The 113,299-nt window shown below is 41.0% G+C and overlaps 3 protein-coding genes across 4 annotated transcripts; all 3 read right to left on the bottom strand.

Annotated features, from left to right (window-relative positions):
* Positions 1 to 2,209: 2,209 nt before the first annotated feature.
* On the bottom strand, positions 2,210 to 56,810 carry LOC128796157 (neural-cadherin-like). Its single transcript, XM_053957554.1, has 33 exons — positions 56,754 to 56,810; positions 43,740 to 43,934; positions 43,055 to 43,280; positions 41,558 to 41,762; positions 41,098 to 41,209; positions 37,780 to 38,029; positions 36,708 to 36,850; positions 36,188 to 36,360; positions 35,029 to 35,197; positions 33,144 to 33,314; positions 29,631 to 29,803; positions 29,361 to 29,528; positions 28,190 to 28,439; positions 26,820 to 26,947; positions 25,464 to 25,650; positions 25,185 to 25,328; positions 23,225 to 23,508; positions 20,690 to 22,307; positions 18,698 to 18,791; positions 17,746 to 17,930; positions 16,944 to 17,176; positions 15,657 to 15,934; positions 13,803 to 14,017; positions 13,376 to 13,507; positions 12,429 to 12,552; positions 12,108 to 12,240; positions 11,845 to 12,025; positions 9,052 to 9,218; positions 8,116 to 8,380; positions 7,079 to 7,259; positions 5,404 to 5,657; positions 4,353 to 4,507; positions 2,210 to 3,924 (listed from the first exon to the last, which is right to left on the bottom strand). The coding sequence occupies exons 2-33, from the start codon at positions 43,867 to 43,869 to the stop codon at positions 3,523 to 3,525; spliced, it is 7,530 nt and encodes a 2,509-aa protein (XP_053813529.1). The 5' UTR covers positions 43,870 to 43,934; positions 56,754 to 56,810; the 3' UTR covers positions 2,210 to 3,522.
* Positions 56,635 to 58,255, bottom strand: LOC128788059 (protocadherin-16-like). Its single transcript, XM_053942830.1, has one exon. It carries the CDS (start codon positions 57,778 to 57,780, stop codon positions 56,635 to 56,637), a length of 1,146 nt encoding a protein of 381 aa, XP_053798805.1. The 5' UTR covers positions 57,781 to 58,255.
* A 3,093-nt stretch (positions 58,256 to 61,348) lies between these two features.
* DPY19L4 (dpy-19 like 4) lies at positions 61,349 to 95,079 on the bottom strand. Of its 2 annotated transcripts, none has more exons than XM_053945821.1 (19): positions 95,015 to 95,079; positions 90,963 to 91,070; positions 89,881 to 90,005; positions 89,087 to 89,177; positions 87,216 to 87,337; positions 86,213 to 86,358; positions 84,413 to 84,536; positions 83,731 to 83,865; positions 82,389 to 82,520; positions 82,201 to 82,299; positions 80,943 to 81,016; positions 78,991 to 79,149; positions 77,206 to 77,325; positions 76,010 to 76,130; positions 74,564 to 74,620; positions 72,157 to 72,239; positions 70,310 to 70,442; positions 69,721 to 69,879; positions 61,349 to 67,376 (listed from the first exon to the last, which is right to left on the bottom strand). In XM_053945821.1, exons 2-19 carry the CDS (start codon positions 91,015 to 91,017, stop codon positions 67,212 to 67,214), a joined length of 2,100 nt encoding a protein of 699 aa, XP_053801796.1. In that variant the 5' UTR covers positions 91,018 to 91,070; positions 95,015 to 95,079; the 3' UTR covers positions 61,349 to 67,211. The 2 variants fall into 2 exon arrangements, with proteins under 2 accessions (XP_053801796.1, XP_053801786.1); XM_053945811.1 differs by lacking the exon at positions 95,015 to 95,079 and adding an exon at positions 94,637 to 94,778.
* Positions 95,080 to 113,299: the final 18,220 nt, after the last annotated feature.

Genomic DNA, 113,299 nt, shown 5'->3' with positions numbered 1-113,299 from the left:
CCCTCACAGCTGATAGGAAAGATGGGTGCTAATGTCTTTACAAATTATTTGATGATAAGATGATTTAGGAGATTTAGGAGAAATGGGTGTTACTGTCTTTGAAATGGATTTCTAGGAGCATCAAGCTGCACAGGTTTGTGACAGAACCCAGGTGTTTTGACGAGACATTTTGAATTCCTGAACTTTAGGGTATTAGGAGAAATACATCTGTGCAAAATCTGTTGCAGAGCCCAGATGGTCTGAACATTTGGTGGATCTGCAGAACTCAGAGAGTCTGAACTTCCGAATGTTAGGAGAAAATGACGATACATGTTTTTGGGGGAATATGTGGTAGGTGATTTGGGAAGGCTGTACCTTCCTAGTACCTCAGCCAATGGGACAACAAAGAGGGCTACAGAGGGTCAGGAGTTTAGGATAGAAGGAGGCTGCATCCTCCAAAACCTCAAGAGAGACCCTGTGGGGGATTGGCCTAGTGGACTCTCTCCCTTTATTAGAATAAAATTGCAGGGTTCCTCTGCCTCCTTTATGGACATTGGCTTTTCATAGTGTGGCTTTTATGCACACAGTTAAGAGTTTTTTCCTAATAGTTAACCTAAATTTCCCCTCCTTCCATTTGTACCCACTCCTCCTTGTGCTATCACTACAGTTCCTGACAAAGAATCCCTCTCCAGCTTTCCTGTAGGCTCGCTTCAGATACTGAAAGGCTGCTATGAGGTCTCCACAGAACCTTCTCTTCTCCAGACTGAGCAGCTCGACTTTCTTAGCCTGTCTTCACAGTGGGGATGCTCCTGTCCTCTTATCAACTTCATGGCCCTCCTCTGGACTTGCTCCATGTCCATCTTAGTGGTTACAGCTTCCAATGTTATTAAGGTGTCAGTATTTGCATGACAGTCCATGTCCGACTGTGCCACTCTCTCAACTGCAGCTAGCCAGGATCTGGTTCTGAAGCTTTTCAGGTATCCCTGTTCTTAGAACATATATATCCTGGGGAGAAGCAGGATGACTAGCAGAAGCTTTTATCTATTTCAGTAATTTGGCTGAGTTTCTCTAATATTTTACTAGAGAAGAGTTCACAAAGGCTGCACAGGAGGTTTGCAATGTAGCTATATGATTACATACAATAATACTACAGTACTAGAAAAGTTTTTCACCAAGAGGGTGAAGAACAGTGGAATGGAGTACCCAGGGAAGTGGTTTCAGCATCAGGCCTGGCAGTTCAAGAAATGTTTGGACCATGCTTTCAGACAAATGGTGTGACTCTTGGGGCTATCACATGCAGCTCTCAGCTATAAGCATTTTGCATATTGCTATAAGTGATCCAAGGAGATAGAGGAAAGTTCTTCTTTCTCACCTTTCATGAGGAGAGAAGTCCATTACATGTCCTGAGTTCAATGCAATTTATCTTTATATTATAAGTTCAATATTCATTTATCTTCAATGCATGTTACTTTGTGTGTTCAGTTATTTGAGGGAAAATATTAACTACTGCTTCAGCTTTCCTGAGTTATTTAATGCATCCAAATGTAAAATATTCCATTTCAGAATATGAATTACAAAATAACCCTCGGGGAGATCATAGTCTGTTAGCATGATTTTTTAGCACATTGTTCAAATTAGTCTCTTTTGGAAGAGACATTTTACCAATAATTATACTAAGCTTTACTTGATACCAAATTCAGAAGACGCAACTTAATAAAGAGCAATAAAAATGTATATCCACTTCATAAAAATGTTGTAAGCATTCAACACTTGGAAGAGTCACCTTACTGAAGTTCTGTGGCTCAGCAGTTTTCATTTGCAGCAATCACATATGTGATATCCCTTGGTGTAAGAAATGTTGTAGTTTCTTACCATACTACACATATATCTTTACAAAGTAGGAAAAATTTACATTAAACAAGGTGTGGCTATATGCTAATACATCCACCATATTTATTTTTTATGACTTTGTAAAAACTATCAGTGCCCAGCCATGTGAGGTTTTGGCATGAAGGAGTGGCTCATGGTGACTTGTTCTCCAAATCTTTCTAATAAATATTACTAATTTAGTGTCATCTACACAAATAATTTTATTAAATGAATGCAAATTGTTTCATTCAGTTCACATGGTAATTCTGTTCAATCCAGTTTTGATGTAAACAATTTGTTCTAATAGTATCAAAATCTTCCCTCTAGGTACAAAACTAATTTACAGTTGCATTCTTTATGCCAAGTAAAATGATGAAGAGTGATGAAAAATCTAATTTTAAAACATTAATTATAAATCAAAGCGAGTGCCAAGACTTGATAAAAAAACAAATGTTGAGTATCATGGTAATTAAAAAATCCCACTGAGTTGAAAACAGTTAAAAAACCCTTGGCGCTTCAGAGCTTACAAGCACTCTGTAAGCACCTATTAACATTCACACATCACCAAATGCATTGGGAGCTGCCCAAGAGGGGAGGTCAGCTTCAGAGAGGTTAAGAGAGAAAAGGAAAGAAGAAGGTGATTTACCCATGGTCACAGAAGTGAGTGTTCAAGTCAATATCAGATTTCAGAAGCATCTGATTCCTTTTTTTCCATACTAAAACCAGTCGTGTTTTGGAGAGCAGGAGGAGGCAAAGGAGTAGAGGCTAGGTTTCTCATGCTTTCTGTTTTGAGGATCCCAAGTTTTACAATGACTGTCTTGATTGAAAGAATTCAGTTCCAACTTTTGCCTGGATGCCCTTCTAGCTTGTCTTCACACCTGCTATCAGCTCTTCTGTTTTCCAGCTGCACACTTTGAAGAAGGGTTCCATGTGAAAAGCAAAGTTGGACATAAAAGTTCACTGAACAGAAACTTTTTTCAGGTCTCACGACTGCCTTTAAGAGTGTAAAATTGTCACAAAGTCATGTTCACAGACGGGATCTTGCTACTCTTTTCCCCTTGGTACAGGTAATTAGAAAAAGGATCAGACAGAAAAAGTCACACAGAGTTGGGCAGCCTGTGAGAGAGGCAGTGTGTGTCATGTCATGGAAGAGCAGAGTTTAGGAGGATACAATAAAAGCTGACAAGAAACCAGAAATTGTAAATGTTTTATATTTAACATTAGTAATAATTATTTCACAGTCTAAAATTAATTCAATTAAAAAAAAAAATAATGCCCTATGCATTGTTACCCGCCTGATAGGTTTCACGTTAATACTAGGGAGAAAATAATTCAAGTTCTTGCATCCAGGATAATTCTAGTAAGTCACTGTGGTCTACATATATAAAAAGGGATATTATAATACTATTCTATAGCTATCCTACATTCCAAAGTTTTCAAGAAAATTCATGCTTTAAAAGTCTCTGCACTTATATAATGAAATAACTTTGTACAGTACATATAAAAAGATTATTCAGATTATCGCTCCTGGGAAAAGTGAGTATATCATGCTATTGTACCGAAAAACTTGGATCATGTAAGTTACTTGATGTAACTTATATATAAAAAAGGGCATTTTTAAAAGTAATGTATGTCCATATGTCATGACAATGTGTCAAGTTCCTTTAACTCTAGTTACAAATTTTCATTTGAGACTGTGTAGAGTTCTTTAAGCTTCTCAAACTTTGACCCCCACTCTTGGAGGCAATCGTAATTTAGATCTTCATCTCCACTGATGGAATCTAATGAGCTAAGGCTCCCTGCTAGAGAGCATTGCCCTTCCAAGCAGTAAAAATGAATAGTGTCAGCTGGAAGACTCTTCAGATCATTGTCTGCATCACGTATGATTTGAGAAACATATTCCTTGAAGTCTGGGATGTTGGTAACAGCTGATATTGATTGCTTTTGATGTGCATGTTTTGGGAGTGAGTCTCTTTTTGGGCCAGTTGGTGTCCTGGAGTGTGGAGCAGCTGCTTGCAAGGAGGAGCGGGGGATCCTATGGAGAGGTTTCTTCAGTTCATCTATATTGTAAGCATTCTGGAAACAAAGAGAATGCAAACATCAGAGAGAAACAGCTCAAAAGGAAACTGATTCAAAAAATGTTTTACAACACAAGGCAACACAAGACTGAATTCTGTGCATTTTCTACAAGCTGAAGAAGAGTGTGCCTAATTCAGAGGACTAAGTTCAAATCGTACCAAAACTCTTTGTGTAATGATAGTTTTCAGCTAAATCAACAATGATGTGTCCAGAGCAGCTCCCTTGAAAGTGGGCACACAGGACCAGCATCATTAAAGGTACAGATGGGGCTGAAGTGAAAGCCTCCTACTTAAGAGGACTTCAGGTTAAAAAAAAAAAAAAAGAAGAAGAAAAAAGCCAATTTGATAATAAGTTAACTAAAAGGTCTGGGAAAGGAAAGTAAGGAGATGTTGGATTTGCAAAGCTGGATTGAAGCTGCATCATACCTGGTCACGTTCTCCACCTCCTTCTTCATTATAATTGAAGACATTTTCTCTAACATCCTCCCAGCTTTCACGCTCTTCAGGAATGTGGTAAATTCCTCCCTTCCGAAACCCTGAACTTCCCCACTGACTCCACACCGTGTAGGAAACCAAGAGTGCTAGAAGAAATAAAGACACATATTTGTTATATGATGTATGACAAAGTATGTTGCATGATAAACAGGTAGTTATATGATTCACGAGATATTAAATCAACTCTTAATTTGACAACTAAATTTGCAGGTAAGAAATGAATATTATTAATATATAAACAACTAAAATTAATGAATGTAAAGAATAATCTATGTATATTACATCATAAACTTCATTAAAAGGGTATTTTACTTACCTAAAGGAATCCATTTAAATAGAAGGCATTTTGGCCAATCTCTGGCCTTTCACCAATCCTGAGTAAATAAGATACCCAAAGTAAGTAAACCACTGTTTTAATGAAGGTTACAAGTGTAATATAATCGTGGAGTCTTTGCTATTATGAGACATCTGTGCAGTTTATCAACATGAACACAGTTTTATGGTGTTACTAATTTTTCAGCCAAAGTGCAGCTGAAAAAGGACACACTTGTGAACATCTCTCTCTGCCCACACTTTTAATGAGGCTTGCCTTTTAAGACCATGAACTTTCTAGATCTCTTCCTTCCTAATATGTGAAGAGCATATGTAGCTGTAGGTCCTACCTACAATAAATGTAAGGGCTCAGGGCAGGTGGAAGTTTCAAATGGATGTGGCTGCACATAGAGTTGTCCACAAAGATGGAAAGCTCTTAAGAAGGATTGAAAGTAAGTGACTCTGGAAAAGAAAAGTCTAACTTTGCTAGAACTGTCTTCAAAGCAAGTAAAACGTAACTATGTGCTGATGTCTGTCTCTTAGCTTCCTCAAATAGTGATCTCCAGAAAAGGCGAAACACTGATCACAACACTCAAAGGTAAAGCAGACTTAATTCAGTGGAAAAAGGTACAAGATTAAAAATAAGAAAAAAGGGTACATGATCTCCTACCTAGGAAGACAAGGAGGCACATGCTGATTGCCAGAATAGAGCCAGAGCTTAGTCCAACAGGTCTTCCAGCCTTCACCTGGCTAATTTCACACCATCTTCCCTTGTAACCTTCAGGGCACTGGCAGATAGTCCTGTCTTGGGATTGAGCCACACAGGTACCCCCATTCCTACAGGTCCAGTGTCCACAAGGGGATGAGGTACAGTGTCTGAGCCCTGTAAGGGTGTCAGTCACTTCTACTTTCCCAGCTGGGCACCTGAACAACCAAAGCAAATGATATCTTATAGGCAAGCAAAGCATCTGGAGCTGTATGTTGTTTTGTGCAAAGTTTGTTACTGTTTCTTTAAAGTTTAATTATTCTCAAGCAAACCACAAATCCACATTGAAAGTTTGAAATACGTGGAAAGTCTAACTTAGTGAGCTAATAGACTTATGAAAATGCGAACACATGTTCTGGTTTCCTAATCCAGAAGATATGCAGAAGAGCTTCACTCCTTAAAAGAGGGAGCCATCACTTTCTGACTAACCCTTTTTCTACATCCATGTTCTAATCAAAACCCCTAAAAGAAAATGGACAGCTGAGGTCAATAGGCAAAGAGCTAGTGAGCATGTGGTATAAGTTTAGTAATGTTCCCCTTGACCCTGGGGAGAAATATCATTGACCTCCTCAGAATGACTTGTCTTGTCTTTTAAGATTGATTTCTTCTTGCATGTAATTGAAGAGACCCTGGAGGTATAGTGTGAGGTCACAGACTTTCTTTCTGCAATCCAAAGAAGAAATTCTACTGAAAAAATGTCAGAGACTTCATACTGTTTTTTCAGAAGCAGACTGAAGAATGGAGTGTCCCCAGGCACACTTAAAACCATCTCACAGCCTCTTCTGGCAAAGAATCACCAGACTTCACAAGTGCCAAATTTTGTCTGAATTCCAAGAATTCAAGCAACTCCTCCTCTCAGTCCTGCATGTATTTATGTTTGGGTTTTTTAAACAGAAATGCCTGTATTTTGATTTGTATATTTTAATAAATATTTTGAATTTTTTCTTGAAATAGTGGATCTTCTCCAAGAAACTAACCATGTAGGATAACCTCTGTTGGGCTTTGGCTCTGGCCTTGGGAAGCCAATTCTAGAATCCAGTTATGTGACAAACTAATTTTGAAAGTCTGTTTCTTATAAATTATGATTAATTTCAACTTCTTCACAGGAAATATATGTAAATATGTATTGTATTTGCAATATGCATATATATATATTCATTAAGTATATATATATTTTATATACATATATGTATATACCAATGTGTATATACACACATACACTGTCTTTATACACTATAAATGTGTATATACACTATATTAGTATTTTCATATAGAGGACAGACCAAAGCTTTTGCAATCCGCCTTTTATTAAAGGACATTTAATTTTCACACTGGCCTCCTGGTGATCTTCTCAGCATGGAAAAAAAGGTGGAGTAATTAGGTTCCATATCAAACTTGCAGAAAAAGGCAAGTCTAATCCATGATAGGAGATGAGATGGAAAGAAGGATTTGCCCTCAGAATGGCTCTCTCTGGCCAGCAGCCACAGGGAATTTCACTGTTATAAGCAAGTTGTCTGGTCAAAGGTGGAAAGAAAGAGCTTCCCAGCCATCCCTGGATGAAAACATAAGTTTCATGTACCGGCACTCGTATTTTCTCCAAAGGTCTACACAAAGGAAGGGGCTGTAACAGGGCTGGCTGCTGCAGGCACTGGAATGGCACCCCATGGTGACCCCTTGCCGCCTCAAAATTAATCCGAACTCTGTGCTTCTGCCCTCCACGAGGAGCGGCTGACCATCCAGCTGGACATCACGCATACAGCCTGCAACAAAGCAGAGAAGCATGCACAGGAGTACGTTCAGTTAGCTACTTCCCCACCCAAAGCCTTGCCCCCAGCACGTAAGCAGGAGAACCTAGAGCATTGAAGAATACTCAAAACATTATTTTAAAATATCCTTAAACTCCTTGGGTTTATTTTAGAGCTACAGAACATGTGTCTGTTGTGCTCTGGTCAATCTACAGATTGACAATACTTCTCCAGGAAAGCTGCACTATACCAATACCACAGTTCAGCAGAACTGTGCTATGAATCAGAACAGCTCCACTAATTTAATCTAGATTTAAGATATAATCTTAAAAGTGGGGCTAAATAAAAAGCAGCAGAATGGGAAAAGCTGTCTTGTTGAAAGACAATGTCAAAGTCTCAGCACTCAACCCCAGGAAATGGAGAGAGCACCACAAATTGCCTTGTAATTCTTTCTCCTCCTACCAAGAATTGTTTTGCCAGTTCCTTAAATCCTTCCAAGGCAAAAGCAGGAGTGATGATCACACTATGAGTACACTGCTTGAGGTATGAGAAACCCTGATGTAGTAGAAGTGCCCCTGCCCCTGACAGAGGGTTTGGAATGAGGTTATCTTTAAGACCTCTTCCAACCCATTTTATGATTCTATGAAACAAAAAATTGAAGTGCTATTTTTTAATATTTACAGGAAATCTCACATCTTCACTAGAACCAGACACGATAGCACCTAGGGTTGAACATTGAATTCCCCAGTAAAAGAAGGGCATAGTAGTCCGTATGGGAATTGTTACCTGGGTTTTAGACTGTCCAATACACTAAAAGATGCCACTTTCAGGCTTTAACTCCCCCCTATTAGGAATCCATCATATCACTTACCTTGGAAATCACTCTCTGAATGACTGGGAAGGCGGTTTCCTAGCACAATGCTTGCCCAATCCATTTCAAACCATCTATTCACACCCAAGACAGAGGTGACTTCTTGATCACCTCCACCACTGTTAACACGCAGGGTAAATTCATTGTTGTAGCGCTCCATGGTCAGAAGAACCCACTGGCCATTGTTTATACGTAATGTTCTCATTCTCAAAGAGTGAGTTGTGTCCCCCAAACTGAAGTTAACACTAAAGAAACCCTCAACCACCTAGAAGAAGATGATAAAGACTTTTAATGACAGAAATGCACTTCTAAATGTTATTACACAGTCCTGCCTCAAGAAATGGATATGAGTTTTTAAAATGGAAATGGCACTCTTATTTTTAAGTGTTTTATTCTGAGATACCACAAGAAAACTGCAGGTACTGGAATTATGAACTTTTTTTTTTTTTACAGGCCACTCTTCTAACTCATATGAACTCTTTAATCAGTCTTCTCCCTACTGATTATCTACCCCTAAGTCTTTCCAGCTGACCCTCCTGTTTCAATTAGAATAATTAGCCTTTCTGGCTAGTATAGTCCAGACAGCTTTTTTCAACAGCAACAAAAATGTAGAGGCAAGTTTTTCAGACAGGGAGAGAGAGAAGCCAAGGGAAAAAGCAGGGGAAAATGTCTGATTGTTCAAGACAAGCAGAACAATCTTCTTCATTCACATGCATCACATGGGACTTTTTACAGGCAGTGCAAACTAGAATTTATGCTATGAAAGACTAATACTGAGAAGGACAACACAAATGACAGTAGTTACCCTCATATAGAAAATTCTTGCTCTTTATTACATTACAGAGCAAGTGTCTTTAATCAGAAACTGCATGTTTTTCTCTCGCTGTGGTACTCCATGACAAATTGAGAGCACTCAAGCAGAACAGCTCTGCTCACCTCCAGTCGGATGTATCCGTTCCCATCCACAGAGGCCAAGCTGAGCAGGGTGCTGTGGGAGATCCGGGTGCGCACCAGCAGCTGGATCCGTGTGCTTCGAGTGCTGAGGATGCTCCTTGGCTCATAATGGATCCAGCTGTCCCTTCCAAAAGCCCATTCTGGAAGAACTGAGCACAGCACACAAAATCAGAGTGAAAACTTCAGAAATGGCTGCTCCCTCAGATTTATGCTCTTTGAGAATTTACTAGCTCTGAATGTCAGAATTTTAGATCTTAAGGAATTTTGGCAATACAATGAAGCATTGTGGAAAGCAACCTCTGCCCCACTTCAATCTGAAGCATATTTTCCAGTAAAGTAGCTCGTGTTGATCTGAAAAATAGAAAAACCAAACAACCCCCAAAAAAGCCAACCAAAGAAAAGAATCAAATGTTTCCTTCAGTAGTTTAGTCCCGTGGTTAAAACCCCCACTGTTAGAAAACACGCACTTTACTTCCCATTTCAGTTGGCACAAGAGAAAGCCTCATGGAAGGCACAGGAATTTTTTAACTACAAAGGAAGATTAACTTAGTGTTTACTATTTTAACTAGGGAAAATGCAGTGAAATTATTTGTTTCCCTATCCCTCTGAGAAACCCAGGGTCCAGCACAGAGTTTGATGAAGTTGCACTGAACACTTCCATGGAAATCAAACACCACTAAACTACCCAGGCCCTGATGCTCTTGGCAGAGAAGGCACCTATTTCAATCTCATTAGCTGACAGCAATTCTAGATCTGTTTTGGACCAACCTTAGTTGAAAAAAAGAAATTTCTTTTCACCAAATAAAGAGATAGTTCAAGTTAGTTAATAGACAGGACAGACACTGGGTCACCAACAGCTCATCAGACATCAGCGTTATGCAAGTAGAAATCCAAAGAGTACCCATCTCATCCTGGGGCATTTTGTTTGGTTCCCAGGACATGAAATATCAAATGATCAAGAGACTTAACTTCTGCACTCTCCTTTCCTTTCACTGTTTGTCTTCTCTCTTTCCTTTCTTAAAGCGTATTTTCTTTTCTCCTCTAGGTTCCCCCCCACCAATTATTTTTCTTAACCCAGTTCTTTCTTGTTCACTGTCTCTGCAGGTACAGGTTCTAGCTGATGAGCAGGCATGGGTTTTCCTGGGATGCTCCAGAGACCCCTGTCCTCAGCTGTCTGCTCCTTGCTGTGAGCAGGTCACAGTCATTCATAAAGCACCAGCTGCACACCAGCAATTTGCAGCCCAATAAGAAGCTGGTGTGAATCAAAGGTTTTCTGTTACATCAGGATATGACTTACAGATTTTGAACAATTGCTTTCTGAGCCCTTGGTTTGTCCCACAGTAATGAGGGGTAGAACAAATACAGCAGCTGGACTTGTGAAGCAGCATTTAAAAAAAATTCAAAACTGAGTAGGACTTGAATCCAGGCAGATGTTTATAAACCAGTATATCTGTCTGCAGTACAAATAGCTTAACTATATTAACCAATTTTTTGGTAATTTTAAGCACCTTAAACAGTGAATGCTTCAGGCCTAGACCGTGACAGTTACAATTCCAGTCCTCCCCCTCATTGGACAGACAGGGCTTCCACTGGATAATTTACTGTCACAATTTTTAAGTCTTCTGTGGCAGAAGAAGAAAGAAGAGAGGGTCTGGCTGCCTGCAGAGGGTATTATTATTCTGTATACAAGAAGGAAAATTGGGTGCATTGAGCTGAAAGGGTATGTGTAATGCACTATTGTCCTGTTCATGAATTCCAACATATTGATCCAACACTAGCTTGCAAGCACTTCTTTCCAGCTGCTCAGTGCTGCTCATCCTCACCTGTAGCTCACTCAAACTACAGGACTGAGGGGGATAATTCTCTTCCAACAAAAGCCCCCAGAGTTACGAGGCACTGGTGCTCTTTACAGATTGTTATGATCAACCACATCGTTTGTACCTTGTACCTAGAGGCAGGTAAAGTCCCAATAAGCATCTATCGCTCACTTCTGATTCCTGCTTGGCTGATGAAGGTTTTAAGATAGAGGGGACGAAGGCAACTTCAAGTGTATATGCCCTGTATACACCCCGAACATGATGTGTGCTACTAGGAGTTAAATAATTTATTTCCAAAGTTTTTGAACTGTGCTAAAATTTTCCACTTTCTTATAACATCTGTGAGGTTTTCATTATCCACCACGGGAAGCTTTTGTTCTCTGATACATATTTCATGCTGACTTTGTAGAGAAGAACACGTGTTGCAGGCAGCCTGATATTATGCCCCTACATACACCCACTGCTGTGGTCTAGGGGCATTGGTTGGGCTTGCAATTCATTCTAATGACAGATGTAAATACAATTATCACCATTTTACAAATGGGAAATGGGGTCTGAAGATAACAAGACGGTTATGCCCACAGGTTTCACATGTTCATTAAACTTCATTTTGTGATCAGCCTGAGCAGAGGAAAAAGGCACAATGCAGAATATTTCCCCTTTCACCACTGAGAAATAAGTTGGTGATAAAAACAACAAAAGCTGTCTGACCATTTCCCTACCCTGCAAAATAAAGCAGCTCTATACATAACCCTCATCTGTGACATTATCTTTATTTAACAAGAGTTAGTAGGATCTTTATATCTTCGAAGATCTAAATCATTCCCAGAGTACAGCATGGTGTTATTATTCTGTTCAGTTCAAAGTCATGGCAGTATGACTTTGAACACTGGAACAGAGTGTCTGATGCTGTTCCCACAGATCCTCACCACGAATTACTCCCTAGAACCTGCAGTACCTTTTTCACATGCTAATCCAGCATATCCTGGGGAACAGTCACAGCGAAAGAAATCCCAGCTGCCAACGCACTTGCCGTGGGTGCCACAGGAGGCCATCCCACCATTCTGACACATCTCATCCAGAAGGACGCAGCCAGGAGCACTGTTCAGGGACTCTGCAGGGTGCTCTAAATCATAGACCTGGAAAAGGTCAGATAAAACTATCACAGCAGGTGCTTACAATTATCAGCAGTAAACCCAAAACTGATCTTTGTAGCCCTACCTTACTGTCAACGATGACATTGCGTATGCAGCCCACAAACCCTCTGAAGTGCCTTTGTGAGTCGCGGTAAGGCAAGGTCTTCTTAACTCCACCCAGCTGCAGGGGCTGATGGCCACTGAAGAGCTTACCCATGCTGAAGAGGAGGGAAGCAAAGAAAGAACTAATGCCATGCAAAATACAGCAGCTTGGCTGATTTCACTACCCCACCCCCCTCCTTTTTCTGTAGCACTTTTGAGTAGTTATGTTTTAATTTTTTGTTGTTTTTTGTTTTGTTTTGTTTTGTTTTTGGTTTTTTTTGTTTTTGTTTTTGTTTTTTTTTACCTTTGAGATCCCACAATCTCTCCAGAGGCTTCACAGGCAGACAGATCCATTTGGGAACTCTTCTTAGTGACGCTGCCATTGTCTCTAACTGAGACATTCATGCAGTTGTCGAGAATCAGCTTAACTTCCTAGAAAAAGGCATCATTTAAAACAATTATATCCAGAGATGTGCATATATTTTAATTACATATTTTCTTTCACTTAGCAGAAGATAGAATAGTAACTAGCAATTATAGTGCAGGAAACTTTGTTAAAATAATAAAATACTCCACATACTAATCTGGAAGGTTATTGCACATGGCATGTAACTGAAGACCACACAAAAGATCTGACTCTGCCATGACCATGCCCAGTCATGGGCATAGTAGAGGGAGCATAGGACATTCTTGGAGTTTTCTGCAAGATCACAACACAGAGAGATAACCTAGCAGAGCAGAAGGTCTGTCAGGCTGTATCCCATATCCTGACCTGCCCTTCAGCTTGTCTTATGTGGGAGAGAAGGGGGAGCCTAGCAGATGCTTTTTGCAGTTATATCAGCAAGATAGTCCCTGTACACAAAAGTTCATCTACCTCCTTTGTGCTACACATCTAAAGTTTCTTGCTGGGGCAGGGCGTCTCACTCAGATAAAGTACGAATATTTCACTCAATCACATCAGGAAGCATTTAGCCGACGGTATCACAACTCTGTTGTCTAAGCAGCAGGCACGATAACTAAAGAAAGGAAATAGCACGGCCGATTTCATAACTGGATCAGACTTCTCCAGGCCTTTTCTGCTTCACTACTTCAAGACTAAGAGGATGTCTGAACTGACAAACTTCTACCCCTGCCATTTCAGAGATGATGGAAAATTGATTGATTGAGTTCTACAGAAGGGAGGAAGGATTTGGAAGAAATGTAGGTACATGAATTAATGCTTTCACAGGACTACCTGTGCCATATTTACACTTGCCTTTCCATCATTTATAATTTTAATATTGTGCCAGCGGCGATCCGCAACATTAACTTTTTGTGACAGCTGCAGGAAAAGCTCACCAGAGCTGTGGCTCACGGTCAGCGACGGGACACCACCAGAGAGTTCTGCAAAGGAAAGACTCTTATTGGGTATGCAGTAACCACGTTCCCATTCAAACAAAGTTGAAGTGACTGTTGCAATTAGATCTTAGTTGGAGAAGATTTTTAGATAGCTTAAAAATAAGTCCAGCTTCTAACAGTGACACAAAGATATGAATTAGGCATACTGGCAAACTATTGTGCATTCTCCTTATTCTCCAAAAGTAACTTTCTGAGCCTTTTTAAAAATAAAAAACCCAAATCTATGAACTAAGTAGAATCTCACCTTCACAGAAACACAAATACTTTATAAGGTGCTAACCTAAAGCAAGGAAGTTTTCCTGTTCTCCAGGCTGCCCTCGTGCTGCTGGTCCATGGTACAACAGAAGGCCATCAACAACTTCAGTGATAAACTCTAAGGAGATGCGGCTCTCAAAACAAGGCTGAAGAGGAGGGAACCAGGCATAACCGTGGCCTCTGAAGCTGTGTTTTGTCTGCTGACAGTCTGGTCCATGAAAATTTGCAGCACATTTGCATCTATTTAATAAAAAAATAAAAGCAAATATCCACCATGCAAACAGAAAATGCAAAGGTCTCTTCTGACAACAGGACTCTCCTCTTTAAACACAGGACTCCATGTTCCCTAGGCCATAGTACAGGTAAAGCACTAGCAAAATTTCAAAAAATGTTTTGACTTGTTTGTACAATCACAACATATATTTAGTCTAAATTATAATATGTCTGTGCAAGGATATTCTGTGAGTAAATGATGGACCTGTTGTAATATATAAAGCCCATGAAAATCTCTTATGTCTTCAGCATAAAAAAAGAAAAACATGTTTATCACTAGGCTTAGTTATCAGCTTGTCTGAAGACTTTGTAATGCTGACAGGAAAAGCAAAGAAATCACAGAATCACAGAATACCAGGTTGAAATTGCTTCAAGTATAATTTGGTCCAACTTTTCTTGGCAAAAGAATGATCTAGACAAGATGGCTTAGCATCCTGGTAGTGTCCATTGTTGGGTAAACCACCACCTCCCTGGGGAGATTAATACAATGGTTGATTATTCTCATTGGGAAAAAAAATCTGCTTGTGTCCAATCAGAGTATCTGCAGGAAGGGTATATCACCCAGAAAAAGTGCACTGTGGCAGTCACAGACCTTGACCTCTTCACTTTTATTACAAGATACTTGCTAGTTTATTTCTTTTACACTGTCAAACAAGAGACTCAGAGTTCTTTCCAAGTTCTTTCTCTGTAGAAAAAAAGTAGCCACAATATGACAGTAACATACTGTAAGAACCTGTAAGTGGGAAACCAAAGGAACAACAAAAATGGGCAGAGGGACAGGAAGGGAGATCAGCTGGGCTTTTATTTCTTAGTTTCTGTTTCCCATAGATTGCTAGTACCTTTGAGTGCAGAATGTAGGATGCAGGGAAAAATGACACACAAAACTACTGAAAATGGAGCAAAAGCAAAGAAACCTCAGAGCTGAACAAATGATAGGTGACAGAACCTACCTAGCATTTCTGGGCAGCAAAATTTCCCTGTCTGATTATACCTGAGTAGCAATAAGAACTTTAGCATGACAAGCGCTTCTGCAGCTTCAGTCTGAGTCTTGTCACCCCTACCAAGGGTGCTATGAAGACACTGGCCAGTGTTTCTGCTTTCCTATAGTGGGATGATTGTTTTTAAGCAAACATGCTGGAAGCCACATTCTGGAATGGGATCAGGTTAATTCTGAGTTAGTACAGTCCTATCATTTTTTAAAATCTGTATACTATACTATCTAGGAGATCTCATTTTTGGAGAAACAAATAAGGCAAGAAAAGTGAGGAAGAGGTTATTAAGTGATGTAAGAGATGTGATTAAAACATTTAACAGCATTAAAATGTTTAAGGCAGGCTTCACAAACTAGAATATTTTGTAGGGTGGCAGTAATGGAACTGGTGCAGCCTGGAATGTTCCCATGGTTTTCCTGGAGACCATGTTGAACATAAAATATATGTACCTGAGAATAGAGGTTCTTTTGCAAGACCTGTGTGTGAAATATAACAAAACTTAGATTTGCCACAGTGGGAAGACATGCAGTGATGGTTCCTGAAGCTTTGACTCATCCTCCTTACAGTCTGAATTACATGTATTGTGTTTGCACACCTTATGAAGCTTTACCAACCTGTAGCCCAAATCAGTATCCACACATGTGCCACCATTGAGACAAGGGTTTGTCTGGTATGAGGAGCAGGAAAAATGAGGATTCTCCCGAGCAGCACAGCCACACACAGCATGACTCAGGACCGTCACAGACACCAGTGAAACACTTCCAGCTGTGGTAATGGTTGGTACATGGTTCTGTTCATGCTTGCTGATGCATCCACCGCTGTGAGTGCAGTCTGCAGTCACACATTCATCAATGCCAGTCTGGGTGATATTTATGTCCAGAATGCTTTCCAGCTGAAGAAGAAGAAGAAGAATTAGTTGCATTCATCTGACTTTTCCACTAAGTTCACCAGTGACAGCAATGAATTCCCAAGTCTTATTTATGTTCAAAACTTATTTATGGTTGCTGTGCCAATTCCTTCCAATGTCTACCTCACCCTGTAGAGCCAAAAGCAGTTCAGTCTGGCATCTGTTAAGGCCAAAGCCTTGGTGTAAGTCAATTACATCATGAATAAGCATTTTGAGGGCAAAAATACTGTCAATATTCATTAGAGACTGACTGGATTTTTTTTTTTATCACTAATGGTTCTGATGCATTATTTATATGGCATCTGAACTATATTTTAATCTGAACTTCTGACTTAAAGATACTGGGAATTGGCACTGGATAGTGAAGAAATATCTTTTCTGGCAAGAATGAGTTGGTAAAGCTCTGCACCAACACGTTTCCAACAGTGCAAATAATTTAACTCCTGTCAGTGTTTTGGGTTTTTCTCTTTTTTTTTTTTTTTTTTTTTTTTTTTTGCTAGAGGGAAAGGAACTTTACTAAATTTTGAACATATATTTCCAACCTGGTTTTGTACTGGAGAGTGGCTCTTTTACTACTTTGCTCTTTTAAGTCTAGAAACTTGAAATGTTTGACTTTTGGGAGTTTCAACTACAGAACTAAAAATTGAAACATTAAGGCATCATGCAGAAAGGCAACAGCCAAACACATTCTTTATACAGTGTTTTACAGTCTTTTCAATAGGAAAAACATGTTTACAGTCCTAAAAGTGTATTGTGTTTAGGTGACTTAATATGTATTTAGAGTCTGGCTTTCAGAACATTATAATTTGAAATTTAGTATAAGTGCAAAAGGATTGCTTGATTTTACTGATTAAAACTATCTACTTAAAACTATCACACATTATTCCCTCAATCATTCTAATTGTTCACATTCACTAGGCAATGGACATCACCTGAATAGACACAATAAGAAGATGCTGTGGTTTCTTACAGGAATGGATGGATGGATACTTACCCAGGCTCTGGAAGCTGCTACATTGCCATTAAGTTTTTCTGCTTTATAATAAGGTGGACCATAAACTGCAAACCAAACATCAACCCCTCGGATTGGACTCGGGCTATTCAGTACGCTGAAAATGTGAACATTTTCCAGTTGAACTGAGATAATTTCTGAAAGCAGCTTCTTCATCTGGTAGTATTTACTTTGTTTTTCAGGGGACTGGGATATGAACTCCTCTGGTGTGATACCTGTAACAGCAGTTGAAAATTTGACACACATTTCTTGCAACTGTTGTAGCAATAGAAGAGAGGAGCATCACAGAATAAATCATAAGGTTGCAGAAATTGGACTCAACTGCAAATTCAGGAGTATTTTACTTTTTAGGCTCTGAAATTTTCTGTGCTTGCTTCTGCTAAACCTGTGTGTTCTGATTTTTTTTGAGTTTTATTAATTTCCATTTTTTTTATTATTTTTTAAAATCAGAAACATGTTTAAGAAGATTTTACTTTTCCACAAAGGTTGAAAGAATCTGGTGAATTTCAGGCAGGCACTTGTTCAAATAAAGTTTCTCCTGAAAAATAAGTTGCTGGGTTTTTTAAAAGTTGGTGTAGAAATCAGACAACTTTTCCTTGCCGTCTTTTTTCTCCACAGATGTTCTTTCACATGCAGCATCAGAGGACCATGCAAAGATGCATTTTCAAATCCTTACCCAGAAAACTATTAATTCTCATCCATGTCTAAGGGCATTCTAAGCAGAATTCTAAGTATCACAGCAGTAACATTAAAGACATAGACCGTACTTGAGCACATTGCCTACCTTTTATTCGTATGGAACCAGCATTACGGAGGGCCTCATCTTTGATTTCCTTCACTATAACCTTTACAGTGGAGATAACATCTGGCCAGACTCCATCAATGACTCTGACTCTTAGGTTGTATGCTCCCGGTGGGGTTCCTTCTTTAATAGTCAGCAAACCTGAGTTATCATTAAGGATAAAGTACCTGTAATAAGAGTTAAGCCAAGGAACAAGCTATGAGAAGTTCAAAAGCTAAGTCCTAATTATCATCATTGATGGTTTTCTGAACAACTTTCTATTTATCAAAGAAGGCAGATATGTTCCCTCATGAAGGGACAGAGCAGAATAGAACTTTTTTACTTTGTCTCCTGTTGGCTCCTAATGACTCTTGATCAGTGTATCATGAAGGTTTCTTCCTGCTGCTATGCTGTATTAACTGTGTGGGAAGACTAAAACTGCAGTAGCCATAACTTTGGAAATAGTGCAAACTCCTAGTATAGATATATTCACTAAGAATGACACCTCTGTCAAAACCTCTGAGTGGCACATGTACATCTCAGCCCCAGTCACAATCCAGATGCTCCCAAGTCTATACATCTGTATAAATAAGGTCTTGAAACCAGTGGTGACATGGAAACACCAGGAGCTTGGATGGAGGAATTTAGAAGTTAGTAGGTATGTTTCCTGTAGCAGCTCACTGATACAGATTGTGGGTATGACTGTGAACAGGAATTTAGAATTCTGGCCCATGAGGCAATGGGCAGCAGGCTGGTTTGGCATGCAGTGTAATTTACTGCAGCCTCACACTCAGAAGGGTTTTGGAGATCTGCACACAGAAGTGTCTAACCAACAAAATGCTTTTGTACTCTTGTTTTCAAAAAAAAGACAGTGTAAATACTTGCTGTGATTTTGTGTGCGCTCAATTTTCTAAAAAAAAAAAATTATGCAGCTCCCATTTTTCTCTCCAAATACCTTGATGTTTTCCCTTCAAATTGGTAGATTTTGCGATCCCAGTCATCAGCATCAGGGGCACTGACCTGGCCCAGTACAGTCGTGGGCAGAATACCTGGAACAACATAGCACACAAGTGGCACAGTCAGACCTCTCACAGTCAGACCTCTCACATGTACACAAACAGGTTCTGGTCTAAGCACATGTGTTGTAAGCCTAAGACCTCTACAAAAATAGTTGTGGTAGTTCTCGAGAGATATGCACCGGTTTGCAAATGCCACATGGTGTGCTGCTTATCACATGTTTGCTGTATGACTACATAGATTTAATTCTGCAGGTGACTGCAATGAAAAGCAATGGGAGGAAAGAAAGAATAGCCACCTCTGAAAATTTTCACTATTTTATCTGCATTATCCAACCAACTTACAGAGCGGTTTAGACAGGATTTGTTTGTTTGGCAGGATAAACAACCAAAATGCAGACTGGGTTATAAAGGGCAAAACCAATAGCAATTACAGTAAGATAGAAATTACAGCAAGATAGAGAGGATGTCCAAAATACAGTGGCCAGGCTTATTTTGAGTAAACGGTGAGACTGGGGTGAGATGGAAAGCAGCATGTATTCTGCTGGTTTTGCATCCTTTCAGCAAAACTGACAAATTAGTGTTTTCTGGATTTACAAAACTTACTTCTGAAGGAAAGGTTCCTCCTTACTTCTGAAGGAAATAGTTATCTGAATTCATAAACCTACTGAATAAAGAATTGAGGATACACAAAAAGGATAAAAGTGGGACTTCACCATGTGATATGGAGCAGCACAAACCCCAACAATAGAAGAACTGGATGCAAGGAGAGAAAACTGTACCTCTCTGGCAACTGTGGTGACATTCACTAGATATTTTGCAGGGGACAGGATGCTCTGGTGTTTGATTCCCATAGGATATGAATGCAACACACAATGTGATGGTAGCCTTTTGATGCTGTCTCTCCTTTATATTTTAATTAATCAAAGATCTGAGGTCTTGAATAGTCCCTCCCAGAAATTAACCAGTGTACCGATGAAAGAAACAACTAAAATGGAATACAGGCTTAATGAAAATGTTTGGTATTTAAGCTACAGGCAGAGTTTCTCAGCAAATAGTATCAATTGGTATCAATTTAACACCAAGCTGAACTTGAGTAATCATGCAACAGACAGTATAATGTTTCAGTACAAATAAATGTGAACAGCATCTGCTCAGAAGTAGTTCCTAATGTGCCACAACAGACAATCTATTTAATGTGCTATCAAACCATAGGACACAGAGCAGAGTAGAAGAGGAAGGAATGCCCTGAGCCAACATGGATACAAGCATCCCAAAATATTTTTACCTGTGTGTTTTATTTTCCTGATGGACTTATTACGGGGGGCACCAGATCACAAGAATACTGCTGCCTAATTGCTAAAGCAAGAAGGGAAAGAAGGCTTCTCTCACACTGCATGCAGTCAGCATTCACAGAAAATTCCCCCATAACAGCATTTTTCAGCTGAAGACTTAGATGAATGTTTCAGCAGTTTACATATAAGTTCAGTTTAAGTGTATACAGTAAAATTCAATTCAGTCAGGAGAAGAAAAAAGGTTTAAGAAGGAGAAAGAAGGTTATCAGCATTCAGACTCATCATTTCTCAGCAACATTATGAACTTCAGTAATTTTTTTCTCCCCTGATATGTTAACGCTGCTGAAAAATTGTATCTGAAACCCAGAGATCATTACTCAAGTTTGACAGAAAAGTGCCAAAAAAAGCAGCCAGTTATGCTCCTTCTTCAAGGCTGGTTCACTTTCTTTCACAAATCAAGTGGCCCAGGGACCTGTGCCCCACATACCTACTGCTCTCTGTTGGGGTTTAAGTAAACTTCAGTAGCACCTCTACTAACAGCTTACGTGGAACAGGACAGAGTCCTCCTGTAAAACTTAAAGCTGCTTCTTTTGGCCTTATGTTACACTTGGAAGCAAACATCAGGGAGTGATTTACCATCATAGCTGTAAATGAGACACTCCATGTAGCCAGCAGAATGCGGGTGGTCGTTTTGGTCCCCGATGTTCACGGTCAGGGTGTTGGTGGAGCTCATGGGTGGGATCCCACTGTCTGTGATCAGGATGGGCAGGTAGAACACCTTGTGCACCTCCCTGTCAAAGGTGCGCAGTGCGGTGAGCACGGCACTGCCATTGTGGAAGTCCTGCAGGCTGAAGCTGGTCAGGCTATCGAAATCACTGAGAAGGTGAAAGGAGAAAGGTGCTCCGTTTGCAGCAGTGTCTCGGTCCTTGGCATACAGCAGTGTGGAGGTCTCATTCATTTGGACAACCTGTGGAGAAGCTGTGTTTTCCCAGACCACTGGGTTATAATGTGCCTCAAACTCTGGCCCGTTGTCATTTACATCCTGCAGAGTCACTAAAACAGTGGCACTGCCAGTCAGAGGGGGCTGTCCCATATCAGTGGCAATCACAATGAGTTGGTACTGAGCCACTGTCTCATAATCCAGCAATCCTGCAACCATCAGCCACCCATCGCTAGCCAAAGAGAACTGGCCACCTGGATCAGACTTGTTTAGCAGGTGGAAAGAAAACCTCCCATTCAGGCCAGAATCCAAGTCAACAGCAGAAACCTGAATAACTTTGGTGCCAACTGGTACATCTTCCCCAAGTGCAGCCACTTCATAGAATTGGGGATAGAAGACAGGAGCATGATCATTGGAGTCCTCCACATAGATCACACAGTGAGTGATGCTAAAGAAATCCATGTCCTCTGCTTTCACAGTCAAATTGAATACCCTCTCGTGAGGCTTCTCAAAGTCAACCCGTTTGCGTAGTCGGATAAACCCACAGTTGTTGACTTCATCTGTCTCTATGGAGAATTTGCGGTCATTGTCTCCATCAATAATGCTGAATGTCACCATGGCATTTTCTCCCTCATCTCTGTCCACAGCAGACACCACTACCACTTCAGTGTTAATACTCGCATTCTCAGAGACAAATGCTGTGTAAATCCTTTGCAGGAAGACTGGAGCATGATCATTCACGTCAGTCACCAAAATAGTGGCGGTGCCTGTTCCAGTGAGCCCTCCTCCATCTCTGGCCTCAACCACCACTAGGTATTTGTCTTCCTTCTCACGGTCCAGGGACCCAAGCACTGTAGAGATCGTGCCACTAACTGAATCAATTGAGAACAAGTTCAAATTAATTTCATTTTTGACATTCTGAATGATACTGTATGTTAGCACAGCATTTATACCAGCCTTGGGGTCATCGAGGTCCACTGCTGTCATTTCCATGATAGGAGTGTCAGCCGGAGAGTCCTCAGGGATGTGGCCCGTGAAACAGCCATCCGACACACAGAGGAAAAGGGGTGCGTTGTCGTTCACATCCCTCACTTCTATGATCACATCTGCAAAGCCAGTCAGTCCCTCTCCGCCCTCATCCGTTGCAAGAACGAGAAAGCGCCACGTCGATCGCTTCTCCCGGTCTAACCTTTTGTGTGCGCTGATCTCACCTGTGTTCTCATTGATGCTGAATTCGCTGCTGGCTCCCTGCCCGTGCAGGGAGTAGTTAATGGCATTTTGATCTGCTGCTTGGTCAGGATCAGTCGCAGAAACCTGGAACAAGACACAGCAGGCAATTGTTTATGTTAAAAAAAAGGGAAATCACAGTTCTCTTATTGATGGCAGCTGCTAAAGTGCAGGCTAAATGAATAGTGTGCATTTTAACAGCAAGCATCTATTTGCTTGAGTCATTCAAGTACTCTTTCAATAAACATCATGTACAGCCTAGAGAAACAGAAAGAGGACATTTTGACAGACTAATACATTCTACTTCCCCATATATTTTGGAAAGAGAAAAAACTTTAGGAAGAATCAGGTGAAAATAATAATAGTTCTGCTGACAAATATTTCTTGTGAAATCTTTGGAGCTGGAATACAAAGGCAAGCAGAGGCTGATTCTCCCTGAGTTTACAGTCTGCTGTGAAAACAGGTCATGCATCCAAGCTGGTGATCAGCACAGCCAGATTTGCATCCAGGGATTGTTTGGGAGATTACTAGTTGGGCCTACCAAGAACTGCTCTAACAACAACACAATGAAGATGATTGAACTGGAGTCAAAGAACAATCCCTGGTAATGTTTATTTGGTAGCATAAATTTAACTGTTACATACATGAAATACACGTGCCACAACCATTCTGTGCTTATACAGTTACTCAAAATGTGACAAATCTTCTTTGTAAAGGAAAGTTGTCACATTTTTCAATAATTAGAATCAAATAATTTTAAAATCAGTTTGGAAAAGACCCTTAGGATCAAAACCAACCACTATTTACGTAGGTGAAGAGAGCAAGTCCACCACAAAAAATTACCAGGTTTACTTTATTCTATTCTTTACAAAAAGTTGCTAGCTAAGTCCTAATACCAGGCCTCACCCACCCTAAATAAACTATCTTTTTGGATTTGTGTGAATGGATGGGATTGAGCTGAACACAAAGCTAGGTTTTGCCCTGCTTTGTGGAAACTGCTTTACCTTTAGGACAAGTACAGGCAGATCAGTGAGCTCCTCCAAGACACTGCCCTGGTATTCATTCTGAGTGAAGACTGGTGCTTCATCATTCTTATTGACAACATTGATGATGATAAGAGTGTGGTTTTCCCATTTCCCATCAGAAGCTACAAGCCGGAGCTCATAATGTTGTTCTTGTTCATAATCCAGAGGCTGAGCAATGAAGACAGTTCCAATCTCAGGTTCCACATCAAAAACCCCTTTCACATTTCCTGAAGTGATCTGATACCTTAGTTTGGCATTTGCACCTATAAGAGAAAGAAACAACTGCCCCCTGTTCACTCTATGAATGCTCAATCCAGCTATGCACAATGGACATGTATCCAAGAGAAACCTTATTTTCCAAGACTGTTGTGTGGTGTGTGTGTGTGAGATAAAACATAAAAACATACACAGAATGATCTGTGTACGTAATTTGAAGATTTTGTGTGTGGCAGATGGGAGGCTAAGTTTGCATTTATATTTACAAATATAATTTACAGACACAGACAAGCACTTGTTGATTGATAATGGAGAAATTGTGTGACTCTAAATTGTTGTGCATTCATTTGCCAATAATAAAAAAGTAACATACTATGAAAATACAAGAAGCTATTTTTACTCAATGTTTCCTAAGTCTCTCATGTCAAATGCCAGTATTCCTTAACTTTTTCTTAAACCACGGGGTGGTGCTAAAATATAACAGAAGTCCTCTATTTTGAGCAAGAATTCATCTTAGAATGTTCCACCTGTGCAACAGCAGTTGTTTGATTGCTGCAAAACATTTAGGAACAACAACAAGTAGTTTAGTGCTTCCTGTTTACTTATTTGGAAAGGTAAAAAAATACATTGCATTCCAGTATACAAAGTAATTTCCTAAATTAAATAGGTGAACTGCTAGGACCAAAAAGAACATTCAGCTTTTTAAGTTGTGAGTCAGCTGTGGATAACAAGACTAGAGCAATATGGATGACAAGACTAGAGCAATATGGATGGCTAGAAAGTGAAAAGGCTGTGTTCTACGTTAGTGCTTGAAAGGATTTGGCTGCCTTTGCAGTAAAAGCTTGAGCATCACTTGCTAGCAGCTTTTGTCAAATTCTCCCAAGTGCAGCAGCTGGTTCCAAAGGCCGCTCTACGCCTCTCTCATGGGCACTAAGAGGCACAGGCATTGCAGCACTGTCACAGAAAGGAACAGCTAGCTCTCACCTATTCTCAGCAACACATCCCTCTGGCTCTCATTTGGGCTCTGTCACCAGCTTGCTTTCTTTTAACCAATAGATTTGTTTCTCCTCAGCAAGTTGAGCTGGACCAGCTCACAAAAGCAACCAAAATGCAAAGACAGGGACTGACTAGTGGTACATGCTGTTGGACTGGCTCTGCCCATCTGGTCTCACCACACAGTAGGGGTAGCTTCACACCATCAGAGCTGGTGTCAGCGTGAGCCCAAATGGAGGGTCTGGCTTTCCCTTTCTTCCTGACTTCATTTTTAGCTGTGCCATCCCACATTTTCCACTGTTTGTCAGATTCTTCCACAAGCATATTTAACCCACTAGCTCACCAAAAAGCATATATTTGATTTTTTTTTGCAATAGTGGTAAATAGAACTGACTCCTAGGGAGATCTTGAAAGCACAGGAGTCAGTAAAAAGCAAGCATGTGCTCCGGAAAGAGTGAGTATAAAGTTACAGCAATGTTGCAATTCCAGGTGATTTCATTCTGCCCCAAAGACATTGCCAGCTAACTTAACCTTTGCACTACGAAGCTGAGCACCCAGTTAAAGAAAACACTCACATGCACCCAGAACTTCTCTCCTCACTTAATGTTGAAATGTGGAATTGCCTCCTGAATGCAGAGAGCTGTTTGCCCGTGAAAGAAGTAGCCCTACCCTACACACAAACACACATTAACACGAAAAGGACTTAAAAAGACATGCACAGTCCACTCACCTTCATCTTTGTCATCTGCTGTTGCTGTCACAACAGGACTTCCCACATCCCTGTCCTCATCTATGCTGACCTCATACACTGGCCGAGGAAATGCCGGAGCGTTGTCATTCACATCACTGACAAAAATCCTCACGTAGGCTGTGTCTAAGAAGGAGATGCAAGAGGAGCATGCAGAGTAGAAATGGCAGAGGTGGAATACCTTGCATTATTCCAAACAGCTCACATACCTGCCAAGCCTATGGAAGTTAAAAAGCCTAATATAGAATTCCTTAGTTTTACCTGTGTTGGGCTGCCCATGAACACCAGGTCTAGCAGATTCTGATAAGTCCTGAGACTGAACTTCAATCAAGTAAGAAGCTCTTTTCTCTCTGTCAAAAGATGCCTGGGTGTAAATAATTCCTGTCTCAGGTTCAATGGTGAAGAACTGATAATCCTCATTAGCATCTTTTAATATTAAGTAGTGAACCTAAAAAGGAAATTGTTAAAAGAGGTTACATTTTCTATTTTCATTTGTATGTCCAAGTGCTGTGACCTCCCCCTTCCTCAGTAGCCTCCTGGTTCTGCCTGCAAAGTAGCAACACTCTGAGGAAAGACAGATCATCTGAACATATTTTTTCTAAGTCTTTTGTTTATTTTGATATAAAAAGTGCAGATTTCTCAAACAAAAGAACATCTGTACCAGTGATATCAAGGCCCATCAAGCCCGGTATCTAATCTCCAACAGTGGCCAGTAGGAGTAGTTAAGAAAGATCATGAATAACAGAAGGAGAGAATGTATGGACTGGCACATCCCTGGTGTCTCCTCAGCTTCTAGTAATCCACTGTGCTTCTGATCTCAAAAAAGAAAAAAAAAAAAAAAAAAAAAAAGAACAAAAAAAAGCTAATAATTTGGGTCCTGTTCAACAAGACTGAGTAAATGAAAACTTCCACCAATGAAAGCTATTCACATTTTTCCCTTTAATAAAGGTCTTTCTCTGAAAAAACACCAGTTCCATTCCCACCCTCAAGTCATGCCCAGAGCAGCACCAGACTGTTCTACCACACAGGTTGCCCTTCAGAAGCTACAAAATGAGCAGAGTTCCTAGAGTCTCCACTAACTAGAGTTTCTTCACAGAAGAGCTAGTAGGATTTTTAGAAATGGCTCAGGAAAATGCAAAGAAAATGAATAATTCCCTTCAGCACTCTGCTTTTTCCTAGGGTTGGGTCATTATTACTATGATGGTCAAATGTTGGTTTGACCAATGATGGTATTTAATTGACCCTATTTAAAAGGCTGTGAATAACTGCCAATAATCACTGATGGTCAATTAAAAAATGAGCTAAAGAGGCAGGAGTTTGAAAACATGTCCTGCAGCCCCATCCACTCAGCAACCCTGAGAATCATGCAGCAGTGCTTTGTCATGGTTGCTGGATCAGGATGAGCTGCCACGCTGCATGACCCTGAGATCACGAAGAGCATCTTCTCTGCCTGCATCCCGTGAGATGCACACCAATCATAAGATAGACAAATGCTTGACGAGTGCTGTAAGAACTGCTGGTGGCTCATTCCCTGCCATCAGCTGACTGCACATTCTCACTAATTACAATACTACAACTTGAGTATTGTGAGGAAAAGAACTGGAATTAAGGTCAAACCTCTCCATGTAGGCCAGAATCCAAGTCCATAGCTAACACCTGAACCACAGATGTGCCAACATCAGCTCCTTCTGGCACAGACACCTCGTAGTTAGAAGACATGAAGAATGGAACATTGTCATTGACATCTGAAAAAGGAGTTGATGAGGATCATGGTAAGAAGATATTTGAAAACTTTTTTGTTTACTGTAGGTTTTTTTGTTTTTTTTCCCCACAGGTGTATTTTGCTTGGAGGAAGAACTTACATTGTTTATAGTAATAAGCAATCCTGCTCTGGGTTTTCCCATTCTAATGGTAGCAGACTGGAGGCATTTTATAGACACTGGGCAGTTTCTGGGAGACAGTGGCCTAATCCCAGCTGAGATAGTGGCTAATGATTTGACCAGAGATATACTAAGTCCATGAATGCCAGGACCAGGAGGGCTTTCATCCACAGCTAAATTACCGAAAAAGGATTTTTTTCTTGTGAGCAGAATGAAGTTTCTGCCAAATTCTGGTACCAAAAACTGCACTACAGGAAAAACCTTTTGGGACAAGGTCCATAACCTACAAGGTTAGGAGCCTCAGACCCTGCTCTATGGCCTGAAGGGGTTTTGCATTGGTGCATTGTGAAAAACAGGACAATGCTGTGATAAAGTGAAGCAGGAAAGTTGAATTCCCTTTCAAATTACTACCCCATTCTCATTTCCATGGTGGTGGGCAAGACAAATGTTTTTGCTGGAGACTTAATTTATTCATATTTTCATTTGAATGTCTGCCTAACAAAAGTAACTCCACTAATCCTGCAAAAAGCAGGGATTAATATCAGTTTTATAGTTTTATGTGGATCTACTGGAACAGAGCCTTATGAAAAGATCCTACTATAAGGAGGTTTGGATCAAATTTTTGAAAATTGCATTTATCATAAGGATAAATTTTATTTCTGTAGATGTAATCTCAGTATGCAATGGAAAATACTGAATGTAACAAAAAACCCTAAACAGATATCCAACACAAACCCAGCCTATCTGAGCTGTTTCTCTTTTTATAGCACACACTATTTCCAGTAATACTCATCTCCTTTCAATAGCTTGGAACAAGTACTAGATTTCTCCTCCTTTCGAAAGAAAATCTTTCTGATTACCTTTACAGAACCAGGCACAGTGCTGCCTAAACATTCAAACAGCCCATTTTTGCACTATCACATCTCCACATTTGATAGTAATACTTAGGAATTGTCTCAGACATTGTTTAATGACTGCATAACTTTTTACAGTATAGAAATGTACAAAGCATTCTGAGGTGGCTTGGCATTTCATGGAAGTTACCTTAATTTGTGGCATTACACTAAAAATAATAAGAATATTTTTCTGAACAGCAGCAAAGCTTACCTGTTATATTGACACAAACAGTGGCAAAGGAAGCTAAAGGAGTCATTGCTACGTTTTGTGCCCGGACTGTCAGGGTGAAAAACTTAGTAGTCTCAAAGTCAAGTGGTTCAGCGACTAGAAGAGAAGCAGATCCATCAGCTCTGTTTGGCTTCAGATAGAAACGAACTGGCATGTTAGTCTCTGGAACTTGACCCTCCTCCAGGTTATACGTAACCCTGGGATCACCAAGAGGGGATGTGGCTTTGATGGTCTGAAGAAGAAAAGAGCCACCACATACATTCATGAAGCACGGGGTTGCAAGTGTTGAGTTTGATGGCAGAAACATACACACATGTATGTACTCCAAGAACATACATGCTTGTATGACTCAGGTAACAGACAAAATAGAAACATCTACAGAGCTGAGTTTTATTTTACAATATCTAGGTTTGGTGCAGGTGTTTAATCAACAGAAAATTTATCTGCCTGTAAATGTGCCAAGACAGAACTGCAGCGCAGCTATAGGAAATCCCTCCTCTCTCCTCCTTCCAAAGCAAAACTGATCCATAAGGAGACCGTTTCTCCACTGAGTTGTACATTTCACTGAGCAAGTTACAGAAGAAAAACTCAAACCCTAAATTGTTTCCAAGTGCTTGAATATTACATGCAGGAGGAGGAAGGCAGGAATTATGTGGCAATATATAGAAGACTAAGTCTTCTGTCCTTAAAGACTAAGTCTCTATGGGTTAAAAAGGAGTTGGTTTGAGTTAGAAGAGTCCGAAGCAAACTATGTCACTCCACGCTCTCAGGCTAAACTGAGAAAAGCTTTAAGAAAGACACAAGCTGATAGCACAGCCCACTGAGGATGGTGGAGTGAGGAGATGGCTCTTAGAGGGAATACACAAGAATTTATTTCTCTGGCAGCATATAAGTCTTGCTTCTGTGGAAGCACACCTTGAGGGCCATTAATATAAGAATTCACTGGGAAAACTGCTGCCAGCTGAAATGCCACCCTATTCTGTGACAGGTACACCTGACAAACTTTAATGGGTGCACAGCAGTGAAGGCTCATAAGGGAATAGTGCAAGGCAGTAAGGCTGCAGAGCAGGCATCTGTGAACTTCTGACTTAGAGCGTAACAGAGGAAGAAGTGGAAATGAAGAGGGAGGAAAATAGTCAAGCTTTTAACATACCACAATCTTGGTGTCACGAATGGTGTTTTCGGGGATGATTACCCAGTATGTGCTCTGCTCCCACCGGGGTGGCTGGCTCAGTGCACTAGTGACAGTCACCGTCAGCTCCACGGTGCTGCTTCTGTTCCCACCATCTGTCGCTACAATATAGCGGCTAATGCGCATTGTCTGGAAACAAAGGCACAGGATACTTGAAAACTATTTGGTATAAACCAAGAGATTGCAATTAACCCTCTGCAATGGATTTGAGGGGCTGGATTCTCACATTACCTGGGGTAGTGGGCCATTCACATACACCCAGCCTGTGCTGGGGTTGATCTGGAAGTATTCCAGCTGATGCTCTAACATTGAGTATGTGACAGCAGCATTCACACCCTGGTCACTGTCGTGAGCTGCAACTCGGAGGAAACTCATCCCCACTGGAGTGTCTTCGCTAAGGAAGTCTTTGGAAAGACAAAGGTATTGTCAGCAGGTCTGCTCTGGTTTAGCAGGCTGTATTTGTAAAGAAATACTCCTGTAAAACATCATTGTTCCCTTCATGGGAGACTAAACGCTTCTGTACTGAGGCAGTTTATAAAGACTTGTCACCAACAATGTCTATAGTCCTCTTTTAGCTTCCCCTTCCCTCTCCCCTGCCACGCTGGGTTGTTAAGTGAGCTGCTGGTGATGCAGATTTACTGACACGGCTGCTGCCAGCACTGGTGCCTCTCCACGGCGGCGTTGGCAAGCCCCACAGTGGCTCGCATGCCGACTGCTCTGGATCACAGCCCAGCCTGCTGGGCTCAGCTGATGATAAAAGCAGGTTGGCATCAAAGGCAATTCTGTGTGAATTGAATTAATCTTGAATATGAGTGGTGCCGGCAGCACTGCCAGTGGGAGGCACTAGGTAATAGCAAAGCATAAAGACTCAGGTCACAGAGAAGATGCTTCCAACCCCCCAGCGTTTTGGAAAAGCTGACCAGGGCAAAGGCAATGGTCATTTAATGTATTTCTCTTTCTTTAGGTTTCACTCCCTGTTCCCAGAAATCCACCTCTGTCAGAGGTCGTGTCTTTCTGCTTGTAGTTCTAGAGAGACCAATCCTTCTTTGAACCTGCTTAGATAATTGTCATCTAAAAATCTGGTGGCAAAGTCACGCATTTGAAGAGCCCACTGCACAGATGAGTAATTAATTTTGTCTTCCTAAAACCTGATTTCTAGAAGGGACACTAACAAAATGATGGGAAATCATAAGCAGTCATTTCCTGCTCCCCTCCACTCTGCGAGTCACAGTTTCATATTAAACTCTTGCATCCCTGCCAGCTGTCTTTCTTCCACACTCATCTTTACATTACAATGATTTTTGTCCAGCTCTTCTCTCTATCCTCAGCCATCCAATCCCAATTCCTCCTTCAAGCTACATGTGCTTGCCTGATTGTGGTTTTGAGTTGTTTCCTTGTACTAAGGCTCCACCAGCTCAGTGTATTAAAACTGACAGTGGGAAGGCTGTTGCAGTTGGGTTTAGGCAACCCAGTCAGTCTGTTAATTCATGTCTTGTTCAGAAACTATTTCATATCTTTGATCTCCCTTATATGTGTGTCCTTTAGCATTTTTGATGTGGGATAATCAGAACTGCACACTACTTATGGAGCAGTCATGTTTTCTGTTTTGGTCTTCTCCTTTAATGTGTACAGTGTGTAGTAGTGGAGCAGTACAACTTTAAATAACACCAACCACCTGCTCCATGAGCAGTAGTTTGAGATTTACATGGCTTCAGTCATCCCTGTGTCATTTAATTGGCTTGACTTGTGCCTGTATCATTTAATTGTCCTGGGATTCTTGTATTTGGTGTGTCAGGAACAGACAAAGCTAATCTCACAAGAGATTTACCAGCACTAAGATATAAAGTGCCATAAATCACTGTAAAATCCTCCTTTTTTGTGTTATGTTTTTGTTTGTGTGTGTGTGTGCATTTGTATTTATTCTGTCTTTAACAGTCAAATTCTGTTAAATTGCATTGCAACAAAAAAAGACAAAGTTACTTGGAAGGGTGGTACTATCTCATTTCATGTGCTTTGCTTGCTGCTGATACAACTTTTAACATTTACTGTACCATCCCTACTACAGTTAAGCATCTCTTTAATGTCTGTTTTGCAGACAGATGATAAGATGCATGGCTAAATCGGGAATTTGACCAGCATGCTAGTCCTGAGAGTAAAGAACCAGCAGTTTCCAGGATGAATAGAAACCTATGACTAATGGCATTTGATCTTGTTAGGGAAGAAGCTATTTTTAATTCTGTGACGTTCAAGCATTGATTACTTATGTAGAGATGCTGGGAAAGCGCTAGGCAAAATGTGACCTCATTATCTGCAGTTCTGCCATCTCAAAAAGCTGCTTTTGCTTCAAAACTTTTGCCAGTACCCTCTGTTCATGAAAAAAGAAAAAAAATCTGCCTGTTCCTCGAAGTGGTGAAGCCACCATAATTACAAATGCAACCTCTCAGCTTCACAGTTTTTGAAAAAGAGGAATCCTGGGCAGTTTCACCTGGAGGACATGTGTGATAGTAGAATAGAAAGGTTCATCTTTGCACAAACATTACCTCTACCTCAGCAGGGATTGTCTGCTCCACTCAAAAATATTTCTCTCCAGAAAGATCATTCCTACTCAACTACTCAGTGCTGCTTTGGCCACGTTTGCCAAAGACATTGGTAAGAATGTAGAAATGGCTATTCCAAATCTACACATTTTAATGAATTTGGCACTTAGAATTAGTCACTACAAGATACATTAAAAGGCGCAACACAATTTTCCTTCTGTCCTTGTACATAACTCAGAAGTGTAGATGTATATTTAGCATATTTCCCAGCAGGTCACTTCTTGTTAAAGTCCTAAAATATAAACATCCAACTTATTTTTGAGTCCTTCTAAAATGCTGGCATCTGTGATGTTAAAGAAAATTTTCTTATAAGCCATCTTCATTTTAATAAGGCATTGGTCACTGCTTTGCCCTCCACAACATTTCACACAAGTGACAAAAAACCTCCAAAATGAAATTGTTGGCAGATGCATCAGAAACTATTTTTTTTCCATTTTCAAGCAATTATGCAAGGAAGGACCTGTTCCAGTCCAATAACTAGAGATTATACTCATGACTTGTGGATGACATTAAATGTAGAGAGTCCAAGTGTAATGAAATGCAGGATTCTACTGGAGAAGCATCAAGTCAAATTAAACAAAAGACTGATGCAAAGCATATCATGTGGGGATGAAAAAGGGAATGGCACCAGGTCAAATGGGAAAAGCTAGCTCAGCAGGACAGATACAGCAGGTGTTGGCTCCCAGCCAAAGGCAGCCTAGAAACCAAGGATTTTGTGCTGCTTGACAAGACATAAATGCCACTTCAGTCTATTCAAACAGAGGTGCTGTGCTACAGAGACACAGATGACAATTATACTTCTAACCATGGTTGATGATTTCCCAGCTAGGATGTCATGTTTTGTTTTGGGACATCAAATAAAAATTCAGTGCGGAAAAAAGCTGGGCAGAGAAAAGCTGCAAAGAGAAGGGATCAGATCAGCCTCATCTGTAGGAGTGAAGTATGTCAATGTTTTTAGGAGAACTGCAATGACTAAAGAGGACTGGTTAATTCTGCACATGTCCAGTGAAGATGGGTTAAACAGTAAATGGCTTAGTGGGCAACAAAGGAAGGTCAGTCACCTAACAGAGTGACCACTGTTACAAGGAACAACCTTCTAACAAGATTCATGTGGCAGTAGTGGGACAAGCAGTTAAGTAACACTCACACTGATAGCGACTGTTCTCAAACTTGGGATCGTTGTCGTTGACATCAGCAATGAGGACGGTGACCTGGCACACGCCGATCAGCGGCTCCTGCGCCTGGTCAGTGGCAGTGACAGACAGAGTGTACTCCCTCTGCTTCTCCCGGTCGAAACTCTGTGTGGTGGTGATGACTCCTGCAAACACAGACACCTCCTGTGCTGCCTGTTACAGCCTCAGGACTGAATTTGCAGAGAGGAACCTGCACATCTCCTGCGCAAAAGGAAGCTCTGACCACTTGCAACACAGCCGTGAAGCTCGATCCTCACTGACCCTGCAACACATGTCTTGGGCTAGACCAACTCCAGTTCTCTTGTCTCTCTTCTCCTCATATGCCTCATGTCGCCTTTTTCCTGCTGCCCTGATAAGAAGCTTAGTGTGAGTATCTTGTTATCTCATGGCTCATGGAGCACAGAAGGACTTTCTCCTTCTCATTGAAGGGCCTCTCTAGGTTTACTCCAGTGGTAGTCCAAGTGACTGAATCAGCTCATTATTACTTTGAGGAAGAGCCACACCACAGAAGATACAAGTGATATGACCAAAGTAACCTCTGCTACAGGAGTTGGAGGCTGTCTCATTGAACAGATTAAAATTGGGTAAAATCATATAGTGGATAAATCAAGCAATTTTCTCCAAACTTCAGGTTTTCCTCCCTACTAGTCAAGTCTCTCTCTGTACCTCTGCTATTTTCTTCTGGTTAGCAGATTTTGAACCGGGCTTCTTGAGGCCACTTCTAGACCTATTTCTCTACAATGCTCAGAGTTCTTCAGCTCTGTTGTAGTCCCTTCCAGTCTCCTGCACAGTCCTGGACATAACAATATCCTATTTTCCTATTTTGACTATGGAAACATCAACAATTATATAACATCTTCATTTGAAATAAATCATATACAAAGACATTGTTGCCTTGCTCTGTATGAGGGTTTTACCTGCAGTGCACTGGATCTCCTATTTGTTCATGAGATGAGAAATAAACTGTGGCCACATCATAGACAAGAATAAACTTAACCTGCAAAAATCACACTTTCTGCTCTGCATTTTTACAGCTACCCTTGATCCAAATAGGAAGGTAAGTGATACGGAAGACATTTTTATCTTCTTATTGAATTGGGATTTGTTTCCCTATTTAATTTGCATTTGGGACCCCCAATGTAAGAAGGATGTGCATCTGTTGGAGTGAATCCAGAAGAGGGACATGAAGATGATCAGAGGGTTGGAAACCTCTCCTGTGAATACAGACTGAGCTGGGATTTTTCAGCCTGGAGAAGAGAAGGTTCCAGGGAGACCTTACAGCACCTTCCAGTACCTAAAGATAGCCACAACAAGAGCTGGAGAGGGTCTGTGGGCATGTAGTGATAGGACAAGGGGTAATGGTTTTAAACTGAGGGAGAACAGGTCTAGATTAGGAAGAAATTCTTTACTGTGAGGGTGGTGAGACACTGCCCAACACAGGTTGGCCAGGGAAGCTGTGGAAGCCCCATCCTTGGAAGTGTTCAGGGCCAGGTTGGATGGGGCATTGGGCAGCCTGGTCTAGTGGATGATATCCCAGCCCACAGCAGGGGTGTTGGAAATAAATAATCTTTCAGGTCTTTCCCAACCCAAACCTACTATAATTTTAATCACTACAACCTTAATCTAATCTAATCTAATCTAATCTAATCTAATCTAATCTATGTGCACGGCTATTTACATACCCTGAGCATTTTCCAGTGTTTATCCTATAAACTGTCACAGCTAACCCTGCAGTTACATGGTTAAGCATAAGCCCACATGAACATACCGATACGGTGGCATTTTCATTACAACACAACGTCATTTTCATTTTTTTCTCAATAACCTGAAGCTACTGACCTGTGTCTGAGTCAATGCTGAAGCCTAGGGAAGCTCCATCTCGGTGCATGAGCCCATACTTCACCTCTCCATTGATGCCGAGGTCTGCATCATAGGCTTCTACCTGTAGCACACGCATGCCTGGAGGCTGGTTCTCCAGAACCCAGGTGCTGTCACTGTAGTAAGCGCACTAAAAATACACCCAAACATCCGACCCTAAATATTACATAGAGTCACATGAATCTGCTGCACAATGCCAATATTTTTCCAGCAGGTCTGGGAAAAACTTGGAAGAAAATTTCTACTACTAATTATGCACACAAAGAAATCAATCCCTAAGGGAGAGGAAGGAAAAAGGAGGATGAAGACTTTATCTCAGGGTCCGGGTGTCGAGGTGACCCCAAGAGTGTAAAAGTCCTTGTTTCCCAGCCCACACAGCCGAAGAAGAAGTCTGAATGCGTAGGGTCGGCTTCTCAAGGTTGTTTATTTTCTCTTATCTATAACATTCTTTCTCTGACCTGCTGAGCTCTGTCTAGCAAGTCATCCATGGTGTTCTGTCTGCCCTCTACAGTGGTGTTTACATTTTATACTAAAAACTACATGTACTATGTTTAAAATAATGTGCCAATATCTATTATTTATGTTGGACAGTGTGTCCCTACCTTAAACCAATAGAAAAGTGTCACCATCACACCAAGACATGGAGGACAAGACGAAGGAGAATCCCAGTCCCAGGAGAATGCCCAAATCCCTCCATCTTGTCCCCTCAAACCCCATTCTAAAAAGCCCCAAAATTCTACTTTTTCACCCTGTGTTAATTCAACTATCACACTACTCAAACCCTTGTGGCTTGTAATTCCTCATACAAAGTTGGCAGTTTTTTCCACGGGCTAAAATCGAAGCCACAGGTGTTTTTGACTTCATGCCAAGGTCTCCAAGCCCCCTGCCAGGGTCTTGAGACAGCCAGGGCAGCCAGAGGGATGTCCTGGGTTCCAACAACTTTACACTTCCTCTAGGAAGAAAGCTGACTGATTACAAGCTGACTGTTTACTTACAAGTTCATTCTGCTCTGCACACACAGACCCTTCAAGCCCACCAGCAACCACCAGTGGCTATGGAGACTCTATTATCCCAGTTATAACTTAGATGGGAAAAGAATATCTGCAGAAAGACATCTTACCTCTCTAAAGACAGGCTTGTTGTTATTAATGTCATTAACTCCTACAATAACCTCAGCAAAACTGCTGAGAGGAGTGGGTCCCCCCGAGGCATTGTCATCTATCGCAGTGACATTCAGGGTGTACTGTGGCCCTTTCAGATTGGGTGGTGGGTTTCTGCGGAGTTTAATGATACCTGAATTTGGAAGCATAAAGTGTCATGTTAATTTACTCTGTAAACACACAAAATCAAGTGAGCATCACATTTTTCTGTCACTGTATTGCTGGCTCAGTTTGTATTTTGGTTTCAAAGCACAGGAACCTCTCATCTTAGTCTGCACACCCTTGGATCAGGATCCCAAGTTTTGGCTGATAGTTGAAGAACAACCATCATATCCAAGAACTAATCCTCACTGATACAAAGCATCCTCATTTGCAGATTATATAAATATGGTGCTTTTTTATGGTTCTTGACATACAGGTGGAGCAGAGTCAGTAGAGATTAGACAGTAAATAACTATGTTCCAAAACCTCTTTCCTTACCTTTCTGGCTATCCAGCTCAAAGTTGCCCTCCTCATTGCCTCCTGTAATCAGATAAAGTAGCCCATCTCCATCAGGGTCCTCTGCCCGAACAGTAGCCACCAAGGTGCCAGGACCAGCATCTTCCGAAAGGAAAGTCCTGTAACTGATGGACATAAGGGAGCAATGGCAGCACACAAAGTATCAGAATAACCATCACTGTGTTAACCATCAGCAAGATTATGACCTCATTATGAATGATTTTTTAAAGCTTTGGGCATGCAACCCATGCCCAAAATGGAATCTTAAATTGGTTTAAGATATGACTTTGTTCAACTTTTGGTATTTATTTTAGGATTGTAATCCTGTACTTTTGGTATACATAATTTTGAAGGATCCCTTGGAGGATAACAATATGCACCATAATACACTCTACTGTAAAACAGGCTCATATATTTGTTGAAGTTGAGAAAAAGGACTAGTATCTGCCATACAGTGTTTCTTATGTCCCTATATATTAATGGAAAACATCAGATACTACAGCGATAAATGTAAAAAAAGTATTTAATTTTGTAAATAAATATATGTATGTTTTGTATTTAAAACATGCTCATACTTCAAAATTGTGCAAAGAACAGAAATTATCTTGATTAGGGAAAGGAAAGAAAATGAACTCTTAAACAAGCAAGGGCTCATGAAATTAGCTTACAATACAATCTGTTGATGCTAAAATTAAGTTTCAGTAGTAATTTTGCTAATTACTATATTTACTTGTCACCCATTTATACATGGATAATCACTTGTAGGCTCAGGAGTCAACACAGTCAAAAATATTCCCTGTATAGACAGGTCTTTGATTCATTCTGTTCTCTCTCTATAAAGTCAATATATGGTACCAAAAATTATGTATTTTTAATATACAATCTAGAAATGAAAGTCCAACTTCTAAAGCCTTTCTATATAGAAATTACGCTCCAATTTCACCAGTACTTACACTTACACAAAACAACAAGGGACCATTTAGCCAAGTGCTATTAAGGTTACATGTGTGAACAGCATCTTTTAAAAGCAAAGCAGGTGTTCAAGGTGCCTTACACGGCCTGGGAGAAGACGGGAGCCTCGTCATTGACGTTGGCCATTCGGATGCGCACAGACGCCGTCCCTGTCCGAGGGGGATGTCCTTTATCGACGGCGATCACCACAAACTCGTACATGTGGTTGGCTCGCTCAAAGTTCAGCCTCTGGTTAGAATTGATGACCCCGTGACGTGTGATGGAAAAATCAGTGCTCTGGATGAAGTAAGAGATCTCAGAGTTGGAGCCAGAGTCACAGTCTGTTGCAAGCACTATTAGAGAACACATTTAACAGAATAGTCATATTGCATATGTGGAAGTTTGGTATGCTGTTTCCAACTCTGTTTTTTGTTAGTTTTTGAGAACAGGCATCACCTAAATCTGTTTAATCCATAAAAGTTTTTGTTTGTTTGTTTTGTTTGTTTGGATTTTGTTTTGGTTTGGGTTTTTTGTGGTTAGAGTCTGGGAACTTAGCAGGAGGCTGGGAGTGAAAAATCAAAACAATTCTTCCCTCTGCTCCAATTCAGCCCGAGTGATCTCAGTCAGGTGAATTTGAAAGACAGCTGTGATCCCAGCACTGCACAAAATGCTTTGTACAAATAGCAATCAACACTGGCAATTAGCACACAATCAGTATGCACTTTGGTTAGCATTATCAGTCATAAACTGGTTCCTCACTCTTTCCAGGAATGTCATGTTCAAATTTAATTAGCTCCCAGCTAGTTATACACTTTTTAATTACCTGGTGCTTTGAGGTATGATGAGTGATTAAACATTCCTCCCCAGTAAGTGTTTATTCAGTACGCTGAGTGTCCCATCTGCTCAAGAGCAGCAGACCAGCATAACAAAGCATCAAAAGTGATTTTGAAGAGCAGAAGCTCACCTCTCCAATTACCTTGCAATTTTTCTAGCTTAAGAATGAGGCTTCACATCATACCCGCACTGGTAATAAACAAACTCCTTGTTCTACCAATAGGATCCAGATGCAGCCACTGTGGTAGCACACAGCCTTGTGGAAGCAGAACTGATTGCAGTGCGTGGACACCCCAGCAAACAGCTGCAGCATTATCCACAGAGGGGTGGCCGAAACAACCTGTCTCTGTCAGGATATTAACTCAAAATAGGAAAGGAGCAGAGAATTATTTCAAAAGTACACTGAAGAACTGTTCTACTTAGTTGCAAAAAATTTCAACTGCATCTGCCTGTGGATAGTTACTCATCTTTGTTTACAAGGATATTTAGAGTGGTTGTAAGGTTTTGTTTAAAATCTCTCCAAATCCTGCTGTGAATAAATGTTTGTGTTACAGACTACAAAATCAAGGGCTTTAGAGTTAATGACTCTCTTGCTGCACTGACAGGCAAAATATATTAAAAACTCAAAGACTAAAATGACAGTGATTTAAATCTGTCAAATATAGTGGTTAAGTATTTTGTTGTTGTTTTTAGAAAGGCATGCAGAATGTGAAAAACTTATCTGATTTGAAAAATTCAGATTTAATCTACAGTCATTAGTGAGCCATTTAACCATTCACAGAAATACATGCTATGTGCTTAATGATATGCTTCTTTTCCCCCAGATGTTTTCTGGCAAATAGTGAATGTGGCACTTACTTGTACATGACAGAAACATGCCTTACCTGGGAATACTATTGCACCTGGGAATTCTATTCCCCTCCATTTCATTCCATCCTGGAAACCGATGTGCCTTGCAAAGGATATTTTAAGGATCATATGCCAGCCACAAGCAGCTCTGTGCTGGCTTTGTATGTGTTCTGAACTAGCTTAGTGCAAACTAACTCTGGCTCAAAAGCTGTCTGAGTTGCCAGCCACAGCTCCAAGCCTTGTTCTGCTGGCACAGCGATGCAGCTGAAGGCTGAGAGCACCCTCCGTGCTCCAGACTTTGAGTGTGCTAAAATAAAAACCGGTGAAAACTGAAACCTATATTTGCATCATCCACAGTTTTAACGAAAGCATTTATCACACTACCTTTTTCACTGCCACAAACAGCTACAGGCACAACGGCTACAGCCACAATGGCAGAAGCTGACATATTTGCATTTATTTTTGTTTGTGGGTCATTCTGAGGCCACAACATCCCATCTCTCAAGGAGCTACAATGAGGGTAAGAGCTCTTTGGTTTTTTTTTCCTGAGATACTTACCTTGGCAGTCAGAGTTAGTGGCACAGGTCTCATCCTGCACAAGGTACAGCTTCCTTGCAGCCACTAACAACCCTGCTCAGCCCTTCTACAGCAAGTGAGTCTTCACACACCCATTTCCACTGACTGTCACTGTACTTCCACCTCACATTTTCTTTTCTAAGATGGCTCTTTCTCTTGAAATGTACCCCATGTGGCAAGACAACAGCGTGGGATGCAGTTGCACAGCTTTGACATTCTGCTTGCTTTGGACATTTTTCCCCCACAAGTGGAATTTTGATGAGCTTTACAAGTCCTCTGGACAGAAGAATATTCATCTCTTTAAGGAAAATCACATGCTTAGAAATTTTAGGATTTGGTTATTCTGATCAATTGCTTTCTTCCCAAGAGCAATTAAATCTAAAAATTAAGTATGACAAGCTCTGAATTCTCTTAGCAAATGTTTAGAAAAAGCAGGCCCTGCAGCCCCCTTACACAAGGGAAGCTAAACTACCTCTGAAACCTGCAGAGTTCAGCTCCAGCTTTGGGAAATTTACATTTTCATCTTTTTGCTAAGTCTTGCCTTGGCACATATTCATTTCTCAGGGTTCATACCCCCTGAAGTCTTTTATCAGCATACATATTTTAGCCTCTAAAAATGTCACCTGTGCAGTCAGGGTTTATATGCAAGTGACACATGGCCATGTTAAAAACAACAAATGTTCATAGGCTTTCAAATTACTTTTCCTTTAACACTTTGCAAGTCAGTTATACAGAATTAATGCCTATTTGACAAAACTAGCTGCCCATTTTTAAAAAGCCCAGGTTTTTTCTTAACACATTAAGAAAAGTAAAACTAATTGCAGCTGCTTCTGGGACACAGAAAGATTGCCAAGAAGAGTTAAAAGACAGCTACAACATTTAAAGGAAATGAAGCCACTTCCTACCAGCTGCTTTAACTGCCCTTGGATACCACAGGATCCGTCCTTGGGCACAGTACAGTGATCCTCACCTGAAGACATTCATAGCTCTACTTCCAGGATACCTAAAAGTCATCCACAGGCTGCCAGGAAAGCTGCCATCCACATCTTACAAAGGCAGTGCCTGTGCAAGACAGCACTTCCTGGTGGCCAGAACATGAAAAGGTAACAAACTAGCACATCTGCAGCAACACTGAAATGAAAGGTGACAGGATGGTCCCCACCTTGCAGAAGAGACGTGCCAATAGGAATGGTTTCGGGAACGTTGTCTCTGCTGTAAATGGAGCGCTGGAATTCAGGAGAACAGTCGTTTTCGTCGGTGATATGGACCATGACCTGAGGAAAACGGACACACTGAGAATGGATTTTACCTTCTACACTGCCAAAAGAGCACCTCTTCCTGGACACTGCAGTGGCAGTCAGTGCTTTTGCTTACACCTCTGATGCTATTCTTCTCACACTACTCCTGTAACACGGAGAAGTATTTTCTCCTCCACTCCCAAGATGGGAGGCAAATCCAAAGAGTAATAACATGAGGTAATTGAAGAGCCCAGATTTCTGCCTGTACTACAAAGCCTCCTCCCTGCCCAGCATCCTCACGAGTGCCCTGGGCTATCCATCTGTGTAACTGGTCCCGGAGCGAGGGATTGCAGACCATGGGTAGGAGCGAAGAGATTCATGTACCTCAGTGACACTGCTGAGAGTGCTCTCAACTTCCATGGCTTTCAGGAGGAGGTGGTAGAGGTGGTGCTCGCTCTCATAGTCCACAGGGTGGGTCAGGCTGAGCTCTCCACTCTCTTGCCTCACCCGGAAGAGCCCAGAGGGGTTCATCAGGAGAGTGTAGGAAAGAGGCTGGCTCTGGAAAGAAACAGCCTCAACAACTGCTACTCTGCAAAGAACGAGAGAACAACCCTTTGCTTCAAAACAGTAACCACAAAAGCTGTCTCCTCAGCACCTAGAGGAGGATAGGATGAGGAAAGGTGTCTTGCTCACTCCCTGTCTATGCTTGGCTCAGTTTTGTATATAGACAGGGAGCCCATCTATCTTCTCTTCTCTCACCAAACTTATTCACTGACGCAGCAGTGCTGAAATAACAACCCATTTCAACCCCCAGTAACATTAAACCATCTTTTTCTTCCCTATTGTAGCCTTTAAAATACTTGACAGCAGTTACTGGTCTACCCCCAGTTTCTCAGTTATTCAGAAATAAGTGACCTACTATTCTTCTGAGTTTTTCTGTAGTTGTATATTTAGAAAAGAAACATATTTAGACATGGATGGGAAACCCATGGAGCACAGGGCTTTCCAGATCCTGCTGTCCACCTTGGCAGGATATCAAAGGAATATTTGCCTCCCTACTGTGACTTATGTTTTGAAGCTCCACCTCTCACACCAGTCTTTCACCAGCATAATACACTTTTAGCTCATCTTACTGAAAGCTCCTGGGAAGTAGAGAAATTTCCCTCCTCCTTCTCATTCATCCTCTCTTAAGGATTAGTGGCACATCTCCAGCAATTTTTCCTAGGTCATCAGTTTATTTTGAGGGTTCCTGCTCCTTAGAGGCCTTATGGCACTGTTCCACCTGCTCCTTAGAGGTCTTAAAGCCCATTCTGCTCTCAAGTAGCTGAACAGTGACAATAAACCCAGAGCCAGCTTGAGAGCATCTCCCCACTGTGGCTTGGCTTAGCCACTCTTCATGCAACAGCAGAGCCCCTTGGAGATTGAGCTTTATCTATTTGTATTTCACACTGGTGCTGTTATCTCAGGAGTCTGGCAATGACTTGTCTTTCTAGAAATTTAAATACAAGTCAAACAGGACACAAACAGCTCCAGATCTGGTTAATTAAAAGACTATTTTTCAGGCATTTGTTTAAATCGCCAGGAGATGCATAGCCAGTAGTTTGGCTGTTCTAATTCATGATGCTGTGCACTAAAACCCCAAAAGCATTAAAATAATTCCAGCATCCCAGACTATGTGTGACACATGGAGACTTATGTTACACTGGAGAAAGATTAAGAGGCACAAATTCTTTTAGAAAACACAACATTATTTTTAAAGTGTGATAGACAAATGCATATGCGTGGCCCTAAGAAGCAAAACCACAACAGTTTCACCCTGCTGTGCTCTGCGAAGCTCCTCTCAGACTGCAGGGAGGAGTCACCTGACCAAGTACAACTTACTTTTCTCCTGCTGGAGTATTTTCAGGGACAAACACGCTGTAGGACATGTTGGTGAACTGCGGAGGTCGCGAGCCTGCCAGGATGGAAACGGAGGCGTAGGGGCTTTTGTTGCCGTGCTCATCAGAGGCTTCCACAGTAACCACATACTCCTTGTTCCACGTCAAAGGCAGACCAGTTGTCATGATCACGCCAGTGTCCTTATCCACTTGGAATCGTTCTTCACCACCTATCAACACGTGCACAGCTGGTCTGAGACATGCCCCACAGCAAGAACATTTGCACCTTCACCATTTCAAGGTAAGCCATCCCCAACTCATCCACCTATGTCCTTGTATGCACTACTTTTACCTTTCCAGTTGTTCACCTTATCTTTCACTCACATTCTTTTGTTGACCAACAGTGTAAAAGAGACAAGAACAAGTAAGAAATGGAGCCTTAAGCTGAAAGTAAAGCTGCCATCAATTTCAAAATAAGCAAAGAAAATGGCAACAAGAAAGATTCCCATCCATGTAACTTTTAGTTACAGCACTTCCAGCTTCTACTTGCTGTACTTGCTGTGTCTTTAAGGATTCCCCAAGGGAAAAATCTACCAATGAAATAATAAAATGGGAACTTGGTAAGAAGCATCTGCAACTAAACAGAATTTAACTTTTTTTTTTTTTTTTTTTTTTCAGACTAGCCCTACCTGCAATGAGCGTGTAAGTTATGCCAGCAGTGGTGTTTTCGTGGCTGCTGCAATGTGCGACGAGCTGGTAGATCAGAGTGCCTTTGCGCGCATCGGGGTCGACACGCGCCAGGTACGGGTATGGGTACATGCCCCAGGACAGAAGCTCCTCTTCTGGAGCAAGGAGAGTCACGTGGCAGAGGTACCAGTCATCATCTGCAAAACACACGGGGATTTCTAGACAGCTTGGTCACCAACTTAATGTTACGATCTTATCCATTAGTATGTGTAAACAAACTGAGAAGGAAGCTTCCACTGCAAAGGACATGTAGAGATTTAATCACAGTATTTTTTACCTCTTGGGAGACCTATATTCAAGCCTTTTTAATTCACAACAAGTCACGAACAGATGCTAAAGGTATATATGGGGTTCTTTTTCCTAAGCATTTTCTTAAGAATTTTTCCTAAGCATATTTGTGTTCTAAAAGTGGCCTTAATATTTGACTTCAAATTAAAACAAATGTATTATTGAATGTAGAGAACAAAGTTGAATAAAAAGATAAACTAAATGTAGAAAGGGGGTATGTAGAAAGGTACATAGGAGAAATGCATGTTTTCTGCCTGTTAAAATATGATCACATACTTCAACGAACTGCACTGAGGTTGCAGGTCTGTTAAGGGCTACACCACTACAAAATGAACGTCCACAACCCAGGTGTATGTGTGTCTCATACGGGAAACCCTTCGACTCTGCCTTCAAGAAGGCCATCTCACACAGGGTGGAAGAAGGCAGGAGCATGTGGACAAAACCAGCACCAAAGGCAAGAAGTAAGCCAGAAATTCCAAACAATTTTAAGTGTGTGTCTCAGGGATGTGATACTAAATAAAAGGCTACCCACAGATAGACATTCCCTGACACACCAGACCTGTAGTTACAAGCAATCTTACCCTGCAGTAAAAATACATGCTAGACAAATTTCCCAGAGATAATCATTCCCAGGAAGGAAAAAACTTAACTGAACTTTTGTGGGGTTTTAAAGTATTTAAAATCATTTAAGATATGGTTTCCTTTGTTTTCTTCAATTAGATGGTTTCTGGTTTTCTCATGAACCAGCAGTGCATACAGGAGAACATTGGTTCACTTTTTTTTTCCCCCTCTGTATTGCTGTGTAGGACAAGGCACAACCCACAGCATGAGGTAGTAGCTCATAAGAGCAGCTGGAGCAGTCACGAAGGAGGTTGACAAATACCTCTCCTAATTCAGCAAGTTACAGACAGTGTTATTTTGCTAGTAAAGGGATGAAAACTTGTAGGCATGAGCATTTGAAGATATTTTTGTTCATTTATTGGTCTAATTCAGGCAGTTCTCATTTCTGCAGAGATTTAATATGTAGTCAAGTATTTTTCCCATTTAGTGAAACCTGGAGAATGATTCAAAAATTGTAATTATATAGTTTATTCTTAATATTGCTCCATGTAGGTGATCCAATTGCTAAGTACCAATCAATAATGAGGTCCTAATCCTGCTGTAGGTATTGTAAAACCCACCAAAACTCAACAGTAAAACAGAGATTTAATGTTTTTAAAAAAGACAGACAAGGGAACAAATTTCATTGAGTTCAGGATAGCATGTTGGGGAAAATATTTGTGTTGCTCAAATTAACCATAACTTTCTGGACTTTTACAAACACTGCACCTTCCTTCTCTATGAAAGGTGCATTTAAATAGAAACATAGAAAAATTTAGGTTGGAAAAGACTCTAAGATCATCAAGTCCAACCATTAACCTGGTACTGCCAACTTCACAACTAAACCTGGGACTCACCATCCCTGGAAATGTTGAAAAAGCATGTGGACATAGCACTTGGGGATATAATTTAATGGTGAAAATGGTGCTGGTGTTAGGTTGACAGTCAGACTTGATAATTTTAAAGGTCTTTTCGAACTTTAAGAATTTTACAATTCCATGAAACCATGTCCCTAAATGTCACATCCACATGTCTTTCAAATGGAGGAATGGTGACTCAACCACTTCCCTGGACAGCCTGTTCTAATACTTGGCAACTCTTTCTGTGAGAAATTTTTTCCCTAATATCAAATCTAACCCCCCCTGGCACAGCTTGGGGCCATTTCCTCTTGTGCTATCACTTGTTACATGGGAGAGGAGACTGAGCACTCCTGGCTACAGCCTCCTTTCAGGCAGTTGCAGAGAGCAATAAAGTCCCCCCTGAGCCTCCTTTTCTCCAGGCTAAACACCCCTGGCTCCCTCAGCCGCTCCTCACAGGACTTGTGCTCCAAACCCTTCCCCAACTCTGTTGCCCTTCTCTGGACACACTCCAGCTCCTCAATGTCCTTCTTGTACTGAGGGGCCCAGAACTGGACACAGCACTCGAGGTGTGGCCTCACCATTGCTGAGTACAGGGACACAATCCCTGTCCTGGTCCTGCTGGCCACACTATTGCTGATACAGGCCAGGATGCCATTGGCCTTCTTGGTCAGCTGGGCACACACTGGCTCATGCTCAGCCCTCACTGAACCCTGGTAAAATTGTGACACTTAGCAAAGCCTCAGAGCACAGACTCATGGGATGGGTGAGGGTGGCAGGACCTCTGGAGATCACCTGGTCCAACTGCTCTGCTCAAGCCAGGCTACCTAGAGCTGGCTGCTCAGAAAAACATCCACAAGGCTTTTGACTATCTCCAAGGAGGGAAACTCCAAAACCTCCCTGGGCAATCCAGTGAACTGAAGTTCTAGGGGCTGGATTTCAAGAAAGACATGGATCAGCTGGCAAGTGTCTAGAGAAAAGCCAAGAGCATAACCAGAAAGAATGCCCTTCAATAGAGATGAAAAGACCTGGAGATTTTCAGGAGACTGCAAGAGACATGCAAACAGTGATATAAGGACTAAGGTATGAAGTCAGTCAGCTGTTCTGTAATCTGCAAACCAAAAAATAACTAACTCTCATTCCAAAGGAAAAGACTGGCATTAGATGTTGGGCATGGAATTCCTCAGCATGTTTTTAATTATAAGGACAATGGAGCCCTTGATAGTGGCCAGAGAGGTGAGACAGCATCCACCACTGAGATCTTTAAGACCTGACTAGACAAATATCTGCTGGCAATCGCTTTGTTGTGACAAAACCTTCCTCTAGGCAGGGGCATGGAACCAGCAAGACTGTTAAATCCTTTCCATCACACATTAGTCTCCCTGCCCTTCAGCTTTTGCATCTCATTGATTTTTGAGGCATATATGTCCACATGTCACTCATTCCCCTGCAGCTTCAAGGAACTTCTAACATAAACATTCTTTGGGCTTCGTGTTTTATCTTTGCTGTTTGCTTAAGGGTAAGAACTGAGAAAAGGAGTGAATGGCAGTCTAGAAACATCCAGCATCACACACGAAAGGAAAAACCTGGGATGAAGCCAAACCTGGAGGGCTGTAGTACAGCAGCAGGGGTAACAAACTTCAGCTATAGGGTGGAATATCTTTCTGCAGCTGAGACCTGGCTCACTCCTTCAAGCCCTCAGATTTATTTCAGATTTTCAGACTTGAAGCTGTTTTCTCCATGCAAGTAAACAAAATTTTAATTGAAGCAACCTGCAAGAATGCTGACAAAACAGTCCAGGTTATATCTATATAGATCAGAGCTCTAATTCTAGCAAGGCATAAATGAAAGAAAAGATAGTTACAAAGAGCAGATTTTATCAATTCAAGTCCAAAACCCTAAAAAAGTGGTGTTGAACTGGAGACTAACAGGAGGTCAGTCAAACAGCACTAATTTCCCCCATCATCCAGAAAGAGCTGTTCAGAAGCAGCATTATGAGTAGGGACATTTTTGTTCCGGTCGCTCCCCTTTGCACACACGCCAGGTGTGAGAAGCTGGAGGATTTTAAGATGTTACAGACACATGGCAATCAGATACTGTGTAAAGTTATCACACTGTCTTGAAACAAGTCAGTGAAACAAAACCAGCCTTGACAAAGTAGAGTTTTTCCCCAGGAATGCATTGGATTTTCAACTGTCATAGCTGCAAAGGCATTAACAGATCAAGCCTCTGAAATCAATAGTGGTTTATTTTGTTCCTGACACAACCACAGCATCCTATTAAATCAAAATGCAACATCACCCAGTGATGTTGCAGTTCACCCAATTTTGTCAATATGAATTATCCACTGCAAGGAAGGAAATAATCAGGAAACCAGACTATCAACAGAATAGTCTGGCCTATGCACCACACATTGGAAAGAGTCTTGGTAAGATCAGTTTGGAAGTGAAAATTAAGGAGTGTTGATTTTCCTGGAGATTCTGGTGTATCCCCAAGGCTTCAGCTTTACCTCCTGTTTACATCTAAAAAAGACATGTAAAGGAAAGGGATGTTCATCAATCACCAGTTAAGAGCATATTAAGTAAAAATGTTAGGATATATCAAGTGCAAGAGTGGGGGGAATGAAGAAATGCTAAGTTTGTGTCTTGGAGGGCTAAACACTCTTCAGCAGATCAGAGCACACATGCCCACACCTTCCTTAGACAGCAATATGAAAGCAAAGAAAGAACTGGAAAGGGTTTTGAAACTGCAAGTGGCTATTCTTGCAAGCCTGTATCAATTTCACTCCTTTGATCGTTTAGTTTCTTCCCTCACCAGAAGAAGAAACATAAGAGAAGATAATCTCTTTTCCTAAGATTAGAATTAAAACTGCATAGGCTGATGTGGGTTTGAGGGGACTAATGCTGGAAAATTAAAAACTAAAATTATGCATTAAAAATGGTAGTTTATGTTTTGTTTCAATCCCCTCAGGCAAAAAGAATCATTTGAATTGAAAAGAGAGAGTGTGGTATGTGAAGAAGTTTCTGAAGTATCCAGCCTGAAATAGAACACCAAGGTGGGATGCCTAGAAAGCCCCTCATTGCTCTGTCAGGCCGCACCACAAGTCCTCAGTGGAGGGCAAGACATCAGGAGCTTTGGCTCATTATTGAACCATGGCCAGGAAATCTACACCTGAGAAATGGCTAAATGCTAAAACCCCCTTGTCATCTTCAGAACCATAGGCATAATCTACTTGAGGATATTTAAACTTAAACCAAGATTTCTTGTGGCAGTACTTGATCTTTAACCAGAGTTCATTATCACTTTCAGAAATGCTTTTTTTTTTTTTTTGCATTTTAATGACACCATTAATGATATTTACACAGTCATGCTGTCCACTGTGCCACTCTCTCCTGCCCAAGGGGCTTTTGAATCTGGTGGTAAATTATTCCTACAAGCTTGAACATCAGCAGCTGGGCAGAAGATGAGCACCCCAAATGAAGGTATTCACTGAGGTAAAGGAGAAGAGAAAGCAGCTTTAACTTGGTCTCAAGGACTAGTCCAGTCAGCAACACCCGTGATGCTCGTGCCTCTGCCCCAGCTACAGCATGTGCTGTCACCCCTGCTGGGAGAAGTGCAGGGGCATCAAGGAGCTCTTTCAATGGGGACAGCCTTCACAACACAGATCTCCCTTTCAAAAATGAAGGCTTAATTTTATGAAAATCCTTTCCCTAAGTCCCTTTATAAAAGTTGTATGGGAGCACCTTTAGTCCAGCTAGTCTGCTGTCATGAACATGATGGGTCAGCTCCACCTCAAACATTGATGAGAGATTCTTGAGTGTGATACTTTCATTAATTAACAGAATTGGTGTCTCACAAATACTCCTAAGGTGGGGTACAATGCCCAGGAGTATCATATTTGTTTGCAACGTACTAGGGCACTGACTGGACTCATGTTGGACTGGACTCAGTAGTGAGTACTGTGTCCTGAAGGCAAGGTAACACCCTCACCATCAGTTATGGAAAGAGGCCTCTTTACTCCCTTGCAAGTCCACAAACCACGGCAGCAGCTTGGGGACAGAGCCCACAGCCACAGTACACGTGGGCAATGTGCCTCAGCTAAAGCTTTGCTAATTTCAATTTTGTCTCCTCAGTAAACCACAACCAGCAAGCTTGAAAGGGCAGCCTGCAGAGATCATTTTGCATTATATCTATAATTACATATTTCTTAATATACACCAGCACTGGGACACATTTTCTATGTATACATACCCTCACCCAGTTTAGGAGGCAAGGTCTTGCTTTTCTCAATACTACCTCTGGACTCACCCAGTGGGGCCATCCAGCTAAAAGGCAACTGCAGGTGCTACTGCACACATGGACAGCAAAGAAAAATCTGCAGCCAATTTTTCACTTTCTGTGTGAATGCACAGCTACAGTGGGTACCTCCATCACATGGGGTGTCTGAGAACCACGGCATTTGTCAGGAAGCAAAGATAATTTCCACAGGCAGATGACAATACCACAGGAAAATCTTCAGGCAGTTATAGGAACAGGACTTCAAAATCCATCATATTTTTACTGCTATCACATCATCTTGCCTGTGGTGTCCTCCTCTAGTTTTTAAAATCTATTTTAATTTTGTGTTGTCTGTTTCCAGAGGAAAGCTCTGAAACACTCTCAGACCTGTGATTACGGAAGTAGCATTTCTGCCTCAACCCTTAAATCTACTGTATCTGCCAACAGCTGCTCCTTACCACACAGTCAGGAGAATTAGAAACACAGCACCACAGAGAAGGTAGGAGGTACAACAATTTACAGGATTTCAAAAGCTTCCATATAGTAGAATTCCACATAAAACAAGTTTTTATTACAGTTTGCCATGTTAACAGCTGACTAATCCTCAATAAAAATGTTATTAAATGCTATACAAAAGTAATTATTTACAGGCACATCAGTTGATGAGGAAGTCAGATCACACCAATGTAGTAAGAGTAGCTGATGAGTCAACAACACAGAGGGCATTTGGGGGACTTTTTATGCCTTTCAAAGAAGGAAAGTGCAGTAAGCTACAATCATGTCTTCTTGTCAGCCTACCCAGCATAGCACTTGCTCTTCCTCATTAAAGTGGAACTTATTAAGTTTAAAGTGTTTTGTGTGGGACAAAAAAAATTTTGTTCCTGAGAGGCTGTAGCAGAGTCTGATTAGGAATCACTTTGCTTTGATGTGCAGTCTTCCTGTAGAAAAACTACAGGCATTTACCAGTTGTCCTTTAATATAATTAAGTCTCTTCTCCCTGAAGGTTACTCAAACGTTTTTAAAATAAAAAGTTGCTTGCTGAGGCTTCACTCAGTAAGAGCTGTTCCTATGACCATAGTTAGAGTCTATTAACTTCTTTCCAAACTCTTAAAAAGTTAATGTCACCAGCAAAATACAATCATTTTTGGACAGCAAATGTGTTTGATATGTACAAAAATATGCCAAAAACCATTGTAGCCATATTAACTCTACCACTTTAACACCCCTGGATGCAGCTGTGAGAAGCAGCAGGTGCCCCTTTGGTGAAGCTGGGCAGCAGCTCTGAGAGGTGTGTTTGGAGCAGCAGCCTCCAAAGGAGCTGTCTGCTGGCCACGCTGCTGTGCTCTAAGAAATGAAAAGGTAAAGTTGCTAGTTTACCTTCCACTTCTTCTTATATACCAGATTTCTAAACAGATCCTCTTCCACAGGCATGGCCCTTGGCACCTGGCTACCTCTCTCTCACAAATCAGTGTCTATGCCATACACAGGGTTCCCTTAGTCAGGCAAAAGCTCAGCCACCCATAGGAAGCAATGACTCCTTACTTTGTTGTCATCAAGCACTGCTTTTAAGGCATTCCATCAGCAACATTCATGGCAGGAGCAGAATTCCAAGTCCTTTCTGTCAGCCTGTTTCCTCAGGTTAGCTTTTAAAGGCTTTTCTTGAACTTTCTGCTTTACTTTTTCTTAAATTTTGGGCAGTTTCCACCAGCACGCCAACCTCAGTGCTCAAACTGCAGTACTGTCGAGTTCTGCACCAGCCAAGGTCGGAGTGCTGCAGCAAGGAACCCCTAATGCCTGCCCTGAAGCACCAGCTCTGAAGCCACTGCTCTCTGGGGAGGACACAGCTTTCTAAGCCCATCGGAGATGCACGAGCAAGTTCAATTCCACTTCAGTCATCGTCCCAAAAGAGAAGACATTGTGCACATCTGCCATTGGGAGCTAATATGATGAACAGACTGCCTGTGCAAACATGGTATGTGTGGATTTTGGGCCTCCCATGTGTAAGGCAGGTGTGTAGAGGCAGCCCCAGGTCATCTGGCTCCTGCCAGCAAACGAAAATCAAACCCTGCTGTGCACTGCACAGTGCTCCTGGAGTGTGAGACAACACCAGGAGCATGCAGGGGTGTTTCTGGCATGGTGCAGCTTTGATCTGGATCTAAAACCAGATTTTTAAATGCCTTCCTCCTGTTGAAATTTAATGAAAATTCAGAAATTCTAAATCATAGTCTGTATAAAAGAATTCAAGATACTAATCTTAAGAAAAAAGGATTGAATGTTCTATTTTTAAGGTCTCCCACTGCTTTTCTCTCAAACTTGTTACGATAGAGGTTTTCTCATCATTTAAATAGCTTGTGTAACTTACCAAGAATACTTGTAACATAAGCTTTACATTTACCTCATCAGTTTTAAGCTTTTTGTAGGCTTCTCAAAACGTATGACTTTATCACACATTCTTAAGACTAATTTATTGCCTCTGGATCATTATGTATGTTTACTTTTCCTTTTTTTCATAGCAAGGTTTTTCCAAAGATATTTACAGACATGGTAATGTAATAACCTTCATCCCAGAGCTTGCTCTTTCATCCAGTGATCCCTGGCCATTACAGTGGTTTCACGGGTTAAGTGAAGCAAGCTTTTTCTGTCGGTACCTGAATTTGGAGGCACACTAATGGCATCCACAGATGGTTTTAATCAGTCTGATACCAGGAGGAAACACCCCCCTCACCCCCAGAAAAAAAAACAACCAAACAGCATATAATGTGACCTCAATACCTGATCAAGCCAAGTTTCTGTTTCTGGAGTAAGACTTATTTTCTAAAAATGGCAGGAGGTGCCAGGAAGCAGTGGGACTGTTAAAAAAAAAAAAACAGAAAAAAGAAAAAAAAAACCCCAAACCTAAGCTATATCTTGGTTTGAAATCATGGCCAGCAGCATACATTAATTACTTGTTAGCTTCTACAAAAGCTGTATTACATGGATTGAAAGGTTTCCCTTCCCAGTAGGCATCTGATGGAAGTTTCTTAAGAAAGTAGAAGGGACTCAAATCACATATTCTTTCCATGTGCAGTCTAGGTTGTATTTACAGAATGTCAAGATCTGACAGATGTCTCCTTAAAATGCAGTTAGCTTCCAGTAAGTCATAAGAGTTCAACACCGATCATATTCTACCATAAGACACTGCACTGAAGGAACTCTGTTATGCTACAGCCTCCTCAGTCAGATGTAACATCTATCTCCTTGGAATTCACTTACAGTAGTAAACAGTTGTTATCCCAGCTGAAAGAGAACAGGGAATGAGATATCCATCTCACCTCCAAAACCAGGAAAATACTGAGCAGCCTTGCACCTGTTTTACTCACTTCAGTCTAAAACTACCTGCTTGTGTTCACCCCTCTCTGATGTCTTGAGGCATCCCAGAGTTAAAGGGTTGCTAACACCGACCCTTTAACCCTACAGTGCACTGCAGACACATGGGAGGGGAAGAGAATTGTCTTGCCATGCTTTTTTTGAGTTCCTACTGTTGCCAAACAAAATTCCCCTCTGTAGATAATGGAGTGACTTACACAGTTGTTTTCAGTTAGATAGCATGTAGAGTGTATCTGCAGTGTGAGTGTGTGCAGGGACATGGACATCTCCCACTGGGTCTCACTATTCCAAGCCAAGGCAGTGTGCACTCTGTAAGCCCATTGCAACAGGCTCTTAAGTTTAAAGAAACAAAAAACCAAATCAAACAAACAAAAAACCAAACAAAAAATCCAAAGCCAAACCAAAAAGACAAAACAAAACAAACCGCCAAAAAAGCCCCCAGACCAAACCAAAGAGAGAGGTAAAAGTCTTCTAGAGTTGGAGAACAGGGGTAAGAAATTGCTATTTGAAGCATAATAGACAAAGTCCTAAATGTCAAGCTTCTACACAGTGTGCACCAGTACCTATTGCCAGCATCAGAGAGGGCAGCTGAGGGGGCAGAAGAGCAACTGCACGTCCCACCCTGTGTAAGTTGGTGTGAGAAGGATGAAAACAGGCATAGGTACTTGTAGGTGTGCATGAACAGAGGCAGACATGGAAGAGAAAGCGAGCTTCAACTCTTCCTCACTATCCCCAGCCTTTCCATGCTCTGGCCACACGCTGTTCCGATGGTGCAGTCAGTGTTTCCAGGATGTGAATTGTCCCAAAAGAAAATCTGAATGAGAAGTGTTGGGTCTGCAACTCATACCTTTGTATTGATGCCTTAAGTTTTAGCTTTCATATTTTTCGGATTCTGTACTGCTTTAGTGTGTAACTCTGAACTTCATATAAAGTGTTAGCAAGTTCTCCTCACAGTTTAGTTAGACAAAACAATCCTTTTCCAGCCCGAGAATCAAGGACACCATTGCAGCTTCAGCCCCAAAAAGTGTAAACAATGGCGAATTGAAGAAAGCAATCTGAGAGAATGGGACTTCTTGTTTTAACTCCAGGTCCAATCCATAACCATCCATGCACACAGCCCAGAACAGCAAAGCTTTGACAGACAGATGGAGGCTGCCAGATTCCTAAAGAAGATGCAAACTGCTTTGTGTAGGTAAATAAGACAAGCCACAGAACTTGCGCCAACATCTTTACGATGCACAGTCCACGTACCACGTGTGTATTCAATGGGAGAACAGCTGTGTTTTCACAGTGCCTGCTACAGGGTCCCCACAAAACAGATGGCAGCCTCCTCCCTATCACTGCTGTGTTTGCTACTGAGCAACTGGGAAGATTCAGAAGGTTATTGTACTCTGTGCTCAGTTTATTTCAGTATTTCAACTGCACACAGAAATACCTTATCTTCCTAGGGCTACTGCTGCAGGAAACAGTGCTCTAAGTTACTATCTGATGTAATGTTTAACTTTTTTAAAGCTTATTTTTTAAAAAGCTGTTCTTTTCTTGAAAAAAAAAAAAAAAAAGGCAAATGCATTCAAACCCCAAGACACACACTTCCCTGGAGAAGAAGCACCTGTGAAATGCCTAAGTCCATTCATGTCTTTTACATAAGAGATAGCAATTAATAAAGGTCTGATAGCTTTGTTTTTCAATTAAAGAGATTATTAAAAGTTTGGCACATGTTCCATAATATTGATTGCTTTGTGAGTGATTTTTAATTACATTTAGTAAGAGACATGAGGAGAAATGAGGAGCAGACCAAAGTCAATTCTGTTTGACTTTTGACAGTCCACCAGGTCTCTTCAGATAAAAAACATGGATGCTCACATCCTTTCACCATTTCACCATACTGTTGTAAAATAAGCAGACAGAAAAATATCCCAAGTTTGTTGCTGTACGAAGTTATGAGAGAGTTTTGATTTTCAAAGTAGCTTAAAGGAGTGCCTAAATGACCTTGTCCCATTTGATCATTGAATTCCTTTCTCCCTGAGGCTCATCTGTTGTCAATACATTATTAGCACACAGACAGTGGTAAAAACATGCTGTGCACCACCAGATTGGAGAGGACAACACAACCATATGCTGAACACTGTTCACAAGGTTATTTGCTTTCATTGTAAATTAGCGAGACATTGAAGCTGTGTGTCCCATTTCCAACTCCACCTTTAGCTTGAATGAGAAGTTCTACTTTAAACATCAGGCGATTTGTTTAAAGTTAGTAGCTGGGAATACTGTGCAGAGTTTTTCTAATGTTAAATGTTTGTCACTTGCATAACACCTCCCATTCCTGCAAGAGTAAGTTTCTCAGGCAGGCAGCTCTGGACTCGCAGACTGCACACAGCAGTCTGGTAAAAATCACAGCCCCCAACATGCTTCTACACATTTGTTTTCCTCCCAGCTCTATGTTTCACCTTTCCTGAGCACTAGACTGTAAAATTCATTGATGTAAATTGATAAATGTTCCCTCGTTTAGTTGCAAGCATTGAAGAAAAAAGACAAGCAAACAATACAAAACAAACCCAGGCAAATGATAACTAGTTGCATTATTAGTGACCTGAGCTGCACTTACAAATGCACTCTAAATCTTACTCTAAGATGAAAGTAACACATGGAAAGGATGGCTCTTGCAACCATAACACAACTCAAGCTTAATGTGGTTTAAGAAGTTTATCAAGTCTAGCCATTCTCTTTGCTGTCTTATTAGGAAAACCATACACAACAGTATATGAGCTCTTGACATGCTATAACTACAATATCTCCATTTAGTTCTCTACATCAACTCCTAGGATTCCTGATTCAGATTTTTCTTTTTCTTGTCCTAGGCTCGTTGACATCTATTTTGTAACGAGTCCTTTTCCCTTCCCGTGCGCAGCTCTGCCAGTGCTGTGGCTGACTCCCAGCATCATTGGGTGCGGTTCAGGGAGCCGGCGCAGCGGGATCCCCCAGCGCGGTGGACTGCAGCTGCAGGTCTGTAAGTGCCCACACCCAGGACAGCGTCCCCTCTTCCCAGCTCCTTCCAGCAGGACCAGAGCGACAGGAGAGTCTCCCTGCTAACTGCCCCCACTATGAAACAACCTATCTATTGTGGCGTGGTCCTTTCTTCACCGGGTCCTAATTGCATGTTAACCCCTGAGCAGAGACCTCCGTTCCCACAAAAGTGAGCCTACTGTGACAACAATTCCTTACAAGACAACATAACCAAAACACCATTCCCTATATTTCCAGCTGCTCCTTCAAAGGCAGGAGGCAGAAGTTCTGCGGGCGGTACCGGGGAAGAGCCAGCACATTCCCACGCCCCCACCGAGCTCCCACAGCCGGGGGGCAGCTCCCGCAGCCGCCTGCGGCTCTCCGCGCCCCACGGAGGGCAGCTTCATCTCCTCGAATGGCAAATGCCCGGCACGGCCGTGCCTGGTCAGCATCCCCCTCCTTCGGGGCAGCCCTTCTGCGGCCATCCCGACCCACTCGGGGCAGCACCGCGGAGAGAACCGACCCCATCCCGGCCACTCTCCCCGTCCCCTCTCGGACCGCTACCTCCTCCGCCGCCGCGGTGCACCTTGACCAGCACCTCCGCCCGGCCGCCCGCTCGCAGCTCCCGCCGCAGGTAGAGCCGCCCCGACGTCCTGTCGACTCCCACGGGGGTGGCACCGGGAGAGGCCAGCTCGAACCAGCCGCCCGCCGCCCGGTCTCGGCTCCTCGGGACGGTGAAGACGGTGTCGCCCACCCGCGCCCCGGGGGGCAGGCGGGCCGTGTAGCGCCGGGCACCGGGCCCCGGCGGCCGCTCGGGCGGCGGCTGCAGCGAGCGCGGCTCCCGCCGCCGCCCCGCGCCATCCGCCGCCCCCCGCCCGCGCACGGCCAGGCGCAGGCACCGCGCGGGGCTGCGCAGCGGCCGCGGCCGCCCGTGGTCCAGAGCCGCCACGCAGAGGCGGAGCCGGCGCAGCCCCAGCAGCGAGCCCACGGTCAGCACCTGCCCGCTGCGGGGCACCACGAAGAGCAGGCGGCTGCCGGCGCCCGGCGGCCAGGGGCGGTAGGTGAGGCGCGCGTTGGCGCCCTCGTCGCCGTCCGAGGCGCGGAGCCGGGCCACCTCCGTGCCCAGCGGGACCAGCTCGTCCACCTCCAGCGGCCTCGCCGGCGGCAGCCGCGGCCGGTGGTCGTTGCGGTCCAGGACCCGGACCCGCAGCAGCGCCTCCCGGGGAGACCGTCCCGGCTGCCGCCGCAGCCGGAGCCCGTACTCGGGCTGCGTCTCTCGGTCCAGGGGCTCGGCGGTGCGGAGAAGCAGCAGCCCCCCGCCGCCGCCCGGCCGCCGCTGCAGGGAGAAGCGGGAGGCGCCGTCGCCTTCCAGCGCCCATTCCCCGGCCGGCTCCCCGGGGCCCAGCAGCCTCCGCAGCGGCACCCGCAAACCCCGCACCCGCGTCCCCGCCGGGCTGTTCTCGGGCACCTGCCCGGCGAAGCGCAGCAGGCGGGGGGAGCCACCGCACCCCGGCCCCGCCGCCCCGCCGAGCAGCGGCAGCAGCAGCAGGACCGGGAGCAGCCCGCAGCCGCTCCGCCGCGCCCTGCCCATCCCGCCGAGCGGAGCGCAGCCCGGCTCTGCACCGCTCCCGCCGCGGGCACACACGGCACGGGCAGCCCTGGCCCGTCCCGCGGCCACTCACGGCCGTGGGCGGGGACGGATCGAGCCCGCCCCGCGTGGTCGAGCGGGCAGCCCGCCCCTGGCAAAGCGCACAACACTGAGGTGCAAATTCCTCACCTTCCCCTATTCCGTGGCAAAGCGCGTAATGTTGCTTGGCAAATTCCTCTTCTTCCCCCAATTCACATTGCCCGTGAGGGTCATCTGTGAATGATCTCTCCCTGTCCCTGTTTTGACTCGTGAACTTTTTGCTGGATTCTCTCCTCTGTCCAGTTACAGAGGGGAGTGACAGAGAAGCTTTGGTGGGTGCCTGGCATTCAACCGGTGTCAAACCAACACATAAATCCGGCTGCTCCCTCCGGGTCTTCTGCAAGCTGAGCGGACACAGGATGAACTACACTTTTTTTTTTTTTTTGGGGGGGGGGGGGGGGGGGTGACTTGGGGAAAATGGGCAAATCTCCCCCCGCCCCGTCTCCTGAACCTGTATGAAAAAATCCACCCAGCCAAGCTACAAGAACTACCATAAAAGAAACAGAGGAAAAAACCACTATTGCATAAAGGAGAGTGGACCTTGGGACACTTGAATCATAAGAGTAGTTGTCACCCAGCAGATACGCTTCTCTGTTATAAGCTGGGTTTGTCTTGGAAGTACAGCCTCTCAGAAGTACACATTCAGGTTGCTGCTCCTTCAGGAAAGATGCAATATTTTTGGGACAAGAACAGTGTGTGCTGTTGTTGAGAGCAAGACTGAAATGGTCTTTCTGAATATACTAAGCAAACGAATCAGTCCCACTAAATATACATAAAACAACCTGGGCATGGAATTCATTGTTCCATTGATCAGTGGAAGTGTGAATACAAGCCAGACACTCCAGTGTCAATCACTGCTCATCAAATCAAACAGTACTCATTTTCTCATTGCTCCAAGTATGAGTTCCCAGCAGCTTCTTCCTGTTAATAAACAAGAACAAGAGTATCTCCTTTCACATAGTGATGGTAACAGCTCAGGAACAGCCTTCTGCGGAGTCTCCACATGCAGCTGGTCAAACTGTGTTAGGTGTTGTTCCATCAGAAATGCTCCCCCTTCCTGCTTCGAACAGGCTCGCTAGTTTTACCAGAAGGTTGTTAGGAAGGCAGGGGTGTTTGTTGCCAGCTGTGTTGTAACTTCAGAGGTGACATATCTAGGCTGGAAGTGAAGCTCTGCTCAAGAAATCCAGAATCCATTTCACTTGTCTTTAATCAAATATTACATGCAACAGTCAAAGGTGACAACCAGCTGCTAGACCTGCCCTTGTGCCACCTGGGGAATTACCAGTTTTAAGGAGAGGTAATTGTTGGGAGATCACATCCCATTATTACCAGCTGTCAACCTTCATTTTTTACCCCCTGAAGGTGAAGAGATGATCGCTTCTAAAATGTGCCACAATGCAAGATTTCAGACTGGGAAGGCAAAAAGTAAAACTAAACAGTTTTACAGAATGGTTTACAGCATGAAAGTAACCATCCAGATCCATGCCTAGTTAATGCGCTGTAGCAAGATTTGAGTATGCTATGGTTGCTCTTTGTGCCCTAATTCCTTCCTTCACAAAGCCACTAGAAGGCTCATTAATTTAAAACATTTAATGAGCTAGCCAGACCATGCAAACAAGCATTCAGTTTAGGACAAGCTTAGGTCTGTATGGAGACACAGCACAGCATTCCCTCTTCTGAAGTGTGTTGCATCCTTACACAATTTTCAAGAAGGAAGTTAAATCCTCTGAAAATCAAGTTCCCATTTCTAGCCTACATTACAGGGCACGCTACATTTTCTATTCTCTTCTATTCAAGCACTTAGAAATATACAGTTTCCCCTACAGCCTGTGAAGATATAAATTACATTTTATTTACAGTATTCCCTCCCACCTATGAACTCATGTATTTCTAATACATTAACACAGCATTTTGGTGATGGAAAATCAGGCTTTTCCTACATGCCACTCCCACTGCCAGAATTTAGGGCATACCTCACAGAGAAGAACCAGAGCCAAGCTCACCTTGTGGATACTCACTAGCACAACTCTGTTATTTTCGACACCCAATTATGCAAAACTTGTGTAACAGCAAAACAAATGTACAGATATTTGTGGCCATAGATCCTACCCTACCATTTAAAGAGATACAAACACACTTGAGTGTAGCCATGTTTTCCAAAGGAACTTGTCTGTTCCTGCAAAAGTGAAGCAGAATCCACAGAGACTGATCCAGTGTTAATCCAAGAGGAGACTTTTCAGTAAAAAAAGTGGAGATGGCTCTTGTCTTCAACAGGAAACAACATAGACAAGAAGTAAATACAAATAATTAAGTTCCTTAGATATTGTTTAAACCAACACAGATTATCTTCTGGATACTGTCAGCTTCTACTGAAGGAAGTGAAATTTAGTGAAATTTAGTTTTAGGGTTCTTCTTAAGCAAAGCTGATCTAGTGAACTGAGTACTGTGAACTGCACCCACTAAATCTACGTACTGCCATTCTACTGCCAAAACATCAGCAAGCCCAACACCTTCCTCTGGCCCTCCCTTGCAGCTGGGACAAGCCCCTGGAATGCAGCCAGCAGTTTGGACTACAGCTCAGATTGTCATAAAATGGGCCAGCTTGGGAGGAGAGAAAAAGGGGAAAAAAAAGGAAAAAAGAAAGGAACAGTATTTATCTATGTGCTAACAATGCTAAAATAAATGAAAATGACCGTGTTTCAGAACTGCATGTGTTTCAGAAAGTGGTTATCATGATGAAACTAAAACCAGGCTTTTATGATTTTTTATGGTTTTAATGTACCTAAAATTGCATAAATGGTTTAGTCACTTCTGCTGCAGTAATTTTGTCTTACTGCCCAGAACTGAAGTCAGATCAGCCATGGAAATCACTGGTGCACCCAGCAGCTACTCTGGGGAGACCACAGCCTCTGTGCTCGGGGTCTCACAGGGTGTAATGTGAGCCAGTGAAGAATGGAGCTGCATTCTTACCTGTCCTTTTTCAACTTGCTTCAGAGGGGAGAATAGCTTAAGGCATCACTTTACATTCAACCTCACCTTACAGAATATTCTGGTATTTATTGCAGTTTAAAAATAAAGACAGTCTTAACATGTTTTGGGTCTTTCCATTACCAGTCAGTACAGCACCAGCAGGAGTCACGGCTTGACAGCAGACAGTACAGTGTAACTGTGAAACAGAAGAAATTCCAAGGCATTTTAAAGCTGTTCAAGGTTCTGAAAGTAAATGTACTGATGGTGTATTAGAACCTACTGAATAGCTCTGTAGCACTCAGGACTGTTTAATGTTTGTATATTCTATATATGCAGTTTAATCCATAACAAGATGCATCCCATCACCATTAAAAAACACCCATGACATTTATTACCTAAGCAACCTGAAAGCATACAGGGGTCGTAGTATGATAGGCTGGGTCACTGCAAAAATTGGAAAATCTGGGAAACTAGGTCCTACAAACAGATTCCAGAACCACTATTTAGGTGGAAAATAATCCAAACCAACTTTTATCGCACACCTCTGAATCACTGATTATAAACAGAATATGTATTTTGTACACAGATACAGACTCACAAAAAACACCTATTTATAGACATATACCAATACAAATTCTATTACATGTAATAGAATGTTCTCTGTTTCACAGCTAGTAACCACAGTCAGCTTTGCATAAAGGCATAGGAGAGTACACAGATATCAACATGAATTTCATGCTGCCAGGAAGCTCCATTCCCCTTTGAGCTAAGCAACCACAAAGCCTGGTTGCTTGAATGGCTAAACTTGGATACTTCAACGTCAGCTCATTTCCTGACTTACCTAAAACAAAGCAGTCTGATAAATGCTCAAACTCAGAATCGCTATAAATTAAAGATGTAAATACGTAATTTTTTTCAGGTGCTAAATGATCTGTTTTTGGAGAAGTGCTCTGTAGGGTATTTGCACTGTCTTTAGAATTTAACTAAAAAACAAACAAAAAGAAAAATCAAGATTTTGTATCATTACATGCTAAATTATTACAAAGTGATCTGCATTCAAAGATTCCTACTAATAATATTGTCTAAAACAATAGAGGGCTCCAAAATATGTAATCATGATCTATAAAAATTCAAGGCAGATAATACATTAGTAGATTTTAAAAAATTAAATCAGTAAGCACTTAACGTTGCATAGCACTTTATTTCCAGGTGACATGCTTGCTGTAGTAAGATTTTTAGGGAGAGTCACAGAGTTCAATAGTTCCATATGAAGCAGCTCACATTTTGCTGTTCATCCTCACACAAGTATGTCTCAACAGGCAGCCACAGTCAGCACAACATATGGATCCAGTCTGAGCAGGCTGCTTGTCCTCAGGAGTTGCAAGACTGTTTATGCTGCCTGTCAAGACAGACTTTTGAGCCATGCTGCACAGTCTTCCCTTGAGTTCTCAAAGGATAAAATGGTTTGTGTCCCAAACAATCCATACTTTCTGGACTTGGCTTTTATTAATTTTTTTTTACAGAAAAAAATTTGTTACAAGAGAAAAATATTTCCTATGTATACATTATTTTGATAAAAAACTGTCCAAGACAACAAACAGGATAAAAGGAATTGTATTCCTTAGACTTGTTATTAAATAGCTGCACATAGATAAGCCCACATGCCACATACATTACTGCTGAACATCACTGTTAACAAGTAAAACACCACCAATAATTCCTCTCCATTACTGAAGTAAACAAGTTTGAATCTTTAAAAGGCATTAAACTTTCTGTCCCATCAAATAAATAGGTAACCTTAAACATCACTTGAAAGGCAGAAATACATACATTTAACTGTGCTGGAACAAAAATGAAATCTCACTGCCAGATTAATTACATTAAACCACTGCTGAGGTACAAAACAATTCAGAAGACCTTTAGGCATCACTAGCTCTGCATTTGGCATAGAGTGCAGCAACATAATGGTGTTTGATTTTTAGCTGTACCGATGAAGTAGAAAAGATTTAAGATAACACACAAGGCATGTCTTAGAATTCCCACATTTCCCCCTCTAAAGTTAGGTTTTAAAAAGAGTATTAAAGCATGATTATGCAGATTTATGTTGAGGTATTATTTCACAGGAAATATTGCTTGTGTTGAAATAAAGTTTTGTTTCTCTTTCATCTCCAAACCCACAGTACTCCAGAGTCCACCTGCCCATCAATATTTACCAGACTTATAGATTCAATCACCATTAGTGGTAAGAGAAGTTCCTCATTCCATCTCCAAAACACAATAGTAAAACAGACACCTGTAAATGCAAACACCTCATGTGTGCACATGCTCACACATTCACAAGCACAGCCTACACCTTCTCCTGTTAGAGTTTTGGTTGAAGGACACGTTATATGAAGTTTTAAGAAGTATTTGTAGGGATTGTATACCTTACAATCCCTACAGCCTCATCTTGCAGTTCCTTTTCATGTGAATTGCATGGAAAAGCTGATGGAACGTCACAAGGTCTGGACAGTTGAAGATGACTTAGTGAAAATAAGGTGGTAAGAACAAGACTTGGTCCCTAGCCTCTACCTTTCAGTATATAGTAATGCCACCAGAGCAAACAGTTGGACAAATTTTCAATGCCTGTGAAACCTTTTGGTCCTCTTTCTTCCACATTTGTGTATCTTTGCCTTATTCCCCACCCCCATAGAAAATGTATTTAAGATTGTGTTGCATTAAATTGTATTTCCATTTACTTTGGAAGAAATGAAATCAATGTTTTTTTAAATAATATGAATAGAAGTTTATCCTCAGAAATGCCTTTCCTTAGTCTCAAGCATCTCCTGTTAAATCTGAGTTCAAGTATGTGGTAATTCAGGAAGTGAAAGAGCATTTTTTTAAGATTAAGACAAAACTGTGTATGTTTAGCTGTGGATTGGTCAAACTTTGATTCACAAGTCTAAGGATAACAGGTGGGTGCCTGAAAATACGGTACTAATTTATTTTTTCAAGGTAATTTTTTTGCATTTACTAAGATCAAGTATATCAGAAAGTGGAAATGTGAAGGAGGAAATAAGCCAGCAGAATAGTCACACAAATTGCTATTCAAATTCTCATTCTTCCCAGTGAACAGCTGTTAGATGGCTGAAACACATCCCAGCTGCACCACTTGGGCATCCTCAGAGGCTGGCATATTAAGACACAACAGAAATTCTAGAAATCAGAGGGACAGGAATTAAAAAAAAAATCTTCACAAAAATAAACATGAATTGAGGTTTTTGTTTGTTTAATAAAATCTTGCAAGGCACATGTTTCAACTGAATTGCAACATCTACAGCAAAGCAGATCAAAATTCGTAAAACTTTCCTACAACCATTTCAGGGAGTTAAACCTGTGATCTGGTTGAAAACCAAGCCAGGGCTGTCTGCACAAGACTGGTACCCTATTGTTGTCCCACTAAGGGACATCACTGGAACTTATTATTTTTTCACAGAAGCTGGAGATTAGACAGTATTTTTGCTAGTCCATGGCTGGATAAGAAATTAATTCACTTTCTTCGTAAGATATGATTCTTCACTCGTTTTAATTATGCCTTTTTTAGAGGAACAATCACAATGTTCTCCCAAATAAAAGGCTCCTTCTGTTACTTAAGGCTGCTGTGCCAATGGTGCTGCAATATAATTTTCTCTAATATAAAAAGCAAGGTAAAAATATTAAATGATTCTCCTACAGCAGAATCAATTGAAGTATCAAGAATAAATCTTAAAAAACTATGACAAAACTCATAACAGTAACTATGTCACAGATCAAATAAAGTTCAACTCGTTCATTTAAACATGTATAAAGGCCAACGTGCTACAATACAGTTTTGTTTAGATGTGTGGGTGGCCTCATTTGTGGTTTTCTTAATATGTCTGCTCTACATGTATGTGTTCAAACTATGTTCTACATGGTAACACACACAACATTGCAGTAAAACACAACAGGCAGCCAAGGATAGTTGAATGTTACATCTCAGCATGGCAGTCTAAGGCATGAAGCCAGAAGTTCTGTAACTTCATCTACCCAAGTACTGTTGTAACCCTGAAGTTTGCACCTGCAATGCCTTATTGCTGATATGAAGTGATATTCATGAATTACTAACTTCAAGATATTAAGTGACCAACACACAGACATGTAATTCCTTGACCGTGATTCAAACAAACCTAAATTGGAAAAGAAACTGTAAACTTACTTCCAAATATTACATCTATATCCAAACATACAGAGGGGGTTCCTGCAGGCCTGCCATAGCTCAAGTTAATACACAAGCTTCTGTTGGTACACAGTAATTGAGCAGTCTGAAATAGCCCAGTGCAGTAAAACATGCACTTGTGCACAAGCAAATACATGCAGCCTGCACTCCAGCAGACACACAGATACACATTATTCCCAACATGATGCCTGTATGCCCAGAAAGGATATTTACTTATAACTTGTAACTCAGTTATATGGATAAATGTTTCTCTCAGTGACAACATCCCATATATTCAATGGATTTATCTGAATGTTGGTTTCAAATAAAATACATAATTTAACATTTTGCCAAGACTCATAGGCCTAAAAATATAACTGAAAGTAAAAACAGATTACAGACATGTTGGCTTTTACAACAATACAGCTTTTTTCTTTTAAATCACTCCAAAAGTGATAACAAGGTTTAAAAAATCTCAGCACTACGTGTCAGTGTAAAATAAGCAAGTGTATCTGCATAGAGCAGAGAAGAATCATGCACATACAACAACATGCTGCAGTTCCTAATAATTTCAGAGTTAAAATCTCTGATTTGCAGTAAGGATTGTTTTGCAGCTTCCACTTGCAGAATGATTTGCAGATTTTTCAGCTGAGGGTTCATCCTCTTTTGCCAGATCCTTCATTAAGGACATCTGGGCTCCAAAGAATCATTCTCACGTGCCTGACAGACTGGTCTCTGGGCCAGGTGTTATGTTAATTTGTAATTGCAGGTAACTCCTAAGGGGTGAGCAACTTCTTCCAAAACTCAGTTCTGGCTTTTTGTCCAGTTATATCTACATTAAGCAACGCTAGTGTTACCTTTTACTGGAGTTTCCATTCTCAACACTAGGATTAAGCCCAGAGTTGTAATCAAAACATCATTCATTTTCTTTCTTTTCTGAAAGTCTATCAGCCAGCAACAAACAGGATGAACAGATAACTTGTTAAGAAAAGGAGTTGTAAAGAGGAGCATATAACAAATTTTAGAGGGAAAGCAAAACTGCAGAGTACTTTGCCAAATTTTCAAAGATCTATGTATTTGCATAATTGATATAAAAATAGCTATGAACACCTGTACCATTATTTATTAATGGTGGTGATTATAGTGTTTTAAATGACAGCTATGGCACTATCTTAATATAGCTATTGCATAATAAGTTGAATGAAATGAGTATCACCCATCCGCCCACACATACACACACACGTACCAGCACACACACAGGGGGTGAAACTGAAGTGCAGAAGTCTCAGTAGCAAACCTGGTTGTCCTGCTACACTTGCCTGAAAACAAGTATGGCATACTGTGGTATACTGGCCCATTCTGGTGGCTGCTAAGAAAGACACACTTATGCGTACACACATAAACACTTAAGTGTGGAGAAATGCTGAAGACAAGTTCTTTCCAAACTGAAGATCTGAGCTTGTTGGCTCCTATTGCTAGGTCTAATTCCTAGCATTTCCACCAACATGTCTCTGTAGATAACAGAGACAACAATATAGAGATCAGTGCTTTAATCTATGGAAGTGTTGTTTAAGTAAAATCTTCCTTATTTGATTTATACAACCTATATAGCTACACATAAGATGTATAAATGTGTGTTTGAGAAACAGAGAAATGTTTACCATGGAAGACAGGAAGAATTAAAACAAAAGAAACTCCAAACTAAAAATCCAAACACTTACTTGAAAAGACTTGGGATAGCGATTGCTTTCTTGCTAAAAATTAAAAGCTATATGACTTAAACAAGCTCTTTATATCATTTTTCTGTATTTACTGACGTCTACGCATATCAACTCTCTAACACTAAAGTTAGAAATCTCATTTACATGAAGATTAACATGATTTATAATGGGAAAAAAAATGTAAAAACATGGAAGACTGTAGCACATTGTAGAGACTGTAAAACTGATAAATGTTCCCATTTCCTTCAAGGACAGTATATGTGTCAGCTGATCTATTGATCAAAGAATTTCAGTTTGGCAGAATAAAGTTGTCAGTACACTGCATGTGTGCACATCTATCTGCAAAAATAGACTTCCTTGCTCAAAAGGAACTTTTCCAACTGAAATTCATTCACTATCAATCCTTAGGAAGAAGCTTGCATGCTTTTTCAGGACTGGAAGGATATCACAGTGTTAATTCTATATACAAAGTAGGATCTATTCCAGTATACTCGAGTGAAATAATTCACATATGGAGAATAGTTCATTTTGATTTCATGACAAAATCTTCCATATTTTGAGTAGGCATAGTTGTCACCTTCCTCACAAACCACCTGTCAGAAAGAAAAAGACCTAATTACAGAACTGAAGATAAATGGTTACAGCATGTAATTCTGTACATTTAATTAACTTTTGTATTCTGTAAATTTCATTTATGCTAGGTATTTAATTTCCACATTGTACAGTTCCAATAAACTGAAAACACATTCCCCTGTTATTTGTTTAACCACCAAAAAAAGCCTTTGTGAATTAATCCCTTTGTCAAGGTAGCAGACATTAAAACCAGAGTACTTCATTCATACTATAAAGAACAACAGCACTGGAAATTATGCACATGCCCCATTTACCCAGTAGTTCAAACCTGACCTGCACAGGGCATACCAGCATGAAGGAAACTAAAATCTCAATTACCTTTCCCAGGCCAAGTAAGTTTGACATAACTAATAAAGAGCAAAGACACACACACAGATCTCCCTACAAATTCCAACCAATTGACTTGGAAACAATCTGTGCATTTTAGCATCTACTGTCTGATATATCTGAAGAAATCCCTTAATTATTCCTTTTGATGCCACAAATTTACATGGTTTTAAAAAAATGTTGTAGGACAAACTCATGAAGAAAAATCTACCAGTGGCTTCCAAACACAAAGATAATTGCCCTGAGCTACAGTCCTTCAGCAACACACTGCTGGAAAACATTTTGTCTTTCCCTATCAGTAAACCTATGCTCTCAGCCAGTGTCAGAAACAAGATATTGGACTAGGACTACAGGATGTAGCACGAGCAATAAAGTACTACTGATCTTCTTAAACACAGCAATTCAAAACACATCCACAGAGCTGTCAACACACTGTCTGTCCACTGTCTCACCTACTTTGGGAGTAAGTAAATGCTGCATTGCAGTCTCCAAATACATATGCATTAGCTTCCACTACTTTGCAGTATCTTGATAATCTTCCAACATGACTTAAACAATTTCTGTTAGCAAGCAAACTGGGAGATTTGTTCAAAGCTTCCTGAGACAATACACTTTATTAACTTTCCAGAACAATCTATGTCAGTTTTCTGAAAAAAAACACCAATATACCCAAACCAATCACTCCCCCCAAGACAACAGCAACAACAAAAAACACAACAAAAAACACAAGAAGGATTATCAAGCTCATGTGTGAGAGAGAAGCATGCAGGATGCATGGAGATGAGAGATGCAGGGGTATGAGGGCATGGAATCCTGAAATTGTGGTTAAGTGCACCAGTGGAGAGCCTAAGTGTGAAGAAAAAACAGGAACTTACTCATGCAAACACAGATCTGAGAATAAACTGAGAGGTAACGTGCAGATTAACAATCATGGAGGTTATTCAGACACACACACTTAGTTATGGTACAGTAAATTGAATATGTCCTGGAATAATCACAGCATGCATGATTTTAGCAGCAAGACAAGGAAAGAAATTATAGATTTCAGCAACGGTAAGGAAGTTAGTAGAAAAATGGAGAAAATATCCCTCAAGGATAAAGTAGTTATGAAACCAAGAAGTGAAACTGACAACAGCTGTAGATTCCTGGGGAAATATAGAGTAATCCCCTAATAACACACCACTCCTATATTGCTTAGAGGTGACTCCCTCTTTCTTGTTGACCTGAGAATAAGCAACGAAACTCTAAGCGAGTTTGAGGCCACTCCCTGCCTTTCTAAAAACAAAATTTTTGCTAGATTTCCAGGAAGCCAATGAACAAGTGGCAGTGAGATCACCTTATAAACCCCACCTTACTCCCTACTTAAGCGGCAAGAGGAGCACTACCAACATCCAGAGACAGAACATGTCAATGACTGAAGCAGCATTCATGGTGCAGTTTATTCAACCAATCTTTCTAGCAGATGTGGTTTAAACTAACTGTTGGTGTGCTGACCCATCTGCAAGGCTGAACTGAATAAACTTGCACCCTCATCAGAACCAAACAGTCTGTACTGAACTAAATGGCAGGCTAGTCCTCATCGCCAGAGTTTTAGAAGAACTGAGTTTATCCATTTTAGAATTTCTTCTTCAAAGCCAGTAAAGAATGTCTTCTGTGGCAGGACTTCACTGCTTTTGTAATAACCTATTCAGGTGTCAGTCTTGAACATTTACATATAGTTAAATGGTATTTAATGATTGTCAGAAAAGCAGCACAGCTAGATACTCATGTGTTAGGAGGGATTAGGGCAGTTAACAGTACTAGGTAAGATTACAAGTTTAAGAAACAGACAATCCAAAACTTAACTGATCACCTTTAAAACTTGAGTTTTGTCTACATGTCAATTATAATAGGAAAAATAAGACCAGCATTATAAGATTTATTTTCAATTTAATTATTTATGCATCCAAGTATTAATTTCTTCTCACCAATACTTACATGACCATTAGCAATATCCAACAGATCTTTAACTCTACATCCTCTTACAGGTCCCACTTCATTGCAAATTGAATCTTCAATAACCAGGAAGTTGGCTTTGTAAGATGTGAGTATCTTATAAATATCCTCTGCTGACCTCTTTGAATAGATCTGATAAATCTAAAAATTAAGAAAACATGTTCATGCAATGCAAAAATCAGTGATACCTTAAATACTGGGACACACACACCCCCCAACAATGACCTGTCTGCAATGACAAACTATATGTACACATCAAGCTATAAAAAGTTTGGTTCTGAAATCTCCAAAACAGTGAGGCAATGGCCAGCTGAAAGGGAAGTATTTATCTCTGATGATGGCAAGTTCTCATCTTACATTCAAGTGGCCTGAAAAGTCTTCAGAAATAATATTTTGATTATTTGTTTCTGTGCAGAGTGAAGCGCTGATAATCTACTTGATAATCCCTTCTATGTCCGCTGGACTCCTATGTCCTCCTCCCTTCTAATACATTTGATTTTTTTGCATTACATTTGGGTGAAGAGGAAGACAGTTCCTGTGAGATGCCACATTTATGGAATTGGATACTCACATTCTCATTTCTTTTCAGAAGATCATCATCATTATACAAAGGCAAGCTCGACACCATCCATCCTGTACAGAGCTTAATCACACCCATGAGCTGTGGGCTGCCTGCAAACACAGCAGCCACAGGAGCCTGGCGTCTGCAAAAGCAACACCAACATGCACTCTGAGTACTGGATGCACTCATCAAAACAACTTTATATACTGTGGCATCTGTTAGGGTGCTGCAGAATGGAGTAGGTGAAGGTATTGCTGGGGGTCTTGTTACAATTGGTGATGGTGTTGCTGTGGCAGTACTTTCCCTGCCAGGGAAAGCGCAGACCTGCAGCAATATGGAGCTTGAAAGGAGAGGTTCCTGCTGGGGCAAGGGCTGATGGTTGTTCTCCCCTCCTTGCAATCCACCAAGCACCATTCAGAGTGGTCCTGGAATGGATCCAAGTTCTGCTTTTCTGAATGGTTGCCAACTTGTGACAAAACAAGCTTGGGTGAGAGGGTAGGTAGAAGGAGAAACAACATGATGTTATCTTGTGAGGGAATGATTTGTGATTGTTGTAACTTGATCTCTATTATGTATTTCATATGTAATCTCTGATTATGTATTTCATCATGTATGAAAAAATAATGTCAGCATACATAATACATAACGTCTACAGTAATCATGTTTCTGGATTTGGTATAATTTTTTGACTATTTGTATTTCTGTATTTGTGAAAGAAAACAGTCATTGTCACACTTTATTAGACTTTGACAACTTCTGCAGAGAAAATTCAAATTAAATTCGTATTGAGAAAATATACTGTAATTATGACATTGAATTAAAATTTTAATGTGAATAGCTAAGTATATCCATAAGAAAAAAAAATCTTTATTTTCTTTAAAAATGAGAACAGCTGCTACAGATAAGGGTAGTCAAATGGCTCGTAGCTGAGTGAATCTCAATTAAATTCACCATGATTAATTATATACTTGAAGTATATGCAGACTAACATAAAGCATTAGGTACTTGGCATTATTCCACTTGCTGCCTTGAAGAGCTACAGCAGTGACAAACAACATACACTACTACAACAACAAGAAGAAATTGGCTGGAACACTAATTACCAGCCTTGCCTTTTGTGAAGACGAACAGGTTGACATTAAAGACTACATAAATACAGAAAGCAATATTCTAAGAAATACAGTTAAAGCTAAGTTATCTGAACACAAGGGATCTAATTTTCAGAAAAGCACAGTTCCTAATGATAGAATTTGAAGTTAAATTAAATGAGACAGAATGCAATTCTGAAACTTTTGGTGGTAATAAAACTAAATCTATGAAAATGACTTGGTACTAGCTGTGTATATGTTCAGTACCAGCTGTATAACATAGCTCCATACTTGCTGTGGTCAAAGGGCAAGTCTGGTAACACATACTCCTCTCCATGTATCCTGACAAAAGTCTCTAGATCCTCCCATTCATTTCATTTTATTGGCTCAGGCACATAACATTTCAGGGTGTTTGTCCACCTCTGACATTACAATCCACATCAATCCTGTAATCTAATGAAATGTCAGCATGCAAAGAAGCAAGATCTAAGATCCTGCTGAGATCTCCACCTCTATCTGGAAACTAGGTCTGCAATGACATTAAACATGTCTTGCTTGTGTGTTTCAGGATCATCTTTTGTAATCCATGATAAACTCCTGTTTCTTTTCATGGGAACAATACCAAGCTTAAAATATAAAACTTCTTTCCCCATGCATCACTCAATGACAAGGTAAAACCCAGCTTGATAGAGGTAGCTCCATAAACTGCTGAGATAAAAATACCCTTACAAAAAGCAGTAAAATAGAAATGTTGGACTTCATGCTTACTTTATCCATGTCATAAGTTCTACTGTATCAGGATCATAGAATTCTTGCAGTTCTGTAAGTTCTGTCATTATTCTAGGGAAAAACTGATGGAAATGTTTTTGGTTACTTACAGTTTAAAAATTATCTATAGAGCATCTCATTACATTAAGACCTATGTGACACAACAGAAATGGGTTTCAACAGTTTTCTCCCCTGTCTGGTACCTTTCCTTGAATATTTTACAAAACTCAGCTTACATTTACATACCTGACAGCAGGAGACCCTCTCCAAAATAAGTATGTTAAACAGAAGTTCTCATCTCTATTTCATTAGAATACTTATAATTAAAAATAAATAAACAAATAGCAGCAACAACATTCAAGTGGCCTTAAATGTATCAAAACCATAGTTCAGGTGGTCATATGCAAATATCTATAAATAAGGGCACTGAACCAAGAAGATGATAAATCTTTCATGATAAACCTGCTTGAGCAGGAAGGATTCAACTGTTGTGACTTGATGGAAAGGTGTTATGCAAGCAAGACAGGAGAGAAGAAATTTCCTAGAAGAGCCCTGGTAATGTGCCCAGACTTGCTTCTGACTTCAATCACTGCAGTGAAGAAGAGCACATTACATCATGTGAAGTGGAGTATCTCAGTTTATGCTCTTGAAAAACATTTTGGGAAAAGGAGGGATTCTGTGAGATAGAATGCCACGGCTTTCAAACCAGCCAGATTGCAACCCTGCATCATGGCTTCCCTACCCTGTCAAATTTGAGGTCCTTCTTTATTAAGATTGGAGATTTTATAAGTCCTTGAGCCATTTGGTGCATTTATCTGAAAAAGCCATGGCTGGCCAACCTTGAGGGGCTGGAACAGGTACGTGCTGTTGTAAATGCTAAGTGAAAGTTACTGGATGTCAGCTATCTTGGAAAAGAATGAAGTTGACAGGTTCTGCCAGATTAAAGAGACAGCTTACTTTGGGACAGCCACAGTGAACAGACAGAAGTGGGAGCCTGCTTTCAACTGAGGCCTTTCCACCTCCATTACCTGGACAACTCAGCTGTCAAGTAGCAGCAGTCTACAAGCAGCATAAGAGCAGCTGCCATAGGTTTGTGTCAGGGACAAACAGCACTGCTGTTACACATACACTGGAACCACTCCCAGAACAGAGGGATGGAAAGAGGAACTGCTACTCCCACCCCAAGGAGAACCTGCTTCTCTCATCAATCACAGCATCTGGAAAAACCTAGTTAGAGGAGGGACTATGCCAGACACAGTCAGAAGGCAGCCAAGCAAAAAGATGCTGAGCTATACACTCAGCCTTTTATAGCCATGGTAACAGATTAGGAATCTCAAGGCATTTTTGCTGCTCTGTTACTTCTAGTCAACATTCCCAACCTCAAGGATGAGTTATGAACCTGGAGAGCAAGCTGTTCACCACTGCTTAAAAGCAGAAGCTGGATCAGCAATGGATGAAGCCCTCTAGAGTCCAAAACCCCACACTGCTTCCATTAAAACAATCTGGAAAGGAATTACTTGGTTAACTAAACTAGTTTCCTCTATTGTAATAGATTTCGTAACTCTTTTGAGCAACTCTAGCTTTTTTTACAGACAGTATCTATTGCTCCATCAAAAACATGTAAAAAGTCAAGCTACAAGAGAAAATTTGGTTGCAATGTAAGACAGATGTTACAAAATCTGTTAACTGTTGGGCAAGACCAGCTCCTATATATGAATTCTCAGACTATCCAGACTATTTTAAAGCTGTGCCAGTATAGCAGAGGATTACACTTTATGAGACTTTTCACATATTTTTTGCACTCACAGGAGCTTAAAAAATAATTTCCAAATACTCTACCCCCAGTCTGTCTGTGACTTGCAATAAAGAACTAAGTATTCATTTTAAACATGGAAACATCTGTGGCTTTTCTTCCCTGTATTGTAGTAGGTACATACCTCGACACAATGGTCTGCACAAAGAATTTAACTCCATTATAATTTGATGGGAGCTTTTCAAACAGTTTATTTGCATATAGCCTCCTGTAATTTTACTTCCTCTAACTTTACTCCTTTTCACTAAAACTAAGATTGAGGCAACACAGTTTACAATATCCTGAGTTTTCATTTGGCAGTATTTTCTTTGTTGAGTCAGTTTATACATCCTAAGCTTAAGAGCTGAATATAATAAAGTCTTCATTTAAATTTAATTACAATAAGTAATAGTTAAAAAATTAAATTGTCAAATACCTTATACTGGAAAAAAGTGGAGGTTTTTTTTTTTAATGAAACATATTTTCAATGGATGACAGCTTCAATTTCATCACATATACTTAATTTCACTGAGTACATTTCATTATATTTGCTCATCATTTTGACTCATATTGTGCCTACATACAAAGAAAACTACACAAAGGTACTTTTCTTACCTCTTTCCACAAGCTGAATCCAATTATAGTGGGAACTGCCATACTCAGAATAAGAGCCTGGAAAGTACATGTTAGAGAAAATGGATTATGCACCATTCTCCAGCATTGAGGTGTCTGTTGATTCTGCTCATACAGTGAGCAATATTTATGTCTGAAACCTTAGAGCAACAGTAGGTGAAACTTTGTGGCTTTCTACCAGGCAAAAAACCTTCCTCAAACAAGAATTTGCTTAATGTAGCACAGAAGGCTTCATTTGACTCACAAAAACTTTACCATCAATTTTTGGGACAGTTAATTACTACTTAAGTAACAATGTTTCCATGTGCACATAAGTAGGGAACAGAAGGTAAACACCTCACATTCAAATGCTGTGAGAAAGGAAAAATCCCAAGCATTTCAAACCTCTGATCTTGTTCAGATTAGCATTATTGATATGCAAGACTCAGCAACCCATCTCTCAGCATACCATCATTCTAGCTAATACAATTTTTGCTTTGCAAGAAGGAGCAAATAGCTTCTATGGTACAGAAAACATGGACACAAGGCATTCCTTTGATAGTAAGCTACTAACACATCTACTCTGTTAATAGTAAAAAAGCAGGTCTACATTACAGAAAACATGAAGTATGTAAAAGGATGTGCTTACCATGTACCTGAACATATTGTTACTCCTTGACTAAAAGAACACAGTGAATGTTTCTGATATAGCAGTGTATGGTATTTTCACAGGAGTATAATATATTTATTCCTATATGCCTCTTGAATTTAGGGTAAGCAATATTCTATCCCTATTTTATTAATAAAACCAATGCACAAAGCTGCTAAAAATTACACAAAGCAACTCTTGTCACATGGAGAATAAAACTAGGGTTGGAAGCAGGAGAGTTGTTTGCTCTGTAACACAAGCTTATCTTCAGTCACAACACTTCTCTATAATGGCCATACATGAACAAATCTTATACAAATTTGACTTACCATTTCTTATGAAGCAGTTTTACTCTTAGCAGTTAAATTCACCTTAGTACACCATTTTAAGACCCATTTCTCAGTGAAACAAAGCTTATGTCTTCCCTGTGCACCAGTATTTTTTCTCCTGCATTCCTCCTAAAAAGTGCATGACCTTCTTGACCAATTCCAACTAGATATGACAGAGAGACAGAGGTCTCAAACATTTGTTAAAAGAAATTGAGAAGAGTGAAAGGGAGATGAAGACAGCTCTGCTGTTTATGAGAAAAGGTTGTAGTGTGAACACAACTTTATCACCAGGTACCAGAGAAAAAGTGATACTAAGAACAAAAGACAGAAAAAGCAGACCATATGCAATCCACTGCTCACAGAACAACCTGTTGTTTTCATGGGTTCTTTCAGGGGTCTTAGGTACTTGTTGTTTGCAAAGCTATATGCTTGCTAGCTGTATTTCCCAAGACTTTGGCAACAGCAACTCACCAGCAGTATTGGGTGCACAGCTTTCAGTCGAAGCCACTTGAAAAGCGTCATCCAAAGTTCAGGAGAACACACACCAAATGCAGCAAGCATACAAACATAAGGTGTCCATAGATATTTCATTCTGAAAAACACTGCAATAACTTAGTTGGGACCCTGTGTATGCCTCTGTACTCAAACTACTATAAAGACATTCTGATTTATTGCTTATGTCAAATACAGTCTGGATGTTCAAACAATCTGAGGTTAACTTTGATGGTACTGGAGGGTAAACCAAGGAAATCTCTAGCAGAAGAGCTTGCACCTGATTATCTACTGTGAGATGGAGGAGCAAGATCCAAGGTAAAAGATGACAAATCCTTCACAGAGTTCAGGGGAGGATGAAAGAAAAACAAAGAGAATAGTAAAGTCACTTGGCTGGTTTTCCAGCCAAGAAGGGATAAAAAGCAGCTATTCAGCAAAGCTGTATAGACAATGTACTATAAGGGACTTCCTGAAGAAGGGAAAAGAAAATATTTAATTAACTCTTAAGGGTAGACCAATCAACTTAGAAAAACTACAGGATAGCACAACAGTCTGCTCACTTTAAGCAATGTTTGTGAATATTCAGATTTTAGGATGAGGAGCCTAATAAAAGCACAAGCCTGGCATCTTCAAGCTGATTAAGCTGAGAAACAAGATTAGAACAATAACGTCTTCCAAACATCAGCTTCTCTGGCTTTAAGGACTAACACAATACTTTTGAAATTAGTTCTGCTACTGCTTTAACGTGTTAAGCAAAGGTACGCTTTGTGGTAGCCTACACACAAGAAGAAGAATGAGGAATCTTCCACATCCTAATAATCCAGCACTATTCTGTTCATCAAAACACTACACAAGTTCTTGCTAAAAACAATTACAGCACAGTTCTACACTTAGATACCACAAAGAAAGTGATAAAAATGTGATTCAATTAATGTCTTGGATCTCAGCTGCATTAAAGTTTGGAAAACATGTTAAAGAGACCAAGTTATATATAACAAGTCTTCATATAGCCATATCCAATTTATAATTAAACTTATCTTTGACTATTCCTAAGTAGTATCACTATATGCCAAAATTATTTCTGAAAAAAGGTGATTTCAAAGGGGTAACCAGCACATCATGTCCAGTACAGAACTCTGTTGCTTTCAAAAGAGATACATCAAAATCAGACTTACCCTTCCAAACACATCGCTAGACAACCAAGCAAAATTGTGTGAATTACATGATAAACTATTTCTGGCCTCTCTCCAATTCGACCATCCTCAAGTTTAACTGTCTCTTTCAGTGGTTCACCACTGCAGTTGGAAAAAATGAGACATCACTTAATTCAGATATTATCCCAGGAAAAGGTGCCAATGAAAATACTTTTAAGTCAGCAGTGCACTGAGATCATTCCATATCATAGCATATAATATTGTTGCACTGTTTACTTGCTTTTTGTACTTGATCAATGACCTATCAGTCAGTACCCACTATGCCTTGTTTTAGATTGCAACCTGTCTGGAGCAATGGCTGTCAATTAATACAATGGGATCACTGCTTATGACCACAAATCTTACTTTAAGGTAATTCAGCACCAAGAGACAGTCTTGAGCATGTACACTCTACAGACATTTACATTTAAGAGCATGTACACTTTACAAACATTTAGACAAATCATGCTGAACATGCATTTTAAGTTCCTTCATACCATTAGCTTGGTAAAGAATTATGGAATCTGTAGGATGATAACTGTGTATGGAATGTGTGTATAACAAAGGTAACAAAAGTAGCTTTTAGTCACATTATTATAAATAAAAACCATAGCCAAAATCTTGCAATGAAAGGTTTTCTACTAACAAGATAGCAAGGCACAGAATAGATAACAATTCCTTCTACCATTATATGATTTCTGTTTACATTTTTATAACCTTCCTCATGAAAATCAGAAAAAATATTTTGAGATTATTAACTGATTCAAAAATTTAAAAAAAATAAGTCAGAAGAAAAGGTTTATTTTAAACTTTTCTTTAAAAAGCTGTTGGGCATGGTGTAGTCACTGCTCATTTATAGCAATAAATAGTTATTTTAACCATTAGCAAACAATAAGAAGTTTGCTCCATTGCTCAGAATATCACATATCCAACCTGACAAACATTTTCATTTATAGCAGTATAATCTTTGTTAGAAGCCTGCATCCTTAAAATAAACCTATTGATTTTTGCTGTAGACAGGTGAGAAATTTGTTCCAGTGTCTGAGAAGTTACATCATTCATCTACCAGGAAGAAATAATTTCCTGACCACTGAGTTTCCAAGACAAGTTTTGCTGGGATCTACAGTGTTGGTATTCTAAGTCTTTTTACAAAGACAGTTCCACTACCCTTTCTCTGAAGGGAACTGTGAATTACTGGGAAACTAAAACTAATTGAGTAACTTTTACTTCAGTTCTGTTCCAAGCAGCAATGGCTACCGGACTTTATCACAGTAAACAAGTGTTTTAAAATACCAACAGTGAAGCATTAGAAATCCAAAGCCCTCTCAGCTCCACCCATCTCATCTTTCTCAACATGCAAATTTGAAAAAAAAAACCCCAAGAACCCCAAATCCAAAACAGAAAAACAAATTCTAGTAACAGTTAGATAACTTTGCTGTTGGAAGAAGAATTACAGATAAAACATCTTTCTCTGTCAGTGAGAAGAGACAAACACATGAGCAGACATTAGCCAGAGCTCAGCAGGAGTTGCACCTGCAAGGAAACAAACCAATGACAACTCCCTGTCCTGACAGGAGGGATGCTCAAGAACCTCCTCACTAAAGGACTTTTCGTTAGGAGGCTCTGGTGGGCCTTCCCACTGGTGCTCACACCCTGACAAGTTCAATGGCAAAACAAACTTTGGAGCAACAAACATGATGACCATTCCCTGAGGCATCCAGGAGCCTCTTATTTTTAACTTATTTTTCACATAAACAAGTTACTTACCAAATTCTCCTAAAAATGACCTGAGTTACAGAAAAAAGGCAGATAATTAATACTAAAATATAAAAAGGCAACAGTGATGACTGTGTTAGTCGCAAAAAAAAGTCTTGGGAGGGTGCCTGAAGAGATTCTTGACAAAGGAGCCAATTCATTGTAAAATTCCTAGTAAGGCAAAAACATTCAATTAAAAACAATAACAATATCCCATAGATTAGGAAAAAACCCAACAATCCAGCACAAAACAATTGCAGTTTAACCTATTCATGTCATAGGAAACTACTTGAAATTCATCTTTGAAGTTATCTTTTCATCATTTGAAACTGCTTTGCAAATGCTCTTTAGAGTAACTGTCGAAAGTCTATCTTCCCAAAAATATCTGTGATCTGAAGAGACCAGACTACAAATCCTTTCTATCACAAAAGGCCAACCTCCCACATAACTCCATTATGGGGCCCAAAAGAATCTTGTTGTCACGGTGGATTAAGATTTTAGAGATATTGATTCAAGAATGTATGCATGTCCTCATTCCAAACAAGGAGATGAAGAAGGGAAAGTGGTCATCTGAGATCACATAGAAGCCTGAGACACTGCCAGGAATAAAATCCTTAATGTTGAAATTCTAGTTCTGTAGCTGAAGCCACTTTTTCATTCTTCTTTCTCAATTACCAAGCAGGTAGATAATACACTGTGCCCAGAAGCACTGTCAGTGTGTATTCTCAACTGGAACTGGTGCAGCATGTGGTGCTGTGAATGCATTCTTTTCTTACTTTGTTTTGCTTTCCTCCCCCTTTTCATTTTCTCCCAAGGGAAGACTAGAGGACAGAACCACTTTAAATTAGACAGAATCAGTTTAAAGATTAACAGCTGGGCATGTCCCAACTGGCCTTAAAAGACAGATCTTGAAGCTCTTGTGCTGCAAATCATAATTCCAATACATAGTTACACAGTGTTCCAGGTTTAAAGGCACCCAGTTTGTCTCAATCTCTGGCTTCATTGCAGTCTGACAGCCTGAGAAGTGATACTTAGCAACCCCCAGGGGGAAAAAAAAGGGAAATCCATTAATACCTGGGAGCTGAATAAACTGAAATCCTGACCAGGAGTCCTTTGTTTTCTTGCAAAACACTTAAGAATGGGTATGTGTGTGTGATAATGCATTGTAGTCTCAACATCACTACATCTTGTCCTCCAAAAGTTCCCCAACAGTTTCAGTTGGGTGTGATGTCATTTTCCACTTCTTCCCCTGAAAGGCTGTGAAGTAGTTTTTTGTAAGAGAGATGCAGTTCTTCAGAGAGAGTTCCAATTCCTGTACAGAATTGCAAGTCTTGGCTTGGGTCCAGGAGTGTGTCAGTCCTTACTAACACTCCACTGGAAGTTCTCCAGAAAATCTGTTGTCATGACATCTTCCTGCAGTCCAACATCCAACTCTTTTACAGATACTGTTTTTTCTTAGAATCACAATTCCCTCTGACTTTAAAGATGTACCTTGTCCTAATTTCTTCCAAAACATACAGGAAGTATTGGGGGTACCCACAACCCAAGCCTCTTTTGAGATAGTATCAGTAGTTCATGACTCTTTCCAGAGTCTTTTTTCCAGGCTATAAGAAGCTCGCACTGCCACCTTTACTATATTATCTTTGCTTTCAAGTCTTATTAGAAACACTAGACAGGATACAGAAAGTTTTCACTCTTCAACATCACAAGAGAACAAAAATCCATTAAATGCCTTCACCCGAAGGCATGAAAAATACTGAAGTGCCCCAGAAACCTCAAGACCCTAAGTAAACTCTGCATGTGCATATTTTTTTACTTTAATCTTAAAACCAGACAATAAATAACTGAACTATTTCCCTAGCTCCTCTGTAAAATTCTCACAAGGTCCTGAAATGTTACACTTCTCAGAGCAGTTTCAAAAGTTTGGATATCTTGGGAGGTGTAAAGAGTTTAAATAAACTTACTTAGTTGTGTTTAAGCCAAGTTTTACTTCAATGAACTTCAGCAAATGCTCATTTTCTTTATGAGGAATGAACATCTGAAAATTAATTTAGCAGAGAAAAATCACACAAAATGCTGGAAGCAGTTTTCACAGTCATTCAGATTACAAAATATCAGGTAACAATCAACCATTCAAGATTTAGTTAAAACCAACAAAATGGATTAAGTGTGTTAATTAAGGTACTGGTATAGCATTGCAAATCTTCACTTCAATAAATCTACATTTAGGGATTCCTTGAGAATATTATTACCTTCATTCCACTTCCATACCACACCAGGAGGGCAAGTGAAAAGCTGCCAGTAAGTTGTCAAAAGACTACTGAACAGTAAAAAGGATCATGAAAAACAGACCCAGACTTACTCCCAAGCAAGCCTAAGAGTGTTGCGCTTGGCTCCACTAGAAAATAGGACTGCAGCTGAGCAGAAGTCATGAGCATTTGTAATCTTCACACAGACTGTCTGAGCTGCCTAAAGTTCTGTAACTTACTCACAACTGTAATTTAACTCGTATTTTTCAAGGTTAGATTTTATTTTCCTGGAGATACAGCAAGGCTAGTCATTCTGAATGGCACAGGAAAATAATTACATGTGAGCATTCTTTCAAGCCTTCTAGGGTTCAGTAGTTTCATTACTTCTAAGTTAGTACTGTTAATTAACACAACCATGGTGAGTTGGAGACATAGAAGAAAAGCACAACAATATGTGTAAACAGCCAGCAAGAGGGAATTGCTGATCGAAATACAAGACCAGGCTAAAATCCCACTGTGTAATCTCAACTCCTAACTGACCCCTACACAAAGTGAAAGCCTCTGTTCCCATGTTGTACTTGAAATGTAATTGAAAATTAATATCTACCCTAAGACCACTCAAACTTGCTCCTGGCTATTGTGTCACTGTGCACAAGAATATTGTTTTAATATTCACACTAGTCTGTAGAGGCCATTCAAGTTATAACAAACCAAATATTTATAACATAGATGAAATGTCTTCTAGAGAGTATTTCTATACTTTTTCAACCTAGAAGACCAAAACCCCAACAAGACCAAGCTGTTTGAGTTGCTACACAATGACTCAACTTTTAGTACTCATACTAACCATGAATTAAGCTATGAACTGTTATATCAATAAGATAAGCAACATTTCAGAAGATTTTTTCAAGATATATCTGCAACTTTCCATTTAGATTCTGAAATTAAAATCACTTTTTCAGAGGAATCTTACCTTTAGTAAGAAGTTTAGTGTCACTGCTATTGTAAGTACCAAATAAATATACATTATTTTCAGCAATCTTGACACAAATGTGCTTTTTTTCATATTCATCTGCAAAAATATTTAAAGAGCGCTGTATCATGTTGGAGTTCACTTTAAATTTTAAAACTACTCTCAGGGTTAGAAGAAAGTCTACTTACCTGAAGGGATTTAGAGAGCATTAAAGCTACCACAAGACTCAGTAATGGTGACACTAGTAAGGCTGAATTTTCAAACTGCAGAAGGTACCCCACGATGACAGAAAACAGGTAGATTCTGTATACCTCGTGCACCTGTTTAAAAAAAACCAATAAAATAAAACTACAGTGGATATAAATCCTAGTTTTTAGACAAGTAGATAGCTCACTTCCTCTGTTAATCAGGGGATTAATGGATCTTAATCCTTCGACTCATGAATCTAGCAGGTACCATTTGGCTCTGGAAAGCATTGCACATGAAAATGATCCTGGTCAGCCTCAGTAACTAAAGGACAATTACTTCACAAGAATTCTGTAAAAATGCCAGAAACAGGAGTATTTTACCAGGTCTCCCCATTCAGAAACACCCCCCTGTGATACAGCATAAAGCAGTGACTACAAAGCACCAGTAAAAACACACAATTTGTGACAGAGCTCACCTGTAAACAGGTGTTTTCCTTGCCCTCAAAATAACTTGTTCATTAATCTGTCTCAGGAAGGAATACTCAGAGTGTTATCTATACTTGCTGTTATTACTACTTGATAAGCAGATGTTATAAACCTTGATGCTTGATTCTTCAGACTTTTACCAAAATACCCATTTTCTCCCTTATACACTCTGCTTTGAACTACAATAGATCAAACATTTCCCACTGCTGAGGAACAGAATAAAAATAAACTGAAAGAAGAGGTGAAGAATTAGAATTGCATGCAGTTTGGTATCTAATAAAACTAAAAGGCATGTATGTACAAAGAAGAATATATACAACTGCAACAGGCAGAATAAAAACACCTTGTTGCAACATTTCTAAGAACCATTTTGCAGATTAAATTTAAGTACTTTTTTGTATTGAAAAATCAATTTGCCTTCAACATCTGTCTAGTCTATTTACTGGCAAAGCAAGGCAGGACAGGCCACTGAGGGTGAAAATGAGCCCTTTAACTGCACAGAACCAACAAAGCACTTCTTTGGTCTGCCCGCCCTGCTGTGAATAGGAGAAAGAAAAGAGCCAGCTATGCCAAAACGGAGGAATATCATTCATCACTCTTTTAGCTCTCCAAGGATGTTTCAGGTCGCAGAAGCTTTGTTTATCTTCTATCCCAAACACAGCAGTGCAAAAGAGACTCAGTTTAAAGTTATTTTATTCTTCTGATGGATATCACATGCACTTCAGCTGGGCCCAGGCTGCAAGACACTCATCACTTAGCCTTGAGCCCTCTGGAGCTCCTGAGCAGTATGAATGGCAGGCACCTCAGAGGCTGCCTGTAAGTCCCCAACTATTAGTAGGCTGAAAAGTTCCAATACCTTCTCTGTCTGTGCTAGGGCAAAACTGTCTAGCAGGAAAAGAGAAACAGCCTGGACAAACAGGAGATAATGACTGTATTCCCACATCATCATGAAGGTATATGTTGAGGCATTCACCAAAAGGTAACAAAACTTCTAGAAGGAAAAAAGAAAAGAAAAAACTTTAATTTTGTACCCACGCATGTCTGTCACCAAGTAACTGAAAGATCATTAAAACATAAACTACAGAAATTAATTATTGTATTGGGAAATAATTAAAATACTATTTCAGATGTGCTTAACTTTCAGATGGAAGAAAGTAACTACTGAAATATTCAAAAACATTTCAAGCCAATCAGAAGAAATATTTTAAAGACAAAGTCAGGGTAAAAAAGTAACAACCATCGTCTTCAAGAAAAACAGTTTACATGAGAAAAATTCTGCCTGGGTTTATTCAAAAACAAGCAGCACACGGCCAATTACCACACTGTTCTCTCTGAACCCTCCCGGGGGCATAACAAGGTAGGGCACAAGTTGTTTAGCAAAAACTGCACATGCCTAGGTGAAATCCAACTGGCTCTTTTAAAAAGAAGAAACAAAACTTCTACTGTTTTCTGCCCAGAAGAGCAACAATAGCAGAAGTAACTAACCTAGAGTACAGTTTTACTCACAGCTCTTTATTAGGGAACTAATTTTGCCTTACCTCAGCAGAACAGTTTAGGTTCTTTTTTAAATAGCCTGTGAGAGCTGCTACTTGACATGCAAAATATGGCAAAGCCCAATTTTCTCTTGATGGTATGGAATAATCAATTCTTGTTGTGTCTGTCCTAGAAAAAAGTACAAAGAAACAAAAATATTAAAATATTGTTGGACAAAAATATCTAGGAAAGCCTAAACATCACTTCTAGTTGTAAATGTGGCCTTGCAAGCAAACTTTTCCTGATTTTAGTGCAAAGTAACACTGACACAATTTTGCTGCTGATACACTTCACAAATTTATTAACAGCACAGAAGGCCCAATCTTTACTCATCTATTTAGCAGGTTTCCATGTTAGCTGGCATTTATAGGACTGAAGCCAAAAAGCATCTGCCTCGAGCCTTTTCTGACCTGCAATGAAAATCAGCTCATAGCTGAGAGAAAAGATTCCTTTCAGTTTTCATACAGTACGTTTTAAACAAGTGATTTAGGTAGTTGAGGACAACATACTTAGGATACAAACTGGTGCTCCCTCACAGCAGCAGCAGCAAATATTTTGTCTACAGGGAAAAATTCTGCCCAGCAAAACAAGATATTAAAGACAGATGGGGAGCATGCAGGGTTTTCTCATGGAATGACTTGACAGTATCCACACAATTAGAGGTGTAGGTGAAAGTTTTAAAAAGTGCTAAAGTGACTCAGAAGCACAAGCCACGCTTTCAAATGTGATCAAAGGCATCAGTCTCAGAGGTACATAGTCTGCTTTGTGTCTACTATGCCTTTAAAAAGGAGCCTCAAGCTCCTTTATCATTTAGGTATTTAAAAGCATTATCTTTCCTTTTTTCCTTTGAAGCCTCTTACAGAGGCATATTCAGAGCTTTTTTAACTACTAAACCTTTCATTTTGTTGACATTGTTTAATCTTATTTACTGTTGAAAAAAATTACAGATTTATTCACAATTTTTCCTACTTTTCACTGTTCACACCAGCTTGATGAACAGTATTTTCAGCCACTAATCACAGATTCTGTCATGATGACTTCACACTCCTGGAAGATGCTTCCCAACGGTTCAAATTTAAAGGTTTATCTCTCACATTTTGTTCCATAGTTCTTTTATTTCAAGTGCTCTCAAGTTCACAGAAAGCCCCAGAGCTCCATGGTGACAAACCAAGAACAGGAACATAGGTTTTCATTGCCCAAAAGAGGCTCCCTATTATTGTGCCACTTCGTAAGGAGAAGGGGAATTTCAAGTGAATTGTTTTAAGATAAAAATATCTTGATATTAAGATCATCTAAGAAAATTCCACTTTGCAGAAAAACCCACTATAAAAAGAAGATTAAAAAAATCAAGTATTCTGTAAAAAAAATGCACTTGATAATTTCTTTCTATGCCACTGGACAACTGTCACAATATTTAGAGCTGGCCAGTGAGTGCAGTTCTATTTTACAGCTGTTTTGGACATTTGTCATCATTCTTCATCAGCACAAAACCAAACCTTCTAAGGAATATTTTTGAAAAATTAAATTGTGTGTGAATACAGGAGTATTCACACACATACATAAAGGCAATCTAACTGGCAATGTGGATGGTTTGGACAACAGGAGGCCTTTCCATTAAAAAAATCATCATGAGAATCAAGGAATCACTTGGAAATGTTTTCTATTCACTGCAAGATTTTGCTCTCACAGTGAGAACATAAAGCTTAATAAAAGCATTTCTATCCACTAATTAAAATCACTTCAATCCACTAATATTTTAAAATTCCTTATTGACAAACTAGATTGTATAAAGATGTTTTTCTTACCTGTTAATAATGAACCATGCTACAGTCAGCATTCCTGCCAGCCAAGTCCCACTCATAACCCAACTGGTTACAAACAATGCAGTCACATAAATTCCCTGCAGTCCAAAAACTATACCAATGTAGAAATACACTGGTTCAATAACTTCCTGAAATTACAAATAAAAACGAAGAGACATAGTGGCAACTGAGCTGAAGCTGGAAATTATTACTATTTACAATCTGTTATTGCTAACAATGTGCTAGGTGCTTTACAAACAGGTAAGAGACGCCTACTACTTTAGAAATGTACTGGGCATGCTTTTATTTGGGGCTCATATAAAACTTGGGGAAGAACAAAGCAGTGTGAATTAAGTGCACACTTCAGGACTCAGCTTGCCAGTGCCATGATTTTTGAATCTGCTTTAGCTTGAACACTATGTGTCAGATTTAATAAATCTATGCTGCAGTGGGATATAAAGTTCAGACGAGTACTAGAAGAAGTTATAAGAGGGAGGAACTTGAAGAAGTAAAGATGTGGCAAAAATGGTTCCAAAATAAGTAAATAATAAAAATGGAAAGATAATGAGAGAGGACACAAGTACACAGCATAAGCAGAACAAAGCCTGAGTAGAGTGGAAACTGACAAAAGGTTAATCTACAGAAGTGTTTTCCCCTGTGAGAATGAGCAGGCAAGTACTACTGTAACAAGAGTTTTGTACTCCAAAGGAGTTAACTAACTTTCCTGTTTTTAATGGATAGCACAGATACTCCTGACATTTCTAAGCAGTCTGTAGAAGTCAAGAATAATAGAAAAAGTTAGTGCTTAGTGTTAAACCCCTATAAATCCTATGCCAGAGACTGATCAGAATTGAGGAGAATCTGGACCTGGTGAGAGCCTTAGCTCAACTCATTCAACAAAAAATGTAAGTGTTCATTGGATACAACACAGAAAGTCTCATACACACACACACACCCACAGACACAACCATAATGAAAGTACAGAAAGTAGGAGAAATGCACATACTTCGCTACCAGATGCTTGATATAAAACACTGGCAATCAACTCTGGGTACAAAGTCATTTGCTGGACAGCATTTATGGTCTTCAGTGATATTGTCTTATTGTTGTGTGTCAACTCATAAACACCTACAGACAAAAAAAAAATTATTCCTTGAATCAGTTATTACTGCTGTTCCTAAAACAGGCCAAAGTGTAATTCAAAGGCAGGGGTGATAAGATTTGACCATCAAAGCTACTAACTGATTCACCCCACCTAGTTTAAAAGGAAGGAGAAATTTCCGTGTTAGATGTCATTCCACCTACTAATCTAGCTAGAAAGTTATTACCCTTTTTTCATCTAGTCTTTAAATAGAAGGCCCAAAATGAATCATCTGAAGCACAGTCTTTTCAGCAACACACTGATGCAGTCCTGGAACTACATGTCTATAGATCACCTTCACAGCAAGATCTTAAGGAGTGAGGCAGATCTAACAGGGATGAGCAGGACGTATTAAACCTGTCTCGAGAAGGATGTCAGGTATGATGGCCACATCACCCCTTTCAGCTCTGTATTTCTGACATTTCTAAGAATCCTTTGCCAAACACAATGTACCTTTCTATGGAGTTAAGATGGAATTGAAGCTGCCATACTTGAAGGATTATTCCAAGATCATTCCAAAATGTTATAAATAAAGAATAAGACTTGTCAATACTTAGAACAATAGAGGGAAGAGCAAAAACCATCCAAATTAAGATATGGGGGAGAACAAAAGCCTCAAAAACAATGCAACACTCAAACGAAACAACTGCTTCCAGCTCTGAGCATATCTTGGTGGATGGTCTGCAGCTGGTTCTCTGTAGGCCAAACTAGGTCTGTCAGGACTTCTAACTGGGTTCAGCACAGCTGTAATACACTCTTGAAGACTGGAGGCCTTGTAATACCTTGTAGACATGAGTCTGCCTGTTTGCAGAGACAGCATCCCTGAATGAGGCATGCAGTCCATCTACTCACAGCATGGGCAACATACCCGTACCAAAGACCTCAGATATTGCTGATGTGCTACATTTCAGCTGGGAAACTGTTCAACCAATAAAACACCAACCACAAAGTTTAGTTTTACTGGCTTCAATGAGGTTTCACAAAGGGACTGAACTAATTCAGTGGCTGATCACTGCAAGATAGGGCCATTCATCCTCTTCTCTCCTGAGTTCCAGCCCCATGCTAGTGCAGTGCATTCTGAACTCCCTGAACAAGCACGGAAGTGCTCCTTCTTCTTTTCACTGCTTTAGTTTTCTTTTGGTTTAGGGACCCAGGGTCAGTGAGCCCCAGAGCCAGTGCAGGATAAAGAGCAGGAGCACAAAGGAAGGAGAGATCATTGGCACCCAGTCTGTTCTCCTTCCTATTCCTTTCTGTCCCCACCACTCAGTGCTCATCAGCACTTATTCATCACAGCTGACAAGATTAAAAACTTCTGGCAGGGACAGGATGGAGCAGATCAGCTTGTGACAGAAACTGTTCTATCTTCTGATAAGAGGATGGAAAACAGTAATCTTCATCCCTCATTCCCAAATTCAACATAAATTATATTCACACGGCAGAAAAATCCACTATCATGACACAGGCAAACCCAATGATAACTTTGATACAGGGCATAATAAGAGTAATATTAACCCTACCCGAGAGTATCGATTAAAGACAATCTGTTGGAATAGAGGATAGTTAAATAATGTTTTTGAAAAGGCACTGAAAAGTTAGGACAGCATGTGTTTTTTAATTAATCTGATCAATATACCTACATAAGAGAATAAAATTAGTCTCCCCAGTCTGCAGGAGTTTTTACTTTCTTCAAAGAGAACAGGACTTTTCAAAGTTAATAAAACAAATGAGTTCTGTACCTCTTTCAAAGGAAGGAGCCTTTAGCAGTTCTTTATAGAATGAGTAATAAATGGCACTGTCACCCTGAAATGTAATTTCTCGTTCAAGTTCCTAGAAAAAAAATTATATTAATCTCCTGCAATCTCTTTCCAGAGAAGACAATGTATTTTCAGATAGACTGGTTTTGTAACACAGTACATGGTTATGACTTCATTGTACATCTTTAAAATATTCCACAAAGCATTAATCTTCACAGCATTTCTATCAGGTACATTTTGCTCTCTGTAACTTAGCAAACATACTCAGAATCAGAGCAACTTAAATCCACACTGTAGGTCAGCACAAAATTCACAGGATCTTTTCATATTCACAAACCCGAATTTCATTCAACTTTCTATACTCCACTTAATAATGGAGTTCTTAAGAAAACAAAACCAAACCAACAAACCAAAATAAACAAAAGGACCCCCAAAATCCAAAAACAAACACAAAGAAAACCCACCCCAAAAAGCCCAACACATATTCCTGTTTATTAGCTTCTGCAATCCCAGTATGCTTCAGGTAGTTTTTCATATTTTAGAAAGGCATTTTAAGGATAAAGGGTGGCATGGAAAAACATACAAAAGCATGAACAGCCAGAACAACTGTTAGCAGGAGGAAAAAAAAAAAATAAAGAAGACAAAAAAAAAGAAGCTGTTTCAAAGACAGAGGCCTCCGTAGAGGGACACAGGACTGCAAGGAGTTTCAACATGACATGGGTCAGATTTGATTTCAAGGACACAATTTGGCTTTTGTTTCAGTAGTTTATCTTTACCTGCCTGCTGGAAAACCAGAATTTCCGTTCATGATATGTAGAGAGGTACACAGCATACATCATTCCACTGGTGACTGCTGCGAGACAGCCAAAGAAAAGCTTTGCAAAACGCTGGATTAACATATCTGAAAATGAACAGTTGAAAAGCTAAAATAGTCCAGAGGATTGAGAAACAAACAGTACATCCTACACGACTCTTATTTCTGAACAACAAGCAAACTTACTGGCATGAGAATTATCATACCATCAGCGGCACAGATACATTGAAAACTGGTTTGTTACTTCTGTCCTGCAGTTTTCTTTCCCAGTTGTTATCATTCCTTCACAGGACCTTCAGACAAAATACTCAACACACTACACTGCAAATTTTCTCCAGCAAGCTTTGTTTACAAATGAATATCAAGAAGGAAAAGCCTCTTCCAGATAAATAGAGCAAACTCTCGATACTAACCAAAATGCCACAAACTTCTTAAAAACACTAACAGAAAGAGGAGGCATACCACATCTAACATAATTTCTGAGACATTCTATTTTCCATTCTCTTTTTGAATATAAGAATGAACAAATCTGAATTTTACCGAACTCATTCAAAGGGTGACTACTTCACCTGTAGCTCCCTCGAGTTAGTATGTACTTTTAATATAAAAGCTTTTGGTAGCTTGGTGAGCACTTGCCTAAAATTATGCCTAGTTTTAGTTCTCTTTCTTGAAAAGCTGTACGGACTTTTTGTCTGCTCTTGTTTCAGTACCATTACTTCATATGTATCAGTTTCCAACCAGAAGATCATTCCAGGAGCAACAGAAATATTTATTTGTATGCAAATAGTAACAGCAAATTTCTTAACTCCCCTGCCTCTACCTCCCCAAGCCTGAAACAGCCTAAGACTACCATTTCACTCTCCAACACATAAAATGTCGTTATTAAAGAACTCCAATGTGCATGCCTGTTTTCCCTTGAAATATTCAAAAAACTAATTCAAAATAAGTCTGTTACAAATTACTGTGCTACAAATATCTTCCCATAAAATGTAAGAGAATAATGAAAAAAACAATCAAAAGTCAGCTAAAAATTCTGTAGCTTACATTTTGGCGACCTTCCCAGCTTTGAATTTTCTTTGTTTCTCTCCTCTGGAGCCATTTTGTCAGATTCTGTGCAGTTTTGTTTCTTTCTCTGTCGCAGGTCTGCTGCCCCTGAAGACATTTTTTTTTAAAGTTATTGCAACACAATACATAAAATCACACTGGAAAATCCACACAGCAGCAGGTAGCAGCCAGTTACTGCTACTGATTCAATCCCATGGAAGATATATTTGACAAAGACTCAATTAAACTTTGTCCTATGCCCAAGTAAAATAACAATATAACACTACAGGAATCAATTCTTATGTTATTCCTTAGAAAAAACAATAGTATTCTCTTGAGACCATACTCTGGGATTACCCAGAACCCAAACTGGAAGCTAACTGGTTTATTCCATTTGGTGAACACAAATGAAGGAAATCAGTAGTTTCGATATGTTGATGCAGACACTGGGAGAAACTGGTGCCAATTTCTCATCCTGGTTTTATGCTGCTGTAACAGTGTAATACAAAAATTGGGCTAGTCCATTACTTTTAAATTGCGATGCCTATTATTTACATGGCTTTTATAGAGTAAATGTAATATCACTTTTTTCCTGATTTTGGATCTACTCGAACTAAGCAGATTTACGAATATTTAGTCTAACATATAATTTAAAATCCCAGTTTGCTCAGCCACATGGATCACATCACAAAACCAAAGGCTTCTGTTCACTTTTTTTGTGAGCAGCAGCAGTTTGAGGTCCTGGTCCATTTATTTTACAGTCTGAAAGGCAATGAGGCTAACTCACAGACTGCAGGTCTGTGAATACAAAAAGACTCATTGTAAAAAGTATTTTATAATTCCTATATTAAAGATACTCCACAACATTTATGCCATTCTGGAAGTGTAATGAAAAGGTTTAACTGTAATTCATGCTCCAGAATTTTTAGCTCTCCTGTTTGACCTACTGTCCAACATTGCTTGAAATTTTGCAGCCACCAATTTTCCTCTGGACTTAAAACAGCTCCTTCATAAACCCATCCAACTTCAAACTTGAAGTGTCAATCTTCACACCCCACAACAAAGCTTTTAAATACTCTGGTTGTATATTAATTATTTCAATTCTAATTTAGTCTACTTTTAATTCCTGGCTATTAAATCTAGAAGTTAGAAACCAGAGATAGAAATATAAATGGTTAAAGCAACGTCTGCCTGTATCAGGACACCAGTGTGTTAACAGAGCAAATTATAAATCATTCAGAGCAAACCAAGTTCTCAATGGTAACATTTTTCACAGAATGAACAGAAAATGTCTACCTCCTTAAATGAGACAAGAACTGGAAAGATTCTAAACAACACAAGGTTTAGGGTGTTCAGTATCACATTCATCATCATGTCAATCCAAAATGAAATGTATACCAGCATCTCTTCATGACATGTGTATGAGAAGTTTATCAGCAATGCAAACACCAAGTGCACTGCAGTTAAAAATCATTTGTACCATGCAATATAAAACACAGCAGAAGAAAACCCTAGATCACAAAGGTGGGCAGATACATGCTTGGAAGGACAACTGAGTGTCCCTGTCATTCTAGTTATGACCAAAGCAACAGCACTGAGAACACTGGAGGAAAAGGCCTTTGCTTCTCTGGCAGAGAAGTGAACCACAGCAGAAGTGTAAGAAATTTATAAAGTATAGCATTAACAGCAGTAATAGAAAGCTTCCAAAGAAGTAACAGTTTAAAATTCTACTTCTGAAACAACATCTCATTCAGCAGAAGATCTTCACCTCAGTTTTGAAGACTGCTCAACAGTCCGCCCAAATCAATAACACAAAAAACATGTGAGTGTATTATTTCTGTTTCTTGCTGCTGCTGCAAACAAGAAAAATGCTGTTTTCACTTCAATGAATCCTTCAAACAGAGTGATACAAAAGTCAAACAAGGTAACAACTAAGAATTATCTAGAATTTTGAACTGATGCCACAGTCTCTAGTAACTCTCTATCCAGCACATAATTTTTCATCTGCTTTTCAGTTCCCCTTAAGTCCCCAACTGAAACAAGTTCTTGTTCAGAAAATATGTATTCCACTTATTTTTGTGTTTCTACTGCAGAAAAACATAACTCAATCCTATTTTGTCCCACTATACTCATCTACTTTTCACCTACTAATTGAGCACTGTCTGTAATTTTTGTCTTCTCATCTAAAGAAGGGTAAGATAGAACTGGGAAACATTCAGAGAAGGGTCATGAGGGTGTTTTAAGTAGTGCAATGGCTTCCATACAAGGAACAAGGAAGCAAATTGAAGATGCCTCAGTCTAGAAAAGAGGATGACCAATAGAAACATGCCAGACGTCTACAAGTTAGTGAGGTGCACAAACACACTGAATAGAGAGCAGTGATTCACCTTTCCTAATACAAGAACTTCTCAAACAAACCTAGTGAGTCAGGCTAAAAAGAACCAGCTCATTGCACATCATCTTCACGCAGAACACTCCTACCCAAAGAATGTTCTGTAAACCAAGAGTTTGCACAGATTCATAAGAATATGGACACAGTTGTGGAGGACAAGCAACTGGAGACTCCTAAACATACAGAAACCATGTGCAACTCAGAAAGCACCCCTGCTGAGAACAGCTGGGAGGCTGGAATATGCCATGGGACAGATTTGCAGATGCTTGTTTTGCTCCTGCATTTTTCTGGGTACCTATTAACAGTTTTGTTTCTGCTGATTTTTCCAACAAAATGAAACACCATCTCTTACCCACTATAACGGGGGCTTGCACTGAAAAGACACGGAGAAAAATGCTTGTGTAGGGGCTAAAAGTGAAACAGAATCGCAAAATACGCTGAGCTGCAAGGTACCTGCAGGGATGATCCAAGTCAAGTTTGTGACCCTGCACAGAACACTTCAATAATCACACCATGTGTCTGAGAGCACTGTCAAAGCGCTTCTTGAACTCTGTCAGGCTTAGTGCTGCGTCCACTTCCCTTGGGAGCCTGTTCCAGTGCCCAACCACCCTCTGGGTAAAGAACCTCTTCCTAATTACCAACCTAAACCCTTCCATCCGCAGCTTCAAGCTATTCCCTCGGGTCCTGTCACTCGTCACCACAGAGAAGAGATCAGCATCTGCCCCTCCTCTTCCCCTCCTGAGCAAGCTGAAGGTCGCCGTCAGTCTTCTCCAGGTTGAATAAACCAAGTGACTTCAGTCGCTCCTCATAGAGCCTCCCCTTCAAGGCCCTTCACCACCTTCGTATCCCTCTTTTGGATGCTCTCTAATACTTAATGAGACAGGAAGACTGACTAAAACATACGGAAGGACGCCAAAGAGAAAGTCCACTCACAGATGCATCCACAGAGCCCACAGATGCTGCCCAGGCGCTCAGCCCAGAGACAATGCCAAGCGAGGGAAGAGAAAAGGACCCCACGTCCCCTAGAGACTGGCCCGGCCTCCCGCTGGGGGCTGCAAAGGACAGGCTGCCCTGGGCTGGGCTGGGGCCCGAGGGGCGGGCTGGGCCCGGCAGGCCGCCTGTGTCCTGCAGCCCAGTGCTTCACCTCCGTCCGTGCGCGGCGGTCCCGGCACGGCCCTGGCACAAACCGCGAGGGGCGGCCACACCGCGGCCTGAGCCAGCGGCCTGGCCCCGACCGCCTCCGCCCGGCTCCGGCTCCGCGGCCTGAGGAGCCGCCCCTCACCTTCCTCCATCGCCGGCCTGTGCGCGCCGCCCGCCGCCGGGTCCCCCCGCCGCTCTCTGCGGGGCGACGCGTCCGCCCCGCCCGTGCCGCCGCTGCCGCCGCCCGCCTCCCGCCGGCCGCGGGGGCGGGAGAGCTCCCGCATCCCCCGGCGAGCGGAGCGGAGCGGAGCGGCCCCGCGCTTCCTCCCACCACCGGAACTGCGGCTGCGGAGCGCGGGGGGCGGCCGGAGCCGAGCGGCGGCGCACCGGGGTACAGCGAATGTACCGGGGCACAGCGACTGTACGGGGGCACAGCGGGCGCACCGGGGCACTGCGAATGTACGGGGGCACAGCGGGCGCACCGGGGCACTGCGAATGTACCGGGGCACTGCGAATGTACCGGGGCACAGCGAGCGCTCAGGGGCGCCCCGGGGCGCTGCCGGGCGGCATCAGGGCTCCCCTGCGGGAGCTCCGCGCTCCCGTCGCCTGCCCCGCCGCGCAGCCCCCGGAGCGGCACCTCCCGGGCCGTTCGTGCCGCTCCCGCCTGCCGGCCCCGCTCCAGAGAGACCGGCGCCTTCAGAGAGCTCGGGGGTGACCCTATCGCTCTCTGCGATTACCTGGAAGGAGGTAGCCAGGGGAGCGTCTTTTCCCAGGCAGCCGGAGATAGGACGCGAGAACATGGCCTCAAGCTGTGCCAGAAAAGGTTTACGTTGGACATCTGGAGGAAGTTTTTCACTTCAGAAAAGGCTGATTAGACATTAGAACGGGCTGCCCAGGGAAGTGGTGGAGTCACCGTCCCTGGAGGTGTTTAAAGAAACACCGGACGTGGCACTTTGTGCCAGGGTCTAGTTGGCATGGTGGTGTTCGTTCAGACATCGGTCTCGATGATCTCAGAGGCCTTTTCAAACCTAATTGATTCTATGATTACAGAACTGGTAACTCTTCTATGGAAGAGGTTGATGGGAATTGCCCCTTGGAGGCTGCATGTCTCCTGACCTGCAGTCAGGCCAATGGCCGAGCAGCTGCTGGAAAACTGATTGCTTATCTGGCAGCTGCAAGGAAAAACTAAACCAATATGTGTGTCCTATTGGAGTGTAAAATGAGATTTATACGTTTCCTAGATTTTTTAATAAAATCTAAAATACTTCTGCAGTTGTTGATTTATTGGATAGTGAAAGGAGTTGCTTATGTTTTTAATGATCCACAAATTATCCATTGCATTTCTAATGCATCGTGTTCGATTTGGGGCTTTTTGTTTGTTTGTTAGTGTAGGGTTTTTTAAAGTTACTGGAATAAGCAACCATAATCATTGCAATGAAAAGAACAGTAATTGTTTTAAATATTTGTGCTCAGACCATTGGTACCTGGACAGACATAAAATAAACAATTGCTCAATTGTGCTCTAGATGTTTTTTCTTAAGCCTTCTTTGTGCCTGCTGTTTTAACAAGTGCACCTTGTTGCATTTATTGTGCAACTTCAGTTTTCTTCTGATGCTCCAATATGGATAATCCCACACCTTGATTTCAGTAAAATTATAAATGCACATCAAGTTATTTAGATGCATAGTTAGCAGAGAAGTGAAAAATCTAGCCTGCTCACTCAATTTTCCTTTTTTCCTAAGGAAAAAAATTGCACATTTGAAGGTGGGAGAACCAAAAATAATTTTTCATGCAAGTTTCTTTCTCCCAGAATGAACGTGCTGAAATTATTGTTAAGGTAATGTTGAAAATGTTATTACTGTTGCACTTCAATCTTCCAAAATGCTTTCTGTAACTAATATTATATGAAAGTTATTTCATTTGACAGCTTATTATGTGGCCTAAACGTTGTGCTGTAATACATTACAATGAATAAATACAGGGATGTTGTGTTCTTTTCCCAAGCTTTCTCTGTACAAACATGCATCATGTATCTGCATGGTGGCATTTGTTCTCTGTTTACGTATTTTTTCTAAGCCCTGCAGACATAATTTTCCTTTATATTTACAAGTTCATGGTACTGATGCTTTCCAGTTTAACAATCATTATTTCTCTCCTTTAGAGATTGTTGACAGAAGAAAGACACAGACCTTAGTATAATGCAATAATACTGGGCATGTTTGTCATTACACAAAATTTTAAAAAAAAATGTAGTTGTTTATTTTGTAAACAAAATAACAGGTTATATTTTTGTATGTTAAAGATCCCATGCCTAAAAATATCTGTAATGTTTCAATAATCAAGTAACGACTGTGGATATTTCACCCATTCTCCTAATTCCAGCCTTTTGTAGGGTTAATTTACAGGCTACTAACTTATGGTTCTGGATTGTCAGTATCCAGAGGTTTCACTTATTTTATTTATTTCAGATTCTTCCCTCCCCAAAGCTGTATATCTTCTATCAAAGTGTAAAAATGTAGTGCCTACAAAAGTGGTTTTGGGACCAAAATTTTGCTTAAAGTTGGAAAGGTGTGCTCTCCCACCTAATACGGAGACTGCAAGGAAATAAGTGAGGGAATATTGAGGGATAATGATCATGTGGAAGCGTTACTTAAAACTGGACCTAAGAAAATTAAGTTACTCAAAATATATAGAACCTTTGGGATTTTTTTTTCCCACTTTAAAAAAAAATTTTCCTATCTTATTTCAGCACAGCTTCCAGTGGTTTTGATTACTTCAGCTCATGCCTGCCTTGCCTAGGATATAAGTAAGCCAGGTTCTATTGTCATCTGCTGTATTGCAAAACATGGAAAATACACATTAAATCAAGGGAGCTGATTTAGATTTGCACTCTGAAACTAAGCTGGGGCTATAGAAACATGCTTTGGCTCACTTCTCTCTTAGCTTCAATCCTCTGGTGGTAAATCTGTATTTGATTTCTCCTGAGGCCTTTGGAATTTCTTTAAACAGCGTTCCTCCACAGATGGAAGACACTACAGATGTGATTGCCATGACCATCTTCCTGTTCTTTCTACCTTGCCTCTTGTATTTACTGTCCTTGAAGCAGCATCAGATCCTGCATATTCATTTTCTTTATTTCTTTCTGTCACTCCTTGTGCTTCCCTGTAATCTAGAATGAAATCATGTCACCCTGTGTTTAGATGTGTGTGATGCTCGACAGCCTCTCATCCTGTACGCTTTCTCTTCTACGTCCTTCTCACCATCTCATTATCTTCTCCATCCCTTTTTTTCCTCCCTCCATCCCACCTGAAAGAGTTCCTTCTTTGTGTTTTCACCCTCTTAAATAGCATTGATCCTTATCACAGTTGCCTTTATCTGACCTGTAATTTAGTTTCTTGTTTTTCATCTTATTTTGTAAGACCAAGCCATGTCAGCTGACTAATTGCTATATTGCTCCTGCAGAGCACTGTATCAGTAATAAAGCCATGGTAAATGGACTATAGGAGAAAAGTCTTGATAAATGTTTGTTTATTTAAACACACACACACACACACACACACACACACACACACACACACAAACACACACCCTTAGTGATGTGATTTGCTCAGCAGAGACCACTGTACCACTTCCCTCTTTCTGCTCTTGCTCTAGTTCTTGTTTGTGCTGCAGGTGAAGTTCCCCAGAGCAGGAGGCTGACTCCTGTATTTATGAAACATGCAGAGTATTGTGTACATGGCCAGAAATAACAGTAAGGGAGCATAACTGGCCGATAGTTGCCTTGCCCTCCACGTGGCCTCTGCTCTGTGAGAAGGCCCACTGCTCTGCTATTGTCTCTGTCCTTTCCTACACTCCTTTTTTCTCCTTGATCTGTCTCTTTGACTTTTATCCAAGGATAAAGCCCTTTGAGGTGGATGACTCACAGCTCTGCACTTGCTTTGACTCACACTTTGCCACCTAGTATATTGGTCAGCTCTTACTAAACCGCAATTTGTTTTTTTTTATTGCTAATGACGACAACCCTTGCTGCCCACATCTTTGATTTCAGTGTCATTTCTGTTGGGTCAGAGCTATGCTTGTTTTCTCTATGATTAGTCAAAACTGTATTTCCCCTTTCTCCCTCTTCCTGGGTTTGATACCGTTTGGTTTTTTTTAAACATTCCCTGCAGATTTCAGAGTCTGAAGACTCTTTTGTCTCTGGTGCCCAGCTGTTTGGGCTGCATTTCTGAGGGTGAAGGTGCTGGTCCCCACACAGCCTGCCCTGCCAACATGGAAAGGCAGCCTCATCCCTTGCCTCCCCATGCAGCAGCATCCTCACCATTCATCAGCTGCTTGACCAGGAGCAGCGCATTCCCCAGCTTCCAGTGGTAACACCCCTTGAGTGATGACAGAATTGGTGTCATCACACAGGTGCTTATGATGAGGGCTTAGCAAACACTTCAGCTGGTGCAAAGCAAGCACCAGAATTCAGGTCTCTCTTCAGGCACTGTGTTGTCCCTGAAGGGCAGGCCTACCATGACTGGAGTCACTGAAACCCCATTCCTGGTACTGACATCAGCAGGAATGACTGATTACATCTAGGAAATTGCTCTCGGAATATTGTGCTGGCCTTTTTTATAGAAGTATTTTTCAGAGAAGTGGAGCAATATGATCTTTAGTGTGTCTTAATGTCTTACTAAATACACTAGTCAGGCACATGTCCTATCCCAACATAGCAACCAGCAGTCTTAGCCCCACATTCTTGTCTGACCATGTTACAGCTGGCAGAAGAAAGGGCGATATCACTGCTTTTGATGGGTTTCCAACTTTAAGCAGGAAGCAATTTGGCCTGATACTTGAAGATTATAAATCAGTAATAAAAGTCATAGCCCAAACACTAAGCAGACATGAGATCCCTTCTCAAAAGCTGCATCTACTGTTATTAAAACATCTTGGGCTGAGCCAGCCCTCTGCAGCTGGTGCTGCTTTTCACTGGAGTGAGTAGAAACTACTCCAGCACAGGCAAAAAGCGCTCCAACCAGGCAGATTAGCTATTACCAAGCTACTGCTTGTCTGCTAGGATTTCCTAGACAGCAAAAAAAGAAGTGAATGGGAATATACTTGGCAGTAGGGTGCAACTTCCATCTGGGATGCAGATTCTTGACTCTGAAGCAGCTCTGATAATCCCAGCTGTAATTTTCCAAGGAGGAAACATAAGCCCAGCCATTTGTTACGGAGAAGTGTGATTCTTCTAGGAAGGGCAGTTCTGTTTCCTGAGCTTTTCTTCCACCCCAGCCAGCATTGCCAGAACTGATGCTTTCCAAGCCTGGAGTTGTCTGAGTTGAATGGCCCCATTTGAAATGATTATTTTTACCTGTATAACTGCTTTTATGAGACACAGGACACTCTGAAAAATGCAGAGAACAAACAGACCTAGTGTGTAAGCAGGACGCCTGTCACTGTGTAATTATATGTAACTGTACAGTTACATAAATGCTTTCCTTGGGGAATCACCAGTGACGGCAGCAAGCTTTGCCTGCCATGTTTTGGCTAGTTAAAGCACTGATTCATCATACTTTGAATACTCAGTTTCCTGCTTGTTCTATGGTAAATGGATTACTGCCTGCAATTTCAGTAGTAATTAATGAAGATGAGAGATAGATCCAGTGATAAAACTGGGTTGTCTTAGGAAGTGGAATGATTTACTCCACTTGTAAAATCTCATAGAGTTACTAGAATATCACTAGATCGTTTGCAGATTGATTCTTCCTCTTCTTGACAGATGCATTTTTATCAGTTAGGGTAACAAATGTGAGCATACAAACCATGATTTGACTCTTTTGTTCCTCCTCCATGTGAAGTATTCCCCTCCTCTCCGTTATGCCACTCGCCTTGGGCTCATTTTTGCAGTTGCATATTTCTTCTTGAGCTGTCCCACCATCTGTTATGCATCAAATTGGTCAAACGTCGAGTGCAGAAATCAGCAAATTTGTGCTCAGCTCTTAGCAGGTATCATTGTACCACTTCTGGTACCCCCTCTAGCTTGTTAGCTCATTCAGCTCTGGATGAAACCTTATTGCTTAGATTGAGAGCAATCCACAAAAGGAGCAATGCCCTGAGAGAGGAGCTGGCTAGGCAGGGATCTGATCTTCTTCCACTCAGATGGCAGCTCCAGAGGAGATGCTAGCATTGATGGTTTTAAAGCACAGTGTGATCCCCAGAAGAAAGGCACTGTATTAGTTTAAGATAATTATTATTAGTCATATCATTACCAGTGTTGTAGTGACTCTTACTGTAATGCCTTATTGCAATACTTAAACAAGAAGAAATATGCATTAGCAGGTAGAGGGAGGGAAGGAAAATTATGGCTTTGCTCAAGCAAAAGGTGTCTAAATTTGAGATTTGATCAGGATACAGTCATATTTCTGACATTAGTTCAGTTGGTTAGAGCATGGTACAATAGCACAAAGGCTGTGGGTTCAATCTCCTTGATGGGTCATTTACTCAAGAGTTGGACTCTTAAGTCCATTCAACCTCAGAGTATTCTATGACTCTCAAAACAGCAGCAGATTCTTTGCTTCCTAGTAAATCTGCATTGTTTTGAGTTAAAGCAAGTGCAATCTGCACATATAAAACAGACAACCTGGATAGTAGGTAGATACAAGATCTATCATTAAGAAACTCATGGAGAAATTAATTTAGGTACAGTTCAGATGAACAGAATTAACATGTTGGTGCACAGTGCTAGTGAAAGTGCCAAATGTTTATGTTTTTGTGATGGGAGAATGTGAGGAAACCAAGCTTTGTAGTTGGCCTTAGCTGGCTCCGCTGTTTTTTCCTGTGTACATCATGTTAGAGTAATTTGTTAAATATCCTTCCCAACTTTATGTAGCTCTGACCTTACAGGTGAAGAGTTGGTCCTGCCCTAGGAATTGCAAGAAGAATTATGTTTGTTGACAAAGGTAGATAAAATCTTCCTTTTCAGTGAGTCAGGATGTCAGCAGCTACGACTTGGACAGGAATTGACAGGAAATTTACGCTTAGTCCTTGAACTCTGTGGTTTTGGCAGAGATAGGACTGAATGAAACACAAAGTGACAGAGGGAGAAACCTGGATTCCCTCCCAGAGGGGGAGTTTACTTGAATTGCTGGGTCATGGACTAGCTTGTTTCATTCACAGAAAAAAATCTGGATCTTAAGAGTGACTACTATAGTATCCATCCCATTGACATCAGGGACCCTGAGAAGCAGCTATCATGTAGCCATTCTCTACAATATACTTAGGAGGGTGTAATTAATTGCTGTAAGCCTCCAGTGTGGCTTTACTGAATTCAATCAGCCCCACAAATATCACTGAAACTTCTCTGGTCTATTTTGTAAACAGGATTTACCTATAAAACAAACCCAAGCATCGATGGTGTTCATTCAAAATGTTGGTTAATTTTATCCTGAAACAATTTCTTTTATGCTAGAGTTTAAATTTTCATTAGTTCAAGGAATGGACATTCTTTTAGGGTCATGTCTTCCAGATGTGCAGGATTGCAAATCAATAGCCAGTGCCTGCAATAAATTTTCATTTAGACACTTTATGACCTAGGCAAAGAGTACATGTATAAATAGGGAGAAAACTGATAGACTGCTAGAAAACAAGAGTGCCTGCCTTTCCCTGGAAAGGTTAATGGAACTATCGGCCTGCAGGTATCACACTTGCTTGTGGAGTTTTCTTCTCTCCTCCTCCTCAGCCCTGTTTTTGCAGTTGGCATTTGGAGAAGTACCAAATGAAATCCAAGTTAATGTATATGTCATGAAATTCTGCTGAACTGAGTGAAAGGGAAAAAGGCTTTTGAGACCAGTCCTGGGAGATCCTGGCTGCTGCTTGTGCCTGCAATAGGGAGCAGTGGAGGGAGTTCAGGGTCTTATGAGAGCAGAGTCTAAATTAAGACAGGCTCTGGCATGCGCAGTGGCAAGGAAATGCAATTTGGTATAAACATTGGGGCTCCAAAGTGAGTGAATGCCACCTACACTGCTCCCAGGAGGCTCCTGTTTCTCAGGAATGTTCTGGCAACATGTTGCAACCTAGATATTAGTGGCACTTTTCAGTTTGCTTTTGTCATTTTCAGCAGCAGCTTTTATATAAAAACCATACTAAAATGTGGTAGTGTATTAAGGAGAATGCACATTTTCATTGCCTCTAAAGAAGTGGGCAGCATTCTGGCGTGCACCCTCGCATTTTCCACACTTGATTGCAGTGAACAGTTCCTACCCTAAACACTGAATTTCCATCATTACAAAGAAAGGATTCTCAGTAAATACAAAATTGCTAAGTGCCAAAATAATACAGCATTTTTCCATTGGACTAAACATACATATTGACAGAACTCACTACTTGCTGACCAGGTTTAAAGGTAAATAAGCTAAGAAAGCAAATTTAGACAGAAAAAGAAATCCTACTCATGCAACACTGTCTAATGAACATTTCTTGCCCTGTGAAATGTTCAGTGATAAGGTGGATATTTTCCCCCAACAATCACGTGTCAGAAGGCTTATTGATAGCTCCTGTGTACATAAGATCTGCTCTCCTGTTAGCCAGTACTCTGCTGCTCTCATTTGACCTCATCCCTAGAAGGCTGAAACTTTATTACTGTAATGAATCTTTGTTTCTCCTTCCTTGCACCTGGGGGATTTAAATGTGCTTGTGCCAAGACACAGACTCCTTGCTTGGCTGTATATAATCTGGGACACATGCAAGTTGATTTCACATGGAAATTAGAGAGGATGGAAGAGATTTGTCACCAGACATTTGTGACCCATGTTACATCAGCCTTTGGGAATACAGTATGTCAGCCAAAATAAAGACTTGCCTTGCGAAACAGGTTGTTAGCACTGATAAACAAAGCTTGAATAGGAGCTGAGGATCAGGCTAGTGGCCTGAAATACTGAAGTCATTTGGGACCTTGAATTAATATATTTGTCCACAAACATGTTCCTGGTGGAGAAGGGCAAGGCAGCCTTTCCCACCTAGCAAACACCATGCCACATCTGATGCCAGCCATTGTGGGGGAACTTTGATCTTGTTTGATTGCTTGTCAGCTCTCAAACTGCCACTATTTTTAATCAAATTGATCAGTACAGAATTCATCCATTTTTGTCTCCTTTCTGATTGCCAATATAACACTGGCCTTCAGTTTTATAATTTCCTGATTTAATGACTCCTGACATACCTGAGCCAAATTAGAAAATGTGTTTCCCATGGAAGCTCTGCTCTGAAAGTCAGCAGATCCCTTCTCTTTTGCACTGCTTTATTGATGTGTGTGACTTGAAGTGAGGCACAAGTGAGTATTTCTGCCTCCCTTTTAAAGCTCTGCCTAAATGCTTTTCATCAAAGGCTCCCATTGGAATCAGATTTCTCCTTTGTTGTTCTGTTTCCTCCTTTTTCCTCTGGGGCCAAACAGTTCAGCACTGTTTAATCCTGAGGAAACCAGGAAATGAGAGTTACTGGGAGGACGGGTAGGATTCTTCTCTCCTGTGTTGAGTGCCTGTGTGCTGCTCTAGCTCATCATCCCTGCTCCAGCTGAACAAATGGAGAGAGAGAGGAGTCTCCTGGGGGTCATTCACTCACTCTGAGAGAGCTGGCTGGGAAAGGTGTGGGGAACCACATGAATTGTGCCTGAGGAGCACAACTACGGGGCTTAGAAAGAGAGAAAAAGACTTAACACCAGAAAGCACAGATTGATGGTCAAGGATACATAGGGCGAACATAGGGAACAAAGGAAATTATATAGCATGGATTGCCTACTATGTTATTGATGAGGAAGTTCACAAAGCTTCTATGAACATCTTCTCAGTAATTTATTTTTAAGATATTTATTTTATTTTATTACAATATAGTTAATATAGAAGGCAAATAAATGTAAATTAATTAAATTGTAGTATAATTTTTCTTTAATCTGGTATTTGTTTCACTTGAAACCTTCCTCTCACTTTGCTTTCTATAAAACTTTTAAAAAAATTATATTTTCAAACAACAAACCAGCAAACCCCAGAAAAAGCTCTCAGGTTAAATCTGCATGACCCCCTTTGCATCTCAGAAGTTTTCAACCAGAGTCCAACCTTCCACCTCTACCCTGAGCACCCTTCATGTGTTATTAACTCTCAAAACACATTACTGTGCACATTCAGTGTATGTAAATACAGAGCTTGATTTTTATTTACTCCACATAGTACAGCAGAGTTAAAGAGCTTTTAAAGTGCACGTATATAAAACACTCTTTCTCAGAAAACTAGTTTATATTTAAAAATCTGGACCAAACCTAGAACTTTTTACAGTGTAGATTATCTGTCACAATCATTATTTGCTATGTGATCTCAGAATTTATTTCCTTTTGTTAATTATTTATTGTGTAACACAATAAAAGTAATCCACAAATTATTCTTTGCAGTGGTTCTGCTTCTCTTGACTTCTAAAGCATTATATTCATTTTATGTTTTGCTTTTAAGTCACATTCCAGAAGTCGCGTGCCTGGTGAATAATCTCAGTTATACTTCTGATTTGCCTTCTCTTTTAAAAAAAAATGCAAGCAAATTCCCAACCTTCATGATTAGATAGAAACTTGGAATGACTTGAAACCACGAAAGCAAATACATCCCCATTATGTTACGCTCGTGCCTTCTGAGCTGGATGAGAGGTTTGTTGGGGCATGGGAGGTTCCTGCTGTGCTGTAAGCTGTGAAAGCCAGACTGCCACATGAGTAAAGGAACAAACAGCAATCACAGTCAGGGTTTGGGGTAGAAGTGGCAGATGGCTTTCTATGAAGGTTGTGAGATTGTTTTAAATGTGAAAAAGGAAAGGTATACAGGAGTCAAGAAGCAGAACTGATAAAGAGCACAGGGGTTGGAACAAGGTTCCTTTGTGCAGAGTACACTCAGGGCTTGTCAGTGGATGAAGTGCTGACCACTACAAGTGCAGGGTTGTCCTGTGTGTGTTCCAGCCTCACTCCAGGAAAGGTACTGGTATTAGCAACAAGCATCCCATTGCACACCTAAGAAATGTTTAAATCCTCTGATCACATCTGAAGCATCAGTAGCTGCTTTGTTATTGGAAAGAAGAAAATTAAAACAATTCCGTTCAAGCTGTAAATTAAAAGCCCACTGCAGATGTAGATTTCATGAGCCAAGTTATTAAGAGCATTAGTATGCATATTAGAAGTAATTAAAAGCAAGCAAACAGGAAGAATGCCAGGTGAGAACATACAGGTTGGAGGAGAATTCTCTAGTCAATTACACAAGTGTAAATGAATATCTTGTAAATAAATCCACAATCATTTTCTTGGATGAAGTTACAGTCATGCCGCTTGTAAGTAACATAACCATAAGCACTGAAAACCAAAACAACAGCATACAATTTATAACAACAAGAAAACAAAAATTAAATGCAAAACAGAACCAACTTGTTTGGCTGTTCTCAGTGGTGCCCTGGAAATGAGGTTATCCTCTCTGAGGATGCTGATAATTTGCTGGGCTGGGACTGGTCCAATTTTTTTCTGACTAATGTCATAATTAGTCAATTACTTGAAGATACTTGTCTGAGAAACCTCTGATACTGTTACTTGTTTTTAAAATGTTGTTTACAATTGTTTACATTTTATACTTGTTCATACTATTGTATTGACAAACTTCTTCCCTACTGTGTATGTATAGTTGTCTCTGTTTTCTCTACACAAATTCCTTATTTGTGAGTATTCTGTAAATAATTCAAAGAATAACTTCCCATTTCATGTGACGTTCAGCAATTATTTATTCCTTATATTTTATAGTGAAGCTGTAAAATCCATCATTGCACTTGCTCCTGACCAAAACACAAAAAGATTTTAAAACCAGGTATAGTCAACAACAGTTCTCTTTGGATTAAAATAAATCAAGGGTTTAGAAGTATTTTCAAGATGTTTTTTAATATCTGAAAGTTGTCTGTCTTGTCAAATAAAAGATGACTCATAGATCCACCTAGGAAAAAAACCTATCCTTCTTGTTTGCTCAAATGCTGACCAATGTTTTAATCCTCTTCAGATTAGTTTATGTGTGTGAAATCGATATCTCAAGGTACTTACAGTAACCTCCCAGAGCACACGAGTTACTAACCAAGCTGGGCTCCGCAGAGTTTCTGCATTCCATCAGGTGTCACAAGGAGCCTTGGCTGGTCTGCGCCTGGTCTGGGGGAATTAAGGCCAGGTGAAATGCCAAGCTCCTTAGCTCATCTGCTGCAGAGAACAGGTCTGCAGTGTGCCTGCTCAAGTCTTGTTATGGGAATAAAGCCGACGTGCCTCACTCACTAGGTCAGAGACAGTCTGCAGTGTCTCAATATGCAGTGATATCAAATGTATCACAGAAACCAAAAGCATGATTAGGTTGCAAAGGCAAACACAAAAATTTAAGAAATGCCAGAATTAGGATGCTTACTCAACTGACATTTGTTTCCTGGTAGCAAATTATTTATGATACATTTCTCTCTAGCCACATGATCACCCACTGGTGTTTTCTCCTGCTCTGGTGCTCAGGATGAGCTGTTTGTTTGTTTACTCTGGGCTGAGTGTGCCCAGCCCTTGGTTAGTGGACACTCTTCAAACCCTGCTTTGGAGACAGATACTTATTCTTACTTAGGATTTTTCATATGATTGTATTGCTGGAATAGCTCAGCAAAATGGAGGATGTGCAGAGTCCTCAACATTTTTCATCTACAGATGTTTGACCTGACAATTGCAATAACACTCCCAAGGGGTAGGAGAGGGGTTGTTTTACCCACACAAGGGAGAGGGGAGGACAAACCAAGGGCAGTTCCCTCAGGTGCTACTGTAGAGAAGCCCACCAACTCACTAGCAAATTCAAAGCCTCCTGCACAGACACTCCATCTCCATTCATAATTTCTTGCCCTGATGTTAACCTCCTCTACCTCTTCCCACAACTTATCCCACCTATATTCTGTAAATCAGGCCCTACATCTCTCACAACTCTGCATTTATACTGGGCAACTTCTTGTTTATGGTTACATTCACAGCTTGTATTAGAGACGTAAAATTACAATCTCCCCTTAGATCTGACCTCTAGCCCTTGATGGACTGACATTCTCTCCTGTAACTGCAGGTAATGTCATGGCCACTTTGGGCTGGAGCACACCCAGGAAATCAGATGTCATGTACTGCTGATTTTTTTTAACTGCTGAAGAACATAATTTACCAGATTTCCCTGATTTACCTGTGAAATTGCAAAAAGTAGCTCACTGAAAAGAAATCCTGCTATCATGACAGACTTCTGAGTACAGCGAAATTAACCTTCCTCAAAGAAAAAGTCACTAGTGTCTTACTTTAACACAGACAAAATTGTCTTTTCCTCTAGCCTCACAGCTGTACTGTTCTGTCTGAAATGTTCCACAGTAATTCAGCAGGAGACAGAGATTCAGAATGAAAAATTTCAGTTCAAGTTTGAAAAAATCATAAACAACAGAAAACAAGGCTCCTAAGGGACATGCTGAAGGCCTTAATAACAGATGCTTTCAGCAGCTCTGCTAATAATAAGCTATGGGAATTGATGGTGCTCATTTTAAAATGATTTTCATATTTAAATTTTGATGGGACTTATTGGCTAGATGCTGTGTGCAGGGCAGATAAAGCAAATAGTGGGCAGACCTGCTGGGGTATTTCAAAAAAACTCCTTTCACATTTAAGATGAAGATGAGGCTTGTCTGCATCAGAGGTGAAGATTTGGGGCATGTAGGTCTGTTCTTCCACGCGACCGTTTTAGTGCCTTTCTCAGAACAGCCCCTGGTGCTGTACCACATATGACACACCCCCGTGCCCTATACTTGCCCTTTCAGAGAGCAGTCCCCACATCGTATAGATGTGCACTTACTCTGCAGGCTTGGGCTTTTTCAGGATGCTTGTCAGTCAGATGCTGCTTAGGAAGCTCCAGGAGCTCAGCTTGGGGTGATTGGTGGGAATTTTCAGTTGCCCGGCTGGACAAACCCAGATTTCTCTTCAGTATTTAGAAGAAGGTTATAAACTATTAGGAAGTGACCTCAGCTGATGGGTATATCATGTTCTTTCATTCTATTCACTTACAGCATTTACAACATCTCCCCATTATCGTTTAGGCTTTTACAACTCTTAATGACCCTTTTATCAGAGCAGCAATAACCAGTAAATCCCCTTTGGCATTTATTGCCCTGTCTCTAATACATAAAAGAACTAATTTATAACAGCTCATGAATGCTGGAGATTATTTTTCAAACTACTTCTTCAAATCTCACTACAAAAATAAGTGCTCTGATGAAGGCTCTGTTTCTGTGGTTCACTCAGCATCAGCCCTAAATTAAATTCACCAACAACATGCAATAAACTTTGTGTACTGCATGCTGTATGGCAGAAAGAAATAAGAAACCAGAAATCCAAAATGTCTTCTCTGTAGGGAGGTGTTCCTTTCCCTGTCCATCTCCTGCCAGCATCAGTTTTGTCCTTAGCTGCCAGGAGAAGTTTCAGGCCTGGGCACAATCAGCAGGCGCTCTGGGGACAGGGGACGCTACTTTGTCAACAGCCATCACAGAAAGCACAGGTGGACCTTGTACATCTGATATGGTGCACTCAGCAGTCAGATAACTAAAACCAGCCTGCTGGGCTTTGTCTGAAAATGGTGGAAAGAAGCAGGAACCGGCAGGGGAGGCTTTATCCCATCCTACAAGAGGTGCCTGGGATAGACAGCTCAAAGGTGCGCAGTCCCAGCTGCCCTCGTCTCGATGCCTCTGTCTGGCAACAGTCATCAACTTCAAAACACCTAAAATTAGATGTTACTAATCTCTATGCCTTCATTTGCAGTGATGACAACATAACTTCGAAGCTCTCTCTGTCATTACAAACAGAAATAAAACTCCAAAGATACATTGTTTACTCATTTTTGTAATTTTTGCCCAACATGCAGTAATGTCCTGCTCTCCCTGTAGGACATTCAATAGATTGCCATTAGTACCTTTGGAAGGTGTGTTTTGTCTTGATTTAGCTACAGGTAGAACACATGCAGCCACAGGACTCTGCAGAGAAACTCTCCCCTGCACTTTCAAACCCCATCAATTAGAACACATCAAGGTAGTCCTTAGGAATCATTTCAAAGTGAGCTGGTAATGAAGGCAACATAAGGATTCTCGGTGCTCCTGGCAGCGATTTCAGTTTTGCTAACTCTGTATCTAGATACCAGACTTGGATTTGATTCAAAGCCCAGCACTGGAAAGACTTGAGCAGATTTTGGACAGATATTTTGTAGATATTTCTATGGGGTGAATGAAGCACTGTACAAAGATGCCCAGTGCTAAGTGAGCCACTACCTAGGCTGGAGGCTGATGTTGCTTGTGCTGGTTAGACACCATATCCCAGCTAAGTAGCCTTGACAAGAAACTGTCTATTTTGACCTGGGCAGAGAATCTCAATTAGGGCAGCAGTTTTTCCCCAACACAAGCTAGCCCAAGCACCTCTGTGCCATGTGGAGACTGTTCAGTGCCATTATAGCGGGGTCTGTGCCACAAGGACCAGACGTGCTCAGCTCATCCTATTTCCCATCTTCTCTGTTGCCCACTCATTGCTCTGCTGAGGTCTACTGCCAGGTCCTCCCATTTTTCTCTTTGCTCTGGCTGACCCTCTTCTCCTCTGCAGAACTACAAACCAAACAGCTCCCAGAAGAACTTTTCATTAATATAATTTATTAGCTAAATCGTTCCTCTGACCTATTTCTTGTTCAACTAGCATATCTCCCCATCCACTCAATATAATTGGCACAGTACCTGAACTCTGCTGCTGGGGTTTAAATGGCCTGACATATATCACTGAGTCACAGGATATTAAGGGAAAGGTGAGAGGATTATTGGCGCCCTGCCACTGGGATCAGATTGGATTTCTTGTCCAACCACTGAAACATGTGGTTGTATAAAGAGGTTTTACACAGGCTTGGTTTAGGCCTTACTCAAAGCCTGACCACTTGAAAACAGCATGGGACTTTTACTAAGGACTGGGGACTTCACCATGTAAGGAAGCCTTTCTGGTATACATTGTCCTGTTGATTTTTGGAAGGAGATGATCCACATGAGGCTTTGCAGATGGGCTGGCCAGGAGTGCTGTGCTGGAGCTCTCTGGAGCTGGAGTTGCATCAACACTTTTCTTCTGCCTGGCTGCAATGGTCCATTGCAAAAGCCATTACCAGCAGCCTGGCCTTGCCTGCCAGTCTGCACATGGTCCCAGGTACTCCCATTGCTGTGATTTCTTATTTTCCATCATGGTTCTCTCACCAATGATCCTCTTGCTTCGGAGTTTAAGGAAGTACTAAACACTGGGCTGTAGGTTTTCGCTGGTGATTAATTGTTGTGTAATCTTGTCCCCCTTTTGAATTATAAAACATCAGAGAGTATAAAACACAGCCACCATCCTTTCCAAGAAACATCCATTCTTTTTGTTCTTTTTCCCGGGAAAAAAGGCCTGCTGACGTCATCTGCCTTGCTCAGGATTTTTGTAATTGGCCCCTGTCTTTCTGGCTCCTCCTTCCCTCCCCTCATCTCTCATCCCCTACTCTATTCTGAGAGGTAACCAGGGAAACCAGGAACCATGGCAACCCAAAGCAGCATAATTTTTCTCTGAGGAAAAAAATATAAGCATGCAAAATCCCTTTAATGTTTATACCAGGCGACTGGGTCTGAATCTTCTCTTTCCCTCCTCTTTGGTGTGAGGAAGCCGTGGGCCTGCCTCCTCTTGCTGGGGCTGCCCTTGCCATGAGCCCTGGAGGTGAAGCTCATCTCCAGCCCCTTGCTTCACCCAGCCAAAGCCCTCGGCCCCCATGCCCCCACAAAGCCAGTGTGGCAGCAGGGGCTCAGTTTCCACCAGTGTGGGTGGTCCTGACCCACCAAGAGCACTCGGACACGCTAAGGCAGTACACCCCAGGTTACAGGGAGCATCTGTCCCCATCTCTGAGTGCTCCTCAGTTTTGAATACATTTCTCAACAGGATACAGGGAAGTGTTTCTTTCACTAACTGGAGATGGAGAGCTCAGGCCCAGAAGGTTTAGGGTGTGGTTTTCAAAGGATGAGCCAACTGGGCACTTCTCTGTAGCTCTGGACATACCTTGTCACAAAATGAGTCTGTGATGGAGGATAGAAAAGTGGGTCTTCCCACACCCACTGAATTGTTCACTCCCAGATTCCAAACTGTCTGGGTGAGAGGCAAGGATTCCACCCTGCCAGGCAAGGCCAAGAACGCAGAATTCCAGAGCACAAAATAAACATTTTTATTACTATGTAGTATAATGACAGTATTGGAGTGGTGCTGTCATCACTGCTTCTCCAAAATATGGGAAAGAAAGGCAGCCAGCTGTAGAGGGGGAAACATGATGGCTCTGTTCTCTCTCTCTGCTTTTCCCTCAAAATGGGGCACGGGGTGACACTGCCTCAAGGGTGCTCAGTGCCCATCAGCAGGGTTGTGCTCAGGAATAGGAAGCATCACCCTCGGGCAAAGATCTCAGCCCCTGCTCCCTGTCCCTCGCCCTTCAGCCAGGCCAGACTCCTCAGGGGATGGTGGTAAGATCCCAACCCCTTGGAAACCTCAAGGCCACTCCTTCTGCAAAGGGCTAGTGCAAGTACTGTTCTTGGTGGGGTACAAGAGGTTTTGGAATCAGCTGTGGAAGCTTCAGGCAGCATGCCCAGCACTGCTCAGAGGCTAAGTCAGCAAAGAAATAACTAGCAAGTTTTGCTACTCTCAAAGTGTGCAAGAGACAAACTGCTTGACTTCTAGCTTATTTCCAAAATAGAACACTGACTGTAAGTTGCCTTCTTTAGGAGAAAAATGATGACAGAAGTAATAAATTGTACACATTTATTTTTGAGTTTGCAGATGAGGGAATGTCAAGCAGTGGTTGGGATGAAAACAAACAAACCCTGGCAAGCAGCTATTTTTATAGAATAGTTTTGTGTTGAAATTTCTATAAGTTGGCAACAGAGTCATCATGAGACCTTTAATCCGGATAAGACTATGCCAAAATCTTCAGGAAACATCTTGCATGTTAATTTTTTTACTTACAAAACAGGGGAGAGGGAGGGAAACGAAGGCTTAGAGAAACGTTTGCAGACGTACAGTGTCTGCTCTATAAGGCACCAAATGCTTTTTGTTCTGTGGATGTAAATGGGACTTTTCCCCAAACCTGTCACTTGCTAAGTTCAAATCTAAGGTAGCTCCAAGTCAGTTCTTACAGCAGATTTGCTTGCAGCCGGGGGAGGGAGATGTCACCAGGCCGAGTAAGCAAAGTTCATGAACCCGAAGGACCAGTCTGGGATATCTCACCTTTAAGGTCAATGAGCCTATTGAGAAAAGACTGGTTCTCCAGTGCAGTTGTTTTAAAGAGACATTGTCAAAACTCTGCTGATTATGTTGTCCCTGCCTCCTGCTTCCCAGCCAGCGCCCAAACAAGGTCTGTGCAGGAGTAACATTGAGCCAAGAGGACATCTGCTGCATCCACGACTGCAGCTCCAGGCCCAGTCCTCTGGGTAGTGGCTTCTTTATCGATGTTTGCTGTTTGTGTTTGATGTCTGGGAAATTTCTGGACTTTCTTAGACTTCACTCTATGCCATGAAAGCACTGCTGTGTGCATGCATGCATGTGTCTGTCCCTAAAATCTGTACTCTGAAGAAAACATTTTAGATGTAAATGTTGGCTCATAAAGAAAAATTATTTTGTGCTATAAGAACCCTTGCCGTTGCCCCATATAGTTTCTGGCCAATAAAACCTGTCAAAATTCTGTTTATTAGAGTTGTTCTG

This window comes from Vidua chalybeata, chromosome 1 (genome assembly GCF_026979565.1).
Source record: "Vidua chalybeata isolate OUT-0048 chromosome 1, bVidCha1 merged haplotype, whole genome shotgun sequence".
Classification (NCBI taxonomy): domain Eukaryota; kingdom Metazoa; phylum Chordata; class Aves; order Passeriformes; family Viduidae; genus Vidua; species Vidua chalybeata.
Note: the sequence above shows the minus strand (reverse complement) of the source record. Positions and strands in the feature narration are given on the sequence as shown.

What these genes read in the sequence shown, in the direction of transcription:
- LOC128796157 (XM_053957554.1), bottom strand. Translation starts at nt 43,869, where the DNA reads ATGTACCCATACCCGTACCTGGCGCGTGTCGACCCCGATGCGCGCAAA. An exon ending in ACAAGCCTGTCTTTAGAGAG is followed by an intron (nt 35,198 to 36,187) that starts GTAAGATGTCTT and finishes GTGTATTTTTAG; the next exon opens with TGCGCTTACTACAGTGACAG. An exon ending in TGGTTCCATACGAATAAAAG is followed by an intron (nt 17,177 to 17,745) that starts GTAGGCAATGTG and finishes CTGCTGTTACAG; the next exon opens with GTATCACACCAGAGGAGTTC.
- LOC128788059 (XM_053942830.1), bottom strand. Translation starts at nt 57,780, where the DNA reads ATGGGCAGGGCGCGGCGGAGCGGCTGCGGGCTGCTCCCGGTCCTGCTG.
- DPY19L4 (XM_053945811.1), bottom strand. Translation starts at nt 94,778, where the DNA reads ATGCGGGAGCTCTCCCGCCCCCGCGGCCGGCGGGAGGCGGGCGGCGGC. An exon ending in ATCAAGCATCTGGTAGCGAA is followed by an intron (nt 86,359 to 87,215) that starts GTATGTGCATTT and finishes TTGTAATTTCAG; the next exon opens with GAAGTTATTGAACCAGTGTA. An exon ending in CCCTAGCACAGACAGAGAAG is followed by an intron (nt 82,521 to 83,730) that starts GTATTGGAACTT and finishes TTTTTTAAACAG; the next exon opens with GTGCACGAGGTATACAGAAT.